This window comes from Dromiciops gliroides, chromosome 1 (assembly GCF_019393635.1).
Source record: "Dromiciops gliroides isolate mDroGli1 chromosome 1, mDroGli1.pri, whole genome shotgun sequence".
Classification (NCBI taxonomy): Eukaryota; Metazoa; Chordata; class Mammalia; order Microbiotheria; family Microbiotheriidae; genus Dromiciops; species Dromiciops gliroides.
This window is the reverse complement of record NC_057861.1, coordinates 29,997,228-30,139,480: the sequence shown is the minus strand read 5'-3', so window position 1 is coordinate 30,139,480 and position 142,253 is coordinate 29,997,228. Positions and strand designations below refer to the sequence as shown.

At 40.7% G+C, this 142,253-nt stretch overlaps 1 protein-coding gene across 3 annotated transcripts; it reads left to right on the top strand.

Moving 5' to 3' along the window:
* Positions 1-38,757: 38,757 nt before the first annotated feature.
* IFT81 (intraflagellar transport 81) lies at positions 38,758-119,759 on the top strand. Of its 3 annotated transcripts, XM_043975102.1 has the most exons (20): positions 38,758-38,870; positions 40,344-40,393; positions 42,697-42,861; positions 43,705-43,808; positions 44,345-44,525; positions 49,833-49,922; positions 50,767-50,832; positions 51,138-51,248; positions 52,591-52,675; positions 63,486-63,649; positions 64,900-64,995; positions 66,410-66,556; positions 101,429-101,578; positions 102,900-103,028; positions 103,353-103,442; positions 109,869-109,955; positions 110,438-110,509; positions 110,593-110,678; positions 114,580-114,625; positions 119,103-119,759. In XM_043975102.1, the coding sequence occupies exons 3-20, from the start codon at positions 42,718-42,720 to the stop codon at positions 119,283-119,285; spliced, it is 2,031 nt and encodes a 676-aa protein (XP_043831037.1). In that variant the 5' UTR covers positions 38,758-38,870; positions 40,344-40,393; positions 42,697-42,717; the 3' UTR covers positions 119,286-119,759. The 3 variants fall into 3 exon arrangements, with proteins under 3 accessions (XP_043831037.1, XP_043831038.1, XP_043831039.1); XM_043975103.1 differs by lacking the exon at positions 40,344-40,393 and having other exon boundaries at positions 38,778-38,870; XM_043975104.1 differs by lacking the exons at positions 38,758-38,870; positions 40,344-40,393 and adding an exon at positions 43,188-43,359 and having other exon boundaries at positions 42,780-42,861.
* The last annotated feature ends 22,494 nt before the right edge of the window (positions 119,760-142,253 follow it).

Sequence of the window (142,253 nt, the reverse complement as noted above, 5' to 3'; positions counted from 1 at the left end):
CATCATAACAGAGTGTCAATAGTTCAGTTCATTTCTGTCTGAATAAAGGGGCAGCATTTTAAATGTCAGGAGGTCCAGGCCTGTGACTGTGCTCTATAAAGGGGGTCCGGCTGTTCCCCCCATTGTCCCACCTGACAGACCAAGATGAATGAAGATCCCCCCACCTCCGCCCTCGATAGTCTCCAGTGGGTCTGTTCTCCCAGTGCCACAGAAATTGGTGGGCTGACTATAATTTCTATCAGAAAGGGGGAGGAATAAAGTGATCTCATCCATTTCACCATCTTAAGTTTTTATCAGGGTTTTGGATGGAGAGGTGGGCAGCATGTTTGTCCAGTTGGAAGATGACACCAAGCTGGGAGGAATAAGTGGACTGCAGAGTCAGGTTATGAAAAGAATGTAAGAGACCAGAACAAAGGGCCAAAGCCGAGCAGATGAAATCGCAGGGTTCAAGGATTTGCAAGTACAAGTTGGAGAAGGAAGGGCTGGCAATTATTCATAGGAAAGAGTCCCAGGTGACAGGTGGGATATAGGCTCATGTAAGTCAATATAAGTGGGGTGTGATAGCAAACACACAGGAAGGCTAAGAGAGGGATTGTGTCCAGAGGCAAGAAGGGGACAGGCCTGCCTTACTCTGACCCAGTCAGATTCCCTCTCTTCCATGTGCCTCTCCTCCAGATGCCAAGGTACCTTGGGTCTGCTTCTCCTAAAAACAATATCTCAGTTTGGGGGTTTTACTAGCTAATCCACGATTATTTAAAATAAGAGGCATTCATGAAGTGCTAATGATAGAAAAAGCAAGGGGACAAGAGACTATTTCTCCATAAACCAAGAGTAGATCCCTCCCCCCCCCCCCAATCCCACACCACCAGTGGGAAGCATAGACAATGGAAGACTCACAACATGGCAGATATGCATATAGACTGCCTATCTGGCGAGGTCATGGTTGATTGGCACGCAGGTAAGGAGCACATGTGGCCAGGACACCTACATGGAGAGGCATATTTTACTTCCAACACAGCAGATCCATGATTCCTTCTGTTAATGTCATTGAGCTACTTTCTTAGGAGCAGCTAGGTGGAGCAGTGAACAGAGCACCAGACCCACAGTCAGAAAGACCTGAGTTCAAATTCATTCTCAGACACTTACTGGCTTTTTGATCCTAGGTAGTCACTTACCCTCTCTGTGCCTCAGTTTCCTCATTTGTAAAATGGAGATAATAATAGCATCTCCCTCCCAGGATGGTTGTGAGCATCAAGTGAAATCATATTTTTAAAAGTGCTTAACATAGTATGCATCTGTTGGTGTTGAGTCCTTTCAGTCTTGTCTGACTCTTCATGATCCTATTTGGGGTTTTCTTGGCAAAGATACTGGAGTGGTTTGCCATTTCCTTCTCCAGCTCATTTTCCAAATGAGGAAACTGAGGTGAACAAGGTTAAGTGACTTGCCCAGGGTCACAACTAGTAAGTGTCCGAGGTCAAATTTGAATTCAGGTCTTCCCTCTATCCACTATGCAAATATAGTTTCAGATTAGATAAGGGAGAGGGGGAAGTGAGAGAGAGTAAGGAGTCCAGGATGACACCTAGATTTTGAGCCTGGGGGATAGATGGATAGTGATACCCTCAACTGTAACAGGGAAGTTAGGAAGAGGGGGTTGTTGCCTAAATTCATAATCGAAGGAAGTGATAAATTTCAGTCAGATTTAATTTTGTTCCCAGCCAAGGTCACAGACCCCCTGAAATCTACCCACAAACCATTTGGATGTCTATGGTCCCTAGGTTAAGAAACTAATCTAATTATATTTTTTTATCTAGCCCACCTCTTTCCATTTTTCCCCACGAGATTATCCAGAGATATTTTCTGGTGCTATAGCTAAACTGTATCTCTAACGTTCCCTTGATGTACTCTCTTAGGAAGTCCACCGAAAAAGGAAAATGGGTTAATGTGATGTGACCCATCCGCTGTGAAAACATGTGGGCTTTTGTGATCACCACTTCCTTTTGTTGACTTGTGTTTTGGAGGTTTTTGTAGACTAAGATTAATCTTATCTCTACTAATTTGTTCTAGAATTTTCCTGTGAAACCACACAGAGGTCACAGTCCTACAGTTGTCAAATTGTTCCCTTACCTTTAGACAATAACAACAACAACAACAACAATGTTCCATCTTTTTCAGTCCTATCACTAGCAATGTCTCAACGATCATGCCTAGCTTTGGGCAGCTAGGTGGTACAATGGGCTTAGAGTTAAGAAGAACTGAATTCAAATCCAGCCTCGAATGCTCACCAACTATGTGGCCCTGGGCAAGTCACTCAACCTCCCTGTGCCCCTGTTTCATCATCTGTAAAATGGGGATAATATTTTATGCCTCCACTCCATGAATCTACTCTGTAAAATGGGGGTAGTATTGCTGTCAGGTTGAAATGAGAAAATACTTGTAAATTGCTTTGAAAAATCTGAAAATGAAAAGAAAATGAAAAGGGAAAAAAGGAAAAATCTCAAAATGCTACGTAAAGACTAGCTATTATTAAGTGCCCCATGAGCAGACAAGCAGGCAATAAGCATTTATTAAACACCTGGTATATTAAGGGCAGCTAGGTGACACAGTAGGTCCTGCAGTCAGGAGAACCAGAGTTCAAATCTGGCCTCAGACACTTACTAGCTGTGTGACCCTGGGCAAGTCACTTCACCCTATTTGCCTTAGTTTCCTCATCTATAAAATGAGCTGGAGAAGGAAATGGCAAATCACTCCAGGATCTTTGCCAAGAAAACCCCAAGTGGGGTCAGGGAGTCAGGAACGACTAAACAACAATAACAAAAGCAGTATTTGTTGTTTTAAATTTTTTATTTCACAATTTCATACTTAAATGTTACCAAATAGTTTCCTTTGTGAAAAATTAGTCTCCTGTATCATAATTATGTGTTGTATTATAGGTAATTACATTGTAATTAACCTATTATCCTGTGTTGTATTTTATTGTAGGTATGTGTGCATGATAAATTCTAGAATTTATTTCCCTTCATATTGAATGAGGAAGAGGGGGCAGAGGCAACAGGAAGATTTTACTGAAAGCCAAGGGTTTGAAAGACTGAAAAAGGCTGGGAGCTACTGATTGAGACTGCAAAGACAAGCAGTGCCATCCAGAAAGCAGTGATGCCAGGGACCATGCCCATACTCCATGAACCATAGTGTTCCATGTCTCCCCAGCACCCTCTGGTGTTGGGTGGGGCAAATAACTGGGCTGGACAAGAAATGGCCAACCCTGGTCCTTGTCAATCAATCAGTCAATCAAGAAACATTTGTTAAGCACCCACTAGTTGTCAGGGACTGTGCTAGGTGTTAGGAATATACATGTAAAGAGTTTTCTATCTGTAAATCTCTCTCAAAGAGTTTATATTCTAATGGGGGGAGAGGCAAAAGGTATATAGCTATATATAGAATAAACATTAAAAGGATAAATCGAAATAAATCATCATTGAATGTAGTCAGGTACTTGGCCAGAAGTTCTTCCTGAGATTTTTTTTTTTGGTGGGGCAATGAGGGTTAAGTGACTTGCCCAAGGTCACACAGCTAGTAAGTGTCAAGTATCTGAGGTCAGATTTGAACTCAGGTCCTCCTGAATCCAAGGTTGGTGCTTTATCCACTGCGCCATCTAGCTGCCCCCTCTTCCTGAGATTTTTAAAATGCGAGACAAAATATAGTAGGATTCAGGCAAAAGGAGATGGAGGAGGAGAGAGGGGAGATAGGATTTGAACCCAGGTCCTCTGCCTCCAAACCAGTGCTCTTCTCATTGTATTACACTGCCTCTCATCAACTTTCTTTAAGGCTTTAAGGTTTGCAAAGTGTTTAAATATACTCTCTCACTTGATCCTCACAACAATCCAGAGACGTAGTTTAGTTGGTATTACTAGCCCTATTTTATTGATAAGGAAACTAAAATATAGAGGGGTTAAGTGGTTTGCCTGGGGAGGAGGAGGAGAAAGAGGGGGAAGAGAAAGAAAGAGGAGGAGGAGGAGGAGGAGGAGGAGGAGGAGGAGGAGGAGGAGGAGGAGGAGGAGAAGGAGAAGGAGAAGGAGAAGGAGAAGGAGAAGGAGAAGGAGAAGGAGAAGAAGAAGAAGAAGAAGAAGAAGAAGAAGAAGAAGAAGAAGAAGAAGAAGGAGAAGAAGGAGAAGGAGAAGGAGAAGGAGAAGAAGAAGAAGAAGAAGAAGAAGAAGAAGAAGAAGAAGAAGAAGAAGAAGAAGAAGAAGAAAGAAAGAAAGAAAACAATAACAGCTGATGGGTGTCCAGGGAGGAACATAAACCCAGGTTTCTGTGAATACAAGTCCACCTCTCTATCTATTACGCTTCATTGCCTCTCTTAATTTGTTGTTAATACTATCATTGTATACCGTAATATAATAATATTATCATGATGAAATATTTATTTAGTGATTTAAGGTTTGTGAAGTGATTTATAAGTACCTTATTTTATTCTAAAAACTATGGGAAGTTGTTGTTCATTTCATGACCCCATTTGGGGTTTTCTTGGCAAAGATGCTGTAGTGTTTTGCCATTTCCTTCTCCAGCTCATTTTACAGATGAGGAAAGTGAGGCGAACAGGGTGAAGTGACTTTCCCATGGTCACACAGCTAGTAAGTGTCTGAGTTTGGATTTGAACTCAGGTCTTCCTGACTCCAGGCCTAGCTTGCTATCTACTGTGCCACCAGCCGCCCCTGCATCTTGTTGGGGAGGGGTGTAAGAATGGGTGTAAGTATGGTGCTGACCTTGGGTCTTTGACCCTTGAACAATAATAACTATAGCTGGCGTTTGTGTGGCCCTTTAAGGATTAGGTATTCCTCATTTGTCCCTCACAATAACCCTATGAGGTAGATGCGATTGTCATCTTCATTTTTGACAAATGAGAAAACTGAGATTGAAAGAGATTGTGACTTGCTCAGGGTCACAAAGCTCCTAGGTGTATGAGGAAGGATTCAAACTCAGATCTTCCTGACTCCAAGCCCAACATCCTCTCTATGGTGCCACCTGTCTCATCATTGTGGTATGTGAAGGGTGTTTAGGGGGGGTCTGGGTCTATCCTGGGCATGGGGCACATAATGCTCTAGTGCCCACACAAGGCTTGAGTCAGAAAGGGGAATGGGCAGGGATGATGACACTATGAAATCACACACCCCCGTCAAACAGCCTCGAGAGACAGAACATTGACCTTGGAGCAGGAGACTTGGGTTTGAATCCCAGTCCTGACCTTGGCTAGCTGTGTGACCTTGGGCAAAAGAACTTCTGAGACTCAGTTTCTTCTCTGTAAAATAGGAATTATTGGACTTAATTTAATAAGCATTTATCAAGAGTCTCCCAAATGCAAGGCTGAGATAATAATGCTTGCACTCCTCCACCTCACAAGACTAAGGAAAGCAGTTTATAGACCTTAAGGTCTCTTGAAATGTGAGTGCAAATTATTAATACCTGTACAAGCTAAATGTATCAGCTATGTTCTGCACTCACTCTCCCAGAGCTAGGCCATCTAAATCTCCCTTCAGGGATCTAGGTTACCACTGAGAAGTTGAAGTTTCTTTTTTTCTAAAGTTATCAGCTCAGTTAAACCACCTCAGTCCTGTTAGGTACCTCAGTCAAACTGAGAGCTGGGAAAAACCTTAGCTAGAAAGGCCAAGGTCTCCCACTGCATCCATGGCCATCTGCAAGGTTTCCCAAGGGCAGATGTCAAAGAGACTGCCATTCACCCAAAGTTAGCAAACCAGGATGGTTACAGACTGAGTACACATGGTCCACCATCTCTTCACCATATTTCCATCACATATTATCCATATTCTCCTAGAAGCAGATTCCCGGGTCTTTCTAGACACCCATTACTTAAGCTTGCTTTCAAATCTTGTCCCTATAGGAAGGCAAGAAGTGTAGCAGCTCTGGGTGCTTGCAACTTGGCAACCCAACACGTAACAGCAGTCAAGGCAGAGGGGAAAGTGCAGGGTTGGCAGGTGAGGGCACCATGTTGTTCTGCCATTTACTAGCTGTGTTGCATGGACTAAACCATTTCCTCCTCTATAAAATGAGGGGATTGGTGGTGTCCACCTTGCTTCTCTGAACTTCGGTTTCTACAGCTGTGAAAAGAGTGGGCTGGCCAAGAAGAGCAGTAAGGCCCCTTCTACCTCTAAATCTAAGATCTGATGAGCCCAGGTCAAGGACAGGACCCGTAGAATTGTGGTTCAGAGGAATAGACCGGGACACCAAAGAGCTGAAGAGGCAGATCTGGTGCTTTCAACATTTCCATCCGTATCCTTACCACACACACACATTTGCCTATTTCAGCCCAACTCCCATTGCTCTTCTCCCCAGTGTCACCTGCATGCCAGTATAGCCAGATTTGACTTGGCTCTCTCTCCTGTTCCATTCCCACCTCCAGGACTTCCTCCCTACTCTCATCTACATTGGAACAGTCTCCCACCTAACGTCTGTCAGTCCACTGCCTTCCCTTCCTTTAAAACGATGCTCAAAGCTAGCCTCCTCCGGAGCCTCTCCTAATGAAGCTGGAGTTGGGGGAGGACGACTCTGTCCACCTTCCCAGAGCAGAACTTTCCCAGATTACAGTCAGACTTAAAAAGACAAAAACCAAACTCACACATAGAAAAAGGTCTTGTCCCATTCAGGTATAAGCTACTAGAGGACAGGCATCATCTTGGGTCTTGTGTAGTGTATAGCAGCCCCATCAAAATCAAATAGAAATGGCGCCACTCTTCCCTACAGAAGGATGCCGGCAAACCACATATTGACTTAGTTTTGGAAAATAATGTAATCTATATTTTATTGTATTCTTATTTATTTTGCTAAATATTTCCCAATTCCATTTTAATCTGGTTTGGGCAGCACTCAGGGGTATTGTGACCCACCAGATGCATGTTAGACACCACTGCCCTGTTAGCGGTACCTCACATTTAGTCTGCTAGGATACCCGATGTTAACCCTAATCAAGCAATCCATTAACCTGGATCTTCGCTATTTTTATTATTTTTTTTTTGCAGGGCAATGAGGATTAAGTGACTTGCCCAGGGTCACACAGCTAGTAAGTGTCAAGTGTGTGAGGTCACATTTGAACCCAGGTCCTCCTGAATCCAGGGCCAGTGCTTTATCCACTGCACCACCTAGCTGCCCCAGTCTTTGCTATTTTTCAAACAAGATGTGTCATCTCCCAAATCCAGGCATTTTCTCTGCCTGTGCCCCATGCCTAGAGCTCTCTCCCTCCTCATCTTTGTCTTCTCGGGCTTGCTTCAAGTCCAAGCTAAAATCTCACCTTCTACAGGGAAGCCTTTCTCAAGACTTCTTAATTCTACTGCCTCCCTTCTGTTAAGTATTTCTTATTTATTCTATAGATAGCTCCCTTTGTATATATTTGTTTGCATGTTGTCTCCTTCATTAAATTGTAAGCTCCTTGAGGGCAAGGACTGTCTTTTTGCCTCTTTTTGTATCTCCAGAGTTTCGCAGTGCCTGGCACATTGTGGACACTTAATAAATGTTTGTTGTATTGAATTGTCTCCCCATTAGATTGCAAGCTCCTTAAGGACAGGGACTATCTTTTTGCCTCTTTTTGTATCCCCAGAGCTCAACATAGTACTTGACACATAGTAGGCACTTAATAAATATTTGTTATATTTAATTAAAATATTTTATTATTTTCCAGTTACATATAAGGATAGTTTTCAACATTTGTTTTCACAGGATTTTTAGTTTCAATTTTTTTCTCCCTCCCTCCTCTCCAAGATGGAAAGCAGTCTGATATAGGTTGTATATGTACAATTACATTAAACATATTTCTACATTAGTCCTCTTGTGAGAGAAGAATCAGAGCACAAGGGGAAAACCTCAAAAAAAGAAGGGAAAAAACAGTCCAAAAGTAGAAACAGTATGGTTCAATCTGCATTCATAATTCACAGTTCTTTTTTCTGGATGTTGAAAACATTTTCTATCATGAGTTCTTTGAAACTCTTTTGGATCACTGCATTGCTGAGAAGAGTCAAGTCTATCCCCATTGTTTATCATATAATGTTGCTATTACTGTGTACAGTGCTCTCCTGGTTTGCTCCTCTCAGTCAGCATCAGTTCATGTAAGTCCTTACCAGTTTCTCTGAACTCCTCCTGCTCATCGTTTCTTACAGGACAAGAGTATTCCGTTACATTCATATACCACAACTCGTTTAGCCATTCCCCTATTGATGGGTGTTCCCTCGATTTCCAATTCTTTGCCATAAATGTTTGTTATATTGAATTGTTTCCCCATTAGATTGTAACTCTTTGAGAGCAGGGACTGTCTTTTTGCCTCTTTTTGTATTCCTAAAGGTTTACAGTGCCTGGCACATAGTCGGTGCTTAATAAATGTGTGTTAAATTGAATTATCTTCCCACTAGATTGTAAACTCCTTGAGGACAGTGACTATCTTTTGCCTCTTTTTGTATTCCCAGAGCTCAACACAGTGTTTGATACACTGACTGATCCCCTAGAAATCTAGTGAATGATAAGGACTAGAGGATGAAATTAAGCTCCTTTCAATATAACAAGAATAATCTCTCATATTTATATAGTACTTTCTACTTACAAAGTGCTTTCATATTCGCTATCTTATTTGACCCTCACAAAACCCTATGGTAATAAGTTGGAGAAGGAAAAACTCACATTTTGTTATCATTTCAATGTTTGCAAAGGATTATCTTGATGGAGACCCTCTAACATAGGTTTTCATTTTATAGTCTCTCACCCATGCTCTGCAACAAATCTCATCTTCTTCAAGAGACATTTCCTGAACCATCCCCCATGAGTTTATCTTCCATTTACACTCTCTGTATCTTGCATTTGGTCTCCATGTTGTCTCCCCCGTTAGACTGTGAGCTCCTTGCGGGCAGGAACTGTGGTTTTGCTTCCTTTGAATCTCCGGCACTTAACATAGTGCCTGGCATACAGAAGGTGATTAATAAATGCCTGTTGTTGGTAATGATAACTTGTAGTCTTAGAGAATTGCCTGGGCTACTGAGAGGTTGATTTATCTAGGATCAAACAGTCAGAAAGGATATGAAACCATGTTTTCTTGCCTCTTACACTGGTTTTCAACTACTTGTAGATTTTAAAATATGGAAGATACTATATATATTGTCTCCCTTATTTGGATGGAGCCCCTTGAAAGCAGGTATTGTCTTACTTTTCCATTGGAATCCCCAGTACTTAGCTCAATGCTTTGCACATAGTAAATCTTTAAAAAGTGCTTCATTCATTCATCACTCAATCATGTCTTCATCAACCTCAGTACATGCAGGTATTCCACTATCTTTCTCTTTAGGACCTTAGGCCACCTTTCATGCCGCTTGCCCCAGGGCTATATGTAGTACCTACCTGAGTGCCAGGAATCCTAGATAATAATATTAATAATAAAAACAGTATTTATATAGTACTTTAAGGTTTACAATATGCTTTATATGTTATCCCATTTGAGATACACTCACCAATCCTGTGAGATAAGTATTATTATTATTAATTATCATTTTACAGATGGGGAAACTGAGGCAGGGAGTGGTTAAGTCACTTGCCTAAACTCACACAGCTAGGAAGTGTGTCTGAATCAAAATCTGAACTCAGGGTTTCCTGACTCCTAGTCCAGCATTCTTATCCACTTACTGTGCCACCTAGTGGCATACTCAGTTATATATTCTAGCTCTGGCAAAGACCACAGTGTCCAAGACAGGTACTTACCCACAAGGCCATAAAATCCTAGGTCTAGAGCTAGAGGGGATCTCAATTCTCTTATTTCACAAATGAGGTAACTGAGACACATTTAGGTTCAGGGACTTGGTCAAGGTCACACAAGTAGTAAATGACAGGGACAAGATTTGAACCCAGCTCTTCTGATTACAAACCACTGTGTGGTGGATGGATGGATGGATGGATGGATGGATGGATGGATGGATGGATGGATGGATGAATGAATGAACAAGTCTTTTTAAAATTTCATTGGGCACAGTTCCTAGTGCAGGTTCGTACACGAGTCTACCTTCAAGAAATATTAGTCAGTGGAACTTCCACAAAAGCTTGACAACTTCCCCATAAATGTTCTCTGTGCGTCTCATCCCTCCCCCAAGAGCTCCCTGCCTGGAGGCAGGATTAATGAGTTTCTCTTAGCCACAGGACCTAGCCTACTTGCAGCTGTGGTTAGAGCCCGTGGGATAAATTAAGGTGGGAAAGCTAACAGTGACAGCTTGCTGAATGTTTCACGAAATTGCAATAGATTTTTTTTCTTCCTTCTAGCGGTCTTCTATATTATTCCCTCTCAGAGGATTTGGGGTTGGAAGGCTGAGCCAAATGATAGCTTTTCAAGTCAGATCTTCAGAGGGAGGGAGGGAGGGAGGGAGGGAGGGAGAGAGAGAGAGAGAGAGAGAGAGAGAGAGAGAGAGAGAGAGAGAGAGAGAGAGAGAGAGAGAGAACCAGATAAGCAGCCCAGACGGTGTCTATAATAACTCACACTTATAATGTATTTTAAGTTGGATTTAACAACCCAGTGAGTAGTTCAGGAATCATTATTCCTCTTGCCATTGTGGGCTGGTTTGCCTTTGGGAAGTCCCAAAAATTCTTTCAATCAATCAATTAACCAGCATTGATTTAGTATCTACAATATGCCAGGCACTTGTTGATAAGGACTAGAGATAAAATGGGAAAAGAAAAATAGTCCTTAACCTCAAGAAGTTAACATTCTGATGAGGAAGACAACATGAAAAACAGTATGGAATTATGGATGGAGCATTGGACTTGGACTCAGAAAGACATGGGTTCAAATCCTGCCTCAGATACTTGCCAGCTGTATGACCCTGAGCAAGCCATTTAAATTCTCCATCTCTTGGTTTCACCATCTGTCAAATGAGGAGTTTGGACTCAGTGGGCTCTAGGATCTCTTTCAGCTCTAAATCTGTGATCCTCAGTGCATGTATGGAAATCTGCAAAATGGGTTTAAGGCTGTTTTTTAAGGGAGGGCACTAGTAGCTGGGAGACCCAGGAAAGGCTTCATGCAAAAGGTCACACATAAGGGGGGTTTTGAAGGAAACCAGGGATTCCAAGAATCCTGGCGGGGTGGGGAGGGACAGCATTCTAGGTATGGGGGAAAGCCAGTGTAAAAGTGAGAGGTGGAATGGTGTGTGTGTGTGTGTGTGTGTGTGTGTGTGTGTGTGTGTGTGAGAGAGAGAGAGAGAGAGAGCAAGACAGACAGACAGAAACACACAGAGACACAGAAAGACAGAGAGAACACAAGTAGGATTGTGTGGCTAGACCATAGTGGGTGTGAAGGGGTGTATGAAAGAAGACTGGAACAATAGAAAAGGACCAGGTCATGAAGAACTTTAAATGTTAGACCTTTCCAAGAAATAATAGGGAGCCACAGGAGTTTATTGAGTAGGAAAATGACGGGGTCAACCCTGAATTTTAGGGAAATTACTTTGGTTGCTGAGTGGAGATGGATTAAAGTAGGAATGGCTTGAGGGAGATGAAGTAAGAGGCTATTGTAATACTCAAGCCAGGAGGTGATAAGGGCTAGAACTAGGGTGGGGGTCCCATGAGAAAGAGAAAAATCTAAGATAGATCATTGTGAAGTTAGAACTGGCAAGATTTAAGAACTATGGGAGGCAGCTAGGTGGCACAGTGGATAAAGCACCAGCCTTGGATTCAGGAGGACCTGAGTTCAAATCCGGCCTCAGACACTTGACACACTTACTAGATGTGTGACCCTGGGCAAGTCACTTAACCGTCATTGCCCTGCAAAAAAAAAAAAGATTTAAGAACTATTAGATAAGTGGAATTAGAGTGATGAGTTGAAGATAACATCAAAGTTATGAATCTGGGTGACTGGAAGGATAGTGGTGCCCTTGGCAGAAATAGGGAATTTCAGAAGAGGGGAGAGTTTGGGAGGAAAAGATGTTCAGTTCTGTTTGGGGCATTTGAAGGAGTTTGAAATGCCTATGGGACATATTATTTTATATATATATATATGATATATATGGCTAATAGGCAGTTGGGGATATATGAGACTGGAGCTCAGGAGAGAAACTAAGGCTGGATCTATAGAAACGGTTACTGCACCCAGGGGAGCTGATGTGAGAGAATGAGTGTGAGAGTATAGAAAGAGAAGAGGAGCTACGACAGAGCCTTGGAGGGTAAACCCTGGTCAGTGGTCATGTCGTGGGTAGAAATTCATCAGAGAGATGGAGGAAAAGGCCAAGAATCCCTCTGAAATGAAGGCCCATCTTCTTTTAAACAATAATATTCTTTCTGTAATATTGTCCAGCTATGAGTAATGGAGTATCAGTGTTCAAAGAATTAAAGTTGAGAATCACCCAGAGCACCATGATAGATTTGAGCAGGCTGCAGTATGTTACTAATAAGGAGTTTTGAAGAAGTGGCATCCAAGAAAAGATAGCTGAAAAAAAGAATGTCAGTCATAGCAACATGCAACTTCCATTGGTATCTTGAAGTACTGAGAGAATGCCACTGAGGTAAGCAGGACTTTGGGTGGATCACCTATGAAGAATTTATAGAAGGACATGGATGGATGGATGGATGGATGGATTAGATAGACGATAGATAGATGACAGATAGATAGATTAGATGGATGGATGGATGGATGGACAGATGATTAGATGAATGAATGAATGAATGAATGAATGAATGAAAGAATGAATGCATGCATGCATGGATGGATAGATGGATAAATGGGTAGATAAGTAGATGAATGAATGAATGAAAAAATTAAGGATTTGCCACGTGCCAGGGGCTTGCTATTTGCCAAGCACTGTGCTAAGCATAAGATACAAAAGGGAAGACAGATGCGAGTCTCAAGCGAAAGGCAGAAATAGCTTGTGATTGATATGATTGGTGGGAATGTTCCCACCAAGATCTCAGGTCATCATCATGGAGATTGCTTCAGCTTTTGGACTCACACCTCATCCATACCCTCAGTTGCCTCTGTCTCTCTGACTGGAATGCTGGAGGATAGAGCACACAATTCTTCCCCAAACCTCCCTTTAAAGAGGCACTGAAGTGCAGCCAACTCTTCATTTTCCACCAGCTGCCCTAAGTGGTTTTGACTCTACCACTATAATGCTCCCTTGCCAGTAACCTCCCCAACCCTTTTCAGCTTCCTTTTGGGTATTGTCTTCCTCTGTTAACTTGTAAGCTCTTTGAGGGCAGGAACTGTCTTTCTTTTTCTTATTTCTATACCCAGCATTTAGAACAGTGCCTGGAACATAGTAAGCACTTAACAAATGCTTTTTTGTATTGTATCCATGGGAATTAACCTCTACTAATTGAAATTCTTAGGTTCCCTACCACCCCACCCAAGGCAAGGTCTCCATACATTTTTAGAAACATTTCACAAACAAATACAAAATTGCATTAGTCAAGATTAAGTAACGGTTCAGAGTTAAGTAAACCACCCCCTAGATTCATCAGATAGAATAAGTCATTTAAAGGGTAAGAGCATCTTGGAAAATCATCTTCCTAAATCATTCAATCCTGTGAAAGGTAGAGACCAGTAATGGCCTTAATTAGATTAAGGCGTTCCTTCCCTAAGTCTGGTTTCAATTCTAATTCATTTTCCAGGAATTTAAACCTAAAATTCTAGCCCCGTTTCCTCTCAAAAGGGCTAAGGGTCTGGTTGGGGGAGGGAGAGGGGAATGTGAGAAAAAATGCTACGATGCTGTTTTCCAAGAAGCTTAAGGACTTATAAGGTTTTCTTCATTCAGATAAGTCCAGAAAAGACTTTAGATTAGAGAAATATTTATTTCTTAATGTTTTCAAAATAGAAACATGGAGGCTTTAATAAATTTCCACAATAGTTCCTTCTCTGGATCTTGGTTTCTTCCTCTGTAATATCCCAACAGAATTGGACTAAATTATCTCAAAGGCCTCTTTGAGCTCTAAATCTAGGACCCAGTGATTCTTTGATCTTATGACCTTCTCTCTCATTGAGGGAGAATTAAAACAGTGACTAGAACATTTGTTGTTGTTCAATCATTTCAGCTGTATTGGGGGGGGGAGTCTTTTTGTTTTGTTTTGGGGTTTTTTGTTTGTTTTTTGTGCAGGGCAATGAGGGTTAAATGACTTGCCCAGAGTCACACAGCTAGTAAGTGTCAAGTGTCTGAGGTCGGATTTGAACTCAGGTCCTCCTGAATTCTGGGCTGGTGCTTTATCTGTTTCACCACCTAGTTGCCCCTCAGCTGTGTCTGACTCTCAGTGACTCCATTTGGGATTTTTCTTGGTAAAGATACTTGGAGTAGTTTGCCATTTCCTTCTCCAACTCATTTTCCAGATGAGGAAACTGAGGCAAACAGGGTGAAGTGAGTTAGACAGGACTGAAACAACATCCAGCAGCAACAGTAAAATGGTAATTCAATCCATGGGACTTGATGAGATCACCTAGTGAAGTAGGAGAGAGGGGGAAGAGAAAAGGGTCCACCACAGAACCCTGAGGGACACCACCTATGAGGGAGTGATTTGGAAAAGGACCCAGCAAAGGAGACTGAGGATCCATCAGATAAGTAGGAGGAGAATGAGGAGAGAAGGGTGTCCTGAAAACCTAGAGAGAAGAGAATATCTGCAGGAGAAGAGAATGATCAGCAGTGTCAGAGGCTGTGGAGAGCTGAAGGAAGATGAGGATTGGACTTGGCCACTGAGGGATCACTGGTAACTTTGGAGAGAACAGTTTCAGTGAAGCTGATTGGGAGAGGTTTAAGAAGAGAGTGAGAGGGGCAGCTAGATGGCGCAGTGGATAGAGCACCGGCCCTGGAGTCAGGAGGACCTGAGTTCAAATCCGGCCTCAGACACTTAACACTTACTAGCTGTGTGACCCTGGGCAAGTCACTTAACCCCAATTGCCTCACCAAGAAGAAGAAGAAGAGAGTGAGAGGAGGGAAAGTGGAGGCACCAACTGTAGATGCCTTTTCAAGGAATTTAGCTACAAAGGGCAGGATAGGAGAAGATGGGGGATGGAAGGATCAAATGAGGGTTTCTTTAGGATAGGAGAGACAGGGGCGTATTTGTAGGCAGAAGGGAAGGAGCCAGGAGATAGGGAGAGATTAAAAAAATAAGTGAAAGGGGGCAGCTAGGTGGCATAGTGGATAGAGCACCGGCCGTGGATTCAGTAGTTCAAATCTGGCCTCAGACACTTGCCACTTACTAGCTGTGTGACCCTGGGCAAGTCACTTAAGCCTCATTGCCCTGCAAAAAATAAAAATAAAAAAAAAATAAGTGAAAGAACAGGGTTGACAGGGGAGCAAACTGTTGGAGGAGACCAGGATGTAATGGAATGGCTTGAACAAATCTGTCCTCAATACTTACTAGCTGTGTGACCCTGAGCAAATCACTTTACCTCTGTTTGCCTCAGTTTCCTCATCTGGAAAATGGGGATAATAAAAGAATAGTTATGAGAATTACATGCCTTCCTTGGAGTGAGCCTGAGGGTCTAGAATTGATTTTTTTTTTTTGGCAGAGGGATGGGGGTTAAGCGACTTGCCAGGGTCACACAGCTAGTAAGTGTCAAGAGTCTGAGGTCAGATTTGAACTCAGGTCCTCCTGACTCCAGGGCCAGTGCTCTATCCACTGCGTCCCTTAGCTGCCTTGGAATTGATTTTTAGCACTGTTTTTCTTTTCTTTTTGAAAGGGACTTTATTTTTATTTTTAATATTTTAAGTGCTTTGTAAACTTTACAGCACTATATACATGGTAGCTGTGATTAGTGGAGCTGACATTTTACCTACAAGATCAAATATAAAGTCCTTGGTTTGGCATTCTGTGCCCTCCACAACTAGCTTCAACCTACCTTTGCACCCTTAGTACATTTTACCCACCAGCCAATACGGACCACTAGCTGATCTCTGATCTGGTCTTGCCTTCTCCGACCTCCATGCCCTTGTGAATGCCACATCCAAGGCTTGACCTGGATCCCCTTCGAATGCCTGCTTTTCTGAATCCTCTTCATTTACGATTCAGCTCAGACTCTACCCCTCCTCACTCGCTGTCTCTGGGCTTGAGCATCTTCCTCTGTAAAATGAGCTAGTTGGATAAGCTCATCTCCAGGGACCCTTCAGCTCTCAATCTTGTGAGCCTTTGAGCCTTCTTAAGCCTTCCCTGATCCTCCCAGCTAGAAGCCAGCCTTTCATTCCCAGGCTCTCATCCCTCTCTGCCCGATCCTAGGTACGAAATCATTTTATAATTTGCCTTCTAGGCCTCCTCAGAGGATAGAGGGGCACACTTGGATCCAAAGAAATCTAGGTTAGAGTCCTTCCTTTGACATCTTCTGACTGTGTGACCCTCTGAAAACTCTCTGATTGGCAGAAAGAATTTTCAAAGAAGCAGCTCCCCAAAGCATTAAAGAAACCACAGTTCTAGGCAATAGATATTATAAATATTATATATGTACACCATATGTATAGATTATAAATAGCATACATTTATAATAGGTATGTATTGTAAATAGCATACATATGTCATATGTATATATTATAAATATCAGATATTTGCATTATGTGTGTTATAAATATAATATATTTTATTGTGCCTATATTATATATATTATATTTTGTAATGTATATTTTAAATATAAATGCATGTTTATATATAATAGCTAGCATAATAATAACAGCTAACATTTATTACAAGTTCATTGCTTTGACACAGTATTAGCTAGGATTTATATACTGTTTTGAGGTTTGCAAAGTACTTCAAAAATATTATCTCATTTTCTCCTCACAACAACCCCAGAAGATCGGTGCTATGATTATCCCCATTTTAAAGATGAGGAAACTGAAATGAAGTGACCTGTCACACAGCTATTAAGTGTCTGAGGCCAAATTTGAATTCAGGTCTACCTGACTCCAATCCAGAACTCTGTTCACCCAGCCACTTATTTTCTTCGTTCGTTCGTTCGTTTGTTTCTTCCTTCCTTCCTTCCTCTTTCTTTCTTTCTTTCTTTCTTTCTTTCTTTCTTTCTTTCTTTCTTTCTTTCTTTCTTTCTTTCTTTCTTTCTTTCTTTCTTTCTTTTTCTTTCCTTCCTTCCTTCCTTCCTTCCTTCCTTCCCCTTCCTTCCTTCCTTCCTTCCTTCCTTCCTTCCTTCCTTCCTTCCTTCCTTCCTTCCTTCCTTCCTTCCTTCCTTCCTCCCTCCCTCCCTTCCTCTCTCCCTCCTTCCCTCTTTACCCCCTTTTCCCCTTCCCCCCTGCTCCCTCCTTCCCTCCCTCCATCCATCCATCTATATTTGAGCAAATCCTCTATAGAGATCATATGGAAGGATAATTAATGCTAAGAATCATTCATGGTGAGAGTAGCTCAGTGGATTTCAATCTCCACCACTGGAAGAGGTCACTCATGTGAGGAGGTTTTTTAGACAATCAAAGTATCAAAAGCTCATCCTTACATTTTAGAGTTTGTACCCTCCTTGTAGATCGAAGGCAAAAGCTTTATAATTTTTACCTTTGTGTCTCCATGGCCTAGAACTGTACCTTGTCCATAGTATGGTAATAGCTGGTTTTATATAGTCCTTTAAGGTTTGTTTATAAGACCACTTTGGTCCTCACAACAACCCTGAGAGACAGGTTCCCCATTTTACCGAAAGGACCACCAAAGCTATGAGAGATGAACTGATTTGCCCCTGGCCACACAGCTAGTAAAGTGCCAGAAGCAGGACAGCTAAGTGGTGCAGTGGATAAAGCACCGGCCCTGGATTCAGGAAGACCTCAGTTCAAATACGGCCTCAGACACTTGACACTTACTAGTTGTGTGACCCTGGGCAAGCCATTTAACCCCAATTGCCTCACCCCCCCCAAAAAAAAAGTGCCAGAAGCAAGACATCCCCGTGGATGTCTGAACTCACTCTCCCAAACCTCACTCAAATTATCAAACTAGGTACCCAGGGTAGCTATGTCATCGTTTAGGTTCTAGGAGTAAGCCTGAGGGACTGGAGTTGATTTTTAATACAGTCTTTCTTTTCTTTTCTTTTTTGAAAGGGACTTTATTTTTAAATGGAGGGATTTTTTAAAGTTCCAAATTCTTTCCATCCCTCCATCCCTTCTCCCACCCATTGAGAAGGCAAGAAAAAACAATATCCATTATACATATGAAGTCATATGAAACATATTTCCATATTAGCCATGTTGCAAACAAAAGGAGCAGAAAAAATAAAGAAAAAATATGTTTCAGTGTGCAGTTCTCTCTCTGGCAGCGGATGCCGTTTTTCCTCCTCAGTTCTTTAAAATTGTCATGAATCATTATATTGATCAGAGCTGCTAAGTCTTTCACAATTGATTATTGTTACAATATATTGTGGTTACTACGTACATTGTTCTTCTGGCTCTGCTCACTTCACTTTGCATCAGTTCATACAAGTCCTCCTAGGTTTTTCTGAAATCATACCCTTTGTCATTTCTTACAGCACAACAGTATTCTATCACAATTATAGACCACAACTTGTTCAGCCATTCCTCAACTGATGGGCATCTCCTCAGTTTCCAATTCTTTGCCACCACTAAAAGAGCTGCTATAAATATTTTTATATATGGGTCCTTTTCTCTTTTCTCTGATCTTGGGGTACAGACCTACGAGTGGTATTGCTGGGGCAAAGGGTGTGAATAATTTTATCATCCTTTGGTCATAGTTCCAAATTGTTCTCCAGAATAGTTGGACCAGTTCACAACTCCAACAATATATTAGTGTACCTATTTTCCCACATCCCCTCCAGCATTTTATCATTTTCCTTTTCTGTCATCTTAGTCAATCTGATGGGTATGAGGTGGTACCTCAGAGTTGTTTTAATTTGCATTTCTCCAACTATTAGTGACTTAGAAATTTTTTTCGTATGACTATTGGTAGCTTTGATTTTTTTCTTCTGAAAACTGATTTTTCATATTCTTTAACCATTTATCAATCTAAGAATGGCTCTTATTTTTCTAAATTTGGCTCAGTTCCCTCTATATTTGAGAAATAACAGCTGAGTGGAAGGTGGATTAGAGAAGGGAAAGACTTGAGGCAGAGAGAACAACCAGCAAAAGAAAGAAGGTGGCACATACAAGAAATGTTATGACAAGACTTGGCAACTGATTTGATGTAGGGAGGAAGGGAAGGCGAGAGAGTGAGGAGTCAAGGATGATGAAGAGGTTATGGGTCTGGGTGAGTGGCAAGACGGTGGTGCCCTCAACAGTAATAGGAAAGTTTGGAAGGTGGGAGAAAGGTAAGGGAAGATAATGAGTTCAGTTTGGGACATGTAGGAGCCAGGATCCAAACCCAGATCCTTCCACTATCATAATAACTGATATTTTAATCAATCAATAAGTCAATAAGCATTTATTAAGCACCTACTATATGCCAGGCCCTGTAATCTGCAGATATGATGACAAAAAATGAAATCGTCCCTTTCCTCAAGGTGTTTACATTTTAATGAAAGAGATAACATGCATATATAGAAGCATATACCAAAAAAGAGATATGGGATAGTGGAAAGAGAGCTAGCCTTGGAGCCCAGAGATGTGAGTTCAGAACCTTCCTCATATATTCTGCTAACCTGTGACCCCTGCTAAGTCACTCTCAATATCCCTGTCCACCAGGCAACTCCCTAAGACTATAATAGTCAACATTTTATACAGCTAAAGATTTATTTGCAAATTATTTAATTTGATCCTTACCACAACCCTGTAGGGGAAGTGCTATTATTATCCCCATTTTACAGATAAGAAAATTAAGGCTAAAAAGGGATAAATTATTTGCCCAGCTTGATTTGCCCAACTAGCATGTACCAGAGGCAGGATTCAAACTTGGATCTTCTTAACTCCAAGCCCCAGTGCTCTATGGGCTGTACCATCTAGCCGCCACTATTATAAGTTATAGAACAAATAGAGACCTGCTTTGGTAGAGGGAACATCCTCATCTGGGAAAGGCCAAGTTCTCCCACTGTATCTGGGGCCATTATCCTGATCTAAACCTTGCCACCGGATTCCAATGACTCCGGAGGAGAGAGTGAGGCTGATGACTTTGCACAACCCTGACTCACTCAAATCCAATTCACTTGCAAGTCAAGACATCACCCTCCTGATGTCATTGGTCCTCTTTGAGAATGAAGGACGAACAACAGCAACAGTATGTACAAATGAAATCAAAGATCCAGTCCCCTTGCCCTATACCAAATAAACACAAGGTAAATTTATTGGGAGTAGGGGTGGAGGGAAGAATCAAGAGAGGTTCCATGTAGAAAGAACCACCTGAGCAGAGTTCGAAGGAAATGAGGGGGAGTCCAAGATTTAATTCTTAAGGTCCTCAAGGTGGTCAGAGTATTGTATAGTCAGTATCTCTTTAGCCCTCATTACAACAATTTAGTAGGCACTTTAGCTACTATTGTCCCATTTTACTGATAAAGATACTGATCCCAAGATGGGTCAAGTGATTTGCCCAAAACCACATAGCCTGTGAGTGTCAGAAGGAATCAAAGGAGCAGCTAGGTGGTGCAGTGGATAGAGCACCGACCCTGGAGTCGGGAGGACCTGAGTTCAAATCCATCCTCAGACACTTGACACTTGCTACCTGTGTGACCCTGGGCAAGTCACTTAATTGCTTCACCCAAAAACCAAAACAAAAAAAAGGACTCAAAGGCTGGTCTTCCTGATTCTGGGTTACTCTCTCCATATTACCATCTGTGCCTTGCCCCACACTTGTTACCCTTCACTCAGGAAGTTTCCCTCCAGCAGAGTTCCTTACCTGGATGATCCATCACTTGGCTATTGAAGATGCTGCAGAAGAAATTCCTGCCCAGGTATCATGTTGAACCAGAGGATAAGCAAGATCTCCCTCCCCCCCAACCTCCTGAAACCAGTATGGAACATTGGAAAGACCATTAGCTCCGGAACCCAGAGGAGCTGGGTTGAAATCCCCTCTCTGACGTTTACTGCCTGAGGGACCTTAGGCAAATCCCTCCCCTGTGCCTCAGTTTCCTTATCTGTTAAATGAAGGGGTCCCTTACAGCTCCAGATCTCTGCTTCCCTAAGATTCTGGGATTCCTGTGGGTGATGCAAGAAGCAGCAATTATCCCATGAGAAGGGAAAGCCTGTTCAACCACTTGGGAAAAAAAACAACACTCCATGGTAGCAAGGCAAGATCCAAATAGAGATGAATGAGGAGAGTCGCCATTTTTTTCACAGCTTTCCCTTTCTTTTTCTGTCTCTCCTAACACCCACCCTTCTCAATAGTAAGTCTTTCTCAAGAAAGGAGCAGTGTCATATCACTCTCTGCCAGGAGGGGGCAGCCACACACCAAACTCATTACAATAAATGGGACAGTCTCTCCCCAGCCCAAGCTCAATCCTTATTTTAGTTCAACTGCATTCATCCCTTTGCTATTTATTGTCTGACCTCAGACAACAGTGCTGGGCTACATACGTAGATACATGTAATGTTTTGGGGCTGTTAGGTTTTTTAAAGAACCTTTACTTTGTCTTCACAACATTCCTATGAGGCAAGTCATAATAACAAGGATAATTGTTATTATTATGGTTAGCATTTAAATAGCACCCATGTCCCAGCTACTTTAAAAATATTATCCCATTTTATCCCTACAACAACCCTAGGAGGTAGGTGCTATAATTATCTCCATTTTACAGTCGAGGAAACTGAGGCAAAGGGAGGTTAAATGACTTGCCCAGGATCACATAGCCAGTAAGTGTCTGAGGCTGGATTTGAACACAGGTCTTCCTGATTCCGGGCTAAGCCCTCTATCCACTCACTGTACCACCAGCTGCCTCAATGGAACTTCACAGAATGCCAGTTAGACCCTGATTTAGAGTCATCATAGGGGTAGTCCACAGGATACTTCCTTTCTGTGTGACCCTGGGCAAGTCACTCCATCCCGTTGGCCTCAGTTTCCTCACCTGTAAAATGAGCTGGAGAAGGAAACGGCAAATCTCAGTAGGATCTTTGATCCCTAAATGGAGTCAGGAAGGGTTGGACACAACTGAACACCTTCCTGACTCCAGGTCAGGATTCTGTTGTGCCTGATAGCTTTAATTTGCTGATTCTCAACTTCCTCATCTGTTGAATGGTCTGTGTTGAATCATGATATTCCTTCTAAGTCCAGATCTATGGATTTATAAATATTTACTATGTGACTTACTGGCTTACTCTGACTCTATGGACCTCAGTTTCTTTATCTGTAAAATGGGGGGATTGGACTCAAGGGCCTCTGAGGTCCCTTCCAGCTCTAAGTTTATCATCCCATTAACCCATGGGGTGAAGAAACACCCTCAGCAGCTTCCTATTATTGGGCTGTCCTGGAAGCAAAGGTTAAAATAAACAGAAGTTTGGGCCTTCCTGAGGGATCAATTGTATAGTTAGGCAATGTCCCTCTGAGCTAATTCAATCCGAGGCTGCATTTAGAGGAAAGTAATTTCTGGGACTAATAAATGACAATGGAAATTTGTATGTTGCTTGAAAATCTATATAATATCATAAATGCATTAGCTCATTTGAGCTTCCTGACAATCCTGTGGGCTAGGTGCTAAAAAGGTTTTATTTAGAGGTCGGGTGACTTGCTCAGGGTCACACAGCTAGAAAACATCGAAGGTAGCAGGTGAACCTTGTCCAGCTAGGTGACTTGAGAACTAGGGGGGCAGGTAAGGACACACACATTAGATTTTAATCATCACAGTGGCACAGGGGATAAAGTACCAGGGTCAGGAAGACCTGAGTTCAAATCCAGCCTCAGATACTTACCAGCTATATGACCCTGAATGAATCATTTGAGCTCTCTCTGCCTCTGTTTCATAATCTGTAAAATGGAGATAATAATAATATCTACCTCCCAGGGTTGTGATGAGGATCAAATGAAATAATATTTGTAAAGCACTTTCCAAATTTTTAAGTGCTATATAAATGCTAGTTATTATTAATAGTTATTAAGTCAAGTCTACATTTATTAAGCACCTACTATGTGCCAGGATGCTAATCTATCAGTCAATAAACAGGGTGCCAATCAGTCAGTTGATAAACATTTATTGAGCACCTACTATGTGCTGGCCATCATGCTAAGTGCCAGATATACAAAGAAAGGCCAAAAAAAAAAATCCCCCTCCCCACAAGGAGTTCACAGTGTAATTGGGGAGACAACATAGAAACATCTATATAGAAGCAAGATAAGGACAGGAAAAATCATGTGGGAGAGCATTGTTGGTATTAAGGGGGATGGCAAAAGACTTCTTGCAAAAGATGGGATTGAAGATGAAACTCGAAGGAAATCGGGGAAGCAACAGCACCAGACATGAACCAACCAACCCTCTATACTGATTCTACTGCAGCATGCTGGGAACAAGCTCTGGTTTGCAGGGGTGATTAGGCTTAGTAGAAAGAAACACAATTTGACATTTGCAGCAGTTTTAAGGATATTGGTGATGTGGGTCTTCTTTTTTTTTCAGGCTCATGATTTCATTGGGGCAGGGGAGGAGCAAAGAGAAAAATCCCAGTGTGGAAACGCCCTCTGCCACAGCAGATCAGCTAGTCTTCTGAACCTAAGAGAGAGACAGAGAGAGAGAATTGTGTGAAGCACTAAAAGGTTAACTGCCTTGCCCAGGCTCACACAGCTAACATGAACATGTATGTTAAATTCAAAGGCAAGCCTTGAGTCCAGTTTTTGTTTTTTTGTTTTTTTTAGTGAGGCAATTGGGGTTAAGTGACTTGCCCAGGGTCACACAGCTAGTAAGTGTTAAGTGTCTGAGGCCGCATTTGAACTCAGGTCCTCCTGATTCCAGGGCCAGTGCTCTATCCACTGCGCCACCTAGCTGTCCCAAGTCCAGTTCTTTTAATGCAAGCCTTCTCTTCTCTACATTCCTGCTGCCTTTCATGCCCCTTATTCCAAGTTTGATCCATTGAGGGACACTGGGCAAGCCCTTCTCTGGGTCCTCCTTTCTTTGTCTCTCTTGCTCCACAGGCAAGATGGCTCTGAGCCCCTTTAGGAAAAGACAGCATGGTGGAGTGAAAAGAATGGTTGCCTTATAGTAAGGAGAGACTTGATTGTGTGACCCTGGGCAACTCACTTTACTTTACTAGTCCTCTGTTTATTGTTGTTGTTGAATCATTTCAGTCGTGTCCAACTCTTTGTGACCCCTTTGGGGGTTTTCTTGGCAAAGATCCTGGAGTGGTTGGCTATTTCTTCCTCCAGCTCATTTTATAGATAAGGAAACCAAGGCAAACAGGGTGAAGTGACTTGCCCAGGGTCACACAGCTAGGAAGTGTCTGAAACTGAATTTGAAGTCCAGAAGAGGAGTCTTCCTGACACCAGGTCCAGCACTCTATCCACTTTGCCACCTAGCTGCCTAAATCCTCAGTTTCCCCATCTGTAAAATAAGGGGTTTCACACCTACCCTACAGGGCTGTTGTGAGGATTCAATTCGATAATGTATATTCAGTGCTTTGCAATCCTTAGACTTCATACAGGACTAGGGACTGAACATATGACTTCATTGGCACAAGGAATGACTACTTGAGGAAACCGTGTCCTCTCCCAATACAGGCTAGCTCCTCTGTATCTTATAGTCGGTTAAATAACACAGCCAGGAGGTCCCACAGATGGGACTTGAATATAGGTCTTCCTGACTCCAAAGGGAGCTCTCACCACTCCCCCCCCATCCCCCACCCAGATACCTCTCTTAAACTCCTATAAATGTCAACCATTAGTGAAGCCCTGGCAGGGCTCCGGATGAGCCTCCACAGTGTGTGCAAACAGCTTCTTCTCTAGTCTTTGTCCTCAGCTAGCCTTTGAAGCCCTCCATGGTCGGCTCCCCCTCCTCTCCCTGCCTTGTGTGACCCTGTCACATGCTCTGTGTTCTAGCCAGCTCGGTCTACAAGCTGCCCCCCTCATGTCTTACCCTGTCCTGCCCCCGTGCATTCACACAGACCATGCCTCGTGCGTCCTCACCTCTGCCCGGATGAAAACATTCTGTTCCTTTGGAGCTGAAAGTGGAGAGGCTCGTAAATCAAAAGAGCGTGGGTAGAAAGGTAGAAGAGACCTCAGTGAGTCCAATGCCCCCCCCCACCCCGCCGCCTCAATTTTACAGATGAAGAAACTGAGGCCCAGGGAACTTAAATGACTTGCCCAAGGTCATGTGGCTTATAAGTGTCCAAGAGGGGCTTCAAACCCACATCGTCCTAGTTCCAAATTCTCTTCCTCTTCAAATTTTCCTAGGGGACATCATCCCCCTCCCCTCTCAGACTCTAATTTGTATTGTACTCATCTACAACAAACATTTACTAAAGTGATACCCAAAAATACAGAGAAGGAAGGTCAGAAGGAAACACAAACAGAACAGTTTTGGAAGTAACAAATAGGATTTCTTACATTTTTTTAAAGGCAAGCAGTATGAAATGGAGATTCAAGGGCTCACATAGAACATTCTGTGTTAGGCTCCTTGTGTAGAAATGTTCTTTTGGGGCAGGTGTTTAAACTCAGAATAAAAATGTTTTTTTCAAAAACACTCCCAAGCACTTATCAGGTGTTTGCCATGTGCCAAACACTCTGTCAAGTGCCCACGGTACAAAGAAAAGTAGGCATGGTATGGGTTGATCATGAGTCTCCCTGTCCTATGCCCCTGTGTTGATAATCAGAGGATCATTCAACAAAGCTATCTCTGTGGTCACATTTACCATAGATCATTGCGCACACACACAGAACCACACACTAGAAGTCACCTGTTGCCGGAGAACCTTTTAAACTATTTTTTGCCACTTGAAAAAAAAAATGTGTATGAGATCCATATAGATGGATCAGGTGAGATAATATAAGTGAACCTCTTTGTAAACTTTTGGGAGTTATGTAAATGTTAGTCCATCTATACAGATAGATAGTTTTCTTTTTTTTTTTTTTTTTAGTAAGGCAATTGGGGTTAAATGACTGTAAGTGTTAAGTGTCTGAGGCCGGATTTGAACTCAGGTACTCCTGACTCCAGGGCCAGTGCTCTATCCATTGTGCCATCTAGCTGCCCCAGATAGATAGTTTTCAATATCCCTTTATATATTATCACTTCCCATTAGAACGAAAGCTTTATGAGGGCCGGAATTCTTTTTTTTTTTTTGACTTGTATTTGTATCCACAGCACTTAGCACAATGCCTGTTACATAGTAACCACTTAATACATATTTGTTGCCTTCCTGCTTGCCTTGGACAAATGGATGTTGATGGGCCTAGAACTGAATAGGAGGAGAATTATCTGGATTGCAATTGGGAAACTATACAGTTTTGTCTAGTAATTTCTGATTATGACATTTTGGGGAGGACATTGATGAGCAGGGAGAGGCACAGTAGAGAGAAAACTAACCTTAGTCAATCAACAAAATTGTCTGGTAGGTGGCTAGGGATGCAGAAAAGGAAATAATCCTTACTCCAATGGGAGGAGAGAGAAGGTGAAGATAATAAGTACATATAAAAATCTATGTAGCATAAATATAAAATTAATTAATACCTATGCAGATTTTAAAAAGGAATTAGATATATGGTCATTTGGGAGAGAGGGAACTAGCAGTTTTTCTCCTAAGGCAATCAGGGTTAAATGACTTGCCCAGGATCACACAATTTACTAGTATCTAAGATCAAATTTGAACTCAGTCCTCCTGAATCCAGGGCTGGTGCTTTACACACTGCACCACCTAGCTGCCCCTCTCCCATATATTTGTCAATCTAATAACACGGTCCTCCTTTTTGTTCCTCAAATAAGACATTCATCTCCAGATGTCTAACTGGCCATCCTTCCATTCCAGGAATTCTCTCCCTCCTTATCTCTACCTCTTGGTTTTTCTATCTTCCTTCAGGTCCCAACTAAAAATCCCACCTCTTACAAGAAGCCTTTCCTGATTCCCTTTAATGCTAACGCCTTGCTCTGTTGATTTCCAATTTATCTTGGTGTTGTCTCTCCCATTATACTGTAAGCTCCTTGAGAGCAGGAACTGTCTTTTGCCTTTCTTTGTATCCAGAAAGTTAGCAAAGTGACTGGTGTATAGTAGGTACCTAAAATGCTTGTTGATTGACTCATTGACTGACAAGGCCTGTATCCCTTACTGTCCCTCTAGACCTAATAACAGAGTTTTAGGTTTAACAGCAGGCATTTAGGAGAAGCTTAATAAATATTTATATACTGAAACCAAGGCTCAGCCTAGGTACCACCTCCTCCAGGAAGCCTTCCTTGCCCTTACCCCATTCCCATCAATCTCTTCTTCCTCACAACTGGCAAAGTGATTTTCCTAATCACTTTGAATAGGACCATCATTGTTCTATTAAAAAAACTCCAGTGGGGGCAGCTAGGTGGTGCAGTGGATAGAGCACTGACCCTGGATTCAGGAGGACTGGCCTCAGACACTTACTAGCTGTGTGACCCTGGGCAAGTCACTTAACCCCAATTGCCTCACACCAAAACAAAACAAAAAACAAAAAAAACTCCAGTGGTCCCTGTATTAAATCCCAGGATCAAATACAAACTCCTCTGTTAGGTATTTAAAGTTCTTCACAATCCAGTCCCAACTTACCTTTCCAGCTTTCTTATACATTGCTCTATACACATCCATGTTACTCTCCTCTCTGCACACCTGAGCTGGCCTTCACACCCTAATTACTTGTTCTTCCAAAATAACACCTCATCTCCTACCTCCATGTCTTTGAACTGGCTGTTCCCCATGCCAGGAACACACCACCCTCTCACCTCCATTTCCCAGAAACCCTAGTTTCCTCTCAGGCTCAGTTCCAGCACCACCCCTACAGGAAGCTTTTCTTTAATTCTTCCCACTGCTAATACTATTCCTTTCAAAACCACCTTCTATTTAACTATCAATACAAGTACCATAGTTGGTCAACAAGCATTTATTAGCACATCCTATGTGTCAGGCACTATGCTAAGCATGGAAGTTACAAAGAAAGGCAAAAACAACATTCCTCCCTTTGTGGTGCTCATGTTCCACGACCACAAAACTATGCATGTACTAATTATTTTACAGTGTAAAATGGAAGCTAATATTGAAGGGCCCAGAGGAGGGGAGAGCCAGGGAGGTCTCCTGAAGAAGGTAGGCTTTGAGCAGAATCTTGAAGAAAGCCAGGGAAGCTAAGGCTGCTGAAGTGAGAGAACAGGGCATTCCAGGCATGAAGTATGGCCAGGGCAAAGATTGGTGGTGGAAGGCGTGTGGGAGAAACTTCAAGTAGTCAGGTCCTGTTGTTTCTTGTCAAATGGACCAAAGTATGGTTTAAAAGCCAAACAGAGGATTTTTTACTTGATCCTGGACATAATAGGGAGTCACTGGAGGTTACTGAGTGGGAAAGGGTCAGATTTATGCTCCAGGAAATTCACTTTGGTGGCTAAGTGAAGGATGGATTGTTCTGTTTGGTTGGTTGGTTGTCGTCCTTCATTCTCGGAGAGGACCAAAATGACATCACTATGTTAGAGTCAAGTTACAGTGTGTCCAGCTGTGGCTGATCAGACCAATATGAGCTTGGAAGGCTCTACCACAGGTCAGGCACAAATAGTCCATGTGAACATCTGGGGTGGATTCTTTAAATTTGCACATCTCACTTTTCTTTTGAGCTACTTCAATTCTGCTTTGCTCATAGAGCACAGCACCTTCTTTGATCCAGGTACTCCATTCTGGGCAGTCCTTTGCTAGCATCTCCTAGGTGGTGCAGTGGATAGAGTATCAGACCTGGAGTCAGGAAGACTCATTTTCCTGAGTTCAAATCTGGCTTCACACACTTCCTAGCTGTATGACCCTGGGTGAGTCACTTCATCCTGTTTGCCTCTGTTTCCTCATCTGTAAAATGAGCTGGAGAAGGAAATGGCAAACCACTTAAGTACTTTTCCATGAAAACCCCAAATGGGGTCATGAAGAATAGGACATGGCTGAACAACAAGCATACAAATTGTACTGAAGACTTGAGGCGGGAGGATTAGCTAGAAATCCATTGCAATCATCCCAAGACTGAATTTTTGTGCCATGGTGAAACCTTTCTCAAAATAATGCTTATATAATGCATAAAATAAAACACACAGGATTGCAAAGACAGTTATGCTGAAAGAGGTATCAAAATATTTTTTTCCAAACCTTATGTTCATGTAGCCCAGGTTAAGAGCCCTTGCATCAGACCATTGTGGGTACTAGAATTGAGCTGCGGGTCCTTTGAGGGAGACAAAAGCAAGTTGTCATACTTGGTGTCTCCCAGAGTCGTACAGGCTACTGGAACAGGGGATGTTGGTGACCTCAGGAGGCCCCTGGCTGATGATGACAGCTCACACCTGTGGTGTTACAGTTTTGAACCCTGGTTCCCCTCCTCCCCCACCCCTATTGTCTTATCAGCATGTGACATCCCAAAGTGGCCGGGACAGGGAACGGGGTGCAAAGAATGTAGCCTGGACAAAAATAAACCTGCCGCACATTCCCTTGGCAGACCCTGGCCCCCTTCCCTCCCTCTCCCCGGGGCCTGTCTCTGCTGGAAGATTTGAGGGGAGAAAGTCAGCAAATTGGAGTGGGAATCTACAAAGGCTTCTCTCTCTCTCTCTCTCTCTCTCTCTCTCTCTCTCTCTCTCTCTCTCTCTCTCTCACACACACACACACACACACACACACACACACAGCCAGAGGAAAAGAGAGGAGGAGAAATGTGTCCTTATATGGATGGGAACGTGCACAGATTGTACATGGTGATGGCTCTGCTTTGGAGAACAGCAGAGGTCAGATACCAAACAGAAGGAAGAAATCAAACACGGGATGGAGCATGTTCCCGGGCCCTGAAAGCGGGTCTGATTTCCCAGAGATCCCTCCAGAAGGCTGCCTGTTTGTCCTTTTCTGTGAAGCCCAGCAGGAAACAGGCACTTCACTCTCTTGTTTGATTTTCAAGCAAGCAAGCAAGCCCCTTGCTGGAAATTGCTTTGCAGACAGTCTGGGTCCCTGGAGCTCTGTTCCTTCCCCATTGAGGTTCTTTTCTGCCAATGAGCATCACAGCTGCTCCCCTCAGCTCATGTTAGGATCCGCATGCCTGGCCCTAGGGCACTGTGGGAGAGGGATCAGTGGTTAGAGCACTTGGGACCCAGCACTGAGCACAATGCCTGCCACACAGTATGTGCTTAATAAGTGCTTGCTGGCTTAATGGGTGGAATAAGGTGGAAGTAGCAACTGGTCTAGATGGAGTCAGAGGGCTCAGGTTCAAATCCCACCTTTTTCCCTTTTTGCTTATGACCTTGGCCAAGAAGTTCCATTTCTCTGGGCCCCAGGCCCCTCATTTGTGAGATTATAGTGACTAGGAGTGAATATTCTGATTCCAAGTATGGGTTGGATTCAGTAGCTAGTCTATAACAAAGCTTCTTAAACTATGGGTAGTGACCCCACCCAAGTAACTGAATGTGGGGGTCACGAAAAAGTTGGCAACAATAAAAAGTTACGTCTACCTATTTTATATACCTTTAAACCTGGGGTCTCATAAAATTTCTCAGGCAAAAAGGTGTTTTGAGAGGAAAAATTTTAAGAAGCCCCGGTCTACAAAGTCCCCCCACAGATATGAATGGGAATTGATTGGCAACACTGGAGAGAACTCTCAAATTGATATCTTTGACTCTTACAACAAATCCTGTGAGAAAGGTAGGACAGATGTTAGTGTCCCCATTTGCAGATGAAGAAACTGAGGCTGAGAGGTCAAGTGATTTGCCCTAAGGTTAACGACATTAATAGTGACAGATTTGAGTCCAGATCACCTGAGCATGCTTCCCACTACACCATCCTGCCTCAATATTTCTCTTAATCTATCAAACAGAGCCACACTGTGATAATACTGCCCATTAAATGATGTTCACCAGGCACTGTCCTTAGGAGCTGGGGGTGAAAATACAAAGAATGGAGCCCTCCTATTCTCAAAGAGCTTGTGTTCTGATGTTAATGGGAGAAATGAAGGCTCATGGCCTCACAGGGATAGACTCATTGTATCCAAAATGGCAGAGAAAAAGGACATGAAGGAAATGGCAGATTCTCCAGAGCTCTTCCCAGAATCCCTCCAAAAACCTTTCAGTAAAGTCTCAAAATACATTCTGGGGGCAGCTAGGTGGTGCAGTGGATAGAGCACCCTGGATTCTGGAGGACCTGAGTTCAAATCCAGCCTCAGACATTTGACACTTACTAGCTGTGTGACCCTGGGCAAGTCACTTAACCCCAATCGCCTCACCAAAACAAACAAATAAAAAACCAAAACCAAACCAAACACATTCTGGAGCAGTAGAACCCAGTGCAGGACAGAGTGAAACAACTTTCCAGCCCAAGGCAACTTAGGAATGGACTCATTGACCTTACAAGTCTGATCGTTGTTGGGAATCTTTCTTTGATCCACATTTTCAGAAGAAGGCTGTGTCATAACTCCCTTCATACCCGCTGGTGTCCACAATAGTGCCTTGTGTGAGTGACAGCAGGGACGCATAAAAGATCACTACATGTGGAGTCAGAGAACTGAGTTCAAATCCCATCTCTGCTACTTGACTGCCTATGTGACCATGGATGAGTCATTTTGCCCCTCTGTGCCTCAGTCTCCCTGTCTATGAAATGAAGAAATTAGACTAGATGGTCTGTAAGGTCCTTTCCATCTTTAAATCTGCGATTCCTTGGCTCTGGATATTAAAGCTGGAGCCTGGTGCCGCCCTCAGATGCTTCCTACATGGCTGACTACAGGCAAATTCCTCAGTTTCTTCATCTGTAATATATAGATCACAGCCATTCTTGCATTATCCATATCACAGGATTTTTCTAAGCAAAGGGTTTATGCTGTGTGGTGATTAGCTGACCTTAGAGTTAGGAAGACTTCTGCTTCATCCTGGCTCTGTGACCCCAACAACCTCCCAGAATCCTAGTCAACTCTGTAAGACTATAAATTTCGGAGGTATCAACCTGCATCGGTAGAGGGAGTTGCCTCACCTGGGAATTCTCTACATCAATGAAATTATAGGTGCATCACTCTCCCTGGGATGCTTTAGGAACCTGAATTATTATCACTGATATCAGAGTAGGCACTTAGTAAATGCTAACTCGGCCAAAGGGTTGGAGTTGGGGTCACTAGCATGGTGCAAGGGGAAATCTGGCTGCATGAAGGACACAGCAGGCTTAAGTCTGCCCTGGCCTTCTTCCTCTCTCTCCGTCATCTCTTGTCTTACACAATCTCTGGCTTCTCAGCAGCACAGAAAGCAGCCTCAAAGTCAGCACACTTAACTACTCCCCCTGAAAGCTATAAATACACCAAACACTCAGCTAGGGGAAAAAAATGACTTGAAAGCCTTCTGAAGGAAAATGATTTGGTTTCTTTTTTTTCTCCCACAAATGGCAAGGTCTTTTTTCTCTTCCTGCTTTGTCTGTCCTGTTCCAGGTGCTCTCCCTAGGTGGGGGTGGGGGGTGGGGGGGGGGTTAAGCACCTGAGCTGATGATGAACAATTCAGCCCACCAGGAGGAAAGAAGGGAGTCTGTGCCCCCAGAGCCAGGGGAAGCAGCCACATCCCATGGTGCATGGAGGTCTTCCTGTAATACACAAGGGGGAAATTCATCAGAAGCCTGGATTCTAGTTACTCTTTCAGAGTCCACCCAGATGACAGAATGTCAGGAATGGGAGGGGGATTAGAACAGGGAATGTCAGGAATGGGAGGGGCCTTAGAACAGAGAATGTCAGGGCTGGGAGGGGGTTTAGAACAGAGAATGTCAGGGATAGGAAGACCCTTAGAACAGGGATTGTCAGGGCTGGGATGGAATTTAGAATAGCCAGTGTTAGAACCGGGAAGGGCCTTGGAACAGACAACATCCAAACATAGAATGTGAGCTTTGAAAGGGACCTTAGAGGCTGTCTAGACAAACTCCTCCCCCTTTTGTTTTAATTTAAGTATAATTCTCTCCACCTTGCCCAGGCTGTAAGGGCAAGAGTTACTCACTGGCTCATGCCCACTATTGATCAGTTTGGAATCTTTGACCTGCTCCATTTCCAACCCAGGCTGGCTCCCCCATCTTTAGGCTACTTAAATAGCTTCCATCCCTTGGGGGGGGGGTCTTACAACATGAATTCTGAGCTTAGTACAGACACCCCATTGGTTTATCCCTCCACAGCTCAGAACTCAAGAGCTCAAGGGGTGGCTAGGTGGCGCAGTGGATAAAGCACGGGCCCTGGATTCAGGAGTACCTGAGTTCAAATCCAGCCTCAGACACTTGACACTTACTAGCTGTGTGACCCTGGGCAAGTCACTTAACCCCCATTGCCCCGCAAAAAAAAGAAAAAAGGAAAAAAAAAGAACTCAAGAGCTCAAGTTATCCATCAGTTTCTGCCTCCCCAGTAGCAGGGACTACAGACATGTACTACCACCACCCTGAGCCATTCCCTTCATTTTATAGATGAGGAAGTGAGGTCCAGAGAGTTTGTAACTTGCCTAAGGTCACATCCATATTAGTATCATAGAATAAAAAAGATCCAAGATAGATGTAACCTTGGAAGTCAGACAATCTTAACCTGAGGTCTGGAAACTTGGGATCTTTTTCTCCCTAATATTTTGAAAATTTTGAAACAATCTAGTAAGTTTCCTTAGTAATCCTATGTATTTTATTTTATGCTTTTAAAAAACCTGATTCAGAGTAGGGGGTCTAAGTCTTTACCAGACTGTCAAAAGAGTCCATGGCACCAAAAAAAAAAAAAAGATTAAGAACCCCTAACCTAGATGAAAAGTTTCACCTTAAAGTTATCAGTCAATCCATAAATATTTATTAAGTGCTTACTGTATGCCAGACACTGTGCTAAGAACTGGGGATATAATAAATACAAAAAAGAAAGATAGACCCTGCCTTTAAGGAGCTTACACTGTAATGAGGGAAGGCAACGCTGCAAAGCGGGGTGGGGGGAAGATACCTGGGGCATGGTCGAGAAGTCCCAAAGTAGTACAGTCAGGTGAGAAATGAGGAGAGGCCAGGATGAGGAAACTGAGATTTAGACAGGAGAGGACTCATACTCAAGGTCACAGACCAAAGGGCTGCCTCCTGACTCCCATCTCTGAGTCAATAGTGAAGTTAGCCCTGGGCCTGGATTTAGGGAATCCTGAGTTCAAATCCAGTGACATACACTTCATAGCTGTGTGACCTTGGGTGACTGACTCACTTCGTCTCTATTTGTCTCAGTTTCCTCAACTGTAAAATGGGAGTTATAACTGTATCTACTTTCCAGAGTTATTATGAAGATCAAATAAGATAATATTTGTAAAGCACTTCACACATACCCTGGTACATAGTAGACACTCTATATCTATCTACCTACCTACCTACCCAGTTATCCATTCTCTTTTTCTGTCTCCCTCCCTCTCCTCTCTGTCTCTCCTTTCTCTCTGTGTGTCTCCTTTCCTTTTTCCTTCTCTCCCTCTCTCTCCCCCTTCTCTCCTTCTCTCTTTTTCTCTTCCCCGCTCTCTTCCCTCCCTCCTTCTCTCTCTGTCTTTCTTCCTCCCTCTCTCTCTGTCTCTCTTCCCATCCTTTTCTGCCTCCCTCCTTCTCTCCTTTCTTTTTCTTTCTCTTTCCCTCTCTCTCGGTCTCCCTCCTTTTCTCCTTCTCTCTCTTTCCCTCTCTCTCTTCCTTCCCTCCCTTCTTCTCTCTCTGTGTCTGTGTCTGTGTCTGTCTGTCTCTGTGTGTCTGTCTCTCTCCCCTAGAACCTTATCTTCCCTTCCATTCTTTCCTTCTTCCCCTCCCCCACTCCTTTCCAGCAGCTCTGCCCCTGCTGTCTCTATACAGCAGAACAGAGCTTCTCTCTCTGTAGCATTAGACACACACACACACACACACACACACACACACACACTCATTAAAACCCCCAGAACATGCATTTATTTCTCTGCTGCCCGTCACATACCTTGGATTACAATTTGCTTTTTAAGAAAGCCTACCAGGAGTCAACAAATTTGCAAGTGCTATTTATCATCGCTTAAAGCTGGAACTGCCCAGAAAACCACCCTCATTTCTGTTTCAGATTTAATTTTTTTAAACAAGAGCATTAAATGGCAAAGGACCGCAGAAAGACTGCTTCCCAGATCATTCCTGTGTCTGGTTTTCCCTTTTCCGGGGTCTAAGGAATGTGAAACGGAAGTGGTCAGTTTGACCACGGCCGGCCACAGCCTGGATAACATCTTTTGTCCTGGCATTCCCTGAATATTTGTCCGCAATCCGGAAATATCTCAGGGTAAAGATGAAAGATCTGAATTTAAAATGAAAATGCAACCTAGGCTGCGGCTTCATCAGCATCCATGCAAGGGAGTTCTGGCTTGGAAGCCTTGAGAAATGGAGAGTTCTTCAGTGGGGCACCCCACCCCCCAGACTTCTGGGAGAGCTGGGCTAGGCTTTGCACTTCCTTATGACCTTGCCTGGAAGGCAGGAAGGAATTCCAAGGGAAGGACATCGCTGCTGGAGTCATGGAATCACAGTTTTAGAGTTGGCACCATTTAAGAGATGAACTGAGACCCAGAGAGGGAAAATCACTTGTCCAACATCACACAGCTAGCAAGTAACAGATTTGGACTCAGATCTCTGACTCTAGAGGAGGTGCTCCTCCTTGCACTGTCCCACCTGTCTCCCTGCCCTCCAAAGGAGCTCTCCTCAAATCTCCTGGTCTTGAAACAGACCTTAGAGATCATCAAAATGTGTACTGAAGGGGCAGCTAGGTGGTGCAGTGGATAGAGCACCAGCCCTGGAGTCAGGAGTACCTAGATTCAAATCCGGCCTCAGACACTTAACACTTACTAGCTGTGTGACCCTGGGCAAGTCACTTAACCCCAATTGCCTCACTAAAAAAAAAATGCGTACTGAGGTCCTCAAAGTTTGCTGTTCCCAAGGGGTAGATATTGAGCTGAGACAGAAGGCAGTAGAAAAAAAAAATCGAGGTTTGGATGCAGAAGATCTGAGTTCAAATTCTGATGCTGTTACTACGTGAGTGACCCCAAGTAAATTGCTTTGCCTGTCTTTGCCTCAGTTTCCTCCCTTTTGCAGTGAGAGAGTTGGGCTAGATAATTTCTAAGGTACCTTCCAACTCTAGAGGTACATCCTTATGATCCCTCATTTTCTAGGGGAAACCGAGGTTTGGAGAGGGGATTCCTGGAGCCAGGATTCAAACCCACATTTGCTCTTGAGATCCCACCAGGGGGCAGCTAGGTGGCACAGTGGATAAAGTACCAGCCCTGGATTCAGAAGGACCTGAGTTCAAATCCAGCCTCAGACACTTGACACTAGCTGTGTGACCCTGGGCAAGTCACTTAACCCTTATTGCCCCCCCACATACACACAAAAAGTAGGTTGCATTAATAGTTCTGGAGATCCCACCAGAGCAGACTCCGGACCCAGCTCAAATCTGACCTCCTTGGAAAAGCAAGCCTTCCCAGGCCACATCAATCATTTTCCTTTTTCTGAACACCCAAGCAATGCTTATTTATCCCTTGTGGTAGAAGGAGGAAATGGAGGAGGCAGCCTATGAACATATGAAATACCCATCCCAATCTACACCCTCCCTCTCTCTCACCTAGTGGGCCAGGGGGAAGATCAGAATGCTAGCACAAAAAGGGCAGCCATCATTGGCTCTGTGTTTTATTCTGCAGTTCATCAAATACCGTCCCCCTGGAGTCTCTTCCTCGGCAGTCTCAAACTTATGAGTCACTTAGTAGAAAGAGCTCAGGATTTAATGCCCTAATGTCTTCTAGTCTCAATATCCTCCTTGGTAAAATATGGATAATGATGCTTATAGCATCTACATGTGGTGGAGCCAATGAACTATAAATGGGAACTTCTATGAAATAGTGGGAAAATAGGGGTCATAGAGATTGGGAGACCTAGGGTCAAATACCTTCTCTGACATTTACTAACTGAATAACAATGTCATTCAATCTCTGTGGACCTCAAGTAACACTGTGCTCTAGGGCTATAAGAATCTTCAATCAAGAAACAAGTATTTATTCCAGTACTTACTCGGTGCTAAACATTTTTAAGTTCTTGGGCTACAAAGAGGCAAAAGCAGATCCCTCCCCCTCAAGGAGCTCACAGTCTAATGAAAGAGACACGGATGGGTATCGGGTATCTATAAGATACCAACAAAGAATATTCCATGCATGAGGGATAACCGGGGCAAAGGCATAGATGGAGTTTTATGTGAAAATTGACAAGGGAGCCAATTTGGCTGGACCTTAAAGGGGAGATGTGTGAGAAGTCTAAAAAGATGAGAAAGGGCCCAGTAGTGAAGAGTTGAATTGGGAGAGGGAATTTCCACACCAAGAAATCCTAGTCCAGTCTTTGACATTCAGGTCAAAGAGTGCTCAAAATGTGAAAATAGAGGAGCTAACTGGGTTAAAATCCTATGTATTCTTGGCTCTATGCCAAGTGTGACCTTGACCTTGGACAGATCCCAGTGTCTGTGGGTCTTAGGTCTCCTATTCTCTACCAGGATTTCTTAAGCTTTTTCCACTCAGGACCCCTTTTCCTCTGAGAAATTTTTATTCCACCCTGGTTATATAGGTATATAAAATAGGCATACATAACCTTTTACTGTTGCCAAATTTTTCACTACCCCCCACACGGAGTTATGAGATCCCCTATGGGGGTCAAGACCTACAGTTTAAGAAGTTTGGCTCTAAATGGCATCTTCCGGCTATTGATCTAGTTTTTCCTTTGGCCATACAATAGAATGTGAGATGCCTAAAGCCAGTCTCGTTTCTGAAAGGGAGTTAGAGACCGGCTGTTTAAGCCAGGACCTTGTTTGTGCTAGGGACCCCTTTAAAGGCGCTGTGGTAAAGCCTACTCTCATTCCCACTCTGTTGAAAGCAAATCTTGTAACAACTCCTGACAACCTTCACGTTTTACAGATAGGGAAACTTAGACCCAGAGAAATTGATAAAATGTCAGGTATCTGGCGCTGGCAGATTTCCCTGGCAAAAGGGGAGGCAGTGGGGGGAGGGGGGCAAGAGTTGCCACAAACTACCTAGGTATTGGTCTGGAAAGAGAGGAAACTAACACAGGATTAATAAAAATGCATAGGATTACAAAGGAAATGACCAAGAAATGGAGTGGCCAAAATATCGTCCCACGTCCAGGGACCCCAGGTTTAACACTTGTGATCTAGTCCAATCCCCTGCTTTTAGAGAAACTCGGAGCGGTGGGGAGGTGGGGGGGAGGGAAATAGAATGCGAAACTGGGCCTTCTGCCTAAAGGGGTCTCCGTCTGCCTATAGGGGTCTCTGTCTCCCCCGCAGCACGAGATCTGGCATGCAGCCATGCAGTTTGCAAGCCCCAGACCCGCAGGGATGCTGCATCCGCAGTCACATCTTAATGCAGGCACCTAAATCCACTCTGAGCCTGCAGAATCCTTGAAGAATAATGGGTTGGGTGGTTTGTTTTTTTTTTTTTTAGCCTTTTTTTTTTTTAAACAAAAGCATGCATATAATGGGCCTGGTTCTGATAGTTCTAATTCCAGCCCACTCCGCAGGAAATTATAGCGCCATGGTCCCCAGGTGCAGCCCTCTGCGGTGCACTGAGCTGCAGGATTCGGGAGACCGCCTTGCAACCCGCGCACGCGCTTTGCAGCCAGACCTGGGCGCGCGCCTCCCTCCCTCTCTCCCCCACCAGCCACGCGCTCCTCCAGGAGAACGGGGCGGGGGGAAACCAGCGAGCGCGCACCCTCTCCTCCTCCGCCCCGCCCCACCGGAAGTGACGAAGCACCCCGGCCTAGCAACCGTTGCTAAGCGGCTCTGTCTCCAGTAGCCCCATAGCGAGGCTCTCCCCCGCCCCCAGCCCCAACCCTCGGGGAAAAAAAGTCGCGTCGTGAGGAGTTGAGGTAACGCCGACCCCTTCCGGGCTCCGGGCTCGGGAGGGGGGCCCCCGCCGCCTCCCTGAAAAGCCCCCCTACTCCTCTCGACTCTTCCAGGTTCTGGGGCCGAGGCGAGGCCCGGCCCGGGGATGGAGGGCGGCCCGGAGGGCTCCCCCCTTCCCCCGAGAGAAAGGACGGTGGGGGCGGGGGAGTCCAGGGACCTGACCTCAGCAAGTTTCTTCGCCGCTCTGGGCCTCAGTTTCCCCATCTGTAAAAGGAAGGGGGTAGCCCAATTGGCTCCTGAGGATCCTTCCATTCCACATTTGTGGTACCCGAACAATGGGGCTAAGTGGCTTTGAAGGCCCTGTAGCAGGTCCAGTTAGGTGCTCTCTTAACAAATTCTCCGGGCCTCGGTTTCCCCACTTGTAAAACGAGGGGGTTTTACTAAATGGCCTCAGTTTCCCCTTGGGTAAAATGGGAGTTGAACCAGATGGCCTTGAAGGTCCCATCCAGTTCCAAGTCAGTGATCTTTTGATCCTCTAATTCCTCACCCCCTCCTCAATAATGATTAACCCGGTTATCCACTGGGACCCACCAAGAGCCACAAATTTGCCTTAACAGAACTCACCTTCACAACACAGCTTTTTAATAATTTTTTTTGGGGGGGGGTCATTGAACCTCAACTGGAAAGGATCTACCCAGTATGCAGCGTGTGAATTTCCTCTTTAAACGTGTCAGTGGCAGAGATGGGACAAGCACCCCTGTCTCCCGATTCCCCAGTTTTTTTGGGGGGGGCTTACCTCCTTTTCAGCCGTATGTCATTCCTGCCCCTGTCACATCTAAGGTTACTAGAGCAGCATTGAGCTGAGACTTCAGAGGACAATTTAGCCCAATCCCCCAATTTTACGGTTGAGGAAACTGAGTGAGGCTCAGGTGATGAGGTAACTTGCTCAAAATCACATAGGGAGTAGGTAAGAGAGGTGGGATTTGAACCCAGGTCTTCTGATTTCCAGATCCAGTGCTTTTTCCCCCCCACTGTATTAAGCTACTTGAGAAGCGTGTGATGTCCTGGTTTTAATTTCTTTCTCCCTTTGGGTTCTAATTTGGGTAAATGGTTTGTGAGTTCGTGTGATGACCTTCTGATGAAATTTGGAGATTAATTGCTTTACTTATTTTTAGAGCAGTGAACCCAGTGGGCAGAAAGATGGGCCTACCTGTTCGGTACATTTTAGTACATCAGTGTCATGTGCGTGGTGTTCCTTCATTAGGGAAAAAATTGAGCATTTGAAAACCAGGATGAGAACCTTAAAAAACAGAGGATCAGAAGTAACATCCTCTTGCTGTTTGGCAAAGTCATTTTGCTCATTTGTGGATGGCTTTTTAACAAATCATTACTAGGATTTAGAAGAGGCAGGGGTTTGCTTTTCTAAAGGGTCTATAAAATTAGAACTGGATCTTTGATCTGGGGTCTTACTGTTGTAGGTTTATTCCCTTCTACAGGTGCAGATCACAGCCCATCAGAAGTCATTCATATACAATTTGTGAATTGGGTATGTACTTAAATATTTTAAAACAAGACAAGCTTGAGTACTTATCAGGAAGTTCCATTAATATAAAGGCTTTGATTATATAAAATGACCCCCAAGCCCCAAATCCCTCACTTATTATCATCATTTCCTGTTATCCTTATTGCTTTTGTTTGTTTTTTTTAGTGAGGCAATTGGGGTTAAGTGACTTGCCCAAGGTCACACAGCTAGTAAGTGTTAAGTGTCTGAGGCTGGATTTGAACTCAGGTACTCCTGACTCCAGGGCCGGTGCTCTATCCACATCCTTATTGCTTTTGGAGAAGGGGCAATAGGATTTTGTTGTTGTTCTTTTTTTGTGGGGCAACGAGGGTTAAGTGACTTGCCCAAGGTCACACAGCTAACAAGTGTCTGAGGTTGGATTTGAATTCAGGTCCTCCTGAATCCAGGGCCCAGTGTTTTATCCACTTCACCACCTAGGTGCCCCCTGCAAGAGGATTTTCTTTGTTTTTCAACCTCCACTAAAGATTTACTCAGGTGCCTTAGAGGTGAACCTAGGTATTGGGTCTGACTCCGGAGGACCAGCCTACTTAAATTTGGAGATCCTTAGCACCTGGAGGGTGACTACCAGTTAATGAATTTTGGGGGCTGCAGCAACTCCCAGAAAGTCATCTAATTTGTTACAATGTGATCTGTGTCGATGGAATTAGTAACATCATTAATGAAGTCAGAGATCTTCTTTAAATTTCAGAAGAATTTTTTTTACAAGGGTCCTGCTTTTCAAATAATTTTCTTCAAAATACTAAATAAGTATTTGATATTGATGATCACTTTTTAAGAATTCAAATAATTTATACACATTAATATTTTATGAACTCCCACTGGCATAATTTTATATGCCTACTTCAGATTGAGATCCTACTCAAAAAATGCAGTTAAAGTTTAATGCTTTCTATGCTGGCAGGTAGGTAAATTTTCACCTCTCCTTCCTTTGCTTAACTAACAATATATTAGATGGGGGGAAACTGGTAGCTTGATAGAGCTGTGCCAATATATAGATCAAATTTAGAATTTTTATTAAGATTCTTTCATGTTCGCAGTCAGATTTCTTTTAGCCTGGGTCTTATATTTCTAGTCCTTGGCTACAAGCTACTGTTAATTTATATGATTGTTTTTGTCCTTTATTCTTTCAAATTCAGATCAAACTCTACCTCCTACAGAAGGCCTTTCTGGATCCCTTCCTGCTTCCCCTCTCCCACACACATATTACCTTGTATTTATTTTGCATATACTTAGATGTGGGCCTGCTATTTTTCCTTTTAGATTTAGTTCCTGGGAGGCAGGGACTGTTGGATTTTTATCTTTGTGTCCCCTCGTCCCCCAGCAAAGTGTTGTGCTTTATGATTGCTGGTTGGTTGACTGATTGAAACATCAAATATTCAATTCAACAAATGGGGTCTAAGTAGCTGCTGTGTACAAGCACTGTCCTAAGTGCTGAGGCAGCTGGTCAGAGGATGTTCGTCTAGCTCTTATCCATAATCTGTTGGAGAGGTATCATTTCGCTCAGTGGATAAAAGGCTGAGTTCAAGGTCTCCCTCTGACAAATACCAGCTGTGTGACTATGGGATCATTATTAAAGCTGTTTCCCAGGTGAGATGATGAATTATACAGAATTGCCCATCTACAAATGGAGAGTTTCCACAGTGATGAAATAAGACCCAGACACCCTCCTTTCTCCTCCCCCTTTAAAAAAGGATAAGAAAGATAAGCGACAATTATAATGAAAATCAAGTATAAAATAAATGTAGAAGAAAAGTACAAACAAAATACTGTGGTATTCAGAAGAAGGAGCTCCTATCTGGCTGGGGAGATCCTGGAAGAGTTCAGAGAGGAAATGACATTTGAAAGGATAGGATGGTGTAGGGAAAGGCTGAGAGATGGGGAGAATAAAACGGGGGGGGGGGAGAAGAGTAGCTTCAGTAGGAATGAGGGAGTGAGGAGAGCAGGGGATTATTGTCCCAATGTGGGATTTTGAGAGGAGCTCAATCCAGAGCAATGTTTCCAGCCATGGCCACTCCAACTGGTGGTTGAAGGGAGGTAGGAGCGAAGGTTATTAGTGGTAAACATCAGTTAATTTAATAACTCCCTTTTCTGTGATTTTCTTCATGATATTTACATACCCTGATTTCTCTACATAAAAATACCCTCGCTTTTTACAGTATTATGCTTGCTATGCTGTATTGCATTTCCATGTGCTTTGTGATTCTTAATTTTCATCTTGTAAAACTTTTATTTCCATCATTGAAGAACTTCGTATTTTTGTTCTTTAGTATAATTTTAAGGACCTAATTATGAGTGATCAAATCAAGTTCATTGTGGAAAAGCTCAATAAGGAGCCTTTTAAGAAGAACTACAATTTAATCACATTTGATTCCCTGGAGCCAATGCAACTATTACAAGTTCTCAATGATGTTCTTGCCGAGATTGACCCGAAGGTAAGAAGTGAAATTTGAAACAGTAGAAATTAATTAAGGCCATGTCTGTGTCTCCTCCATTAGCCTCTCCGACTACAAGTGTAATTGGGCTGCACTGTGTTATAGGAGGGACCCTGAGCTAGGAGTTAGGAGATTTGGGCACTGCTGCTGATCTCACTGAGTCCTTGGGCCAGTAACTTGAATCTCCCAAAGCTCCATTTTGCTCTGTTGTGAAAGGAGGGACTTGGACTAGACATCTCTTTAGCTCTCTGGTATACTTAGACCTGGTTAGTAGGGACATGGAAGGGACTTGGGAAGTTATCTAGGCCAACCCTTTCATTTTACAGATGAGGAAGCTGGCCTAGAGAAGGGAAGTCACTTTTCCCAGAGTCACACCAAGTCATCCATCTCCAAAGCTAGCATGGTTCTTCACTGCGCCACACTACCAAAGGCCCTTCTACGCTTGAATTTCTATGATCTCTTTGTACCTTATATAGGAATTATTCTCCATTTCCAGGGGTGAGCATACTTGGCGTTGGAATGAAAATGCTTTCACAATAACTGCTATTTTGGTGCAGGCTACCACATGCTTATACACTAATCCCTTTCCTTTGTTGGCTCAGGATATTTTATTTTAGCTTGTCAACCATGCTATGACTCCTGGCCCTACTTTTATGTATAATTTGAGGACCTTGAATGTTTCTGAACTAATGTTTCTGAAATAATACCTGCTTTATACAAAGCTATGGTGTTACTTAACCTGTAATAAAAGAACGCATTTCACCCACATAGTTTTCTTTTTTAATGTGTCCATTGTTCCATCTTTGTGAAGTAAGTATGTGTTCACTTTTCTTTACTTACCAGCAAGTTGTTGATATAAGAGAGGAGATGCCAGATCAGACAGCTAAGCGGATGTTGAGCCTTCTTGGTATCCTTAAATATAAACCTCCAGGAAATGCCACTGACATGTAAGGATCTGCTCATTTTTTGCTTCGTTAAAATACATATTTTAATAAATTCAAAACTTTGTATAGTCTTTCAAGTCAAGTTCAGAATTTTACTGGATTTTAAAATAATATTATGCCTCTTACTATGCTTATTATTATGCTTCTGTTCTGTCATTCAGAAGCCTTATGAGCATTGTTAAGTGGGCCAGTTCTTTCCTTTCATCAAAGAAAGCCTAGCTATCAGATTTTCTTCCAGCTCAGATAGGTCATCACTTTTGTCCTTTCATAGTAGTTGAAAAAAATAACAATATCAACAGTCAATATAAATTGACCGAAACAATTAATGCCTTTATCAGATCTTATCCTAGTTCTCAAATAATACTGGTACTGTGTTTGGTGCCTGTTATGTGCTTCCGTTGTTTGATAATAGGCAGGTTTGCTTCAGAATAACTGTCCTTTAACTCTTCCCAAACTTCATTCTGGACAGTAGTCAGAAATCAGTTGGGTTTTGAGCAACTGTATCTGTTGTTTCAGATGAACTTCTCTTATTTGTTCAGGAGTACCTTTCGCCAGGGCCTGGTTATTGGGAGTAAACCTGTAATTCACCCGGTTCTACACTGGCTTCTTCAGCGAACTAATGAACTCAAGAAAAGAGCATACTTAGCTCGCTTCTTAATAAAGCTTGAGGTCCCAGCTGAGTTCCTTCAGGATGAAACTGTGGCTGACACCAATAAACAGGTACATCTTAAGTAAACTGAGTTTTAAAACCAACTGTAATGGGCTTCTAGGCATATTCTAATGGATGTTAATTTCTCCAGTGATACCAAATATCTATAAAAAGAAAAGAAAGTATTAACAATATTCAAGTATTACCATATCTCTAAGAATATATATATTTTGTGTGTGTCTGTGAGAGAGAGAGAGAGAAAGAGAGCGCGCACGCGAGATGATTTTCACCTTCATAGTCTTATGTAAACTATTAGCAAAGTATGTTCCCTTATAGAATTTCTGGGTTGAAGTTTACAAGAATTATGTTTTATTATACTAAATAACAGAAGTATTCAGGATCATGAGATATAGGACAATGGAATTACACTCTCACATTCCCATGTAACAATTTCCTGTATATAACTACAAGCCTGAGTGCTTCAGAATCTCTATTAAGAATGAATTTATTGAGCAATAGATAGAACATTGTAGTAGATAGTTCTGTGGGAGAAATGCAAAAGAATTAAAGGACTCATTGTTTGCTACTTAAAGAATTTGAACTCTTAATAGGGAGACAAATGAAACATTTTTGACTCCACTCTCCCTCTCTTCCTGTATCAGATCAGTTGAAAAGCCCTACTAACTGCCTGTGAAATATTTCTAGCATCCATCTCCTCTTTCTACTGCCATTGCCCTTATCACTTCTAATATGGAATATTGCAGTATCCTGCTAACTGATCCTCCTGACCCTGGTTTCTTCCCCATTCGTCCTCCATGCTAAAGTCATGTTTCCAAAGCATAGGTCTGATCACATTTCCCTGCTGTTCAAGAGTCCTCAGCAGCTTCATATTGCTTACTTAAATACAACCCATACTCTTTGGTCTGACATTTAGGGCCTGCCGCAACCTGGGTTTTTCTTACAATCTACCTTATTTCACAGTACTTCCTTTCATGTTTTCTAGGCTCTAATCAAATTAGGCATGTTACAATTTTCTGCTTTTATCATGCTGTCTGTAGCCTCCATGTCTCTGCGTATGCGGTCTGCCATACCTGAAATGGTGGTCTGTTCTCCTATCGCTGTCTTTTTTTTTTTTTTTTTTTTTAGTGAGGCAGTTGGGGTTAAATGACTTGCCCAGGGTCACACAGCTAGTAAGTGTTAAGTGTCTGAGGTCAGATTTGAACTCAGGTACTCCTGACTCCAGGGCCGGTGCTCTATCCACTGTGCCATCTAGCTGCCCCTATCGCTGTCTTTTGACATATAGGACACCATCATAGCCCGGAAAGGGTGTTAGGTTTGGCATCAGGAGAGAATCAGGTTTGTACTCCAACACCCAAGTGACTAGCTGTATGAACTGTGGTTAAATCACCTAATTTCTGAGCCTTGGTTTCTTCATATGTAAAAAAGGGGGTAGTTATGAGAATCCAAAGATATCCTTTATTAAAGCACTTTGTAAACCTGAAAGCACTGTATAAACATCGGCATTCTTTCCTTTGAGACCTTGTTCAGGTGTTCCTTCCTAGTGGAGAACCTTTAGTGGAAGGTCAGTAGAGACTCTGGATAGAATAGTTTCTGAATAGAGTTTCCTCATTTGCAGAATGAAGGGGGTAGACTAGAGCACCTGGAAAATGAGGGGGCTGGACTAGATGATTAGATGCTCTGGTTAGTTTTGCTGAATTGCCTTTATCCCTCTTATTCTTTGTCAGAATGGAGAGCTCATTGGCTATCCACTAGGGGAGGAAAAAGGGTATATGTGGAAAAGATGTAAAAGCAATAGGTACCAGCTGTTTGGGAGGAGTAGTATTATAGGTGCATCATTTGCTAAGGCGGGTTAAGGAAAGCAAACAGGAAGAAAAGGGATTTTTTCATTCTATTGGGGGGGAAAAAAGGATCAGAGATGGGATAGGACTGATGAGATGATGATGCTAATGGACAAATGGAGAGAAGACAGAGCTACTTAATTCTGATTTTGCTTCTCTTTTCTTTGCCATGAAGAATGATCTTTGGACTGCAGTAGACCCACCCAAAATGACAGATCAAGATTCGAAACTCACATAGGAAGATGGCATGTCCTGAATGAGCTGAGATCACTAGGCCCAGATGACAATATATCAGGACACTGGAGAAAGTGCACAGTGTGATTACTAGACCATTGTTAGTGACCTTGAAAAGACTGTGGACATTTATGATGCCACAGAGTTTTCTTTTAATTCCTGTCAAAATTCTTGAGTATATTATTGAAGGGATGGTTGGTGACCATTAGAAAAGGAAGCTGTGATCACAAAAAGCCAACATGACTCTTATCAAAGATGGGGTATGCTAGACTGACCCTTTCCCCAAGCCGGAATATTGGGCCACATCTAGTAAGATAACATTTAACAGGCATGAACAGAAAGTCTTATACTTGGGTTCAAAGAAATCAACTTCAGACATACAAGCTGGTGAAGTTTGTTTGAAAGAGTGCACTGCTGGCCCAGTGAGTTAGCAGTGTGATATGGCAGCTAGAAAAGCTAATGTGATCTTGGGTTACATTAAGAGAGGCATGATGTCCAGGATGGGAGGTGATGGTACTGCCTTGAACTCTGCGCTCAGATAAGCATTTACTAAGTACCTCCTATGTACCAAGCATTGTGCTAAGTATTAGGGATACAAATAAGAAAAACAGCCCCTACCCTCAAGGAGCTTACAATCTAATGGGGGAAGACAATACGTGAAAGGAAGCTGAGAAGTGGAGGGGGCTGTCTGGGGCCATGATGATGCTGCTGGTGGTGGAGTGAAAACAGAACAGCCCCTCGTGGCAAATAAAAAGACGGCTGGGATTTAGAGCCTTCTACAGAGGGAGGCAGTGGGAGGAGTTTCTGATGGGCCCTCTAGGCCTCCAGTCAGAGGGGCAGAAGCAACGGTGGCTATTGATGGAGTGTGAGTACCAAAGCCTAAGCCGTCTCCATGATGATGGGTCTGTACTGGGGGAGTGGGAGGGGACACATCGATGATGGTGGGAGAGCCCAAGTGAGCCTGGCAGCTAGAGGCTGATGGCAAGGTGATGCTGCTCAGTCCTGATGTCCTATTTTAGGAAGGACATTGATGAATTTTCAGGCCTCCAGAAGAGGGCAGCCTATATGCTGAAGGACTCTGAGATCATACCATATGAGGACCCACTGAAGGAAATGGGAAGATCTGGACTGGACAAGAGAAGACTTGGGGGAAGCATGGTAGCTGTCTCCAAGGAACCAGAGGGTTTTCACCTGGAAGGACTGCACTTGCTCTGTTTGATCCTAGGGGTCTGAATTAGGGACAGTGAATGGATGTTGCATGAGAAGCTAGGTTAGACATGATGTAAGAAAGCACTTCTAACAATCAGAGCTATACTAGAGTGGGATGGAGAATAGAGATGGGCTGCTGTAGACGTGGGAGGTTGGTGGTTTCCTGTCACTTGTGCTCTTTACACCAGGACTGGGTAGAGGGGATTTCTGTTCAGTTCTGGGTTGGTCTGCAGTGCCTCAGAGAACCCTTCCAACGTTGCACTTGCGATTCCTTCAATAAGCATTGTTGTCGTTCAGTCGCTTCAGGTGGACTCTTCACAAGCCTGTGGACCACACTCTCCATGGGGTTTTCTTGGCAGACATACTGGAGGCAAAACAGAGGCAAAGTGACTTGCCCAGGGTCACGCAGCCAGGAAGTGTCTGAGGCCGGATGTGAATTCCAGGCCCAAAGCTCTAAAAAGTGAGCCACTTGGTGCCTCCTCAGCAAGTGCTTATTATGTGCCAGACACTGTACTAGGTGTTGGGGATACAAATAGAAGCAGGACAGGCAGGCCCTGCCCTCAAGGAACTTCTGCTCTAAGGTAGGAAAACAGTCCCTCAAAGGAACTGGGCGTAGTTGGAGGTCACTGTGGAGCACACAGAGGAATGTAGGCATCTTCCTGCTGGGAGATGACGAGAAAGCTCAGACAGTCAGGATTAGAACCTGGGGAGGAATGAAGGCTTCCTGAGGCCTCTAGGGGGCAGCCAGGCAGTGCAGTGGACAGAGCACAGCCCTGGAGTCAGGTGTCTCCCTGAGACACCTACTAGCTGTGTGACCCTGGGCAAGTCACTTAACCCCAATTGCCTTAAACACCCAGGGCCATCTCCAGTTGTCCCAATGTATATCTTGCCACTGGACCCAGAGGGCTCTGGAGGAGAGAGTGAGGCTGATGACCTTGCACAGCCCTCCCTCACTTCAATCCAATTCTCTGTAAGTCATGACCTTATCCTGATGTCACTGTCCTCTTCAGGAACGAAGAACAGACAACAACAGCGATAATCATTGCTATAGCTCAAAGGGATCCTTCTTGCCTTCAATCTCTTCATTTACTCCTTAAGGCTTGTCTCTTTTGCAGTTAATTTTAAAATTTGTATTATAATTGTTTATTTACATAGCTCATCTCTCTACCGTATTATAAGCCTACAGTTTTGTTTGTTGGAAATATACATGAATTTTTTCCATAAATAATGTTGTAAGAAATGAATTTCTCTGGGAGGAAATTTATTTGTTTCACTGTATATACTCAGTTAATTAACCAAACAATTATAGGGTTATAAGGATTTGTTTCTTATGAAGCAAATCAGAACTGTTTAAAGACAATTTATTTTAATTCCTTGAATTGGTATGGCCTACTGAATTGAACATGCATACTCACAAGTTTTTGGTGACTGTTTCTTCAAGTACAATATGATTTATTATGTATGTGTACTTTCTTCAGTATGATATGTTTTACATTATGTATGCTGTGCCTCCCAAGTCACCTTTTGGTTTAAGGGGACTATACAGTGTGTTATGCACTCAATAAATCACTTAGTAATAGCCAAAATTAGGAAAATATGTTAATTATCTTTTTCAGTAAAAAATACTAGGTATTTAATATGTGAATTGTTTAGAATGTTGTGTGGAAAGGAAAATGCTTAGTTTCCTATCATCTTCTTATAGAAAAGCAAGCCTACTTTTGTGTATTCTGGTTTTTTTGTTTGTTTGCTTTGCGGGGCAATGAGGGTTAAGTGACTTGCCCAGGGTCACACAACTAGTAAGTGTCAAGTGTCTGAGGCTGGATTTGAACTCAGGTCCTCTGGAATCCAGGTCCGGTGCTTTATCCACTGCGCCACCCAGCTGCCCCCTACTTCTGTGTATTCTTCTCTGATTTAAAGCTTTGTTTTAAGGGCCTCGTAGGTTAGCAAGCACGCTTTCAGAATGCTGTACTTAGAAAGTGATTTTTATTAAGAGTAGATAAACTCTCATTAAATAATGAAGACCAAGTGGCTCTAGGAATGCATTTATGGATTGGTTCCTTTTACTTATATTTTTAGTATGAAGAGCTGATGGAAGGTTTCAAAACTTTACATAAAGAATGTGAACAACTCAAAACATCTGGATTTTCTACTGCAGAAATACGAAGGGTAAATAACAAGGGGAAATTATAACTAGTTTAAGGGTATGTAGATAGCTTGAGATTACTTTTCCCCTCTAATCGAGGGGATTTTTTCATATAATGTTTACACTGACTAGGTTTTCAGCAACATTTGACAAGTTTATCCTATAGATTTGGTCTTCACTGAAGAAGACATTAATAAAGTGATGGTCAAGATCACATTACTTTTTGTGAACCACATGGCTTTGTATACTGCATGGACAATTACCATGAATTTTTTTTAATGTTTACTGTAAATAAGATACTGGTACTTTTTTTATTGAAAGGCTTTAGAGTTGGTAAGAAGGGAGGAGGCTTATTTATTATGGACATTCAAAAAGGGGATATATTTATTAGCAAAACTAGGTAAAATTTTCTGTGTTGAGGCCATTGTCTTGAAATAATTTTCATGGAAAATTGACATATCATTGTCATTGTGATTCTACCTTGGTTTAGTATTTAACCAGTGCAAAAGAGATGTAATTGCAGCTATTCTTGAGTAATTAAGACGTTTATGCCTCCATTATGAGAGGTTTTTGCCGAAAGTCTCATTCTTATATTTGGAACCAACATGGAAAATGTATTGTTGGCAACTTTACCTTGTTTCATTCTAATCTGTTTTGGTTGCTTTTCTTGATTGACTCTCATGCTGCCAACTAAATTTCCCTGCATAAATAGGTCCAGGGAGAAACCAGAAATGTGCATCTTCTAAAAGAGACTCTATTTTCCTTAATGGTGTAGCTATTAATTAAGAATATGGCAGTAGTATTTTATGAATATAGGACTTTCACAGCCTGTTTTCATTTTTAAGGGTCTCTGTGATTGCCTTTTAGGACATCAGTGCAATGGAGGAAGAGAAAGATCAGCTCATTAAGAGGGTAGAGCGTTTGAAGAAAAGGGTAAGGAAAAACTAACACTGTGAGGTATGTGTCGCAGTCCAAGGACTTGAAAAGATTTAGGAATGCAAACAAGGATTAAGATGAGCATAGTGTTCATACGAGGATGGAATCAAGTCACTAATTGATGGACAGGAAATAGAAAGCCAGAGCTTTTAAAGGTCCCTGAGTCCAGAATCTTGCTGTCATGGGGAAACATGAGTGTTTACCAAAAGAAACCACTCAGTGGATTTCTGAGTCCTGTGATCATCCCACTTTTGTTCTCAAGCCTGACAGTGATACGGACTATGGGTGACCTTTTTCCCTAGGTGGAAACAGTGCAGAATCATCAACGGATGCTGAAAATAGCACGACAGCTTCGAGTTGAAAAAGAAAGAGAAGAATTTTTAGCACAACAGAAACAGGAACAAAAGAATCAGGTATTCACAAGAACGTCCCTCTAATAACAATAACAAATCGTCGTTCCTGATAAATAATCATTGCAAAAAGAAAAGTGAAATTTCCAAATTTATCGTAAAAGTTCCCTCAGGTCTATGTGCCAACATTTTGGTTTCTAGCACTATGATGAAATAAAAATATACTAAAAAGAGCCTTTTAGAGTGGGAGGTGGGCAATGCTCCTATTTGTAATGTTGATTCTGGGGGTCCTCATGCCCTGCCCTACACTTCAGGTGTCACCAAATCAGGTTATCGAAAGCCCAGACATCAGCAGCTCCATTACCTGCTTGCCTCTGGGCTTCACCCTCAAAGCTGCTTTATTTGACTGAGTCTGAGAGCCTCACTTGTGGAGGAAGTCTCTGAAGCTGTTAGGGTTTCCTTAGATCTGGAGGCTAAAAGAGCATTCATAGAAGTATAAGTGGAACACCAGTGATTACTATCAAAATTCACAAAAAGATACAAAAAGATCTTGTTATAAAAAATTAATTTAAAAAGTTTATGTTCAGGGGACAGCTAGGTGGCGCAGTGGATAAAGCACTGGCCCTGGATTCAGGAGGACCTGAGTTCAAATTTGGCCTCAGATACTTGACACTTATTAGCTGTGTGACCCTGGGCAAGTCACTTAACCCCCATTGCCCTACCCCCCCCCAAAAGTTTATGTTCAGCTATGAAGTAGGGGCTTTAACTTTCTGAACCCTATCTTGAAATCTCAGTTATTTCAAGTAAAATGTATCTTATTTCAAACCAGTTCTCTTCCTGCTAATTTGGCAGTTCATATATTTGTTTTAGATTTGGCCCAACCTTACAAACAATTTACTTCAGTTGTGCATTTGCTTTGACATTTCTCCTTCTAAGCTATTAATGAATACTCAGATTCTTTACATTTGAAAAAAAAACGTAAATTGACCTAAAGGAAACATGTCAGCTTCTTTTACTAACAAGTATTTATCAACAATAGGACTATGGTCTCACTCCATCTAGACCTGACACCTCTCTCAACACAGGCTCACACTGTCATAGCTTTTGTGGCTGACTTCAGCTATTGGCTCATTTTGAACTTTCGGTCCAATAAAAACCCCAACAAACTGTAAAAACCAAAATGAAATCCAAGAAAACAAGACCAAGAAAATTAAAGGTAAAGAGGCTGCAAAAGCCACATTACCCTGAAAAGGTATGACAAGAGCCCATAATATTTGACATCAGTAAAACCATTTCTGTGGTCCTTACTAGTGGTCATGTTAGACACGTATTTTTCATTGCATGAGTTTATAAATGGAACATTTCAATGGAATATCTGAGTAATGCATCTGATTGTATTTTGAAGCTATTTCATGCAGTGCAGAGACTGCAAAGAGTGCAGAACCAGCTGAAAAGTATGCGGCATGCGGCAGCAGATGCAAAGCCAGAAAGTAAGTGAAGGTCACCTCGTGAAAGGCGTCGTGTCATGTTGGGGACTCTGGGTTAGGAAAAAAGAAGAGATGTTTCAGTTGTGTTTATTAGGGAGACTAATGATTTACTAGTGGGTGCTAATTAATGAGCTTTTGGTTGAGGAATATTTGTCTCATTTAGAACACTGTTTACCTATAGTTTCCCAACTATCTTTCTTGGTGCAAAACTGTGTCCTGGGTTTCCTCACTACCAGCTGCTAGGTTATGAATCCAGAGGGCAGAGGGAATAGGGACTTGAACTACGGCATATGAACGTAGGTCAGCATGAATGGTGCAGTTGGACAAGTAAATGGAGGAAAGGCACTGCCAGAGCACTGGACCTCCTCAGTATGCTTTAGCACGTTCACAAGCTGATCACCAACTGAATACCAGTGTTGTAGGGCCAGGGTTAGGGCATGACACACACTGTGGGGCCATGAAAGCTGAATGTGATCCATAGCTCACTTAGTTGGACCATAGTGTTAATGGGACACTGACTTTTGCACTGAGAAAATTTCTGTTCTATCATAGTTAAATGACATCCCCTGGCATCTTTCAGGTATTCATGTTGATTCAAAGGGGAGATCTAGAAAGTTAGTGTTGAGCAAGATAAAGCAGTGGAAAGATATCTGAAAGCACAAAGCTGCTGGGACGGGACCAGTAGTGTCATCCTCAAATATGAAAGGTAGCACTCAGATGCCTGCTATGCTCTGGTATACTTCCATCAGAAGCTAATGCTCAGATTCACTACCGATGACACTGTATTTGGGGGAATCAGTGGATGCTGACTCTACTGACTTCCATATGGTCCCTGTCTTGACTTCAACATTTATATAATACTTACTTTGTCCCAGTGATGTGCTAAGCACTTTATAATTATCTCATTTGATCCTCACAATAACTCTGGGAGGTAGGTGCTATTATTATTATCCCTACTTTATAGATGAGGAAACTCAGGTAAATGGGGTTTGTGACTTGACCAGGGTCACACATCTAGTACATGTCTGAGGTCAGATTTGAACTCAGGTCTTCCTGACTCCAGGTCGGGCACTCTATCTGCTACAGTGGGAACTGCCTCATCTGGAGGCAATATCTGAAAACTACTTTGTATTGAGTTGCTAGTGTCTCCTTATTCTCTCTCATCACTGTCTTTATTCTTTTTTTTTTTTTTTTTTTGGCTGGGCAGTGAGGGTTAAGTCGTTTGCCTAGGGTCACACAGCTAGTAAGTGTCAAGTGTCTGGGGCTGGATTTGAACTCAGGTCCTCCTGAATCCAGGGCCAGTGCTCTATCCACTATGCCACCTAGCTGCCCCCTCATCACTGTCTTTAGCAAGATCTTTACACACACACACACAAAAAAAATCTCTTTAAAATTAACTTTTTTTCCTAAATGCTAAAATGATAGCATTTTATCAGTCTGTCTGGCATAGCCAGATTATTTTACCTGTAGGCTATGAATTGTTAGGGAACTATCTTCAAAACAAATTCATTGTTAGGACCCTTTTTCTTATTGAATCAATATTTAATTTGCTTTCACATACCTGACCATTGCTAAGAAAATATCAAAACCAGTAGTTACTAACGACATATTAGAAACAACAAAAATGGGACAAAGGACTCAGAGGTTTGGGATAGTGCAGAAAAAGCTTTGGTTGATCAGTTCAATGGAGTATGTTTGCATTATCCTCTCCTGTGATTCTGCAATATCTGTTATTCTTCACTTAGTTTATTTAAATATGTCTTAGTATGTGTTCTTGTTGTATTAGCTATGATAGGGCTAAAATAAAGACCACCAACTTCTGAATTATCGCAGAATATATTTGCAGAGATACTATACAAGTATGGTATGAAGACTTAAGACATATACCTTTCAAATCCTCTTTCTGAAGAATTGTCTTTATTTTGTTTTAAGTTTCTCTTATTGCAGAAATAGAAAATGCATAGGCCAGAAAGAAGAAAGAAGTACTTAATCTCTTAGTCTTTAGTATAATGGACAGATACATGTAGTATTTTTTCCATTGGCTTCTGATGGTCTTAAAACATTAATATAAGTAACATAACTACTTCTATGTAGAGTAGCCCATCACCAATAGAATTGGATTAATTCTGAGGTCACTTGTTGAAGCTTTTTTTTTTTTGTCCACATCAACCCAGAAAAGAAACAAACAAATAGCCTCCTTCACATCTGTAGTGCCAGTGCCCAAGTAGCTTGAAAGGGGCAGAGGGTATGAAGACCCACAACTATAGACTATACACAGACTGTAATTTGAATATTAGTGTCTAGTGATGAGGAAGGAGACATATTGCTGGAGGAGCCGAATCATAGTAATCTTTTTATTCTTGTTATAAGCAAAACCGAAATAAAGAAGGAAGTTGCAACTAAATGGAAAGATAGCTTATGAAGACTTCTTGGAGGGGCAGCTAGGTGGCGCAGTGGATAGAGCACCGGCCCTGGAGTCAGGAGGACCTGAGTTCAAATGCGGCTTCAGACACTTAACACTTACTAGCTGTGTGACCCTGGGCAAGTCACTTAACCCCCATTGCCTCACTTAAAAAAAAAAAGACTTCTTGGAGAAGCATAGAGAAGAATTGGCAAGGGGGCTTTATTATATATCCAAAGTCAATGAGAAACATTTTATGGACTATTCTAGTCATCAAATATTGCAGTATTGATGATACATATTGCAAAAAGATTACCATGAAAATAATTATAGCTTATGCACCAGTATTAGTTGTTGAGATTGAAGAAGAGATAGAGAAATTCTGCAGAGAACTTGATAAGCTCTTGCAGATTAAATCAACATATATTCTCATACTCGATGACTTTAATGCAAAGGTAGGAAAATATGAGGATGATGAGAAATATTTGGAAAGGAAAGCATGGTTCAGGAAGAAGTGAGAAAGGCCAGAGACTTGGAGATTACACTGAAGCCTCACACCTTAGTATCATGAACATTTTCTTTTTTTCCCACTTAATAGTATTTTATTTTTTCCAATTACATGTAAAGATAGTTTTCTACATTCATTTTATTTTGGGTGGGGCAATGAGGGTTAAGTGACTTGCCCAGGGTCACACAGCTAGTGTCAAGTGTCTGAGACTGGATTTGAACTCAGGTCCTCCTGAATCCAAGGCCAGTGCTTTATCCACTGCGCCACCTAGCTGCCCTACTGCATTCATTTTTATAAGATTTGAATTCCAAATTTTTCTCTCTCCCTTTCCCCCTCCAAGACAATAAGCAATCTGATGTAGATTATACATGTACAATCATGTTAAACATATTTCCACATTAGTCATGTTATGAAAAAAGAATCAGAAAAAAAAGAAAAAAATGAAAACAGTATGTTTTAATCTGCATTCAAATTCCATGGTTCATGCTCTGGATATGGAGAGCATTTTCCATCATGAATTTTTTGGCATTGTCTTGGATCACTGTATTGCTGAGAAGAGTCTATAACAGTTGATAATCACACAATGTTGCCGTTAACTGTGTACTATGTTCTCCTGGTTTTGCTTACTTCACTCAGCATCAGTCTGCTTAAGTCTCTACGGGTTTTTCTGAAATTGGCCTGCTCATCATTTCTTATAGCATGATAGTATTCCACTACATTCATATACCACAACTTGTCCAACCATTCCCCCGTTAATAGGGAATTCTTTGCCATCACAAAAGGAGGTTCTGTAACTATTTTTATACATATGGGTCCTTTTCCCTTTTTATGATCTTTTTGGGATACAGACCCAGTAGTGGTATTGTTGGATCAAAGGGTATGCACAGGGGTAGCTAGGTGACACAGTGGATAAAGCACCAGTCTTGGAGTCAGGAGGACCTGAGTTCAAATTTGGCTTCAGAACACTTAAAACTAGCCGTGTGACTTTGGGCAAGTCACTTAACCCCAATTGCCCCCCCCAAAAAAAGATCACAAAAGGTATGAACAGTTTTATAGCTCTTTGGGCATAGTTCCAAATTGCTTTCTAGAATGGTTGGATCGGTTCACAACTTTACCAACAATGTATTAGTCTTCTAATTTTCCCACATCTTCTCTAACATTTATCATTTTCCTTTTTTGTTATATTAGCCAATCTGATAGCTGTGAAGTGGTACCCAAGAGTTGTTTGCATTTGTGTTTCTCTAATCAATAGTGATTTAGAACATTTTTCATATGATTATAGATAGCTTTAATTTCTTCATCTGAAAATTGCCTGTTCATATCCTTTGACCATTTCTCAATTGGGGAATGACTTGTATTCTTATAAATTTGGCTCAGTTCTCTATATATCTGAAAAATGAGACCTTTATAAGAAACACTGACTGTAAAAAATTTTCTCCAGCTTTCTATTTTGAACATTTTCGGAAAATAATTGGTGGGTGCAGGATATTGTAAACCCCAAATAATAACATAAAGTATAACATAGAATACATAGTTCTAGATAGGAAAAGGTTTGTTATTGATATGGTAGTTATCTCTGAATCAGCCACCAGTCAAGTATGATTGTCAGCTTAGAACTAAGTTCAGAATTATTAAAAAGCAAGATAAAAGAATAATAATCAGAAGATATGGCATAAAATAGAAATAACTCTCAAGTATTTAAACAAGTAATTGAGACTCATAAATGAGATATGGACAGCAGAAATTATATTGACACTGATTATATAATTTTATGCAGACGTTTAACCAGTAGAAGCTATTTGCCACAATAGGAAGACCAAAGGAGCCTAAAAAATGTCTTAGTGAATGTATGACTTACTTGCCAGAGAGAGAAGGCAATGCTGTTATTAGTCAACAAACATTGATAATATAAATGCTTATTAAAATGTAAACTTGTTTGTAAAATCAGGCAGTTTATGAGCAGTGTTATCCCAAAGTAGAGAGAAGCACTGAAAAGTACAGCTTGTTAGGATGTCCAGTTAAGCAAAGTCATCCCAAGGGCATGGAAGGAGGAAAACAAGTAGAAGAAAGATGGGAAAAGATTTATAAATATAATTATAAAAATCTTTTCTTCATCAAGGATGGTTGGACACTAACATTACAGTACTAGATGTGTTTATACAGTGAGATAGAAATGATACTAAAGAAAACAAAGTCAGGAAAAGCACCCATTTTTATCCAAGTATATATGGAAGAGATCCACATGAAAGTAACACAATTGTAAGGGGATTGAAAGATCAATATATGTGGTAACTGAAGGAAGGGGAGATATCAAAAGTCTGACAAATAGTGAAAAAAGACTCCTGAGAGAATATCAATAACGTCTGACCCATATGCTTGTACTCTCATCTGTACAAAAAGCTTTCTGAGAGAAATACACAAATTGAGGGCATCTTCAGTGAGGGTATTAGTAAGGAACAAGCAGGTTTTTGTAAATGGTATTGGGTGATAATCATATTTTACCATTTTCCAATTAAGTGAGACTAAGATTCCACTAAGTTTATTATCCATTGATAATGAAAAGCATAATTTGATAGAACAAAATGCTGCCCTGTAGGCTGTTGTTAAACGGAGACTCTCCAATACAACAAAATCATTCAAGATTTCTTGAAAGATGTGAAGATAGAAATAAGGCTGTTCAACAGCCCTCTGATCATAAGCATACAAAGCATAAAACAGAGATCTGTGCTCACTGAAGGCGTTCACTGTGATGAAGTAGAACCAGCACGTAGATTCGAGGTTTGGAAGAGGGATTCCATATGGGTGGTGAGGCCCTCCAGATGCTCCACATTTCAGATGACATTGAGCCCCAGAACATTGCAAAACTTCCTGGAAGAGCTCCATAATCACTCAAAGGGGTTTGGCCTGATGAGCCATACAGGAAAGAACGAGAAGATGAAGATTGTGTTTTGCCCAGATTCTTAATGTGAATTTGAATGGACAGCTTAACAGAGCTTGTCCATCAACATGTGTGTCTGGGACATGGGATGGATCTAGGCAGTGAGTTCAGCCCAGAGTACACAGGAAGAAAAAAAGTTGGGTTGCCTTCAGGAAATTGGAAAGCTCTATTAATAGTCCCAATCTTCCCATGAAGGCCAAGGCCCATTTTTTTAAAAAAATTTTTTCAATTTAATTTTTTTTTTTTTTAGTGAGGCAATTGGGGTTAAGTGACTTGCCAAGGGTCACACAGCTAGTAAGTGTTAAGTGTCTGAGGCCAGATTTGAACTCAGGTCCTCCTGACTCCAGGGCCGGTGCTCTATCCACTGCGCCACCTAGCTGCCCCACCAAGGCCCATTTTTAAATAATAGCATTCTCCCAGTGTTTCTGTATGGCAGTGAAACTTGGTATATAACAGTTTTTTAAAGAATTAAAAATGAGTATCCCACAGAAAGTAATGAAGAAACACAAGTTGGTTAAGGGCAGACTGCAGCAGGTAACAAGTGAGAAACTCCAGAAAAGAACAGGAGTACAAGATTCATCAAGGAATTATATGACAAGCAAAAATGGGCTCATCCCATGGTGAAGGCTGGGGATGACAGGTGAAGAGTCAAAGTGCTTTTGCAATGTTAGGAGAAAGGAAGGCCGGCCTCCAGCATGTTAGGTATGAGACCCATAAGGTGAACATCTGAGAGGGCCTGGACAGTAGTCTTACGCCTGAATGGTTGTGATTTGTGTTGGAGAGAGAGTGTGATTTTTAAAATGCACTCATTTTGTCACACTCTTGTCGCTTGCATTGATACGTGTCAATAGAGAGGCTAAGATACAAGTTGGTCATTTGGTTGTATTTTGACAGTTTGATGAGTCTGAGATTTCACTGATACATGTCCTCCCTACTCTGTTACAGAGTCGAGTCCTTCTACACCATCTTATCTGGTGCAATTCTTACGAGTGCCTTCCATAAATCTTTTAGAGGATCTATCCAGCACACTGCTTTTGTTTTTTAATATCTCAGATGCTCCATTGTATCATTCAGCCCATCTGACTTTTGCTTGCCTAAAGCACGAGTGCAACTTTATTATCCCCTAACTCTGCATTGGCTCCCTATTTCCCATAAGATCAAAAATTAATTCCTCTGTTTGGCCTAACACAGTTCTTTCCACATAATAGGAAAAAATAATAATAAAATTCTTCTTGACTTGTTGTCTTGGCATTTACAGCTTGCCACAACTTGGCTGCAACCTACCTTTCCAGTCTTCTTCTCCCCTCAATGCATTCTGTGGTTACTGCCTATCCCCCAGGCCTGGAATTCTTAGTATTTCCCCCTTTGCTTCTTAGAATTACTGGATTCCTTCAAGATGCAAGTCAAATGTTAGCTTCTGCAGCAGGCCTTTCCCAGGTGCCTCCACCCCCACCCCCCCAGGTACTAGTGCTAGACCCTGGAGTTACTTTGTATCTACTCTATTCTTTTGTATACACCTATTTTTGTAACTGTAGCCTCCTTCATTGGAATGGAAGCTTCTTGAGGGCAGCCAGACCTTTTGGTTGAATGCTCTATTATTTTCGTTAGGTCTATAGGTAGTCACCACCCAGTCTCATTGCCATTCCTCCAAAAGTAAGAAGAGAAAATGCCACTACCTCGTGCCTCCCTCCCTCAGGAAGAGAAGGAAGGACAATCCATTACACCAGCCCTCCTGCCTAGTCTCCAGACTCCTTGAGGAAAGGAGAAAACTGTCTCATCATGCACCAATCTCTTGCCTTTGGGGCAAGGGAAGAAAATCCATTCCGTCATGCCAGGGCTCCTGCTTGGGCTTCCTCCCTCTGGAAGAGGAGAGATGCACCAGACATTGCTGGGAATGGGAGCTTAGCCTGTGGTGTTCTCACTGCTAGTTTCCTTGGTGACTACTTGTAGAGGGCCTTGAATTCAGTTTTCACTTCTCTCACTTCAGAACAGCTGGTTAGCTGCACCCAACTTTCTCTTCTTTTATTAACCTCTTGTCTTTTTTCCCCACAAATGTATCTTTTACACTTCATCATACTTAAGAGCTGCCTTTTCCTGATTCCTTATATTCCTTTTCTTCCTCAAGACTTTCTGGTGAAGATATTTCTCAGTTGTCCTCCTCCTTCAATTTCTCGAGTCCTTTCAAATTTCCCTTTCCCAGATTAAATCTTCTTCATAATCCCCAAACCTTCCAAATCATCTTCATAATTCTTTCTCCTTTCACATGACCTTTTCCCATGTATATGTCTATTAACTTTTAAGAGAAGAAAAACCTTGTAATGAAGTCGCCTAGATCAAAAAGATTTAATAGGAATGCTGCTTAGTTATTTTATGACTTTCTATCTTCAGTTCTCTCTCAGTTCTTCCCCCAACCAAAAAAAAAAATAATCTGAAAACCTTAATGGAAAACATGAGGTTTGCTGTTAATATCTTTACATGGTTAGGAAAACATAACTAAAAATAATTTCAAGGCATTGGGCCAATTTTATTGTGTAATTTACGTATGTAGATTACCTAAAACTGGAAAGTCAGTATTTTTGAAAAGCCAAATAAGAATTTATAAGTGTGTAATGGAAAGATTTGAAATAAACTTCCATCAACTATGCCCAAAGGGCTGTAAAATTGCATTTTTTAACCTTTAACCCAGCGATACCATTTCTAGATCTTTATCCCAGAGAGATCAAAGGAAAGGAAAAGGACCTATATGTACAAAAATATTTATAGCAGCTTTTTGTGGTAGCCAAAGGATTGGAAATGAGAGGATGCCATCAATTGAGAAATGGCTGAAGAAGTTGTGGTATATCATTGCGATGGAATACTATTACTCAATAATAAATGATGAGCAGGATATATTCAGGAAAAAAATAGGAAGATTTATTGTATGAACTGATGCAAAGTGAAGTGAGCAGGACCAGGAGAACATTGTACACAGTAACAGCAATATTGTAAAGATGAGGGGCAGCTAGGTAGCGCAGTGGATAGAGCACCAGCCCTGGATTCAGGAGGACTTGAGTTCAAATCCAGCCTCAGACACTTAACAATTACTAGCTGTGTGACCCTGGGCAAGTCACTTAACCCCAATTGCTTCACCAAAAAAAAATATTGTAAAGATGATCAACTCTGAAAGACTTGACTACTCTGATCAAAACAGTGATCCAAGGCAATTCCAAAGGGCTCATAATGAAAAATGCCCTCTAACTCCAAAGAGAGAACTGATGAACTCTGAATGCAGATTGAAGCACATCTTTTTCACTTTTCTTTGGTTTTTGCTTTTTATTTATCTACTTTCCAGCATGGCTAATAGGGAAATATATTTTGCATGAAAGAAAAAAGAAATAAGCTTAGCTCTCTAGCCTGAGAGTTTAAAATGTAGCAAATATTTTTTTTAAGTTTTTTTTTGGTGTATATGTATATATAAATTGTACCAAAATAAAAATTTTCAGCCATAATAATAAATCAATACTAATATCTGATATTTACATAAAATTTTAAGATTTACAAAGCACTTTACCCCTATTATCTCATTTAGTCTCACTTTATAGAATTTAAGTAGTCAATTCTGTGACTAAGACTTCAGAAGATAAAATATACTCAAACATTAAAAGCCTAGAATGAATTGTGAATGTAGTTAGTTTCAGGTTTTAACTTGTTTTATGTTTTGCAATGTCATATTACTGGTTTCAAATTGAGAAATTGCATCAGAGAATTTTTTGAAATAGTGATGATTTAGTAGTTATGTACAAACCTGACCATTTTACTCCCTGTTTAAGAAGCTTCAGTGTCTCCTAGTTTCCCCCAGGAAAACTCAAATTATTCTCTTTGATATGTGAAGCCATTTATAATCTGACTCTAACTTACCTTTCCTGGTTTATAAGACACTCCTCTTCTTCATGTTTTCTCTTATTGTTTCCTTATGCTGTCTCCAAATCTGTACCTTTGCTCAGGCTGTCCCCCACACCCAGAATGCCCTCTGGTTCCCTCTGACTCTTAGAATCCCCAAATTCCTTCCAGGCTGAATTCACACATCATCTCTTACACAGCACCTATCCTGGATCTCCTTTCCCTTCTCCCATCCCATACTTGTCCCTTAGGAATTATGTTGTATTTTCTTCCATGTGTCCATGTTGTTTCCCACCAGTAGAACCATTTTAGATTTCTTTTTGATCCCTAGCACACAGTAACTGGTCCTCAATAAATGCTTGGTGAATGTATGAATGAATAAAAATGTAGCTTGTTTGTATCTTTTTGCATCATTCAGAATGTTGTTGTTTGTCCTTCATTCTCGAAGAGGACTATGATGTCATGACTTGCAGTGAGTTGGATTTAAGTGAGGCAAGGTCACCAACCTGTCTCTCTTGTCCAGAGCCATCCGAGTCCAGTGGCAAAATATACATCAGGATGACTGAACCTGGCCCCAGACGTTTAAGGCATTTGGGGTTAAGTGACTTGCCCAGGGTCTAACACTATATGACTTGTCTTTGTGGGGCTGACTTTGTAACTCTAAAAAGAATGCCTAAAGCTTGAATAAACATGTGAAACTGGAATAGAAGTGTTCTTTGACCAGAGGTCAGACTATTATCCAAGAATTCCATTTGTCTATTTGTATCTACCCTGAAACCAGCGGAGAGGCAGTTTTTTTTCCTTTTCTGACTTAGAATTATTATTTTTTTAAACAGTGGAGCCAAAAAAGAGAGAAACAGCTAGAGTTTGTAGTTCCTTCCAGAAAACTCTCTTTTCCATTGCAGCTATCATCATCTCGTCCTCATCAAGAGGACTTTTAAAGCTCACTGTGTATCATACTTGGTTATACAGGGTACTGAATGATTTAGACATACTCAGGGCCCTCTAGGGTCTCCTGTCCAAGAGGATGCCCTCTGCAGTTTCACTTGAATTACCCATTGATTTAATTTAATTTAATATTTTTCAGGTTTAATGAAGAGACTTGAAGAGGAGATAAAGTTTAATTCATACATGGTATCTGAAAAATTTCCTAAAGAATTGGATAATAAGAAAAAAGAAATGCATTTCTTACAGAAAGTAGTTTCAGAGCCGGCTATGGGACATTCTGATCTCCTTGAACTTGAAGCCAAGGTATTGCAGAACAAATCGTTTACTTTTACTCCCTATCCCATCACATCGCCTGCAAAATCATATCCCATCCTCATTTATTTTAGAAATTTGTTTTTATAAACTATCCCAGTCTCAACTCTTGAAATTGGGGTCTATACATTTTAGCAAGAATAATAACTTCCTTTATCGGTAATTGTGAAATGTGGAGCAGCGACTTAGTTTGTTAATTATTTTTACAGGAGAAGAAATATTGATTTATGCATGTGTTGTCTCAGATCTTCTATTTTAAGTCATATGTAGTGCAAAAATAATCCGTATATTCAGTCAGCTTTCATTTACATTTTTGTTTCGAATAGCAGTATCATAATTCCCCTTCAAAGCGGATTTGTCCTTTATGCTAGATATTGCATTATTAAATCCTTGATCATATTAGGATTTGGGGTTCTTTTGTAGCAACCATTAATCAGACCCATTTTAAAAATGATCAATTGTATTGAAAGGCAATTTTAACTTTATGATTTCCTGCTCTGATACTTCATGACTACAGATGCCCGAGAAAAAGAAACTGTATAGAAAAACAAGGCATGTTTATGGCCCACCAAAGACAGTGTGTGTTTTCGTTCTAGTCATCCTTTTAACTAACCGGAATTGATGAAGCATCTCAGACACATTGGAAGGACCTTGATGTATTCACGCATGAGTTAGACTGACTAAAAGCCATGCCATTATAATAGAGTTCTTTATTACTTGGGAATGCTTTTAATAGCTAGACTCTGGATTCAGTCCCCTTTAGTTTTCAAGGTTTGGTCAATTTTTTACGATTTTTAATATATGTGTGTAAAATATGTACACACACATATATAGACATACTTTTTTCACTGAAGATCTATAAAATCATCTTTTTATGAAATATAATAGTTATAGAAGTCTCATGCAAATGCACTGAATTGCAAATTCATTGTGATGCAGTATAGAGCAATACAACACAGTCATTGAAATTATGTTGAAATTAAACTAGTTTTTTACCCAATACCCTGGAGTACATGGAAAGGCACTTTCTATATCTAGTACACTACTTTTTACATTTAGGGAGGAGTTCCTCCTATAAAATCATTAACAATATTGCCTTTTGTATATGTGGAGACTGCTAAGAACTATAAAGTCAAAGAACAGTTTTGGCTGATCATATTTGGTTTGTGTAGTCAAAGCCCAGGGAAACGTGGGGAATCCTTAATCTTTCTTTTTTTTTTTTTATCTTGGACTTGTTTCAGATAAATGAAGTGAATACTCAGATCAATCAGCTCATTGAAAAGAAAATGATGAGAAATGAGCCAATTGAAGGCAAACTTTCACTGTACAGGCAACAGGTAAGAGCTCCAGCTGTTCTGCCTCATGCCTTTAGAGTTGTAATCTTATCACTGAGCTGCCTTTAAAAAACTGCAATGTGCTGTCTACAAGCTTCAAGTGAGAAGGAAGTAAAGAACAAATGTTCTTTCTCAGTCCTAAGCTACAGATAAGAATTTGTAGAAAAACTACAAAAGGCATGTGTTCGAGTATGAAACTGAATATGTTTTCTGATAATGACTCGTTTCCTTAAAGTCTGCCTCCTGTAAAATTGTTTTTCTGCTTCTCTCAGTGAACATGAAGTTTTATTAATGTTTTTCATGAAGATTCCTTTGGGCCTTAAATTTTTCCAAAACGTAACAAATTAAAAAGCATCATAACTTTTCTAATTAAAGCTTTTTTAGGTTTGTAGGTATAAATAAATTAGGGTACAGTGTTCAGAACTTTGTTTAAGCAAGTTATTAGATTGTCCTGCTCTGATGCTCCATTGTGGCATTGTGGAGAGCACACAGCCTGCCCAGTCTTGGATTGTCTTTTGGAGGACCCCCTGGACTGGCTTATTCAGAAAAGCTTATCACTTTGGTTGAAGAATGATGAATCTGTCTGACAGTCACTCACAAGACTAGACCCTGAGATGTACATGAATTGTGATCTGGGTCAATGGAGAAAAGATCACATAGACAAAATCCTGGATCCTTGATGGATTAGATTATGTGGAGGTTTGGGTTTGATCAAGTGCCTTTGGCAAGTGTGTTGCATCATAGCTAACTAGTGAGAGAGTGTAGGTACCTCCTCTGGGTGTAGAACATTTTACATCCTTGGATTTTTTTGTTTTGTTTACCATGCCTAAGCTACCAAATAAAGCCCTCTGGGGACCTTGTGGCATTTTCTGAAAAGTTTGTACAAGAATCCCGGCTGCCATTGAATATTTTCAAAGAACTATGTGCACCATTCCATATATAGACAGTTTGCCAGATATTTTGACGTAGGATCCATGGCTCATTTGGGGAAGTCTCACAATAGTTTCTAGCCAATGCAGAAGCTGGCAGTCATGGGTATAAGCAGAAATCAATCCAGTAGATGCCTTGTCTAAATATAATCAATCAATGCTACATCTGGTTTTGAAACCTATATTTGGACTATTAGAATTTAACCAAATGAAATAGGTATTTGGCAACATATTTCAATGTCCTTTCCTTCTTCAGTGGGTGTCATTTGGATTAATATTTAATTTCTTTGTGTTCTCTGATTGAAGGAACTAAGAACACAAGGGAATTGAGAATAACCCCAATATTGTTCATTTATCTGATTAGCCACAAAGTGACTTATTTTTAATGGATCATTGAATTGATTTCCTGATCCAACTCATTTTATTAATGACTATAACAAGGCACAGTTTTGTTGAACTCATGACATTAATGTACAACAAACCCACAGGCTTCAATCATCTCTCGTAAAAAAGAAGCCAAAGCCGAGGAGCTCCAGGAGGCCAAAGAGAAGCTGTCCAGCCTGGAGCGGGAAGTGTCGGTGAAGGTGACTCAGACCCGAGAGTTTGATGGGACTGAAGTCCTGAAAGGAGACGAGGTAAATGCGGGGTAAATGCCCTGCTACTGGTCAGAGCTGGTGATGCACTTGCCTTTAGAAGTTTGGATTAACCCAAAAAGCTCTCACAAAACCGAGTGATATAGTGAAACCTTTGAAACTAAAAGGAAATATGCTCTCACACTCTTACAGAAGTTTCCTAATGTAAAATGACACTGAGAAAGTTTAAAATTCAGTTTTAATGGTATAATCTGGTATAGTTTTTATTTTAAAACCAAATTATCTTTATTACTGGGTTTACTAGTAACTTGACAAATCAGAAATGTCCAATATGAAGCAAAGTAAATGGGTATCAGTCAATCAGTGGATAATTGTACATAAGTTTATAGGGTTGGCCAAGGCAGTGTGGTACATATAGTGGTGAAAGCATCAAACTGTTGTCAGAAGTCAGAAGACCTGAATTTTAGTCCTGCCTGTGCATTCACTTATTATTTGTTTCATCTTGGGGAGGTCACTTAATCTCACTGTGCCTTAGTTTCTTCATCTGTGAAATAAGATTATTGAACTAAAATGATGACTAAGTTCCATGACCTTAGCCAGAAAAAGAAAATTTACCAAGAGATTTTTATCCCAACAATACTTGGCCATTAGAACTTCAAGCATTACAATAATCATCTAACTAAAAAATAATGTCTTACATTTTGGTAGTACTTAAATTTTTTTAATTGCTTTCACATTTTCCCCTCATAATTGCTTGTAATTTCCAGTTATGTTGGACAGATTATATTTTCCACATTTACAGAAATTAAAGCAGAGAATTTAGCTGATTTAACCAAGTTGACCAAGTGATTTACTAGCAATAATGCAAATAAGACTTGTCTCCCATCACTGAGCTTGCTTTTTCTCCATGATATTAGAATTCTAGTTATAGACATTCTATAGATGCAGGTGGCGTCTATACTGGAGTATCAAGAAAGTTCTCAGTAGGATGTACCACCTGAATTAGCTCCATAGGGTTTTGGGTTTTTTTTGAGGCAATTGGGGTTAAGTGACTTGCCCAGGGTCACACAGCTGGTAAGTGTTAAGCGTCTGAGGCTGGATTTGAATTCAGGTCCTCCTGACTCCAGGGCCAGTGCTCTATCCACTGTGCCACCTAGCTGCCCCATCCATAGGGTTTTCTTCAATCAAGGATTAGAGCCTACTATGTGTTAGACACTATACTATTCGGATACAGTTAAGATACAAATTAAATATTAAAAGTCTACTCACAAGGAGCTTGTGTTGTACTGGTAGGAGAAACGTATAGAAATATAAGTGAATACAAAGTATATGCAAAGTAAATACAGACTATTTTCTAAGGACAGGGCATTAGCTGCTGGAGATTAGAAAAATCTTATATAAGAGAGGATGTTTGAGCTGAGCTTTGAAGAAAGCTCAGGATTCTCAGAGGCAGAGGTGAGGCAGGAGTACATTCCTGGGATAGGGATGCAGAGGTGCGGGGATAAGAAAGAGAACACTGAGCAGGAGGAATAGCAAGAAAGCCAGTTTGGGTATCAATAAATCAAGCTCTTCCCATGTACTGGGTACTCTGCTAAGTCCTTGGGCTACAAAGCCCAAGGTGAGACAGTTCCTGCCCTCAAGGAGCTTATGTTATGACCAGGAAGACTGCAGGTACCTATAGAGGAAATCCCCTCAAATCTAAGTGCACTACACCTGCGCTGAGGCTTGTGGGATGCCTGTATAAGTCTACATGGAATATACATGTACAAAATAGATACGGACTAGTTGGGGGTGGGTGCTGCAAGATGGAGGGGGATGGTCAGGAAAGGCTTCAGCAGTAGGTAGCACTTGAGCTGAGTTTTGAAGGAAAGCAGGGATGACAGGAGGCAGAAGGAAGGAGGAGAACTTTCTAGCATGGAGGGCAGCCAGGGCAAAGGCCAGAGAGAAATGAAACCTCATATATGGGGAAGGTGAAAAAGCTGCTGTTGCCGGCCATTGACTGTGTGCTATGTAAGAATACTGGCAAGGAGGGACGCAAGAGGCTCTGTTGGGAAGACAGTTGACCGAGAACTACTCAAGCTTCTCTTATTTTTTCCATTTTTGAATTATGAGCTAGACAGTCATCCATCATGAACATTCATATATACAAAGAATAGAAAAAGAGGACTGCATGTGAAACCGTATAGCTTAGGGTTGTTTTTTTAGTGTGAATGATCGTGTGCTAGTAGTCACACTGCTGTTCTTGTCTGTCCTCTTTTAAACTTCCTTCTTCTCCCTTCTATATGTTTATATGCCTCATGGATCAACTTTTCTTCTTCTTCTTCTTTTTTTGCAACACTGTCACTCCTCCCACTACTTTTTTTTTTTTGGTGGGGCAATGAGGGTTAAGTGACTTCCCCAGGGTCACACAGCTAGTAAGTGTCAAGTGTCTGAGGCTGAATTTGAACTCAGGTCCTCCTGAATCCAGGGCTGGTGCTTTATCCACTGTGCCATCTAGCTGCCCCCTCCTCCCACTACTTTCAACAAATCACCCCTTCCCCCAATAAAAGTCATTCCTTGTAACAAATTAGTTTCATCAAACAAAGCAAATTTTCATTGTATTGGCCTGGTCTGAAAATGTACGGTCTCATTCACCTCTCCTCCAAGAGGGGACTCAGGCTTCTTCATCAGTCTTCTGGAGTCACTGAATTCATTGGAGTTCAGCTGCCTCACAGTGTTGTTTTCATTAACTTTATTATATTTGCTGGGTATATTAGTATTCTCCTTGTTTCATTCTGTATTAGTTTATAAAAGTCTTCATGTTTCTCCAAATTCCTTATATTCATTGTTTCTTATGCTGTAATAACATTACATTAAATTTAGATAACACAATTTGTTCAGTCATTTACCAGTTGATGGGCACTTGCTTTTCCCCTTATTTTGTGACAACAAAAAGTACAACTGTGATACTTTCGTATATAAGGGACTTTATAGCTTTGACCTCCTTAGTGTATGTGCCCCTAAAAGGGATTGATGAGCCAGAGAGTAACTTGTCTCAAATAATTCTAAATTATTGTTCAGACATTTGGACCAATTCATAACTCCATCAGTGGTTTGTCAGGTGTACCTGTCTTAATAATGGCTCATATTCGCATGATGCTTACTGTGCACCAGGCACTTGTGATAAACACTTTACCATTATTGATCCTCATCACAACCCTGGGAGTCAGGTATTATTATTATCCCAATTTTACAAATGAGGAAACTGAACTGACAGAGATTATATGACTTGCCCAGGGTCACACAGCTGATAAGTGTCTGAGGCTGGATTTAAACTCAGTTCTTCTTGACTCGCTCCATTGTGCTACCTAGCTGTCTCATGAACAAGAATTAATTCAGAGGCATATAATTAAATTCAACAAATGTTTATTGAGCACTCACTTTGAATAGAGTTTTGAGAGATTTTGAAATTAAATAAAGGAAAAATAAGAGAGTGTTATATGGATGCCCTTTCTCCTTTCAGTAGTTAGTATGTGAGCCCATTTACTGAAATCAAGTTAGGAAATCGACAAGGGACAATTGACAGTAGTTTGTAATAGTCACTGTAGGGAGTCATCAAGAAAGAAATTTCCAAACCCATATTGAGTCCCCAACTCAATTTAGATAGCATCAATTTATAATAGAACAAATCGACCTGGTTTTGTTATTTTATTTTATTTTATTTCATTCTACTTTTTGGTCATGAAGCAGTCTGTAAATGGGAGTTGAGAATGCATGCAGTAGGGATTACCCAGGTCTCAGAACTGTCAAAGCGTGAAGAGAAGCAGTTTTGGCCAGGTATTTTAGAGTAGTAGGAAACACATGAAAGTAACTGGTTGTGGGGTACAGCAGGCCAGTCAGGAAATGGGGGAACAGGGGCGGGGAAATAGGGAGAAGTTGGCCAGCTGCAGGTCATGACAGACACATTGAGTAGGAGTGAAGAATCAGGAGACTGAAAATTTAGCCAATTTTACTAAGGAGGACTGACAGGTTTGAGATTTTGAATGTATAGAACACTTTTGAGTGATCAGCCTCAAGTATATCAGTGGAATTTAAAGTGGAATGGAGAGAGGTCATTGGAATTAAAGCGATGAAGAAGAAATGTGAGGCAAGAATGTTAAAAGAATTATTAAGATGAATGTCAAAATTAATGAGGATAATGGCCCATGGGATGAAGAGGAAGACTGTGAAGCAAGAATTGAATCACTGAAGTTAGCAAAACCTCAATTTTTTGCTTTGAAGATATTGAAGTTGGCAACACACCATCTATTTCAAGACCCAATCAGTACTTGATACAATGCCATTTTCTCTGTAGTGCTGCTAATTGTGGTCCTTCAGCTTGCCTTTGATGGATCAAGGGAGTAGTATCTAATGGGTCTAAGAAGACAGTACTTGCTTGGTATTTTTCTCTTTGGTCTTTAGCATCAGTGCCCGTGTTTCCTGATGCTAAGAGAATATTTTTAATGACGTTTGGAAGCTGACAGTCTGTGTTTGATGACAGCCCTACTGTTCAGGGGGGAAAATGATTCATTACCCAACAGTTTGGCTTCACAAGAGATCCTGCCATCTACTAACAGTTTGCTCTTCCCCCCCCCTCCCCCGCCACACACACAAGTGCTGCACAGACACTGTGCATGTATGAGGACATGTTTGACAAAGTGCTTATAATTCGGTAAAATTAGACCATCTGCTAGTCCTATTAGGCTCTTCTTTGTACTAGAAAAGGAGCTTTAGGCCAAGATATTCTATGGTATTTTTGAGAATACACGGTAAACAGAAGCCCCTTAAGACTGGAAAAGGGCAAATGTAATGCTCGTTTATTTCAAAACGTTAAAAAAAAGATGCCTCTGATCATTATGATAGTTAGAGTTGATTTTGATAGAATATCTAAGCAGTTACTAGAACAAACCATCCAATAATCATTTGACAGTTAACTAAGAGAACAGAAAGTACTAGGGAGCAATCAGTGTGATTTTGTGAAGAGCAAATTATGATATGCCAATTTTACTTCCTACTTTGATAAGGTGATAGGTCATGAGGAAAATACGTGGGAAGCAAAATATGTATTATGTAATAGACGTGATCTTCAGGAAAGTTTCTGATCTTATAGTTTCAACTACAACTAAGGAAGTATGTTCTGTTCCACTCTTCTTAGAGTTCTTATAGTTGGCTAGAAGGTCACACTTTAATAAGTAGCTTAGTGAGTGTTACCATATGATTGATGCCCCACAGGGGTCAGTTCTGAAATCTAAATTTTTGCCTCAGAAGACCCTGCCTTTTCTTTTTTTCCTGATAAAAGTATTTTATTATTTTCCAGTTACATGTAGAGATAGTTTTCAACATTTGTTTATATTATTTCCAGTTTTGACCCTGCCTTTTCTTAACAAGGTCTAACTACCAGGTTACTGTGAAACAAACTCACAGGCAGTATGTGTGGATAACATGAAAAATATCCCAGATTAGATATAAAATAAGATACAGGGAATGAAAGGAAGAGGCTTAGTTTTAAACGACTAAGAACAGCATTTTGAATTTGGCAAAAAGAGAATCACTAGTAGCCTTAAGGAGACTTAAGGGAGATATGATAACTGTCTCTGAGTATTTTAAGAATTGTCATGGGGGAGGAGGGATTAACCCTATTCTGCTTGACCCCAGAGGACATAACTAGTAGCAGTGGGAGAAATTTGCGAAGAAGCAAATTTAAGCTTGATGTCAAGAAAAGCTTCCCAGGAGAGCTGTCCCAGAGGCAAACGAGCTATCTCTGGAAGTGGTGTGCTCCTCCTCTCTTGAGGTTGGAAGCAGAGGAAGGGTGACTACTTGTTAGGTAAGTAGAAGGGACTCCTGTTGAAGGATAGGTTGGACCCAGTGGCCTCTGCAGTTCCTCCATCTCAGATATTCGGAGTTTCTGTGATTTTGGGAATATGTGTGAGTAAGAAGTGCAGGGAATGGATACTTGAACCACATATTTGTGGAGGTTCGAAATCAGAAGAAGGAAAGAGACTATCCAGGAGATAGAAAACGTAGCAGTAGCTAGGAGACATGACACATTGGCCCCTCATGTTGTTAGGACATTTACTACAGCTTTCTATTTGGCGGTTTCAACACCAAAACTACAGCCGCTGTATAATTCTTCATAAGTACTTTACCTACAGTTAATATGCATTGCCACCAAATCAGTGGGGATACTTTGCTTATGGACTCCTATTCCAAACATCTAGATGCCCCATGGATCCAAGTAACTTAGAGATCTTTTTCCTTTCAGTTATGTTATTTTGAAATAAAAATTATAATTCTTACTCAAATACTCAAGTGGATCTTGGACATCATCAATATGGGAGTTTCCTTCAACAACGTAAATCACAACCTGGCTATATCTACCTAACTTGTATGACTCATTCATGTTCTTCCCATAAAGTCATGACAAAGAGTCTATCCAGTATTCTTGAGGCCTTCCTCACTTCTTTATGACATTGCTGTCCCCGTTATGCCACATTATTGCAATTGACCAAACCGTTTTCCCTTCCTAGTATCTAAATCCTTGATTATATATTTTGTTCCTCTCCTTCAGAGTTCCTTTTTGATTGTATATTTCAGCCCATTTACATCCACCATGCACCTCTCCGTTGCTCTGTGTGTGATATTCACTTTTTGTAGGAAGTTTGGAGTCTTTAAAAGGGCTTTCCAGTTTCCTGATTTGGCCTGCTCCCCTATTCAGTTCTGTTCCCAACTCCTTGCTCATCTGTACCTCCTGTCCCTGATAGACATATTTCTGGATAAATTCCATAAGGTAGCCATCCAAATGCATGTTGAAATCTGGGCGGTAGATATTCCTCATATGCTTGGCTAAGTCAAACTCCTTTGAGTGATTACAGATCTCTTCCAGGAGCCCCTGAAGTGTTCTGGGGCTTGATGCAATTAGCACAATGTCATCTACAAACAGGCACACCTGGGGGACCTCACTTCCACAGGGTTTCTGCTGGATCTCCTCCATCCCAACTTTTAGCACAATGCCTGGTACTTTATTAAGTGTTTGTTAACTGACCATTACAGCAGTGAATAACTTTGACAAATATCTAGCTCCCTGTTTTATACCTCAGCTGATTATTATTATTAAAAGTCATTAAACAGGGTTATTTCTGTTACTGTCTTCCAAGGAATCTTGAATGATTTTGATGTCAGAATATGAGAAAGCTTGTTACAAAAGAGTTTGTAATACCCTCATCGAGGGTGTCCTTGATTCATACATATAAATGATTCTCATTAAGATTTTGTATGAATGAGAAGGTTGACACATGGGCCAGTAGTTGTTGCTGTTCTAGCTGTTGTGTTTTTTCAGCATTAATAAGGTCTAAGATTTATTTCCCACACCTTTGGTATCTTTTCCCTCCTTGGGTACCTTATACATTCATTCTTCTGTGCCTTCAAAACTATTCCCCCTTCCAGCATAGATTTTCTCTGTATTAGTTCAGTCTGATTGCTTTTCCTGTTTTCATTCTTTTCAGCGACATCTCTTCCTCTTCTATAAGCACGTCTGAGACTGTCATGTTAGGGTCCAAGTATTATTCTATTGGTCTTAATGGGGGGGAGGGAATTTGTTAAAGTGACTTTCCTAAATCTCTTCTGTTTTTCTTGTTTGTAGTTCTTCCATCTTTAATCCCTTAATTTATTTACAATGACTTTGCTTAGTTGCATTTCTTGCCAAAGCTTTCTTTAAACCTGTTTGGCCCTCCATTACTTCTCCCTGCTTAATGAAGCTGCTTATAATGATCCATCATCCTCCTTCATAAGATTTTACAAATGAGCTTATTTTCTATCCTGGTGTTGCCTTTGGCATCATTTCTCTCTATTTGACAAGTAAGTCTGATGTTTGCTGACTAAACAACTTTGTGGACTCTTTGGGTCTCATTGTGGAGGTTAATTTGCATTGGTTAAACTGCTGGTAAAATGAGGTTGATGTTGTTTCTGTTGTTCATAACTTATTTCTTGGGGGCAGCTAGGTGGCGCAGTGGATAAGGCACCAGCCTTGGATTCAGGAGGACCTGAGTTCAAACCCAGCCTCAGACACTTACTAGCTGTGTGACCCTGGGCAAGTCACTTAACCCCCATTGCCCTGCAAAAAAACAAAAAACAAAAAACAAACAAAAAAATAACTTATTTCTTATTTTTGCTATGAACTTAAATAGTTCAGGGATAAGTTGGCTTAGTTGTGTATCATATCTTTGTCTCGTTCTTTTTAAAAAAAAACCAACTAATTCTGATCTTAGCTTTGATTATTTGATAGTCTAACATCAACAGCTGATTGCAGGATAATTCCTAGATCAATAGCAAGTCTTTCTCTGTACTTTGATATATAATCTGTTTCATTCTCTATTGTGTTATTTGGTGTTTGTCACCTCCCCCTACCACCAATTCTTTTCTCAATGGAAGTATTCATGATACATCGGCATAAGGCTTTTGTATAATCTACAAGTCTTTCATCTCTCTCATTCCTTTCACGACTTTTCCCACGTATTTCTTCCCCATCCTTATCTTTTCCCAGCTTTGTACAATGTATCAGAGTGTATGTTGATATAACTGGAGGATCTTGTCACTTTCTCCATAGAATTTCTCAACTACTTTGTCTTCAGCAACCACTGTTGGTGCATCAATTGCAATTACTTCCATGGTGATCTTTTTGCAATATGTATCATTAGGACCAAGTCTATGATGACCAGATATTCTACAAAATCATATTTCTTATTGCCTTTGAGCACACAATAAAACCCAGTCGGCCAGCTCCCTTTTTTGCACTATTAGCCATCCTTCTATTCAGCTGCAACTATTTTCTTTTCATGTCATGTATAGCATGTGTATGGGGAGCTAGGTGGCACAGTGGATAGAACACTAGGCCTGGAGTCAAAAAGACTCATCTTCCTGAGTTCACATCTGGCCTTAAACACTTGGCATTTACTAGCTGAATGACCCTGGGCAAGTCACTTCACCCTCATTGCCTGGCCAAAAAACAGAACAACAAAAAAACTCAAAATTCAATCACGAAGAGTCAGACATAACTTTAAAAAAATGACTCAACATAGCCTGTGTATCAAGATTGATATTATTCATCTCCTCTAGCAACATGGCTACTTACTGGTCATTGAGCAATCAGTCAGTCAATAAACATTTATTAATGTACCCAGAGTAGAGGGGCAGTACCTGACAGGGAATCACTGAGATATAATAGGGAATAAAGTGGGAACAAAGGTTACAGCCATGTAGGAGATGAAAAGATGGCTGGCCCAGTGTCCTCTTTAAGTAGATTTTGGGAGGAGATCTTCACTCCCGCCCTCCAATGAGAGTCCCAGGGGCAGAGGGTGCTAATGAGATATGAGGACCAAAGCTGATGCAGGGCATGATAGGACAGGCCTGAGAAGGGGACAAGGAGCTCACATTTGGAGTGTGTGCTTCCTTGCCCTTTCTGCCCTCTGCCACCATCATCACAGAAGCAGGAGGACCATTTTCTAAGTTGCTTTTTTTTGTTGGGTGACCATGGCCAAAAAACATTGATCATCAAATGAACCTACTGATGCCTCTCCATAGTTAATTCAGAAAACAGATAAAGGTGGCAACTTTAATCAGTATTCTTGAACATTCCTTTTAAAAATATTATATAATATGAGAATTAAATTCAAAGAAATTCAGTAGGAGCAGCTAGGTGTCAAAGTGGATAAAGCACCAGCCCTGGATTCAGGAAGACCTGAGTTCAAATCCAGCCTCAGACACTTGACACTTACTAGCTATGTGACCCTAGGCAGGTCACTTAACCCTCATTGTCCTGCCCCCCCCCAAAAAAAATTGGTGCCTTTGTCACTTGATATTAATTATCATCCATTACTGCCTAACCTAGCCCTGGTTTACTATATATACTTGTTGGAAAGATATCTTTTCAAGTTACTCTCAATTTCTTAAGAGTTCCTACCTGCCAAGGACGTAGTAAAAGGGAGTAACAGGAATCCCATTTATATAGTACTTTAAGGTTTCTTTTTTTTTTTTTTTTTTTTTTTTGGGCAGGGCAATGAGGGGTAAGTGACTTGCCTAGGGTCACACAGCTAGTAAGTGTCAAGTGTCTGAGGTCAGATTTGAACTCAGGTCCTCCTGACTCCAGGGCTGGTGCTTTATTCACTGCACCACCTAGCTGCCCATTGCTTTAAGGTTTCTAAAGTGCTTTCTTCATCAAAACCCCAAGAGTTATAGAGTATAGACATTATCCCCTCCATATGGGTGAGGAAACAGAAACATAAAATGACCTGCTGAAGGCCACACAACCATGCGGCTTCTCTGACTCCCAACCCAGCACTTTCTCCACTATAACCTGGTCACATCTCAACAAGTATCTGGAATGCCTACCCTTTCTTTATTCCACAAGAGAAATAGAAGGGGAAAAAAGAAAGAAAATATCTGACAACATTGGCATTAATCTGTGATGTGAAATAATTTCTCCTTCTTAAACTCATAATTTCAGCTTTTACATTTAATTTTTTTTTGCTATTGGAAGTTATAGTTTATTGTTTTTGCCTGAATTTGAATCGAATGATGTCTTAAGAAGCATAATGTATGCACTTGCTTTTTATAGTAAATTTATCATTGTTTTATAAACCTCAGCTATAGTAAGACATAACTTTTAAAAATACATTTTTTAAAAGTTGAATTAAAAATTGGGGTGATGCCCATCAATTGAGGGAATGGCTGAACAAATTGTGGGATGAGATTATGATGGAACACTATTATACTGTAAGAAATGATGAGCAGGATGCTATCAGAAAGATAGAGAAAAAAAAGGACTTAGGAAAATGCAATCCATCTACAAAGAACTGATGGTATCTGAATACAGATTGAAGTATAATTTTTTTGTTCCTCTTTTTAAAGTTTTTTTTATCTGTTTTCTTTTATAACCTGACTAATGTAGAAATGTTTTGCATGACTGTACATGTATAACTTATATTGAATTGCTTGAGTTCTTAAGGGAGGTGGGAAGGGAGGGAGGAAGGAAGAGAATTTGGTACACAAAGTTTTAAAAATTGATGTGAAAATTCATTTATACATGTAACTTGGGGAAAGCTCTAAATGAATAGATAAAATAAAATAAAACAAAACAAAAATTTTTAAATACATTTAATCAGGGCAGCTAGGTGGCGCAGTGGATCCGGCCCTGGAGTCAGGAGTACCTGAGTTCAAATCCGGCCTCAGAGACTTGACACTTACTAGCTGTGTGACCCTGGGCAAGTCACTTAACCCCAATTGCCTCACCAAATATATATATATATATATATATTTAATCAGAGCAGAATAAGATTTTTAAATAAGGAGGAAATGCCTTCTCTATAGTCACTTTCAGTTTTCATGATTGGTACAGGTAGAGTGACTTGTAGCAGATTGTATAACTCAAGGAGGATTGATTATTGGATTAGTGCCATCTCTGAGAAAAGTCTCCAGAAAAGTGTCACCAAATGTTCCTCCTCTGACTCTGACCCTAGTTAATATTTTTATCAATGATTTGGGTGAAAACATAGGTTTGATAAATGGGGGATGAATTCTAAATGAATGAAGTCATACTTACCAAGTTTTCAGATAAAATAAAGCTGGAAGTGATAGTGAAACAATAGGCTAAAAAATAGCTGACATTTATATCACATTTTAATGCCTACAGAGCAATTTATACATGGCATCTCATTTGATGCTTATAGTAGCCCTACAACATTAGCCCTATAGGTAGTATTGTCTCCGTTTTTCAAATGAATTAATGGAAGCAAAAAGCATTTGGATGATTCACCTATGATTGATCACCCAGCAAGTATGTGTCATAAGTGGCATTCAAACCCAGGTCTCTCCTGATTCCAAGTCTAGTGCTATTTTCAGTACATCACACTGCCTCTGTTTGAAAAGTCAGTTGCACAAGTATAGGACAGAGGATGCCTGGCACGGCAATTCATGTGGGTTTTAGTCACCACAAACTTATTGTAAGTCAACAGTATGATGTAGTATCTATGTAAGCTAACGTTTTCCTAGGCTGTGTTCATTAGAAATGCAAGCCCACATTATAGTCAGACTATATCTGTAGTAATATTATATTCAGCCCATGTACCGTGTTTTTAGAAGATTGCTGACAGATAAGACACTTCCGAAGGTGAGGGTCAGAATGAGGAGGGCTCTGGAAATTCCTTTAAGATAAAGTGAATTGGATGAAAAATGGATAAAAGAATTGGGGTTTATCATGAAGACTAAGGGAAAACAGGATTACTTTTTTCAAGGTCTCTCATGTGAAAAAGGGAGTAGATTTGAGTAGATTTGCTCTTTGTTGCCCAGGGGGCAGAATTAGGAGCAATTCAATATTCAGTTCCCATTATATACAACAATGAATTGTCCCTACCCGTCCTCCCAGCTGTCATCAGATATTCCTTCTCCTTTTTGTGGCTAAACTCCTGGCAGAGGTGGTCTACAATCGGTTCCTCCGCTTCCTTTCCTCAAACTCTCTTCTTAATTCTCTGAAATGTGCCTTCTGATCTCATCATTCAACTGAAACTGCTCTCCCCAGTCACCAAATGCAGTGGTCTTGTCTCTGTCCTCAATCATCCTGACCATTCTGCAGTCTTTGGTGCTGTCGATCACCCTCTTCTTCTTGAGTCTTCTCTCAAATTTTCACAATACTGCTCTCTCTCTCAGTTCTCCTCCTACCTAACTACTCCTCAGTTTCCTTTGCTGGTTTTTCACATCCACTAAATATGAGTGTTCCCCAAGGCTCTATTCTGGGCTACCCTCTATTCACCTTGTGTAATCTTTTACTTGGATCAGTTCCCATGGAATCAACCATTATCTCTATGCAGATGATTCTCAGATTTATTCGTCTAGCCCTAACCTCTCTCCTGACCTCTGTCTCACATCTCCAACTACCTATTAGACATCTCCAACTTAACATGTCCCAAACTGAACCTATTATCCCCAGAAATCTTCTCCTCTTCCAAACTCCCTCTTACTGTCAAGGGCACCACCATCTTCTTAATCACCCAAGCTCACAACCTAGGGTCATTCTCAACTTCTCACTCACTTTTACCCCCATATCTAATCAATTGTAGAATCCTGTCATTTCTACCTTTAGTATATATTCTCCCTCATCTTCAGTGACCGTGCCACCTCCTTGGGGTAAGCCCTCATCCCCTCACACCTAAGGTCGTCACAGCCTGCGGGTGATTCCACCTTCCTCAGGGCTCTTCCCACTCCAGGCCATCCTCCCCATTCAGGGGTCAGATTGATCTTCACCATGTCACAAACTCTCCCTTCACTAAACTCCAGTGTAATCTATCACCTCAAGGATCACATATTTAGGATCAAGAATATTCAGCTTTTAAAGCCCTCCACTGCCAGACTCCTTCCTAGCTTTTCAGACTTCTTACACCTCACATCCCACCATGTTCTTTGAGGTCCAGTGAGGCTGACTTCTTTGCTCTTCCTCACACGCCATCTCTCCTTTTTTTTTTTTTAAGGGCTTCAATGTGCTTTTGCTTCTGTATTAGTTAGTTATTTTTATATTTGTTCATTTGTTTGTTTTGGGTGTGGTAAACATTTTTATTTATAGTTTTGGGTTCCAATTCTTTTTTTTTTTTTAAGTGAGGCAATTGGGGTTAAGTGACTTACCCAGGATCACACAGCTAGTAAATGTTAAGTGTCTGAGGCTGGATTTGAACTCAGGTACTCCTGACTCCAGGGCTGGTGCTCTATCCACTGCGCCACCTAGCTGCCCCTGGGTTCCAATTCTTATCCCTCCTTCCTTCCCTCCCCAAGACAGCAAACAATCTGATACAGGTTACATATGTAACATATTTGCACATTAGTAATATTGTGAAAGAAGAATCGGAACAAAAGGGAAAACCCATAAGAAAGAAGAAACAGAGAAAGTGAAAATCGTAAGCTTTGATCTGCATTCAGACTCCATAGTTCTTTCTCTGGATATGGAGAGCATTTTCCAGTCATGAGTCTTTTGTGATTGTCTTAAATCATTGTATTGCTAAGAAGAGCTAAGTCTATCACAGTTGATCATCATACAGTGTTGCTATGATTTGGTTCTGCTCGTTTTATTCCGCATCATTTCATGCAAGTCTTTCCAGGTTTTTCTGAGCTCTGCCTATTGTTCATCATTTTTTTTCTGTTTATCATTTCTTATAGCACAATAGTATTCCATTACATTCATATACCACAACTTGTTCAGCCATTTCCCAATTGATGGGCACCCCCTCAATTTCCAATTCTTTGCCACCACAAAAAGAGCTACTATAAATATGTTTGTACATGTAGGTCCTTTTCCCTTTTTTATGATCTCTTTGGGATACAGATCTAGTGGTGGTATTCCTGGGCCAAAAGGGTATGCAGTTTTAGAGCTCTTTGTACATAGTTCCAAATTGTTTTCCAGAATGGCCACCAACAGTGCATTAATGTTCCAATTTTCTCACCTCCAACATTTATCATTTTCCTTTTTTGTCATATTAGCCAATCTAAAAGGTGTGAGGGGTACCTTCTTAATTTGCATTTATCTAATAAATAGTGATTTAGAATATTTTTTTTGTATGACTATAGGTAGCTTTAATTTCTTTATCTCAAAACTGCCTGTTCATATCCTTTGACCATTTCTCAATTGGGGAATGGCTTGTATTCTTATGAATTTCACTCAGTTCTCTATATATCTGAGAAATGAAGCTTTTATCAGAAACACTGATCATAAAAATTGTCTCCCAGATTTCTGCTTTCCTTCTAATCTTGGTTGCATTGGTTTTATTTGTGTAAAACCTTTTTGATTTAATTTAATCAAAATTATCCATTTTGTATTTCATAATGTTCTTTATCTCTTGTTTGGTCATAAGTTCTTCCCCTCTCCATAGATCAGACAGAGTTTGGGCCTCTTGCTAGGATTTAGAAATAAAGACTCTAAGTTTTAGTGTTTTGACCCAATGCTATAACTGCTTGATGGGAGCCATTTTTTCCCCAGGGTTTCTCCACATCTCTGCATTTAACAATTTCTTATCCAAACTTCTCACTCCTAATAATGCTTCTCTTGGAACCCGCCCTGCCCAGAGCTGGTAGCCCAGTGACAATCTTAAGGATTCTTTGCTCTAGTGGCTGTGAGGAGACCCTGGGTCTACTCTGGCCTCTTAACACCAAATTGAACAAATTACTTCACCCTTCTGTGCTCTAAAGTCCTCATGTGTAAAATGAGGAGGTGAGATTCAGTGTTTCCCTGCTCCCTTCCATCATTGTTCAGTGGTCAGTTACTCTCTTGGCAGTTTCTCCACTGAAAGGTCAGTCCTAGCTTGTGTTTCAGGTGGACTGATATATGAGATAACATGTGTATAGCATTTTGCAAACATTAAAATTCTATGTCAGTGCCAGTCATTATCATTAACATTATGATCATTGGCATTAATATACTGCTTTCTCCGTGAGCATAACAAGGAATTTTTACTATCAGTAAGAGCCAAGTTGGTAAGAAAAAAGTGTGGATATTTACATCAACAGCAGGTGGTTTACCAGTTTGGTTATATAGCAAACGACACAAATTCTAGAGCAAAACTGTCTGCCAGATTGTGAAATCTTTACAAAGGGCTTCCAAGGGACAATGAACCCAGGAGAAAGCTGGCAAGCGTAGTGGCAGCTGTCAGATCCCGAAGAATTAAAAATCAAATTTTGACACTTCAAAAGGGAGATAGTTCAGTTACAAGTGATCCCTGGGTAAACCTTGGATATTTTTAGATCCTTTCAAATTATATTGTACTCTTTAGCATTCACAGCAGGGTCTAGCGGCCCTGAATGTTCCTGAAAGTTGGAACAGAATAGAATCAAAGTAAATTGGCTCCACTTGATGAATTATAAAGTAATATATTAAACAATATAGTCCAGGTCATACTGTAATTTTCAAATTCAGGTTTGGGGGGAATTTTGCATTTTCTTTTCTTTTTGGAGAGCTCTTTGACTTGTTTGCCAGAATTTTTTTAAACTGTATAAGGAATATGACAACAGCTGGTGGTATTTTGATTTATATGGCAATACCGAGGACTTGGATGATAATATGAATTACGTTTCAGAGGAATGTCCCAATCCAGAGTTCAGAAAAGGACAGCTCTCTGTCAGTACACCAGCTCCTTTTGCATGGATGATACAACATCTACCATATGTCCTGTTTATATTTGACTTTCTAATGCTGATCAGACTTAAAATATAATACAGATAGAAAAAGGTCAGAATGGTATTTGTTTAGTTATATGGTACCAGTCGGGGTAGGTGACTTGAAAAGAATGCTATTTTGGCATGAAATAATCAAGTATCTTGGCTGATCCAGAGCAGGCCTTCAGGAGTCTACATGATTTATTAGAGGGTTTTTGATGCCGACAGAAAAAGATTGCTTTTTCATTTTTTCTTGAGGTCTAGGATCAAAAAGAAAAGATATACTATGACAAAAGGATAGAAATGTTTTGTGCATTACCCAGACAATTCTAAAATAGACTTTGATACTTGTCCTTGGCCTGTTCTTACAGTTTTTCTGGGCTTTTAAAAAAGTAACATTGTAGTATAACTGACAGAAGAATAGAGTCTAATTAAAAAATGGAAGCCATCCACTATCTAGCTAGAACAAGGGGGTTGAAGGCAGAAGTACTAGCTCATCTCATTTTTCTTTCTGACTTGTATAACCTTGGATGAATTGTTCTATTTTCTCTTTACCTGTTTCCTTCTATATAACATGGGAATAAGGCTATTTTTAGCCCTTTGTGATTCTGAGATAAACAGTACAAAATATATCATTATACCGTTGTCTCCTACATGCCAGTATTCAACCTTACAATTCGTTGCTATGGAAATAGCAACTTGTCACATTAGAGAGAAAGGTAGGAAGTTTAGAGAAAGAGCAAAGATCCTTTTTTCCATGTAAATATCTACACTGTTCTGGGTTAGATAGATTTGGAAAATAGGCCTAACGTTTGCTTTTGAAGTGGGCATTTAGATAGTACGGAAGAAAACAAGGTAATGTATGGACACAGCCTGCTTGTGTCCATTAAAACAGCATGGAATAGAATCGAGTTGTTTCTTCCAAAGGTTCTGTAAACATTAAATGGAAGGAGAGGGAAGGCTACTGTCAGACTCCTCTATTAGTGACAATAAATACAAAGAAACTCATTCTTATAGAATTGTTACCAAAGCCAGAAGTTTGCACTAAAATGCATTAATTCATTATTGAAACCAAACTCCTGCTGCATTTCAGATATAATATGCAGCTTTACATGCTTGAATGCTTTCTCAGCATCCTTTGGTATGAACTAAAGCATTAACCTTCTTAACCTCAGCATCTAGCATGATAACTTTTGAATAAACCACAGTCCAAATTATTAGCAATATGGACTATAATGGGCCCTGCTACCCAATGGCAAGCTTCTTAGAAAATGCTTTGCAGTTCATACTCATACTCGATTGCAGTTCATACTTAACTTGATTTGACCAACTTGACAGCATGCCATAAAGTGGTTTTTTTTTCTTTTAATGGAGCAAGAGATTATTATTATTTGGGTTCTGTGCTAGACTTCGCTGATCTATGTGATTTCTTATCATCTTCCAATAATGATCCCAATGCTGTGGTCCAAAGGAGACCTCTCAAAGCTTCACTTTATTCTGTGTTTGAATTGCTTGCAAATCTTTTATTACTTTACTAACTAAACAATAACCATTAACTCCTTAATTCCTTGCACATATCTGGATTCACCTTAAGACATTCAGAAGCTGCTAACATTGTTAATTACTATTGCTCATATTCCATTTATTCAGAACTCAGATATACTTATGTCTTGTTTAAAAGCTATAGTGGGGGCAGCTAGGTGGCGCAGTGGATAGAGCACCGGCCCTGGAGTCAGGAGTACCTGAATTCAAATCTGGCTTCAGACACTTAACACTTACTAGCTGTGTGACCCTGGGCAAGTCACTTAACCCCAATTGCCTCACTAAAAAAAAAAAAATTAAAAAAAATAAAAGCTATAGTGTATACTTTCATTTCAGATAAAACATATACTTCATAAGATTTAACAGTATACTACCCTTTTATACTAAAAGTATACTAAAGTATTTTACAAAATACTTGGTAAGCTGTATGCAAGAATCAATTCCTGACATCCCCCAAAAGAGAAAAAGACCTATTTGTACAAAAATATTTATAGCAGCTCTTTTTGTGGTGGCTAAGAATTAGAAATCAAAGGAATGCCCATCAATTAAGGAATGGCTCAACAAGCTGTGGTATATGATGGTGATGGAATATTATTGTGCCATAAGAAATGACAAGCAGGATTACTTCAGAAAGGCCTGGAAAAACATGGATGAAATGATGTATTGTGAAGTGAGCAGAACCAAGAGAACAAATGTAGTGTGTGTGTGTGTGTGTGTGTGTGTGTGTGTGTGTATATATATATATATATATATATATATACAACCTATATCAGATTACTTGCTGTCTTGGGGAGGGGGAAAGAAGGGAAGGGAAGGAGAAAAATTTGAAACTAGAAATCTTATAAAAACAAATGTTGAAAACTATCTCTAAATGTAACTGGAAAATAATAAAATATTTATATGGAAAAAAAGAACCAAGAGAACATTATGCACAGAGACACCAATATTGTTTGATGAAGAACTATGAATGACTTGATTATTCTTAACAATACAATGATCCAAGAATCCCAAAGGACTAATGATGAAACATACTATCCACCTCCAAAGAAAGAACTGATATTGATGGAACAGACTGAAGCATGCTATGTTTCACTTTCTTTCATTTTTTTTCTTTTAATCAAGTTTTCTTATACAAAATGACAAAATATGGTAATATTTTACATGATCATACATGTATAACCCCTATCTGATTGTCTGCTGCCTCAGGGAGGGGGGAGGGGAGGGAGGGAAAGACGGATAAAAATTGGAACCCAAAACTAGAAGTAAAAATGTTTATTTTTTTTTTAAGTATACTATGGACCACAATAAAAAAATAAAGAATCAGTTCCTGAGCTCATCACTGTATTGTGTTATATTCCATCCTTGCAATAGATAAGGATAATAAATAAATGTTTTCTCCAGTTGAAGTTCAGGAGGTCATTATGGAAATGGAATTAATTATCCTCTTGGGAGTATTATCCCTTTAAAATGTTGGCTTTAAATGACTATAATCTGATATCCATTAATTACTAAATGAAATCACATGAAGATCTGTGCCAGTTAAAATACCATCAACTTCACTGCACAGAACTATCAGTAATTCCAAGTTCTTACTATTTGACAATTCTTCCAAAACGTTAATACTTTACAGTATGTATCACGTGTATTTTTGAAGATTGATTTTTAGAAGAAGATGATGAACTGACAACTAGGTTTAGCACTGAAATATGCGTATGAAATGCTACTTATTCTGTGATGTGCAAAAACGTTTATAATTTGATGGAAACAAAATTATCCATTTTATATTCTGTAATGCTCTCTATCCCTTGTTTGGTAATCAATTCTTCCCTTGTCCATAATTCTGTCAAGTAAAACATTCTGTCCTCCCCTGCTTTGCTCATATCATGCTTTATGTCTAAATCATGTACCCATTTTGACCTTGTTTGGTATACAGTGTGAGACATTGGTCTTTATACCTAGTTTCTGCCAAACTACTTTCCAATTTTCCCAGCAATTTTTATCACATAGCAAGTTCTTGTCCTAAAAGCTTTGATCTTTGGATTTATCAAACACTAGATTATTATTGTGTATTGTATACCTAGTCTATTCCACTAATCCACCATTCTGTTTCTTAGCCAGTACTAGATTGTTTTGATGATTACTGCTTTATAAGATAGTTTGAGATTTGGTACTGCTAAGCCTCCTTCCTTCACATTATTTTTTCATTGATTCTCTTGATATTCTTGACCTTATGTTCTTCCAAATGAATTTTGTCATTATTTTTTCTGGCTCTGTAAAATCATTTTTAGTCATTTAAATGGTATGGCCCTAAAAAAGTATATTGATTTAGGTCAAATTATTTTTTATTATATTGCTTCAGCCTTCTCATGAGCAGTTAATATTTCTCCATTTGTTTAGATCTGACTTTATTTGCGTGAAAAGTGTTTTGTCATCGTGTTTATATAGTTCATGAGTTTGTGCTGGCAAGTAGACTCCCAAGTATTTTATATTGTCTGCAGTTACTTTAAATGGAATTTCTCCTTTTTAAAAAAACAAAACAAAACATTTAAAGTTTAGAATTTCAAATTGTATCTCTTTCCCTCCCTTCCCTCACCCCTCCCTGAGGTGGTAAGCAGATATAGGTTATATATGTGCAATTACTATGTAAAACATTTCCATTTTAGTCATTTTGTACAAGACTCAAATAAAAGGAAAAAATGAAAGAAAGTGAAAAATAACATGCTTCAGTCTGGGTTCAATCAATATCAGTTCTTTCTCTGGAGTTAGATAGTATGCTTCATCATTAGTCCTTTAGAATTGTCTTGGATCATTATATTGCTGAGAATAGCTAAGTCATTCACAGTTCTTCATCGAACAGTATTGCTTACTATGTTCTTCTGTTCTGTTCACTTCACTATGCATTAGTTCATGTAAGTCTGGAATTTATTTTTCTGTCCTTCCTGATGGACTTTGTTGGTAATATATAATTTGGTAATATGGTAATTTATTCTGATTCATTTTCTATCCTGCAACTTGGGGCAGATAGGTGGTGCAGCTCTGGAGTCAGGAAGACCTGAGTTCAAATCTGGCCTCAGACATTTACTAGCTGTGTGACCCTGGACAAGTCATTTAATCCAGTTGTCCTGTTTCCTCATCTGTAAAATGAACTGGAAAAGGAAGTGGCAAGCCACTTCAGTATCTTTGCCAAGAAAACCCCAGTTAGGGTTACGGAGAATTAGACCCCACTGAAACAACTCAACAACAACAACAACAACTTTGCTGAAGTTGTTAATTATTTCAAATAGTTTTTTAATTGATTCTCTGAGTATACCATCATCTTCAAAGAGTGATAGTTTTGTTTCCTCATTGCCTAGTCTAGTTCCTTCCATTTCTTTTTCTTGTCTTACTATGATAGCTAGCATTTCTAGAACAATATTGAATAATAGCGGTGATGATGAGTATCTTTTCTTCACTCCTTCTTCTTCTTGGAAAGGCTTCTAGCTTATCCCCATTACAGATAATGCTTGCTAATGGTTTTAGATAGATACCACTTATCATTTTAAAGACAGCTCCATTTATTCCTCTGCTTTCTAGTGTTTTTAATTGAGTGTTGTATTTTGTCCAAAGCTTTTTCTGCCTCTATTGAGATAATCATATGATTTTTGTTGGTTTTGTCATTGATATGGTCAATTGTGCTGATTTTCCTAGTATTGAACCAGCCTTGCATTCCTGGTATAAATCCCACCAAGTTATAGTCTACGATTTTTTAAATAGCATATTTTTTCAATTACATGTAAAGACAATTTTTAACATTTGGGTTTTTTTTTTAATTTGAGTTCCAAATTTTCTCCATCCCTTCTTTTCCTTTCCCCAAAAAGGTAAGAATTTTAAATAGGTTATATATGTGCAATCATGTAAAACATATTTCCATCTTAGTCATGTTGTGAAGGAAGAAATAGACCAAAAGGAAGAAAAACCACAAAAAAGATAAAGTGAAATAGTATGCTTCACTCTGCATTCAGACTCCATCAGTTCTTTTTCTGCATATGAATAGCATTTTCCATCATGAGCCCTTTCAAATTGTCTTGGATCATTGTATTGCTGAGAAGAGCTAAGTTATTCATAACTGATCATCTCACAATGTAACTGTTACTATGTATGATGTTCTCCTAGTTCTGCTCACTTCACTTTGCACCAGTTCATGTAAATCTTAACAGGTTTTTCTGAAATCGTCCTGCTTGTCATTTCTTATATCACAACAATATTCAATTACATTCGTATACCACAGCTTGTTCAGCCATTCTCTAAATGATGGACATCCCCTTAGTTTCCAATTCTTTGTCACCACAAAGAGAACTGCTATAAATATTTTTGTACATGTAGGTCTTTTTCCCTTTTTAATGATCTCTTTGGGGTATAGACATAGTGTCTGATCTTTGTGATACATTGCTATAATCTTCTTAAATTTTATTTAAAATTTTTGTATCAGTATTCATTAGGGAAATTGGTCTATAGTTTTCTTTTCTATTTTTGCTCTTTCCAGTTTAGGTATCAGGTATTTGTGTCATAAGAGGAATTTGGTAGGACTCCTTTACCTATTTTTCCAAATAGTTTACATAGTATTAGAATTAATTGTTCTTTAAATTGTTTGGTTGAATTCACTTGTAAATTCATCTGATCTAGAGAGCTCAGTGATGACTTGTTCAATTTATTTTTTTTAATAGGGTTAAGTATTCTATTTTTCTTCTGTTAATCTGGGAAATTTATATTTTTGTAAATATTCATCCATTTCATTTAGATTGTCAGATTTATTGGCATATAATTGGACAAAAAGAAGCTCCCAATAATTGCTTTAATTTCATCTTGATTGGTGGTGAATTCACTTTTTCATTTTTGGTTTTCTTTTTCAATTTGGTTTTCTTCTTTTTTAAATCAAATTAACCATTAGTTTATTGGGGAGAGTTCATAAAAACTAGATCCTAGTTTTATTAGTTCAATGATTTTCTTACTTTGAATTTTGTTCATCTCTCCTTTGATTATCAGGATTTCCAATTTGGTGTTAATTGGGTATTTTTAACTTGTTCTTTTTCTAGTTGGTTTTTTTTTTAGTTGCATGCCCAATTCATTGATATGACCTTTCTCTATTTTATTGATGTAACAGTTTAGGGATATAAATTTCCCCCCAAGTACTGCTTTGGCTGCTTCCCATAAATTTTGATATGTTGTTTCACTGTTGTCATTCTCTTTAATGAAATTATTGATTAGTTCTCTGATTTGTTATTATTTCATTTTCAATTAAATTTTAATTTATGTTTCTACAGTCCTTTATTGAATACAACTTTAATTGCATTATGGTCTGAAAAGTATGCATTTAATATTTCTGCTTTTCTGCATTTGTTTGTGAGGTTTTATGCCCTAATAAATCGTCAGTTTTTAAAATGGTATCATGTTCATCTGAGAAAAAAGTGTACTCCTTTCTATTCCCATTCTGTTTTCTCCAGAGGTCTATCATGTCTAACTTTTCTGAAATTCTATTCATCTCTTTAATTTCTTTTTTGTTAATTTTATAGTTAGATTTATCTAGTTCTGAGAGGGAAAATTTAAGATCCCCAACTAGTATAGTTTTACTCTCTTTTCCTCCTGTAAATCATTTAACTTTTTTTTAAAGAATTTGTATGCTACATCATTTGGTGCATATATGCTTAATACTTATATTACTTTATTGTCTATAGTACCTTTTACCAAAATGTAGTTTTCCTGCTTATCCTTTTTTTTTTTTAAGTGAGGCAATTGAGGTTAAGTGACTTGCCCAGGGTCACACAGCTAGTAAGTGTTAAGTGTCTGAGGCCAGATTTGAACTCAGGTCCTCCTGATTCCAGGGCCGGTGCACTATCCACTGTGCCACCTAGCTGCCTCATGCTTATTCTTTTAAATGGGCTTATTTTTGCATTTTCTTTGTCTGAGATCTTGATTGCTACCCCTGCTTTTTTCCCCCCTTACCTTAGCTGAAGCATAACAGACTCTACTCTAGCCCCTTGTTTTTACTCTGTGTGTCTGTTTCAAATGCTTCTTATAAACAAAAATTGTTGGATTCTGGTTTTTAATCCATTCTCCTATCTAATTCTGTTTAATGGGTGAATTCATCACATTCACATTCTCAGTTATGATTATTAACTGTATATTTTTTCCCTCAAACCTTTTTTCCCAGTTTATCCTCCCCCCACCCCTCTTTACCCTGTCCATTTTCAAAAGTTTGTTTTGGGGGCAGCTAGGTGGCATAGTGGATAGAGCACCAGCCCTGGAGTCAGGAGTACCTGAGTTCAAATCCGGCCTCAGACACCTAACACTTACTAGCTGTGTGGCTCTGGGCAAGTCACTTAACCCCAATTGCCTCACTAAAAAAAAAAAAAAAAGTTTGTTTTGCTTCTGACCATTACCTACTTTAATCCACCCTTCCTTCTATTAGTCCCCCTTCCACTTCTATAAATTTCTATACCCAGCTTAGTGTGTATATTATTTCTTCTTTGAGCCAATTCCAGTGAAAGTAAGGTTAAAGCATTCCCCCCCACCTCCCCATCTTCCCTTCCACTATAAAGGTTCTTCCTTTTGCACCTCTTTTATGAGACAATTTCTCCCATTCTTCCTTTCCCTTCCTTCTCCCACTGCACCCCTCCTTCTCACCCTTTTATTTTATTTTTTAAATCGTCCCCTCATAGCCAACTCATACCTCTGCCCTTCTATCTGTGCTCCTTCTAACCGCCATAATAATGATAAAGTTTTTAGGAGTTATAGTTACCATCTTCCCATATAGGATTGTAAATGTCTTAGCTTTATTGATTCCCTTATGATTTCTCTTTCCTGTTTACCTTTTTATGCTTCTCTTAAATCTTGTATTTGAAAGTCAGCTTTTCTATTCAGCTCTCATCTTTTAATCAGGAATGCTTGAAAGTCCTTTATTCCACTTAACATCCATTCCCGTCCCACCGAAGGACTATACTTAGTTTTGCTGGGTAGGTTATTCTTGGTTGTAATCCTAGCTCCTTTGTCTTCTGGAATATCATATTCCAAGTCCTCTAATCTTTTAATGTGGAAGCTTCTAAATTTTACGTTATCCTAACTATGGATATTTGAATTGTTTCTAATTGCTTGCAGTATTTTTGCTTGACCTGGGAACTCTGGAATTTGGCTATTATATTCCTGGGAATTTTCATTTTGGGATCTCTTTCAGGAGGTGACCGGTGGATTCTTTCCATTTCTATTTTGCCCTCTGGTTCTAGGATATATGAGTAATTTTCCTTGACAATTTCTAGAAATATGTTGTCTAGGCTCTTTTTTTTTTTTTTTTTGATCATGGCTTTCAGGTAGTCCAGTAATTCCTAAATTATCTCTCCTCAGTTTGTTTTCCAGGTCGTTTGTTTTTCCAATGAGATATTTCACATTTTCTTCTATTTTTTCATTTTTTCATTCTTTTGATTTTGTTTTATTGTTTGTGTCTTGTGTAGTCATAAGCTTCCACTTGACCAATTCCAATTTTTATCTATTTTGGGGTGTTTTTTTTTCATAGAACCAGCTCTTACTTTCATTTATTAATTCTATAGTTTTTAAAATTTTATTAATCTCTCCTTTAATTTTCAGAATTTCCAATTTGGTATTTAATTGGGGATGTTTAATTTGTTCTTTTTCTAGTTTTTTAGTTGCATGCCCAATTCATTGATCTCCTCTTTCTCTATTGTATTCATGTAGGTATTTAGAGATTTAAAATTTCCCCTAAGAACTGCTTGGTTGCATCCCATAAGTTTTGGTGTGTTGTCTTATTATTATCATTCTCTTGGATGAAGTTATTGATTACTTCTATGATTTGAGTTTCTGTCTTTGATCTTTCCTATTCCCATAGCACCCTGTTGTGGTCAGGTTCTTTTTTTTTTGTTGTTTGCTCAGTTTTCCAGTGCAGCCAGGTGGCATAATGGATAGAGTTCAGTCCTGGAGTTAGGAAAAGACCTGGGTTCAAATCTTGCCTCAGACACTTACTAGTTGTCTGACCCTCGGCAAGTCACTTCACCCTGTTTGTTTACATTTCCTCATCTGTAAAATGAGTTCAAGAAGGAGATGGCAAACAACTGCAGTATTTTTTTTTTTAGTGAGGCAATTGGGGTTAAGTGACTTGCCCAGGGTCACACAGCTAGTAAGTGTTAGATGTCTGAGGCCGGATTTGAACTCAGGTACTCCTGACTCCAGGGCCGGTGCTCTATCCACTGCGCCACCTAGCTGCCCCAACTGCAGTATTTTTGCCAAGAAAACCCCAAATGGGGTCATGAAGAGTCAGATATGACTGAACAACAATAAACATTTTTCTAGTCTATTTTTTCACTCTGAACTTTATACTAAAGTTGGGCTTTGCTCCCAAGGTGGAGGAGGTGCTTTCCCAGGTGTTTTCAGAGCTAAACCTGGAGACACGTAGGTTTTCAGTGCTACCAAGGTGTTATGATCCAGGAAAAGGTATATTCACTTCTCTCCTGGCCTCTGCTCTGGTCTTTACCCAGGCAAGGACCTTGTTCCCCTGGAGCCACCAGCACTAGCCTTCCTCCTTGCCCTGAGACTGTGACCAGGTCCCCTGGTTTCCTGCAGTTGCAATTGCTAATACTCCTTTCAGTCTTAGAATTGAGACCAGGGTCCCTACTTCCCTATGAGCAACCACAAGCTCCCCCTCTTCACCTTGGAATCATGACCAGGGCCACTGCAGCCTCAAGTGCAATCAGTTTTTTTGCGACCTGAAATTGCATATGGGCCATGGGCCACACACACACACACACACACACACACACACACACACACACACACACACACACACACACACACACACACACACCAGGCCCTCTGTCATGATCTAGGGGCTGAGAGTTCCTGAAAATGCTACTGTGGCCAAGCTATCTCCAAGGCATGTCCTGCGCTGCCTGAGCTGTGCTGAAGTCCCGGAGAGACCACCTTCCCTGCTGACCTCCTGAGTTGTCTTGAGCTGGAAAGTTGTTTCACCAGACTTTTTGTCGGTTCTACCGTGCCAGAATTCAATTTGAGTCATTATTTTAGAATTATTTGGAGGGGAATTGGGGAGAGCTCAGCTGAGTACTTCTCTGTGCTGCTATTTTGGCTCTGCCTCTCTCATAAACTTCTTCAGTAGTCTCTCTCTCCCCACTCCATTTCTCCCTCTTCCAACCCCACCACATACACCACTGCCTAGTATAGTGCTAGGACATACTCGGCGAATGCTTGTTTCATTGAATAAACTGCTAGTAGTAACATCCTGGGAAGATAGACAATATAGGTCACAAACTTCTTTGGATTTTTCCTTGCCATGCTATCTCCCTGACAAAAAGTAGTTTTCAAATAGTCATTTAACCCCTTTATTGCAGTAGCTATATATAATAAGGAATTATCAATGGAGAAAATATTCGGTGTAGTGATTCTGTTGCTACTAGATCCTAAAACAATCCTTCTGTCCCTCTTTGAAGGAGTTCTTCATACTGTATTCTAGAGAAAAATTAGTAAAAGGTCCCTTTTTAAAGTATAAAAACTTTGAACTGAATTTGCTTGGTCATTTAATTAACCGCTTAACATATTCACATTGATTTCATATACATATAAATATATCTATATATGTATATAACTTACAAAATTATGTAATAGATAATGCGTGTGTGAGCACAGTAATTATAGCAAAACCAATTATAGCAAAAAGTTCACCAAGCCTTAGCATGCTTTTAGAATTATTCATCTCTTTTCTAAATATTTCATAGTTGGTCAAAGTTTATGAACAGGCAGTTTGTAGAAGAAGAAATCAAAGTAATAGATAGTCACATGAAAAAATGTTCTAAATCACTAATAATTAGAGAAATTCAAATTTTAAAACTCTGAGGTACCCAACTCACACCCACTAGATTTGCTAACCTGATAGAAAAGGAAAATGACAAATGCTCTAGGGGATGTGAGAAAATAGGGATACTACTGAGCTCTTGTTGGAGTTGTGAACTGGTTCAGCCTTTCAGGAGAACCATTTGGAACTGTGCCCAAAGGGCTACAAAACCCTTTAACCCAGTAATACCACTCCTAGGTCTGTACCCCCAAAGGGATCAAAGAAAAATTTTTTAAAATTAAAAGGACCCATATGTACAAAAATATTTATAGCAGCTCTTTTTGTGATGGCAAAGAATTGGAAATTGAAGTCATGCCTATCAATTGGAGAATGGCTGAACAAATATAGAATTGTGTTGGAATACTATTGTGCTATAAGAAATGACAAGCGGGATGGTTTCATAAAAACCTTGAGAGACTTCTATGAACTAATGCAAAGTGAAGTGAGCAGAACCAGGAGCACATTCCACACACAAGATAACAACAATATTGTAACAGTGATCAGTTGTGAAAGACTTAAGCAACTCTGACCAATATACAGTGATCCCCGACAATTCCAAAGGACTCATGACGAAAAGTGCTCTCTACTCCAGGGAAAGAACTGATGGCATCTGAGCAGATTGCAGAATGTTTTTCTCCTTTATTTTAATGCCCTTTTTTTTGCAATGTGACTGATGTGTAAAAATGTTTCACATAACTTCCTATGCATAATGGGTATTGTATTTCTTTCCTTCTCAATGGGTGGGAGAAGAGGTAGAAGGTGGGGAGAGAATTTGGAACTGAAGAACTTTTTAAAAATTAAATCCATAAATGACCCTTTCTTAGTGAAGTCCACACACCAAGCTATTATGCACTGAGTTTGTACAATTTATACAGCTTGGATAATCTTAAAAATAAACACACAAATGACTGAATAAATAAAGTGAGGCTTCATTCATCTTCAGGGTTTGGGGGAGTGAATTTGATCATCATAGAAGTACAGTGGAATAAATACTGCACTTGGAGTCAGAGGACCTAACTTCAAATCTTAACTCTCCTCCTTCTTTCCTTTGTGACCTTGGGCAAGTCAATAATCTTTCTGGATAGATTGGGCTAGATGATCTCCAAGATCCCTTTCAGCCCTGAATTTGAGGCCCTCCACTTCGGTGGGGAAGTATTTGCCAATTTCTCCCCCATTTGATAATGATGATAATTTCTTTAGTGCTTTATGGTTCACAAAGCACTTGCCCCACATCAGCCCTGTGATACTCATGTAGTACAAGCTTGGTGATTCCATTTTACAGATGAGGAAACAGACATGAAGGTGAAAGGACTTACCAAGCTCCACACATGTAACAAGTTTTAATGCCAGGATATGAACACAAGTCTCACCTCAAGTCCTTTATTGATAGCAAAACTACCTCCCTAAATGTAAAATGATGTTAGTAGGATATTTGTGTTGGCATTATCTTTCTTTTCTTTTTTTTTGTTTTGTTTTGTTTTAGTGAGGCAATTGGGGTCAAGTGACTTGCCCAGGGTCACACAGCTAGTAAGTGTCAAGTGTCTGAGGCCAGCTTTGAGCTCAGCTCCTCCTGACTCCAGGGCCGGTGCTTTATCCACTGTGCCACCTAGCTGCCCCTGGCATTATCTTTCTTAATGTACTAGTTTTCCTTCCTTTCGTTGTCTGCTACTATATACTGTAGTCATTATTAAGGGACCTCCCTTGAAGTCCAGCCTTGTGGCAGGAAGTAACGTGTCCTATGAAGCACCAGAAAACCTGTCTCAATACAAGGTGGGGAAACTGAAGAATCCCCCCAGGGGCAGGGGGCAAGTCAGTCTGGTTCAAAACTCAACTCTGGGAAGAAGACTGAGGCCAGAGGGCAAGTGACCAGGATCTGGGCATAGGCAGAACACTGGGAAGTATGCTAATGTGGGTTACAATTTTCTGTGGCTCTTTTACTTTATCTTTTAAAAAAGTCCCTTGACTGCATTCATCACACATCCCATTTGTCTCTGCATGACCCACAGCAGCTAGAGAAGCGCGTTGCATTGTATGTGGTAGCTGCTTAATTGATGACTGGGCAGTGAGCTCCGAGATATCAGTTTGTAAAGAAACAAGTGAAATTATGCATTTTCTAAGTGACTTCATAGTTGTCATAATGATTTAAACGTACTTATTCTTTTTTTTTTGGAAGAAGGGACTTCCCTTTATTCTTTTTTTTCCATATAAATATTTTATTATTTTCCAGTTACATTTAGAGATTGTTTTCAACATTTGTTTTTATAAGATTTCTAGTTTCAAATTTTTCTTCCTCCCTCCTCCCTCCCCAGGACAGCAAGTATTCTGATATAGGTTAAATATGTACAATTACAGTAAACATATTTCTGCATTAGTCATGTTATGAGAGAAGAATCAGCGCAAAAAGAAAAAACCTCAAAAAAGAAAAACAACAACAAAAACCAATAGAAATAGTATGGTTCCATCTGCATCTAGATTCCACAGTTTGGTTTTTTTCTGGATTTGGAGAACATTTTCCATCATGAGTCCTGTGGAACTATCTTGGACCATTGAGAAGAACCAAGTCTATCACAGTTGATCAACATATAATGTTGTTGATACTGTGTACAATTAAACATACCTATTCTTATATGAAAACATTTTTTTCTTTTAAAATAATTATGTGTGTGTTTGTTTTTAACTAAACTTTAAGGCACCATTGAATCAAAAAGATTTGTCATTCATTAAAACTGCCCTAGAATAAGATGGTAGGCAACTAGGTGGTATAATGGATAGACCACCGGGCCTGGAGTCAGGAAGACCTGAGTTCAAAAAATGCTTCAGACACAAATGGCAACCACTCCAGTCTCTTTGTCAAGAAAATCCCAAATGGCGGGATTGTACATATCCTTTAACCTAGTAATACCACTACTAGGTCTGTATCCCAAAGAGATCATAAAAAAAGGAAAAGGACCCACATGTACAAAAATATTTATAACAGCTCTCTCTGTGGTGGCAAAGAATTGGAAATCAAGGGAATGTCCATTAGTTGGGGAATGGCTGAACAAGTTGGGGTATAGGAATGTAATGGAATACTATTGTGCTGTAAGAAATGATGAGCACACTGATTCTTCTTTCACAGCATGACTAATGCAGAAATATGTTTAATGTGACTGTCCATATATAACCCATATCAGATTGCTTGCTGTCTTGGGGAAGGGGGAGGGAGGGAAAAAATTTGAAACTGTAAATCTTATAAAAGCAAATGTTGAAAACTATTTCTACGTGGAACTAGAAAATAATAAAATACTTTTATGATTAAAAAAAAAGAAATGATGAGCACAGGGGAAACTAGGTGGTACAGTGGATTAAGCACTGGCCCTGGATTCAGGAGGACCTGAGTTCAAATCCAGCCTCAGACACTTGACACTTACTAGTTGTGTGACCCTGGCAAATCACTTAACCCTCAATGCCCCCCACCCCCCAAAAAAATGATGAGCAGGCAGATTTCAGAAAAAAGCTGGAAAGACTTAAGTGGACTGATGTTAAGTGAAGTGAGCAGAACCAGGAAAACATTGTACACAGTAACAGCAACATTGTGAGATGATCAACTGTCATAGACTTGGCTCTTCTCAGCAATACAATGATCCAAGACAATTCCAAAGAACTCATGATGGAAAATGTTCTCCCCATCCAGAAAAAAGAACTGGATTCTGAATGCATATTGAACCATACTGTTTCTACTTTTGTTTTTGTTTTTTCTTTTTTGAGGTTTTTCCTTTTTGTTCTGATTCTTCTTTCACAGCATGACTAATGCAGAAATAGGTCTAATGTGATTGTACATATTTAACTTGTATCAGATCACTTTTTGTCTTGGGGAGGGAAGGGATGGAGATAAATTTGGAACTAAAAATCATTTGAGGGGCAGCTAGGTGGCGCAGTGGATAGAGCACTGGCCTTGGAGTCAGGAGTACCTGAGTTCAAATCCGGCCTCAGACACTTAACACTTACTAGCTGTGTGACCCTGGGCAAGTCACTTAACCCCAACTGCCTCACTAAAAACAAAACAAAACAAAAAATCATTTGAAAATAAATGTTGAAAAAACTATCTTTACATGTAACTGGAACATAATAAAATATTTTTATGATTTAAAAAACAACCAACCAACCAATGAGGTCACAAAGAGTTAGACATGACTGGAATGACCAAACAACAAAAAGAATACAGGGAAGGAGGGAACCAGCCCCATAATCTGTTGCTTACAAGAAACGTATCTAAAAAAGCAGACACCCACCCCCCCAAAAAAGGAGAAACTGGAACAACAACCACAAAAATAAATTACTCGATGATATTTTTTCCCATATCATATCTTGGCCTGGAATAATGACATCCCTCTTTTTGACTGGGGCATATGAATATTAATTCTTTTGTTAAGAAAGTACTATCCTAGAATGCCTGAGTACTTTCTTTTCCCTAAGAACAAGAGATCTGGAAATGTGCATTACTTTTTCCAGATAATTGCATATTTATGTGTGGTTTAAAAAAAAAAAAAAGAAGAAGACAGTGATGACCTCAACACACTGATACCCAAGCTCTTGATCTGTTGTATGGTAGGACAGTGTATTTGACCTTGCCTTTCCTTGCCATTGGTTGTATGTACAATGTAAAACAGCATGTCGTCAGAAGCCGCATGCAGTCCAATCTGCATTGAGCACATTGAGTAATTTGTGGATTTGTTCTTTCACCAAAAACTTTTATAGCTTTTTGCTTTAAAAATAGTTTTGGAGTACTGCAAGATAGAAAGAGCTCTGGCCTAGATCTTACAAAGGATGGCAGATGAACAGGGCTGATTTCATCTTGGGCACTTTGCCCAGGACACTTTTAATAGAACATATAGTTACTCTAGGGATTCTGAATCTATGGTTATGTCAGGCTTAAGCACTGATTCTTCAAAAGGAAAATTCACAAGTTATTAGACACTAGTTAACTTTAGTGCAATTTAAGGTTTTGAAACTGGTTCTCATTTACTATGAATAGATTAGCCTTCTTCATTAACAAAACATTTGGAATCATCTTTCTCCCCCTGATTCATAATATCCAAAATCTTTTAAAATTTTGAAGTAGAAAATTTTTTCAGAGATGCCAAAAACTGGTACTGCAAGATTACTTAATATTAGAACTTTAAGTTAAAGCATCTTTGAATTGGCTGGCAGTTTTCTTGCGTATTCAAGAGTCAGATAATACTTTGAGAAAAACCATACTTTATAAATATTTGAAGGGGGCAACTAGGTGGCACAGTGGATAAAGCACCAGCCCTGGATTCAGAAGGACCTGAGTTCAAATATGTCCTCAGACACTTGACACTTACTAGTTGTGTGACCCTGGGTAAGTCACTTAACCCTCATTGCCCTCCCCCCAAAATTGAATTTTATAAAGTAAAATCTTTTTTTAAATCTTAAAATTTTAATTATTATGTTTAGAAGAATTAGCCTTTAAAACACTAAAAATAGGATAATTTCTTTGGGGGGGGGCGGGCAATGAGGGTTAAGTGACTTGCCCAGGGTCACACAGCTAGTGTCAAGTGTCTGAGGCTGGATTTGAACTCAGGTCCTCCTGAATCCAGGACCAGTGCTTTATCCACTGCGCCACCTAGCTACCCCAAAATAGGATAATTTTAAGAAGTATTCAATTCCATAAACATTTCCTAAGTGCCTAATATATGCCAGACATTATGCAAATAATTATTTTTTATTGGTATGAATAGTTTATTTTTAATGCAATAGGTTAAGTACTTTGTTGAAAACTTTATTAATAAACTAAATGTAATGCAAGTATTATAGAATGTATCAAATTTATGGTAGGTAGCAAAAAGAACCTGAAGGGAGCAGCATTTTTGGTATCTATGAGCATACAGAAGAGGTATGCAGTGTTAAACTCTGCAGTTTCAAGAGTATCAGAAACTTTTCCCATTGGTTGGAAAGTTTTCAGGTGCTTTCCCTAAAAGCCACTAACTGGGAGTGGTGTTATATTGTTAGCCATGAAATTAATTCCTTTAAATACTACACTGCCTTCTGTCCATGACATTTATTTGGCACAAACTTCATAAATACATATTCTTTCCTTAGCGATGGCATGTTTGGCCATAATATCACTTTTTACTAGCAGTGATAGCTAACCACATGACACTATCAGACTTATCTCCTATAAATCTTTCTAGCATCCTTCAGTCTCCTACAGCTTTCTAACACTTGAAGGTACATTTTAATCTAATGACTTAGACACAGAGATCAGAGCTTCTTAGTATGTGTGGATTTCCCAAGTGACAAAATGGTAACTACAATTGTCAAACTTTGTTTTTAATCCTAGTTTGTCTCATACTTTGCTACTAAAAGAACACAACTATTTATCCTCATTTAAAATTGTATTTTCTTCTCTGTCTCCTTCCCTGTCTCCTACCCATTCATCTATTTCTTTTTAACATGTGAATAAATGGATTCTAACATATAGAATTACTATAACAACTCATAACATCTTCCAGCTATTTGTTTTCTCTTGCAAGAGCCTTATTATAGGACAACGTTCTTTTTGCTTTGGAGCATTATAAAGCCTAGATGAATAAACAAGACCAAGATTTCACATATTTGCATTGAATCTTGGGGGCTGTTTAGATGACAAATAAAAAATCAAGAATATTTTAATTAAGCCTGTGGTTTTAAAATATTTTTTAAATGTCCCAACTTTCTTAATTAAGCCAAATGATTTCTATCACCTAACTTCATGACACATGAAATAAAGTTTTGTGGCCTGTAGGGAAGTAATAATAAGTATTTATACACACTCCAAAGTTTGCAAAAATGTTTATAAATATGATCTCATTTTGTCCTCACAACAATCCAGAGAGGTATGTGCTATTATTATCCATATTCTTTTTTTTTTTTTTGTGGGGCAATGGGGGTTAAGTGACTTGCCCAGGGCCACACAGCTAGTAAGTGTCAAGTGTCTGAGGCCAGATTTGAACTCAGGTACTCCTGAATCCAGGGCCAGTGCTCTATCCACTACACTCCCTAGCTGCCCCCTATTTTCCCTCTTCTTAAAGGTTAAGAAACTAAGGCAGCCAGAAGTGCCTTGCCCAAGGTCACTCAGCTAGCTGTCAGAAGCTGGATTTGAACTTAGTTCTTTCTGACTCCTGGTCCCGTGCTCTATCCACTGGGCCACTTTGCCTCAAATACAAGAGAAAATAATGTTAAATTCCACAATTTCTCTATTCTGCAAATTGAATTACAAGTGACTGTATTCTCCTTTCTTTCAGTTTAAACGTTATGTTAGTAAACTTCGGAGTAAGAGTACAGTTTTCAAAAAGAAGCATCAAATAATAGCGGAATATAAAGCGGAATTTGGCCTTCTGCAGAGGACTGAGGAACTGTTAAAGCAGCGTCACGAGAACATTCAGCATCAGCTGGTAACACAATGTCATCTAGCTCTCACCTAGGTTGTTGTCAGCATAAGAGCAAGAAACTGCATGGATTTGTACCTCTTTGTCAAGTCAGCATTTCCCCTGGTAAAACTAGGAAATGAGTGTTGCTATTTGTTTCACTGCAAAGGAAAAAGCACTTGAGTTTTTGGATTTATTTTGCAGCACAGCACTAGTTTTGCCTTATGTTACAGAAATTCTTGCATAAGATCAATGCCTTTTTTACATCATTTTAGCCCCAACTTGGGCACATCTACTGATTTTTTTGTTGCTCATCATGGAAGATGTCCGAACCCAAAATGAATAGAAAGGAGTATTCACTAGATAGGGCTCCCCCCATTTTTTAAAAATCTCGTCCCTTGACCATGCTAGTTACCATCCAGGCTCAGTCTTTGGCTTCCAGGATCCTTAAACATCCAGCTCTCATCTCTTACGTCCGTTTCCCTCCTTAATCCCCTGTAGTTTCATTTTCTCCTCTCCCCCAGCCAGTCTTCAGACCTTGTCCCCTCCAAGGTCCCCAGTGATTCTTCTTTCCAAAGTCCTTTGCATTTTTTCAGTCCTTATCATCCTTAGACTTTTTAATCCCTTCCAGGCTTTTGTGACCCTTTACACTTTCTAAAAGAAAGCATAGTTTTGCCTTTTTATGAAGCATTTATTTAATAGTTTCATTATAGGCAAACTTGTTTTTACAACCTGCTGTTTCTGGCACGTCTTTGGTTTATATGCAATAATCAGAAATCATATATATCTAAAACTCTTAATTTCCATCTTCAGTACAGATATGAACATCAGAATATAAATTTGTTGAGCAAATAAAGACCCCCAAATTGATGAAATAAGAATTCAGGGGGGAGGGGGGAATGCAAATCTAGAATCAATCAAAAATTGTCTTGCTTCCATGATAGAAATAAGAAGCGGTTTCCCACATCAGTCTTTTATGGGACTACAGATAAGGACACATGAAGCCAAATACTGTGTTTACCCCCTTGGGGCTCCTTTAGACAAAGATGCTTGTAGTGGTCCTATTGATAGATACCACTGAGTACTCGTGGATTTTAAATCTGACCCTGAAAACACATCTTATATATGCCAGTAAATACCATAGGTAAACTAAGCGTGATTGGACCCACACAGGCATGTGAATCTCTTGAATTTCAAGATGTGCAATGTACTTTTAAGATTCTAATCAAGTGTGTTCATTTACCTATTTGATGCTATGCCATAATGAAATCTGGGAACTTGTTTTGTGATTTCCGAAGCTTTCATGTTCATTCTGTGGGGTTTTCTTTCTGTTTTCTTTGCTCACCAGCAAACCATTGAGGACAAAAAGGGCATCTCTGGCTACAGTTACACCCAGGAGGAGCTAGAGAGGGTATCTGCACTAAAGAGTGAAGTGGACGAGGTGAAAGGACGAACCTTGGACGGCATGTCGGAAATGGTGATGCTGTGGCTCTTTTCTCTTCTTTGTTCGGGGGTCTAGGAAGCAGATGAGAAACTAAACAGCCAAGTCTGGGACAAGAGAAAGAGAAATGGTTTCCAAATAAGTGTGACGTGCATCCTCAGATAGCCTTTACGAAATGTTTCTATACCAATCAACAAGTTCTCTGTGGCAACGAGTAAAAAATATTTGCTGGGCCAGTGTTTGCTTTGGGAGGAAGGTCCTAGCTTTTAGCATCTCTCCAACTTGTTAGGTTTTTCAGAATTCATCTCATTAACCTTCTAACAATAGCACACATGTTCATGCTTTTTGTTCTTATGACAGGTAAAAAAACTGAATTCACTGGTGGCTGAAAAGAAGTCAGCGTTAGCCCCAATTATCAAAGAGCTGAGACAGTTGCGACAGAAGTGCCAGGTAGGTAGCCCTGCTGGGGAGATGGTGTCTGTAAACACTCTCTATTCGGTATTGACACTTTGCTGAAGTCATTAGAATTATAAATGTGTCTTTCCTGTTTCGTGAGGCTAGTCGTAGAAATGATGATTCATCAAAAACAAAGGAGTAAAAGGGCCTTGTGTCATTTATTTTTCTTAATTATTGTGGACTTTAGATTATTTGAAGAAATTATCTTAAACACAAATCAGTTAGGTGACATTCCCAATTTAACTTTTCTGCAAGTAAGTGCTCTGAATACGTGGTCACACTCTTCTGTGACCAGGTGAAGGCCGAGAGCCTGCTGATATGGAATGGTGCCAGCCTAACTCCAGAATAATGAAGGTACTGTGTGGCATGCCACCGTATCTCATGGTGTGTAATGAGATGCCATTACCTGGAAGTTAGTTCTTACCGCCACTTTAAAGATTAGCAGGCTGAAGGTGAGTGCCCCCCACAAATCCAGGTCATTTGGCCCCAGCCATGTGATATTAGCAGTGTTCATTTAATCTCCCCACGTTACAGATTTGGTTTTGAATCCCTGTATATGCCTTGAGGATTATCAGTCTTTCAGTGACTAAAGAGTGTCAGCTGCCAGCCTCAGGACTATTGAAGGTCCAAGAAGCAGAGCAGACTTCGGCTAAGTCTGATGCCCTGCCATGCCCAGGACAACTCTTAGTATGGGATAGATGGAATGTGCTGTTATATTTCTGCTCTGCCGACTGTAGGAAACGATCTGAAATAAATGTAGCACTCCCTCTGGACTGCTCTCCTAGCTTGTTGGGGGACCCCAGGGGATGGCTGTTACAATTGAACTCTAGAGGATAACCCTTGAGGCCTGCCTTCTAACACCATAGCTCACAAGCCCCCACGAGGGGTGCTTTCTAGTAACAGTCAACCAGTAGATACAACTGGCCCTTAGCAAAGGCATTTTGCTAAGATAGCACATGACCAAGTCAGCTCACAACAGTGTCACCACCGGGCCTCAATGTCTTTTCTATACACATGGAGCTCTCACAAAGTACTACCCTGGGGTCCTAAAATCTGCTCTTCTCCATAGTGTAAAAGGGATGTACTGCTTGGATAAAGGACTTGAAGTTATAAAAGCCCCTTCTCAGGGCAGCTAGGCGGTACAGTGGATAAAGCACTGGTCCTGGATTCAGGAGGACCTGAGTTCACATCCAGCCTCAGATATTTGACACTCACTAGCTGTGTGACCCTGGGCAAGTCACTTAACCCTTATTGCCCCACTCAAAAAAAGAAAAGCCCCTTCTCCTACTTGTCCACCCCATAGCTAGGCTCCTGTCAGTACAGATAGGAATCCCATGAAGTGGTCACATGCATTTGAATTCACACTATTAAGAGTTATAATTATGTAAAATATGGTCATTGGTTCCAGCCCAGTGGAAATAGGCAGCATGAGTAATAAAATAGGGTTGTTTCTGTATCTGTTGAAAAGGCATTTGAAATTTCCTTTGCTGTTCCCTCCCTTCTTTCTAGATCCATGTTTATCTTGCTCTGGAATAAAGGTGTCACACTCAGATGGAAACAGATTTCTGCAGGCCACAGCCCCAGCAGTTGGTGGGCTGTGAGCAGAGGTGTCAGACTCACGGCCCATCAGCTGCTTGTTTGTAGCTGGATGGCTGCCTTTGCCTTTCATTGTGACCTTTGCTGACTCCTCTAGCCTGACTTTAGGACTAGCCAAATTGGAGCATTAGAGTTAGAGAGAACTTCAGAGGTCTCTCAGTCGAACTTCTTGCCCTTTGTAAAAAACTTTTCAACAGCCTTGATGGTTGAATGTCTGGCTTGTTCTCTCCTTCCTCAGTTTGCCTTGTGATTCACTTAACTGTTGGACACTTTTCACCACCCTCTCCTCCTTGAGACACTCTCCTCTCTTGGCCTCCATAACACTGCTCTCTCCTGGTTCTCTTCCTCCTTCTCTGACCATTCCTTTTCAGTTTCTTCTGCTGATTCATCATCTAGATCACACACCCTAAACACGAGTGTTTTCCAAGGCTCTGTCCTAAAGTCCCCTACTCTTCTCTCTCCTTATCTTCTTGGTAACCTCATAAGCCCTTATAGGTTTAATTATCAGCTCTATGCCAATGGCTCCCAGATTTATTTATCCAGACCCCATCTCACCCCTGAGCTTCAGTCCTGCATCAATGTGTTTGTTAGATATAGTGGTGTCCCATGGGTATCTCACACTCAATAAATCCCAAACAGCTCATTATTATTCCCCCAGATCCCAACCCTCTTCCACACTTCTGTCCTTCTGTCAAAGGTATTACCATTTTTCCAGTTTCCAAGGTTCATAACCATAGCATTTTCCTTGACTCCTCACTCTCTCTTCATGTATCCCGTCAGTTGCCAAATCTAGCCATTTTGTCCTCCACAACATCTTTTGTATCTCACTGCTTCTCTTCCCTCACATGGCCACCACCCGAGCTGAAGCTGTCATGACCTCCTGCCTCATTTATTGCAATAGACTCCCTATTGGCCTTTCTCCTCCAAGTTTCTCCCAACTTGACTTTCCACAGACTGTGTCATTCCCATACTCACCAAATTCCAGTGGTTCCATGGTGCATCTGGCATCAAATACCAGGTGTTCTCTTTAGCTTGTAAGGCCCTTGTCGATCTTGCCTCCACCCATCTTTCTAGAAATTCTCTCCCTCCCACACTGCAGTCCAACCAAACTTGACTTCTCTGTGTCTCACACTAAACTCTATCTTCTGCCTCCATACCTTTGCCCTTGCTGTCCCCTCTGCCTAGAATGCCCCACCTCCTCACCTCTGCCAATACTATTCTGCCTCTTCCTTCAAAATGCAGGTCCAGTACGACTTCCTCCCTTTTCTGATCCCTCCCTCTCAAGCTACCTCATATTAAACTATTTTGCATTTATTTGTATTTATTCACACACTATTGATGCTGTATAAACTTATATATGTACGTCTTGTCTCTCCCATTAGAACGTCAGCTTCTTGCCAATTTGGATTATTTCATCCTCTATTTGTTTTCTTGATGCCTAGCATGGCACCTGACTTATGTAGCTCTTGCTTAATAAATCCTTGCTGGTTGATTGGTTGATTAAATGTGTACTATTATTTCTCCCCAGTGAAGTGCAAACTCCTTGAGGGCAGGGACAGTTTTGTTTTTTGTCTTTGTTAAGTCCAGCACCTAGCGCAAAGACTTGTACATATTAGACATCTAATCAATATGTATTTGAGTGCATTGAACCCCTATAATTAAATATAAAATTTAAGCAAAAAAAAAAACATTTTAAGTAACATATACAAGGTCATTGTATTATCCTTCGTTAGCCTAGGAAAAAACATCTGAACAGGTCTATGGTGTACAAGTTATATATCCCATTTGTCTGCTGTGATTCTATCTATTGGTTATACATATGGTGAGTCACATAGTGAATCATGCACCTTAACAAATTTAAATGCTTGGAAGTGTTATAGGAATGCCATTTCTTTAATTACTTCCATGGCCTTCTTTATCACTGCTGCAGTCCCAAACTCTAGCAATATGCCTGCTTCTTGCTTATACAAAGAGATAGATAACTGTGTCTCTACTCAGTTCAATTGATTCTTCCCCAATGCCACTAAATCCCATTTCAAGTCAGAGATACAACTTAGCAGCCTAAGCATTTTCTTTTAAAGTTACTCCCATTTGGAAGAGCTTACACTGCTACTTGTTTTACTCGTGAGCTATTTCCACTCCTGATTTCTGTCTGCTACTGCTCAGTTTTTCCAATCAGCTATAGAGCTGGATTAGACCTTGGAGAGGACGTCTGATCCCGCCTTTATTTTATGGGTGAGGAGGCTGAGCCAGGGATCATACAGAGAATAAGGATTAGAGGCAGGATTTGAATTCAGGTCCACTTAATCACATTGCTTAATGGCATGACTTTTTAAAAAAATTCATGAGTTCTTCCTTTACTTTCAGCCCCAAAATAATCTTGATCTTTCTCTAGAACATTTTTTAAAAATTTCACGTGAATTGCCACCCTGTTTCCTTATTAACTTGTATGTTGTGACAAATTTGATCAGTGGCATTGATTACAAAATAAAATGCAGTAGAGCTACTCCGTACTCCATTCATTGCTCTATTTTAAAATCACTCAGAAACTAGTAACTTGAAAAATATCATGTTAGACCTTTTCTAGGAATAGGAACTAGACCTGTGATTTCATTAGAACTCTCAAATGAGGAAACTCCCTTTACCAATGAAGACCAGAACCTTCTCTGCAATCCATAGTCTGGGAGCAGCCCAGAGTATAGAGTGGTTCACTGACTTTTCCTGGGTCCTTAAGAATTGGTAAATTAGAGAACAAATCTTAGAAAAAAATAGGTTAGGGGGCAGCTAGGTGGCACAGTGGATAAAGCACTGGCCCTGGATTCAGGAGGACCTGAGTTCAAATCCAGCCTCAGACACTTGACACTAGCTGCGTGACCCTGGGCAAGTCACTTAAGCCTCATTGCCCCACAAAAAAAAGAAAAAGAAAAAAATAGGTTAAATTAAATTAAAGATAATAACAGCATTAAGACAACATACCAAAATTTCGGAGATGTAGTCAGAGTAATCATCTAAACACTTTTATCAACAAAAGAAGGCAAAAGAAATCAAAGAATTGGGCATGCAGCTAAAAATGTAAAATAAAAAATTAGATAACCTCGAATAAACACTAAAATAGAAATTCTGAAAATCAGAGAAAAGATTAACAAAATTGAAAGCAAAGCAAAACAAAACCAATCATTAAATTATTTTTTTAATGAAGAATTGTTTTGAGTGGGGGAGATAATGAAATAAATAAGCCATTAGCTAATTTGATTTTCAAAAGAAAACTAGAGATGAGGACTATGAAGAAAAAATAGGGGAACAGCTAGGTGGTGCCATGGAGAGAGCACCAGCAGTGGAGTCAGGAGGACCTGAGTTCAAATTCAGCTGTAGACACTTATTAGCTAAGTGACCCTGGACAAGTCATTTATGATCCACAAGTGTTCTTTTTATCAGTTCTTTCTATAGGGGTACATAGTAAGCTTCCTCATTAGTTCCTTGGGATTGTCTTGGATCATTCCATTGCTGAGAGTAGTTAAGTCATTCACAATTGCTCATTGAACAGTACTGCTGTCACTATGCACAATGTCCTCCCAGCTCTGCTCACTTCACTATACATCGATATTCATTAGTCTTTCCAGGTTTTTCGGGGATCATCCTGTTTGTCATTTCCTGTAGCACAAGACCATTCCATTACAATCATATAGCACAGCTTTTTCTATCATTCCTCAATTGATGGACATTCCCTTGATTCTCAATTCTTAGCCTCCACCAAGAGTTGCTATAAATATTTTTTGTACAATTTTCCCCCTTTTCTCTTTTTCATGATTACTATTGTTAACTGTTTCCTTTCCATCCTATTCCCTTCCCCCATGATATTTATTGTATTATCCATCTTCTTTCATCCTATCCCTCTTCAAAAGGGATTTGCTTCTGTCTGTCCCCTCCCCCACTCTGCCCTTCCTTCTTTTGCCCCTCTTTATCCCCTTCCCCGCCTATTTTCCTGTAGGGTTAGAGAGATTACTTCGCCCAGGAGTGTGTACATTATTCCCTCCTTGAGCCAATTCTAATGAGATTGAGGTCTTTGAGCCAATTCTGATGAGTGTTAGGCTCATTTACTGCTGGGTAAGTCATTTAACCCCCATTGCCTCCCCAAAAATAAAAGAAAAATAGGAAAAGTTGACAAATATGGGGAATAGAAATTACTGATCTGAGTCTACCAATAAAGTGCTTCTCAAGTTGGAAATTAGAATTAATGTTCACTGGGGAAAGTATTGAATGTATACAAGCATGGGTTTTTAGTGCAAGGAAGATTAATGTACTAAAAGTTTATAAGTAAGGGCCATAGAACATAACTAACAGATTTCTCATTTTTCATTATAAAATCTTGTTTTTGCAAAGAAAAGTTTTAAATATAATTTAAAATATATTCTACAAAGTGAAGTGTGTTTTTACTAGTACTAAAAATCTTTCCTAATGCATTTAAGGTGATTTTTCTATTGTCCCTCCCCTAAAACCCTAAATAAACTAATATTTTAGTATTGGTCTTTGTTATACACATTATGAACTTAGCACTTTTAAAGTATAAAATCTTTATGATTCTGTTGAGCAACACAAACCAGCCAAATGTTATGGTACTGAACAAACATTACATAAACATTAGAAGTTTGTGTGTTGCTTATTCACCTGATCTTTTAATATGCAACTTGAGTAAATGCCTCATCTGCAGTGATTCTCACATGTCCCCTTGGTTTAGAGAAATAAGTCAGAGTATAAGGCTCAGTTACAGGATTACAAGCCAGTCCCAGTTTTCATTTTCACAATTCTCTGCTCTTTTCCTACCAGGAACTGACCCAGGAGTGTGAGGAGAAGAAAACACAGTATGACAGCTGTGCTGCAGGCCTAGAAAGTAACCGGTCCAAACTAGAGCAGGTGAGAAGAATGGTTTTAACCACATACATGTAATTAATGGCAGTGATCACGACAAAAGCCCTCGCTCCTCCTGTCACAACATGCATCCTCTGGCAGCCCAGCAAGTGCTCCTTATGTGGTTGCTCAGTCTGGGTGCTGGTTTGCCTGGCTCTTCTGTGTTCACTGTCTTTTGCTATGTTGGGTGGAAACTGCTTAGTCCAGCCAGCTGTCTCCTGAACCTTGACCTTTCTTCTCACTTTGATGTCCATCATTGCTTCATTGTTGTGTTCTGGAGTAAACTAACAGCTTTCTCCATAACCATAGATCATGTACACCTGAAAGTCATTACAGAAAGAGATAACTTCTGTTGGTATTTCAGTTAAGTTAAAATCACTAAAGGAAAGATTGTAATCAAATTATGCTTTTGAAGCTATGCTTAGTGAAACAGAAGGTGGTTTCTTTTAACATGTTGAAGAATGCTACCCTTTCTTATCCCGTTGTAGGAAGTTAGAGGCCTTCGGGAAGAATGTCTTCAAGAGGAGAGTCGATACCATTATACAAACTGCATGATTAAGGTAAGACAAGGCAAAATGGATTAGAAGCTTTGGGAGAGAGTTTTAGTCAGCACGTCTCCCAGGCTCTCTCTCTTTCCATTTAGAATCTAGAAGTACAGCTGCGGCGTGCCACTGATGAGATGAAGGCCTATGTCTCTTCGGATCAGCAGGAAAAACGAAAGGCAATTAGGCAAGTACATTTCTTATTCCTGACAGCAGCATTCTGAGCTACAGGGCTCCTTCAATGTAGTTCAGTTAGAAAAATCTTTGGTTCAGAAATGGGCACGTTCGGGTTTAAATCTTAAGGAATCCTTTTCTGTTCCTTGCAAACTGTCCATTCTCTTCAGTTGCTGGTCTGACCTTTTTTTAAAAAAATTAAATACTACTGAATTGACCGATTGTTTTGTTGTTTGGTCACAACCTAAAAATCACTGGAAAATTCTCAGGCCCCAAATCGTTCTGCTTACAATACAGACTTGGAAAAAACTTCTCAGAGGAAGATTTAGGTTTCAGATCTCCTATTAGAAGCTAAAGCAATTCTACTCTAGGATTTTAAAACCTAGAAGGTTGGGATAAGGAGAAAAACACTGGCTTTGGAGTCAGGCCCACAGCGCCCACTTGGCCCATAGCAAGTGCTTTTCTCTATTCACCCTCCTGGCTTTACTCTTCAGGATCTCCTGGCACTCCGTTTTCTCATCTGAGAAGGTGGCACTAGATAATCCCTAGGGTCGCTTCCAGGTCTCATTCCTGTAAAAGTGTGTTTGAGTGATGAGTCCCAGAGATAATTCAGGGGAATTTGTTTGAAAGTAACATGTTTCCAACCCAAGTTGGAATTGGATCCACTCAAGCAGCACGAAGGGAAATCACAGCCCCATGCAGCTTGTTGGGGAGATCTCGATACCGTCACGATTCAAGCTTTGCTCTTCTTGCTGTGGATGCATCTTATCCCATGATCTAATGCCCTTTGGAAGCAGAGAGCTTTGTTTCTTTGGACACATTCCTTGCGGGGTAAGCCCCAGTTGTCTGCCTGGCTGTTGCTTTGTGCCCCAGAAGTGGCTGCACTTTGAGCATTCAAAATGTATTGAGCACCTGCTGTGTGCAATGCCCAGTAAGTGAAGAATGCAAATAATGGATAAATTCTAATAGCCTTTGCATGGCTTTATTCAGCTCTTGGTAGTGCTGGGGATATAGTATAATAAGCACACTATGCATAAATGCAAGCTGTTCAGTTTGAATCGTCAACAGAATAAGTTGGAGTTTTCCCATCCTGAAAATAATCGCTTTGCTTTGACCTTCCAGATTTGGAGTAAGGCAACAATTTTGAAGTGATAGTTTTCTTAGAAAGACAGTGGAATTAAGAAATGAGTTTTCTTTGCAGCATTTAAATATCTTTTCAATTTGTATGGGAATTTAAGTGGGACTCAAAGTACACTATTTATAGAACAGGCCCTTTCCTAAGGCTACAACGTATTGGACCAAAAACGTACTTATTCAGATGTCTTTATTGAACGTCAACTCAGCTCAAGTACATCTGCATGGTCAATGCTAAGGAATGTGAAAAGTTCATTTTGGCCTCTAAAAATAGAAGGTTTTAAAAAATTAAGTTGCATTCCTTCCAATGTTGTCATTATAAATAGTAAAGAAGAAAATGTCATTGCTAAGCTTTCTGATCAGTTTTCCAGTTAAGATGCTTTGCCTCATTCCTTTATCATAATCTCCTACCACTTCATTGTGTCAAGAGCAGAATTATGTGATGAGAACATTAAAACAAAGTGTAATTCATTGGGTTACAGCTTCACATATGTGTATTTGAATATTACTAATGAGAGACACACTTTAAATAAAAATTTCAAAGATTTGTAGCTTTTTTCTGGTATAACCACAGATAAAAGTGATTAGTTTGGTTTAAAATTAGTGTCTAGTGTCACAGTTTTTATTTTGAAAAAAGGACATAAGTTTCCTCTTCTTGTTGTTTTTAAAGAATTTTTGCCCTTTGGGAAACTGAAAAACACCTATAATAATTAATTATAACAAATCACAGTTGTTTCTTAATATTTACAAAGTGCTTTCTTTCCCCACAATAACTCTATATGGTAGGCTGTTATAATCCCCATTTTTAGATGAAGAAACAGACATAAAGTGGCTTGTTCAAAGTCACAATAGTGAGGCTGAGATTCAAACAGAGAGCTTGACTTCACTGGCTGAATTCAGACTTTTCATAGTTCCAACACAATCAGTGGATGGTTTTCATATAATCTTTACTTTACAAAAACAGCTTTAACTGAGCTGTGGTCTACAAACCATCACATTTAGCAAATTTGATCATTGTTTTCACTTAGTTTTAATTCAATAAATGAAAAATGAGCCTACTAGAATTTGTTTTTTACTTCTGAACCCCCCTCTTATTTACTACAGACCTTCTCAACCTAAGACAATTCTAAATTGGTTTTCCCCATATTACCTTGAACCTTTGCACCCTCCATGACTTTGTTTACAGATTTACAGAATTAAAAACAAGAGTTGAGTTACTAACATTAACCGAGCGAATACCATTGAAGCATAGACTGCCCCATCTTACGCCGCTTTTTATAGCACATGATGCTGCAAAGGCAGTAGAACTGGGAGCATCCTACTGGGTGTGAGCTGGGCTATCAAATGGAATCCCTATGTAATATCCCCAGTCTGCAGCTTTTAGGGCATTTTGGCTTTGTTTGCCCTTAACTCATCTCCCCCATAGAGTCATTCTATCTACACGTTGTTTCATTCTTTGTTCTAATGTCCTCAGCCCCAGTACAGGCCCTTGTACATAGTAGGCACTTTAATGAGTACTTTTGATCAATCCAGTATTTTGTATCCTCTTAATTCTCGCAGTTCCAGCCAGGTTGACCACTCTTTTTGTTAAATGGCCGTCTCTGGTCACTTAAGACTGCTCTAGGCTTTCTTTTTTTCCCTTTATCCCCCAGATTGTTTTCTAAATTTTTATTTTATTTAATGTGCAATAACATACTCCTGAGCAAGATGCCCAAAACACAATTCTTCTAGTCTTCTATCTATTCCAGATGTGGGGCCCTGGTAGCTTCCTTGTCTTCCAGGTCATCGAGATATAGCTTTGTCCTAACCCCACATCCTTTGCTTTACCTCCTTTGCCCTTCCTGCATCAGCCATTTGAAACATCACTGGCTGCCTCATCTGGTGATGAGCACATGCACATACTCAGTTATACTGGAACTTTTCTATAAAAGCCATTCAGTATGTGCTTATACACTATCAGCTTTCTGTTTAAAGACAATTCGTTTTAAGATGTCTTTAAAATTATGAAGTGGCATTTACAGGAATGTGTTAATGTTGCCTTAAAAGAAGATTGAACAGAAGTGGTATTTAATATATTTGTTCCCTTAATTTTTCTGTGAGAGGCAGCGTGTTATAGTGAATAATGAGTGGCTTATTGATGAGCAGGTCACTTAGCCATTGGTAGCTCTCTAAGACTGAAGAACAGGCAAGTTGAGGATATATATCACTCAGTCTCTTTGCTAGGCATTCCCCACACCTGTGAAATCATAAAGTAGTCTTTTTTAATTTCATTTTTTTTATTCATAATAAACATTTTTGTTTATAGTTTTGGGTTCCAATTTTTATCCCTCTTTCACTCCCTCCCCTCCTTCCTCCCTGAGGCAACTAACAATCAGATATGGTTTATATACAAAGTATTCTTTAAAATATTTGTAACTTTATTTTTCTTCTGAAATTACCATTTATTAGGACTAAACAAATTTGAGGAAGATAAAAGTGATGATAATTATTAAAATACTATAAGGGGGGCAGCTAGGTGGTACAGTGGATAAAGCACCGGCCCTGTATTCAGGAGTACCTGAGTTCAAATCCGGCCTCAGACACTTGACACTTACTAGCTGTGTGACCCTGGGCAAGTCACTGAACCCCTATTGCCCCGCACAAAAAAAAAAATACTATAAGGGGATTCTAATTTCATTCCTCATATTAGCACTTTAAACTATATAGAACTTTGAGGTAGAGATGTTAATATTATTGAGTTACATGAGCAATTCAGTTCACTTGTTATCTTGGCTCCTTAGGGAACAGTATACCAAGAATATTGCTGAACAAGAAAACCTTGGGAAGGTAAGACTACATTGTTCATTTGAAACCACCTGTCAAACTATTGTATAGACAAATCATGTTGTGATCCCCTCTTTAGAGGGTGCTGTGTAGGAGTCAGGCAAAAGTTCTATTCTTAGTTAGTTCCCTTGAGGATTCCCTTAGCCCTTCCAAATTTGTTGTTTTTTTTTTAAATAGGGATAGCATGAATTGTTTTGAAAAGATACTTAAATAGCTTGAATATCACATTCTTGGTAATAATCCAGTTAAAACCCCCAAATAATGACATAATGAACTACCAGCTCAAAGTGTAAATGATATATTGATGATCTTAATTATTTATACTAATTGGTGAACAGAGACAAATGATAATAATCCAAAACCTGCATTGTAGACATTCATTCATTCATCTTTCTTCCCCATGAAAACTTTAACAGAGCTGCTGAAAATATTACCTACTCTCCTGAATGTTCCCAGCACGCCTTCTTCTTGCCCACCTTCTGGTGGAGGAATCATCAAGCACTGAAACGACCACAAGAAAAGTAGAAAAGGTCTTCAGAATCAGGCCCTGAATGTGTGTTTAGCTGACCAAATCAAGCAATATCAATGCTATTAAACTTAAAGATTTCAGCCCCTGTCATCAATAGAAATCATCTAAATGTATTTTTAAAGTCATAGGTAGGGGCAGCTAGGTGGCGCAGTGGATAAAGCACCGGCCCTGGATTCAGGAGTGCCTGAGTTCAAATCTGGCCTCAGAAACTTAACACTTACTAGCTGTGTGACCCTGGGCAAGTCACTTAACCCCAATTGCCTCACTAAAAAAAAATTAAAAAAAAAAATATAAAGTCATAGGTAACATTAAGGGTTAGCAGGGGCAAATGGAAACAGCACTGGAATGAGCAGGTTCTGGCCGAGTTCTGCCACCAACGGGCAACATGGCCTTAGGCAAAGCATTCTACCTCTTCAGGTTTCCCTTGTCTCCTTATCCTGCTAAGTTCCTTTTCTTCTAACTTGCTGTGACATAGTAAAGAATAATCCATGCTGACTGTCCAGTTTTCTTCACTTCCTATGTAATTTGCAATCAGACGTTGTCATTTGTGAGTCATTAGCATGGTATTGACATGCTTGTGTACTGACAGCTAAGATTGGTGAGTTGCAGTATTGTCAAGTACTATTAGAGGATTCTTATTCCATGATTGAAATGTATTGTGATCTAGAAATGATCATAGTGTTTAAAAACAAGATTTATTCATCCTTAGCTTCCTTAAAAGTAAAAATAAAATTGTTAGTCATTTATTATTTATGCAGTTTAGTGGTAACTGCAAAAAATATCCATACTTCTCTTGGTTTTTTCTTGTTTAAACAATCATTTACTTCAATTGAATCAACTTCTAAGAAACCGTTTGCTCCAAAGGTAAACATCAGAATTAGAAAATGGTTTCCACAACTGCAGTGTACATGCGCTCTCCCTGCATAATTTGGGAATGAATTTCCTTGATATTAATGGGGAAATGAAAGAGACCCCTTGAAAATAGATTTTCTCCCTTGCCTTGGTTCTGAGTTCCAGGTTATTTTTTTCCCTTCATACTGACACTGTCATTCCATCAGAGAAACAAAACAGCCTTTGTTACATTGAATAACAGGCGTTTTACAAACTGTCATCTACCGGTTTCACTAGTACAGATTCACTCCTACAAATACCTGAAGTATCTCTGGATTCCAGGGAGTGGGTACATATTTCACTGTCTGCAGGGCAGCTAGGTAGCACAGTGGATAGAGCAACAGCCCTGGATTCAGGAGGACCTGAGTTCAAATCCGGCCTCAGACACTTGACACTTACTAGCTGTGTGACCCTGGGCAAGTCACTTAACCCTCATTCCGCCCACCAAAAAAAAAAGTGGACATTTCACTGTCTGAATGACAAGCAAATCGCTGAACTTCTCACAGCACGACTTCATCTATGAAATGAATGTTGTATACTTCCCCTGCCTTTGTCAGAAGACTGTGTGAGAAAAGCATTATTGTAGAAATATGAGCAGTTATTATTATTGTTACAACCTAAATAACTGGGACATGCTGCACATGTCTTTTTCTAAACATATTTTATCATTTTCTGTTTTTTAAATATCCCCTTTTTGCTTAGAAAAAATATTACATAAACAAAAATGCTTTTTAGTCTTCCAGTTCTTCCATAGGCCTAAACTTAATTGGCTATATGTGATCTCAGAATTCTTCCTTGTCTCTTAGTTTGGGGGTTCATTCTGCTAACTAAAGGATCTTTGAAGATAATTTTGTAGTAGAATTCAGCAAAGCAAACATTGCTCCTCCTACACCAGTTAAGTCTCTTAGCCCAATACCTTACACACCTCTTAAAAGCAGGCTTGCACTTCTAGGGCAGACCCACAGGTAAGGTGGCCTTTCCAAACAAGAAAAACACAGGCCGCTCCAGATCAAAGTTTACCATTCTTTTGCACAACCACCTGGGCTAGACCTGCATCCCTGTAGCTCACTAGCACCAAGGCCAGCCTAAGGATTTGGGGGCACCTTTGAACTCACTAAGTACTATTTCAAGTTGGTCCAAAGTTCCATTTCTTCCCCTTAGCCTTAGTTCCCCTTCAAAAGCTTTGTTAGACCCACCCTTCTACAGTGATCTCACATCCTAAATGACATCCCATAAATAATTTTAATAACTTTACAAGTACAAACAAAACAATTCTCCTCAAAAGACTTAGTGATAAAAGGAGCTAGCAAGTAAATGATTACATGAAGGAATTCGTTGTATTCATAAAGTCCCCTTTTAGCATCAAAGATTCTCAAAAACAACAGGGGTGTGCAGGTAGATGTTTAACAACCATCTTTCAGCAAACCATATTCATGACATACTGCTAGGCCTAAAGCTCATTAACATTTCTTAAGTCTAGACAATGACCAAAACCAGACGAGGCTTGATTTGTAGTGTTGGTGTTCACACTGAGAGTTTAGCAGTCAGCGGTCAGGAGCCAGTCCAAGCAGGCACCAGCCCATCCATGCACTTAAATATTAAAATAACCTGAGAAATGTTGTCATTGAAGCAGTAGCACCTTGAACTTATATTTTTGGTTTGAGTCACTTAAAAATTTTGTTAACTAACATAAAACATCTATTTTAAGCAGTTTGATTAGTAATACTCCTTCAACTGAGTTTATGTGCCAGTTGTACAATAGTCTATGGAGTCCGTTCAAACTGTATCTTCTTAATTCTTTCCCTTTGCTGTTTATAGTAACTGTGCCTTCATTATCATCTATACCCACAGTGGAGAACCTCAAACCTATCGGCCAAATCTAGCCTTTAATTTATATGGTCCATGGGACAAGTACTAAGAGAGGATATTCTCATTTGTGCCTCTAGTTGCAAAATTGCAATATAGCTTTAAAAATTTTTAACAGGGTATAGGAATCCAAAGGGTTCTGTGTGAAGTATATGTTCTCTGTCTTATTTTTTGAGTCCATCTCATTATCTGAATTCCTATGTGATCTTGGGGTTTGTAATAGGTAATAGCATTAACAATTCTCCTATGGTGTGGTTTGAGTTTGGTTTTTGGTTTTTTTTTTCTGAAAGCATTTTCACTCTCTTAGAATATATTTATTTCTTAAATATTTTCTCTTATCTCTACAATTGTGTGTCTCTGTTTCTCCCTTTTGTTCCTCTGACCTTTCTTCTCTTTCTCTATAGATTTCTTTCTTTCTTTTTTTTTTTTTTTTTAGTGAGGCAATTGGGGTTGTGACTTGCCCAGGGTCACTACAGCTAGTAAGTGTTAAGTGTCTGAGGCCAGATTTGAACTCAGGTAGGTACTCCTGACTCCAGGGCCGGTGCTCTATCCACTGCACCACCTAGCTGCCCCCTAGATTTATTTCTATAATTCATTTCTTTGGATTTCTTTATCCGCATTTCTGACCATTTCTCGGTCACCTTTTTTTCTACCTTCTCATCTCTCTCTTAACTAGACACAACAATGACACATTGTATTTTGGTTGTTTTTATCAAATGCGTGTTTGCATTCTTTATTCTTAATGCAACTTAATGAATATTTATTAAGTAACCAGTCATTTAAAAAACTGCCACTGGAACATTTTTAAGTTATTCCAGTCCTTTATAACAAAAGCAGTACATAGAGGGGGTTTTTTGCTTATCATCCATGTTTCCTATTAGACCTTTTTCTAGCAAAAGCCTTTTGGAGAATTTTCATTTTCTAGGCTCACATTGAATATTTCAAATGAGACCACAGAAGTTCACTTCTGCTACTCTGCAAGATATACTTTCTGTCAACATTTTCATTTTTAAATTTGTGATATCTCATTACAGTTAAGTTTCTGTTACTTATTTCAGTGACTTCAGTTTTGACGAATCCTAGGACAACCTCAGTAGAGTTTAGCCTAGTACTCAGATGTGTGAAATATAGTATTCGTGTGACTAAAATTTGTCCTCCTACTTAGATTCACTTGTTTTTGATATTTCCTAATAGAAACTTCGGGAAAAACAGAAATCTGTACGAGAAAGCCATGGTCCTAATATGAAGCAAGCTAAAATGTGGCGTGATTTTGAGCAACTGATGGAGTGTAAGAAACAGTGCTTTCTGAAACAACAAAGCCAAGCCTCCATTGGTCAGGTAATTCAGGAGGGAGGAGAGGACCGACTGATACTCTGAATTCACGCGTGATCTCTTTGGGTTGATCCCCCACAGGAGCTGTTGGTGGTGGTGTTTTGCCTGAAAACAAGCTGTCAGTTTTATAGAATATGTTGGTTACAAATTAGCTTTTCCCTAATGGTTTTCCATGGAAAGTCATCTTGAACATAGGCTTTGATTTGGAGCTTTGTTCATTTTTTTTTTATTTTAAGGATTTTATTGGACAGGTGACTAAATTTTACAACCTGAATATTTAAACGTGTGCCCATTAAGAAACATGTAGTTTTATAAAAAAGCATAATAATCTCAAACTCTTGATGTTTTTCTTAATCTTTTTTTAACTTTAGAGGAGTCTTGTAGGAACTTTTCTCTCTTGTTTTGAAGAAACATTTATCTGAGGTTCATCAGTTTACTTCAGAGTTTCTCTTCTGTTAAATATAAGTAAAATTAAATTTATTTTAATGTGTTAATAGCTTTGTTCTGTCCATGTAACTTAAAGACTAATAAAACTTGTTGCACGTACCATGACTGTTTCTTTTTTAAATGACAACAGGGACTAGTGTAAGATGTATCATTTTTATAGTAGTTTTCTGAACTGTAGCATGAATTGAAATGAAGGAGTATTGTATGAATCAGAGCTAGAAAATATTATTTAGTCCAACCTCCTGATCTTATAAATGAGGAAACCAAGGCAGAGAAAGGGGGGTGACTGCCCCGACGTCCCACAAGTCACAAAGACCAAGACTTAAAACCAAGTCTTCTGACTTCCAGTTTCATGTTTGTCCCACTACATCAAAGGACTTATCAAAAGTATTCTACAGTAAAGTGGCCTCAGGAACTGTTCCTTTAAGGGACACAGCTGTTAGAAAAGGTCATAAATGGGACTCGGGAGTACAGAATGTTACTCCAAACCCAACTTCTGCCTCATTTGGGCAAGATAACTTGAAACTGCCTGTACTGTGGGTTTTGTCTTATCTCGATTTTGAGGCCTTCGAGGGAAAGAACTAATCATCTTCTGGTCTTTCATTTTTCCTGTCTGCATCGGCGCCCGTAAAACCTTTGGTCTGTAGTTTGGGGCACCTGCAGTTAAGTTAATTTTAGCCGTCCTAAAGAACCATAGGGAATTAAATCAGAAAGTGGGAGAAATTACCGGCTGAATAATTAGAAGAGCTGAGTTCAAGGGCTGCATCTGCCGCTTATTGCTTATGTGACCCTGGGCGAGTCACTTAAGCTCCATCTTTTCATCTGTAAAATGAGCGGGGTTGGTTGGACTAAGCAGGCCCACTGTAGACGTGAGATCTCATGATACTCTAGGGTTAGGTTAATGTGAAGTCAGCACTTGACTGTAGGGGCTTCCATTAAAATGTTGACATACACAGAAATGCATATTCCTGTGAATGCTGGTGAAAAGCAATAGTTGACATTTACGTAGCACTTACAGGTTTGTATCCATTTTCTCCTGTGATCCTCATCACAGGCTTGCAGGACACCCCCACTTTTCAGGTGAGGATGCTATTGCTCAGAATAAGTGACTTGCCCACAGTCATAGAGCTAAGCGCCTGAGGCCAGGTTGGAACCCGGGCTCCCACAGATTATCTAAGTCCAGAGTCTCTTGTGCCATAGTCTCCTTAATGAACAGAAAGAACCTTGTAGGAAGTACTGTTTCAAGTGTGATTTTGAGGTCTGTTTTCTCTAATGCAGAAAGTATGGAAACATCTTGATTACGAGGAATTCTCATAGCAACAATGTCAGGAGGGGATGGGATTTATAAGGACAAGGAGCCATGGTTTGAAGTCATAGACCCTACAACAGGGATACCTTTCCCCTGGGATTGTTCTAATGGGAAAGGAAACTTCCTACAAGTAAAATAATACATGGAAAGAGCCCTCTTTAGTGTAATGAGAACTTTTACCTACCTAGTTGTTTTTGTACGATGCCGATTACTATTCTATGGCTATAACCCAACGGGCAAATGAAAAACCACACTAGAGTCAAAATACATGTTTTATTTTGTGAAGTGGAAACTCCTCAGGGTAGAAGCTGCTGACATGCATATGTGGATGGTTTGTGATCTGGGTTGGGAGTTTTCACAGTGAGAAAGCTATAAGCCTTCAACTTAGTGACCTATGTGTTTTGTGTATGTATTCATACATATACCATGTGTGTATATTCAGTACACACACACACTGTTGCCTTGTCTTGACATGACAGATGAGCGAAGTTCCCAAGGACTGTGCCAGTGTAGGGCAACCTCTAGCAAGAAAGTGGATTCAGAAGGACCCAAGTTCAAATCCAGCCTCAGACACTTGACACTTACTAGCTGAGTGACCCTGGGCAAGTCACTTAACCCCCATTGCCTCACCAAAAAAAAAAAAAAGAAAGAAAGAAAGGCTAGAAAGATTCTCAGTACAGGCCCTTTGATAGGAGATGTTCATGACCAGGTGAGGAATGTTTCAGCCATAGCAATTCCAGAAGACCAAGTGTCAGTGGGGCTGCAGTCTGTATTCATGGAGGAAGTGACCCACAGCACAGTCATAGAGCTGTGAGGCACTGAGTAGGAATCTGTATTGTATATATATGCACGTGTGTATCTGTTCATTCAGTACTTGAAGGATCCATATTGGATGGATGGATGGGTGGACGGACGATAGATGAGAAATGATGGATAGACAGAGCATTTATTAAGAACCCACTATGTACCAGATAGTGTGGACAGATGGATAGGTATATATAGATAGATCAACAAGCATTTATTAACCTACTGTGTTCTGGGTATTGTACTAAGGCCAGGGAATACAAACAAAAACAGAAACACAGTTGCCCCCTCAAGGAGCACACGATCTAATGGAGACAAGATGCAGACATTGTTCAAAGGAATTTCCTTGCTGTGAACTCCCAGTGAAATCATAGATGCAGACCCTCCCCTAAGAAACAGAGAAAACCCCGGTGTTTGTGAATATGTTCAGTTTGGAGCAAAAAGTGGCAAAGCTTTGTCTGGGACTTGAGTTGTATCTCCTGCGCAGGGTCTGATGTCTCCCTCGACCCGTTCTTTACTCAGTGCAACGTTTTAGGAGAAAGTTGGTTTACTGGGGTGGTTGTGGGAGGATCGTTGGAAGGCCTCTGTTTACACTTGAAGCACTTGAAGCACAGAGAGATTTAAGTGATTTGCCCAGAGTCATTTGTGTCTGAAATGGGACAAGAATCCAGAGCTTCCTGACTCCCGGCCCAGTGCCCACCCACTTTGTGCCAGCCTATGAAAAGCAGTATTCATAGAAGACTTAGCAATGCCCTTTTCCCCCCTTTTTTTGGGGGGGCGCCTTCAAGGTGGAGGGAGATCTGAACTGTATGAATACATCACAGTACTAGCTAAAAGGTATGGTCCAGGATTTTTGTTCCCTCATATCCTAGCTTTGATTCTTTGTTGTTCCCCTGCTTACAAGCAGGAGCCCCATATAATTCTCTCATCCCTGAAAGAGTCTGGCACTGCAGAGGAGCTCTCTCCTCTCCTCTCCCCTCTCTTCTTTCCTCTCTCCTCTCCTCTCCTCTCCCCTCCCCTCTCCTCTCCCCTCTCCTCTCCTCTCCTCTCCTCTCCTCTCCTCTCCTCTCCTCTCCTCTCCTCTCCTCTCCTCTCCTCTCCTCTCCTCTCCTCTCCTCTTTCCTCTCCTCTCCTCTCCTCTCCTCTCCTCTCCTCTCCTCTCCTCTCCTCTCCTCTCCTCTCCTCTCCTCTCCTCTCCTCTTTCCTCTCCTCTCCTCTCCTCTCCTCTCCTCCCCTCTTTCCTCTCCTCTCCTCTCCTCTCCTCTCCTCTCCTCTTTCCTCTCCTCTCCTCTCCTCTCCTCTCCTCTCCTCTTTCCTCTCCTCTCCTCTCCTCTCCTCTCCTCTCCTCTCCTCTCCTCTCCTCTCCTCTCCTCTCCTCTCCTCCCCTCTTTCCTCTCCTCTCCTCTCCTCTCCTCTCCTCTCCTCTCCTCTCCTCTCCTCTCCTCTTTCCTCTCCTCTCCTCTCCTCTCCTCTCCTCTCCTCTCCTCTCCTCTTTCCTCTCCTCTCCTCTCCTCTCCTCTCCTCTCCTCTCCTCCCCTCTTTCCTCTCCTCTCCTCTCCTCTCCTCTCCTCTCCTCTCCTCTCCTCTCCTCTCCTCTCCTCTCCTCTCCTCTCCTCTTTCCTCTCCTCTCCTCTCCTCTCCTCTCCTCTCCTCTCCTCTTTCCTCTCCTCTCCTCTCCTCTCCTCTCCTCTCCTCCCCTCTTTCCTCTCTTCTCCTCTCCTCTTTCCTCTCCTCTCCTCTCCTCTCCTCTCCTCTCCTCTCCTCTCCTCTCCTCCCCTCTTTCCTCTCCTCTCTTCTCCTCTCCTCTTTCCTCTCCTCTCCTCTCCTCTCCTCTCCTCTCCTCTCCTCTCCTCTCCTCCCCTCTTTCCTCTCCTCTCCTCTCCTCTCCTCTCCTCTTTCCTCTCCTCTCCTCTCCTCTCCTCTCCTCTCCTCTTTCCTCTCCTCTCTTCTCCTCTCCAGGATAGTTTCCAATCAGTCGACAAGCACTTTTTAAGTACCTACTATGTGCACAGTCACTGCTTGGAGGTGTGACCATGCCTGTCCTCAAGGAGCTTGTATTCTGCTGAGGAGAAGTCCATGTCAGATGTGCACAGCGTGATGGGAGGATCACTTTTCCATGGATCTCTTATCTCTCCAAGCCGTTGGCACTGCGTAGGATCTCCCCTTCTCTTTAGAGAAGGCTGAGGTGGAAGAACCCCCTCCAGTTGTCCATGTTGTTCTCCTCTCCTGGCTCCATGCTTTGAGGGTCTGTGCTTCTGCTGCTCTGCCCCCAGCACTGGTCCAGCCACTCAGCATCCAGGAAGCAGAACCTCCTGAAGAAGAGTATGTTGAGAGCGCCTGTGTTTCCCATATGCCTCTACCTCAAGGCAGCCAGCCATCCCCTGGGGAAGCAGGTCCGCTTTCATTGCTACTCCCCTCCAAGAAGGGCAAAGGGCAAAGGCCAAGTCCACTCGGAAGGCTCCCTTTGAAGAGCCGGCCCAAAGGGGTGGCTCCTTCCACAACACACTGTCCCAGCAATCCAGGCAAGCCATTTCATCTCTAGCGGATGCACACTGAGTGGAGAAGGAATCGAGTGAGCATGTCTGCTCCCTCAATAGCAAGACATTGAAGCCCCAAACAAAGCCTCACTATCCTATAAGCTCATCAGGTTGATCAGGGAACTCCCTGAAATAATGCCTTTACACACACACACACACACACACACACACTTCTACGTGTATACTATTTAAGGAGCTCACTTACTAAATAGTACCGTGAAATTACATATAGTGTATACATGTAAATATGTTCTATTCTATTTATTATTATAGCATATAATAATATTTCAGGGTACTATTTAATAAGACATCTCCATTCCCCTTCCCACAAATAAGATTTTCTCCCAGAATAGTATACAGTCAGTGAAAACACATCCCAGTGAGTGTTTGATGTTTTCATGTAGCCTCCCACTGTCTCTGAAAAACATTCTATCCATTTAAAAAAAAATGTCAATGGCAGATACTCCAAGGAGGATGGTAGTAGATAAGTCTACTAATGTGCTTAGTGCTAACCGTATGCATTCTGCTTAGAAAGAGGCTGTAGATTCCCCAATCATGGCAGCTCCAACAGGACTTTGCTAATGGAAGCCAGAAGTCATCATGGCTTCAAGAAAATTGAAAAAGGAAAGCAGCCACATGGCAAGCTTTTGTTTTCCTGTAGCATTGGTCATGGACTAGCATAGCTTAAGAGCCTGGGTTTGGAGACTGTGCAGATAGTGATTTGATTTTAAAACCTCTGACTGACTAACTCGGACTGGCCCTTTATAGATGACCCTTTTAGAAGAAACCTGTTCCTTAACGTTTGTTTTCCTTCTGGATGGATAACCTTGCTGGGTATTGGGTAATAATATTTATTCATCAGGGCAGCTAGGTGGTGCAGTGGATAGAGCACTGGCCCTGGATTCAGGAGGACCTGAGTTCAAATCCCACCTCAGACACTTGACACTAGTTGTGTGACCCTGGGCAAGTCACTTAACCCCAATTGCCTCACACACACACAAACAAAATCTAATAATATTTACTCATTCTGGAAAAGTATGTGTCTTCCTTGGGGAGGGGGGAGGAGAAGAAAAGGGGAATAGCCTGTCAAAACTGCTTTTGCATTCACAGATTTCCTACTTCTAAGACTTAGTGCTGCCAACAGTTGTGTGGGACGCATCGTAGGAACTGTACATTTCAAAAGGCCTCAACTCCTCTTGCTTTCTCTGATGGATCAGGAAGAAATCCAACTTTAAAGGTTGTCTTTTTATTTTAAAGAGTTAAAATAGTATTATGTATGTGATATTTGTTGTAAATCTTCATGCTCACTCCGAAATAATATACCTTCTATTTTCAGACAGTGTGGCAGCAACTGGGTCTCTAGTGCAAGGCCTAAAGATGTAGGGACACCTAAGTGGGCCCAAGAAATAGCAAGTAATCCTTTCCTTTCCTTCTGCTCATTGCCTTCTGTCCTTGGGGCTTCTCAGAGAGGGACAGCCAAAATGAAATGCCGTTTCACTCCAATCCCAGAGAAGCCCCGGATGTGCCCCTCAGCCCAATTAGCTTGCCTAGTACACATCCAGTTCTTAGAAAAATGTAGCCTCCCTGTAATTACCAAACTTCTGACTGTCTTCTTACCTGATGTGATAGAGAGCCCTTTCTGGTAACCTGGGAAAACAAGCTGTAGAAACACGTTGCTCGCACTTCAGAAATGTTTTCAGGATTGTTCTGAACTGAATTTGAAAAGGGTGACCTTAGGAAAACAGAATAAAAGTGCACCTTAGAAAATGGTTTTTGTTTTGAAGGCGTTTATCTTAAACCTCCTTGCCTTGTCACCTCCAGGCATGCAGCCAGTGTTAGTGACCGATGAGATGAGAGTAAATACCGAGACTTGTTTCTCCAAAGGGCTCCAGGTGCTCACGTCATTTCTCCTCTTTGGAGTAAAGGAGTGTTTAGCCTGAGGGAGCCAGTCAGACCGCCCCCTAATGATTAACTATCCCAGAGTTTACACTTTTTAAATCCTTCACTGTGGTAAAAACTTGGTCAGGGTTATGCACTCAATACCTTCTTTGCCAACCTCATATTCTTTGGTAGCAGCCCAGGAAGGAAATGACCCAGTGCCTTTGGGGCATGTGTTCCCCCTCTGCCCCCAGCCTGAGTCCCTCTTCCCTTTCCCTCTTCCCTGTAAAAGGTGTTTCATATATTACACGCAGTCCAGGAGGTAGATAGGTTGTCATGACTGGAGATGATGGAAAAGGGTCATTTGAAATTATCTGTGTTTTCTTAATCCTTGACCCCATGCCCCCTCTGAAGGCTGAAAAAAATACAAAGTGGACTTCATCTAGGGTTTAGTTCCAACACATTCTGGCAGAGATTAAAAAGTAAAATTGAGTGCCAGAATGACTTTGAAGAGACCAACAAATTTTTGTTGTTGGGTGGTGGTTGTTTTTCTGCTCATGTGTGCCCTCTGTTGGAGATCCTAAAGTAGTTCTAGGGCAGGCTTCCCCAGAACTCCCTTTCTGGGTGGGTAGAATCATTTGGTATGCCACAGGCGTGTGGGACTGTGGAGGGAAACCAGTAGTCGTCATTAGAAGCACAGGAGTTAATTATGCCTCTTTCCCCATAAAAATAGGAGTTCTTGCTTCCGTCCAGAGGTAACAGACAGTTGATTTGATCATTGACCTGATGAGACCTAACAGAGCATCCAGTCTAACCCTCCCCTCCCCCTACTGCCTCTCCGACTTGGAGCCATCCAGCTCCTGGTTGAAGACAATGTGTTACACACAGGAGCGGCTTAATAAAGGTATTTTGGAGAGGTCATGTAGTCTAGTGGTAGAGAGCCACACTTGGAGTCAGAAAGGCCTGGGTTCAAATTCTACCTGTGGACTCAGGATATCTGGGGAACCCTGGACAAAACACTGCAAAGACAACTCCCTAAGAAGTTAAAATGGAAGAGCAGTTGCTGGCGTAATTGGAAGAGAGCCTTCTCATTGAAAGTTCCCGACATCAATTAAGGCATGGATCTAGACCAAAAAATAAATACATTTATTATATACTCATGTGTAATTATCCATAGTATATGTTTAAATGCATCCGTCATGTTTATATAATTATAGATAGTACATGTTTAAATAATATATTTATTCACATATATTTAAATAAATACCTTCATGCATATTTAAAGACGTTTACATATTAGCTATTTAAATAAATGCATTTACTATGGATTCAAATAAATATATTTATACATTATTTAAATACATATACTATGGATTTAAATGAATATATTTTTCCATATTATTTATTTAAATAAATGTGTTTATTTCTATATTATCCGTTTGAATAAATATGTTACTGAAGCTCACCAGCTCACGAGGCAGTCTGCCACTTTATTGTATAGCCCAGCTGTGTTACCTTCAGTTCTTCTGAAGGGGGAGGGGAGACTGCAAAGGGAAGGTGGGGAAGGTGGAGTGGAGCTAAGAAGAGAAGGGATCTGTAACAGTTTTCCCATTTAAAAAGAACAAAAGGGATGGCTAGGTGGAGCAGTGGATAGAGCACCGGCCCTGAATTCAGGAGGACCTGAGTTCAAATCCGGCCTCAGACACTTGACACTTCCTAGCTGTGTGACCCTGGGCAAGTCACTTAACCCTCATTGCCCTGAAAAAAATAAATAAAAAGAAGAAGAAAAAGAACAAAAGTAGAAGTTGCAGGATTTTTCTTTTCTAGAGTTCCACAATAATTGTTACTCTGTGGAAAGGAAGAGATGTCCTCTCCATTAAAGCCTTCCTCCAAGGTCATCCTCATGGCATGGAGGTGGGCCTGTGTTCCCCAAGGCTTGTGGCAGTAGGGAACAAAACTGGCAGGTCCTTCCCAGCTAGAATGACTTCAGGGACCACTGTGCGGGGCTCTGAGCACACACGGATTGGCCGAAGAGTGAACCTGTCACATTGAAACATGAAAATAACCGACAATCAATTGTAGATCTGGAGCAGATTGAGCTTCATATCCCTGAAATCTTTCTACATATGTGGATTGAAATAGACAAAGTAATCCATTGAAATACCAAAAATATCTTTGCCTTAATTGTGTAGACTCTTCAGAAAAACGTTTACACTTTTCTTGTCTCCCCTAAAGAGAGATGCTGAAACTAGACCAGAGAAATCAGCAAGGTGAGTTGTGCTTAAAAGGGGAGCTCAGTGTATGCAGGAGAGAGAAAGCTGAACTCCATCGTAACACAGATGGTGATGATTACTGTTGTCGTCATTATACAGACTCAGTGATGTTTCTAATCAAATCATTCCCCTGGAAATATAAGCTACAACCAAAGCCTTCTAGGATAGCTTTTTTTGTTTGTTTGTTTTTTGTTTTTTGGTGAGGCAATTGGGGTTAAGTGACTTGCCCAGGGGTCACACAGCTAGTAAGTGTTAAGTGTCTGAGGCCAGATTTGAACTCAGGTCCTCCTGACTCCAGGGCCGGTGCTCTATCCACTGCGCCACCTAGCTGCCCCCACTAGGCTAGGTTTTAACCTTTCACTTCAATAATAAAATGAAGGCTTATTTCATGCTTACTATGTGTTGGTCACTGTTACAGGCAAAGGTAGAAAAGGTGTCTGTCCTCACTATCTCCCCTTGAAGTGGGACACAAATAATCTTGATACAGGGCAGGAAGGTTGTGCCCTTATTAGGGTAGTAGAAAGGCGCAGCTAAAGTCCTCTTAAAAAGACCCAAGGAGGGGCAGCTAGGTGACGCAGTGGATAGAGCACTGGCCCTGGAGTCAGGAGGACCTGAGTTCAAATCCAGCCTCAGACACTTAACACTTACTAGCTGTGTGACCCTGGGCAAGTCACTTAACCCCAATTGCCTCACACCAAAACAAAACAAAACAAAACAAAAAAGGCCCAAGGAGGGAGAATGACTTTGAGTGGAGGGTAACAGGGAAGGCTTTGTGGACAGGTGAAAGGAATCTATTTCAGGCAGTTGCACCACATCAGGAGAACACAGGATGCTGTTAGGAGTTCGTGCTACTAGAACAGTGTACCTATAAGGGGAAGAATGGGAAACGAGGCTGCAAAAGTCAGTCAGAAGCACATCGTGAAGGGCATTGAATGCCAGGCCAAGGAGTACACATAAGCAGTGGGAAGTCACTTAAGTTAACCCCCGGGTATTAGGAAGATTCATTTGTTAGCTATGCAGAGGATGGATTGGAGATAGGAGATAAATGAACAACAGCAGTTAGGAGGCATTTAGAGGCATCACAGGGAAGTGAGGTCCTTAACTAGAGTGATAACAGTGAGAGTGAAGAGGAAGTTGAGAGAGGGCAAAGCCAATGATGAGGATGATACACAGCTAACACTGATCTAGTACTTTAAGGTTTGCTTTATAAATAATCTCATTTGATCCTCACAACAATCCTGGGAGTTAAGTGCTAATATTATACCCCTTTTATAAATGAAGTAAGTGAGACAGACAGTTCAAATGACTTATCCAGGGTCATACAGCTAATGTCAAAAACCGGATTTGAACTCAGGTCTTCCTGACTCCAGGTCCAACCCTTTCCCCTGCACCACCCAGCTGCCTCTAAGATAACTCCAAGGATTGAATCTGGCTAACTGGGAGGGTGGTGGCAATATCCATAGAAATAAGAAAGTTGGAAGAAGGACAGTTTTAAGGGAGAAGTTTTAGACTCAAGTTTTAATGCTAGTGGGTCATCTAAGTAAAAATGTCCAGCAAGGGGATAAATTGGGCCTGGATTGTGGATTGTGGTGAGTAAAACTATATGTGGTCGCCTTATTTCTGACCCAAGTGTAGGGAAAATTAGCTGGGGTTTATCATATATTTGTTACTTAGGAATTAGAGGCTACTGCACCAGTTTGGGGGCATTAAGCATTTATTAAAATATATTAAATATCAGTAAAGAGAGTGCACATGACTCTGAAAGATAGGGAAGTTGAGCTAGGAAATAGAAGAGAGAAAAGAGAGAAAATGGGGAACCCTCGTGGCCTGCATCTGCTCTCCCCAAGTTCCCAGGGGAAAAAAAAAAGCACCCAAGAGAGCGTAACTGAGTCTCAAAACTTCCTCTGGGTCTGGAGGAGAGGCGGTCCTTAGACACTGCTTCACGCTAATTGGTGAGCATCACCCAGATCCATTGGTTCACTGGACTTGAGGGTGGTGCATGAGCGGAATGTGCCAAGGTCAGAGTTCCGAGAACACCCCTGCTGAGGGCTAGGCTCTCAGGTAGGTGTGGTTTCAATCAAGTCAACTTCAAGTGAGTGAATCAGCAAAGTCAATTCAATCAATCTTAATATAATCCCCTCTAAGGGGGAGGGGGAGCCCTCTGGGCATTCCAAAGCCATTATTTTCTCACAAGATAGAGGAATTATCTGCTTAGAAACATCCTGGTATTTTGTTTGTTTTTTATGTTTTTAAAGGAAGACAATAGACACTGAAAACCATAGACCAGTGAATATGATTTTGATTTCTGGCAGAATTCTAGGACATATTAAAGGGGAAGCTAGCAGGCATCTAGAAAAGATAATGGTGATTCCCAAAGGACCAGCCCAGCTTCATATCAAACAGGTCATGTCTGCCTTTTTTTTTTTTTTTTTGGTAATACAGGTTTTGGCTAGATTAGTAAATCATGGAAATCTATATGCATAGTTTACCTCTATTTTAGAAAAGCATTTGAATAGGAGCGTTATTTCTGTTGTTGTGCCAAAGACAGAGTTGGGGACTAGAATTACATTTTCTGAAAAATGATCATGGGAGCCAAGCTAGTGAAGGGTCTCATGCCCACCACATGTGAGGATTGGTCAGTCGAAATATGTAGGAGAAAGGAGGGGGGGGGCAGTCATGAAGGCTACCCTGGGATTAGTACAAGTTGGACTGGATGACTCCTGAGGCCCCCCCTCGGCTCTCACTCGTGATTCTGGCTAGATGAGGTTGCTAATGGAGAGAGAATGTAGGAGAAGAGAAGACAATCAGCCTAGAAGGCGGCCTTGCACCATCCATGTACTTGAGGCCAAGAGGATAATAGACCAACTATCAGGGAAGGCAAAGAAGCATCCAGGTGACACAGGTAGGCAATGAATCAGGAGGGAATGTGAGAGCCCAAGGTCGCAGAAGCCGGCTTGTCCCTCCAAACAAGTTTCAGCCTCTGAGTTAGCATATTCTGATGTAATGATGTTTATAAGATATCAATTTTATTATAAGATTTCAATAACTTTTTTTTGCTGCCATGACAGTAGGGAAAAAATCATTTTGGCAACTAGCTGGTTAGTGGATAGAGTGCTGGACTTAGGGTCAGGAAGACCTGAGTTCATATCCTGCTTCAGATACTAGCTGTGTGACCCTGGGATCATTTTACATATTTACCACACAGAATTGTAAGGCTCAAACGGGATAACATTTAACTCGTTGTTGTTCGGTTGTTTTTCAGTTATGTCTCACTCTTCGTGACCCCATTGGGATTTTCTTGGTAAAGATACTGGAGTGATTTGCCATTTTCTTCTACAATTCATTTTTTACAAATGAGGAACTGGAGGCAAATAGGGTTAAGTGACTTGCCCAGGGTCATACGGCTATTAAGTGTCTGAGGCTGCATTTGAACTCAGGAAGATGATGTGCTCTCTCCACTGCACCACCTAAATGCTCCAATAACATGTAAAGGGCTATATAAATTCTAGCTATTGTTATTAAAGCAAGCTTTCAGAACCATGATCATATGTTTGCACACTTGGTTGTCTTGGATAAGAGGACCAACAATCAATTAAGAATGGAGCATCTATAGGGGGCAGCTAGGTGGCGCAGTGGATAGAGCACTGGCCCTGGATTCAGGAGGACCTGAGTTCAAATCTGGCCTCAGACATTTGACACTTACTAGCTGTGTGACCCCTGGGCAAGTCACTTAACCCCAATTGCCCCTCAAAAAAACAAACAAACAAAAAACAAACAAGAATCCTAGCATGACGGGGCAGCTAGGTGGCACAGTGGATAGAGCACTGGCCCTGGAGTCAGGAGGACCTGAGTTCAAATCCGGCCTCAGACACTTGACACTTCCTAGCTGTGTGACCCTGGGCAAGTCACTTAACCCCAATTGCCTCACTGAAAAGAAAAAAAAAAAAGAATGGCGCCTCTGCAATGTGCTTAACACTTTGCTGGGGTCTATGTAGAAGACCCTATCCCTACCTTCAAAGAGGAGGATTGTTGCTATTTATTCTTGTGACAGGACTAATCTACATAAAATAGTAACAGACAATAGAAGGCAATGGGATCAAAGGCCAAATTTTGTAATTCGGATAAGAGGGAAGCCAGTGAGTGAGTCCTGGCACAGAAGACCGGCCTCTGGAAAATAGGGAACATTAAAAAGAAAAGAAGAGAGAAGAGAAAAGAGGGAACATTTTTCTTGACACAGAAGAGAGAATTCTAAGTGGAGAGAATGATGTTTATGAAGGGCTTTCCACGTGCAAGGCACCAGGAGACAAAAATGAAACATGACACGTCTGCCTTCAGGGAGCTTACAGGCTGATGGAAGAACTTAGGTCACCAACAAACAAATCTGTCCACGCATTTCATATTTGCACAACAGAACGCTGTGGGAGATGCCCCAAAGTATAAGACACTTATTAAGACATGCATGCATGTGTGCATGTGTGTAAGTGATAGGAATTGGACCTGTGATCTGATTAGCATTGGGAAATCCTGGGTGAGAACACTCCTCCTGAGTCAAGCTGTCACCTCCTCTCCAACTTAGAACCCTATGGAGTTGCCCAAGACACTGAGAAGGCAAGGGATTTGTTCAGTCACCTAGAAAAAATAATGGAGTGCAATGTAATAGCCAAATGAGGGACACACATAATAGGTGCTTTAGGAGTTGACAAGAGAGTTCACCCTCAGCTGGAAGACTGTGGGAAGTGAGATTTGAACCCAGGTCTCTAAGGACAACCATGACTGGGGCAAAGGGAACATGGAGGACACACTTGGGGAATGATGAGAAGACCAACCACATTGGAGAGGAAGGTTTCCAATGGAAAATCATGGAAGATAAGATTGGAAAACATTGTTTGAGGACAAAATACGGCAAAGTTTTTATGTTGTCATAAACTATCAGCCAGTGGGTCTGAAATCACTAACATTATCTTTAAATATTCTCCACTTTTAACATGGAATAAAACTATCACACCTTAAAGAGAAAGACCTCAATTAGAACGTCAGCTTCCAGAAGCAAACCCAATATCTTCACCAGGACCTAGCACCGTAGTAAGTGCCTGATGTTTGTTGAATAAATGAATATAGCAGTCATCTCTGTAGGAGATTCATGCAACAGATTAAGAATCCTAGCATGACGGGGGCAGCTAGGTGGTGCAGTGGATAGAGCACTGGCCCTGGAGTCAGGAGGACCTGAGTTCAAATCTGGCCTCAGACACTTAACACTCACTAGCTGTGTGACCCTGGGCAAGTCACTTAACCCTAATTGCCCCGCAAACAAACAAACAAACAAACAAACAAAACCAAACAAGAATCCTAGCATGAAGGGGGCAGCTAGGTGGCACAGTGGATAGAGCACTGGCCCTGGAGTCAGGAGGACCTGAGTTCAAATCTGGCCTCAGACACTTAACACTCACTAGCTGTGTGACCCTGGGCAAGTCACTTAACCCTAATTGCCCCGCAAAAAAACAAACAAACAAAAAAAACCAAACAAGAATCCTAGCATGAAGGGGGCAGCTAGGTGGCACAGTGGATAGAGCACTGGCCCTGGAGTCAGGAGGACCTGAGATCAAATCTGGCCTCAGACACTTGACACTTCTTAGCTGTGTGACCCTGGGCAAGTCACTTAACCCCAATTGCCTCACTAAAATAATAATAATTAAAAAATAAAAAAACAAAGAATCCTAGCATGAGGAAATGGGATATGAGACAGTGGTGTTGTCTGTATCATTAGATTGTCCAATTAGAGCCTGGTGGTTGCCAGAACTCAATGGCTCTGAATCTGTATCATCCTAACTCTGTTTTTCCCTTTGCTGGTAATTTTCTCAAAAGCACCTAATCATTTTCTGCAGTGCCAAGGGATTTAATAATCCAACTCTAAAGATGAAAAGCTGTGTTTTTACTTCTTCCCTCCCCAAATTTGGTAAGATTTCCTCCATTTCTGAGGGGCCTGGGAGGGGGCGGGGGGGGGGATTGGAAAGGAGAAAAAAACCCTCAAAGCTTTCGTTGTTTCAAAGGGCTTAGCAATTTTTACTGAGAAGGAGGGAATAAAGCGTCTTAATGTCCTTCTCACAGCTGCCAAAGATATTCTCAACCTTTAAAGAGATGCACTTGCAAGTGACTTGGGAGTGTCAAACTAATGTCCAACTTTTATTCTGACACTTCTGAAAGAATTTGATTGAAACTATATATGTCCAGATAACATTCAGCCAAGCGCCCCTCTTGCGTTTGTTTCAAGATATTTTTGGAAACAACAGAGGCGACCTTGGACTCAGCTGCTTTTCCAATTTAGGACTTCTCTGGGGCCGCTGAATATTTCTCAAACACTCAGAATCCAGCAAATGGCTAAACATTCATGTATAGTGTTATCTAGTTTTCACCTTCCACCCTCACCACCCCCCTGCAAAAAAAAAAAAAAAATTCTGTTGCTACATACACCGATTAACGTTCTGATTATTGCCCTCAAAATGTACTTAGAAAAACCTGTGCTTCCCCTCAGAGTCCCTCTTGGTAACCTTAATTGAACTATACTAATATATATATATGTACTGTGTATTATGTCTGTGTGTATATGTGTGAGTGTTTGTGTGTGTGTATTTATTTGTAGTTTGTGTACTACTTGCAAACAAAAAGTAACTGGGAGTTCATTCCTTGTCTTTTGTTGCTAACATCAAAAGTCTGGTTGGAAGCCAGTGTTCACGGGGACTTGATGTCAGGTCTAAATGAGGACTTTGGTCATTGTGACAGATCCCTTTCAAGGGGCACTGCCACCTGTCCAGATCATAGGAGAGAAAAAAAAATCTTGCTGACCCTCACTTCAACCTCAAGGTTAAACTATGTGCTCTCTACATCTCATTCGAGGGGAGTCAAGTTTTCTTCCAGCTTTGGGAGTACCGTTTTTTGCATTTAGAGTTTTAAAAAATGTTTTTAGTCTATCACTTATCAACTAACTGGCTTCTCATTTGCCTTGACAGCCATGGGGCTGGGTTATATGGGTCCTCAGATAAGGCCGTACTATAATGGAAAAATGAAGGAAGTGGCGGTTTCTGTTTTCCCTGAGTTGCCCAAGACACGACAGTTAAGGTGTGTGCAGTTATAGAATAGATTATGGGTGATACGGGTTCATGGGCTATTCCCAATGACCAGGTAGCCTGAAGTCCAGAAGTCTTTGGGCAAAAGTTGGTAGGTCCCTTGTCTCAGGTGTTTGCAGAGCGGTATCCTGGGGAGTTACGCATTTGAGCATTTGGCCTCCAAGGGCCCCTCTAACCCTGGGTTTCTGGGATTCCATATGTACATATAAAGAATTCAATGTTCTTGAAGATGCCTTATGACCTGGTTTGGAATCAAGTGAGATGTCAACAGTCAGTGATCACAAACAAATTTGACGACCAAAACTTAGCCCTTAATGAAGGTATTTTATTTTATTTATTTATTTTTTTGGTGAGGCAATTGGGGTTAAGTGACTTGCCCAGGGTCACACAGCTAATAGGTGTCAAATGTCTGAGGCTGGATTTGAACTCAGGTCCTCCTGAATCCATAGCTGGTGCTTTATCCACTGTGCCACCTAGCTGCCCCTTAATGAAGGTATTTTAAAGCATGCTTTTCCAAGTGGTATTCCTTGTTTAATCATCAGAAAATTTTATATCAGTATCATGCTACATTTCATTTACTCAAAAGCCCATGATTTTTTTTTTAATCTGACATTTACTCTTTTATACAAACAGGTTTTTCATGGGTGTGGCTTCCCTGTGTCAATTTTCATTCTTTTATGGATGTTGAACCAGAGTCTGAGCTAAGTCACTCCACTGCCCTGATTAAATAAATAGGAGCTAATCATGCCCTAGTAATGGGACTTTACAGGTGAAGAAGTAAAGTTGGTTTTTCCTGGGACCACAAACTCTTCCATGCACTCATAATGCTGTGAGGTTGTCAGCATGTGAGATGATTTTCTCCATTCTACAAAGACTCTTTGCAAGGTAAAAGCTGCTTCAGAGATAAATGATTTTGTTTTTTGTTTTGTTTTTTGGTGAGGCAATTGGGGTTAAGTGACTTTCCCAGGGTCACACAGCTAGTAAGTGTTAAGTGTCTGAGGTCAGATTTGAACTCAGGTCCTCCTGACTCCAGAGCCAGTGCTTAATTTCCCATTAGGGGGCAGCTAGGTGGCACAGTGGATTGAGCACCAGCCCTGGATTCAGGAGGACCTGAAAGGACCTTAGAGCTTATCTAATCCAATCACTATTTGAATAAGACTAGCTCTGACAAGTTGTCACTCCAACTTTTATTTAAAGACCTCTGGAGAGGGGGCAGCTAGGTGGTGCAATTGATAGAGCACTGGCCCTGGATTCAGGGGGACCTGAGTTCAAATGCGGCCTCAGACACTTGACATTTACTAGCTGTGTGACCCTGGGCAAGTCATTTAATCCTCGTGCCCCACCAAAAAAAAAAAAAGACCTCTGGGGAAGGGGAGCACCCTTCTTCCTGAAGTCTTTCCTGCTCTTCCCCCCACCATGGGTGAAGGTTCTCTTCTGCCTCAGTGTCCCTTGTACTGTGTTTACTTGTGCCTATGCTGTGTCCTCATGCGATTTGAGGGATTCCTCCTCCCTGGTGTTCTAAAAGGAAAGGCGGAATGAGCACTTGCCATGTACATTAGAGAAAGGATCTTTGTCCTGACACAGCTGAACCTCAGTGGTCTCTGGGACCACTTCCAAGTCTAAGAGTCTGTGGTTTCTTAAAGATCCCAGCAGCAGAACATCAGCTCCCTGGGAACAGAATTGTTTCCATTTTGTCTTTGTGTTCCCAGCACTTGGCATTGTGCCTGCCACATGTCAATGGGCATGTAAGAGAAGAGTCACGGAATCTGAGAGGTCCCTAGTCGAGCCCCCCCCTGGCCAGGGGTCCCTTCCAGTAAGGAAGAAGCATTCACTTCCCGAGGTGTTCATTCCACTTGGGGACAGCTCTCCTTTGGGAGAAAGCATTTGCTTGTCTCACACCTAAATGTGCTTCATTCTAACTTCCACCGCTCACTTCCTGTTCTGTCCTCTGCCCAAGGAGAGCAAGTCTGACGCCTTTCAGCACATGACAACCCTCCAGATCCTGGAAGACGTCCATCCTGTCCCCCAACGTAGGTCTCTTCTCCAGCCTGAGCATCTCCACTTCCTTTGGCTGACCCTCATTCGGGGTCATCCTGAGGCCCCTCACCATGTTTGTTGAACTCCTCTGGACACTGTTTACCTTAACGTTGTTCTTCTTAAAATGTGTCCATTGACTCATGCTCACATTGAGCTTGCTGTCCACTCAAAAACCTCCAGGGTTTTTTGGCATACTTTGGCTCAAAGGGTCATGGGAGTGTAAGTTGAAAGAGAGCAGGAACCTCAGAGCTCTTCTTACAGATTAAGGAAATGGGCCCAGAGAGACCAAACATCTTGCCAGGCTCAGCTAAGTAGTAGGAAAGCCACAATCATAACCCATGGCCTCAGACTCCCAAACCTGACTTCCTTCCACTCTATGCCATCGCTGCCTGGCCTTGTCTGTCCTATCTTGTGCTTCAAGATTGATTTTTTTTAACCCTAAATTTGGACTTTACATTCATTCTCATTCAAGTGAAAGTCCAGGTGAAGGGCTGTTCATTTTCTTTTTTTCAGGGCAATGAGGGTTAAATGACTTGCCCAGGGTCACACAACTAGTAAGTGTCCAGTGTTTGAGGCTGGATTTGAACTCAGGTCCTCCTGAATCCAGGGCTGGTGCTTTATCCACTATGCCACCTAGCTGCCCTAGGGCTGTTCATTTTCAAAACTAAGCTGTCTCTTATTCTCTAGGAACAAAGACAAAGCTGAAAGCAAAGGAATCAAAGTGTTTCCTGGAGCTGTGAGGTTCACTGTATGTACCAGTACACTTTGGCACTGGGACCTCTTTCCAAACTCTTCTGTCCCCAGAACCTGAGAGGCAAATGAATGCCTCCTTTGATGTTCAGTGGAGCTGTTTGCTTAAGAATAAGCACCTCTCTGTCAACCTGCCTAAGACGGAAAGATTTCTAACAACTGCCACACAGTATTATCTGGGCCTGACTCCTGAGAAATCCATACCCAGATACCTCCGAGGTTATGCAGAATCAGATTTATCCAAATGTTTGGGGTATCACTGAATGAAGGGCATTCTTTGTGTGCCCATAAATCCTACCTCGGTCTTTCTCCAGGGTGAGATCAAGATGTGTTTGTTTATTGGGAACAAATTGAATTTGTTTCCAGCAAAAACTTGTAAAAATTCTTTCTCCCTCTGTCTTTCCTTATTCATTTTCCTTTCCTCTTCTTTCATTTTATCTCCCTTTCTGTATACCTTTCTCTCATTGATTCCTCCAGCTCCCCTTTTCTTACACTATCACCCCTTCCTTAATACTCTTACTCTTCTTGCTAGGGACAAATTCTATTTCTTCCTTCTTAAGTTGTGATTGTTTCTAAGGAGTCACCAGAGTTGGAGAAAGAGTTTCTTTTTCATTTGGGGGAAAAAAAATGCAGTTGTGACTCATCTCTCCCTTTTAGAGGAAGATTTAGATTAATTCAGTTTCTCAGGGGCTTTGGAAAGTGCTTTGAGCTCTTGACGTGAAGCTGCTCTGTAAATACTCCGGGAACTGATCTCTCTCCTCTGCAGAACTCGTGGGATCAGCTTAGTGGAAAAAATCTGTCCATTGTTTCTCTGGCTCAGCACTGTCACAAGCAGGGCTACAACTGGCTAGTTTCATCCTTCCTAGGGTGTGATTTCACTGGGGAGATGGGGCTAACGTGGATTGCCTTAGCCCCTGACAACTTAATGACGGGGATACCAACAGGCCAGAACAGCATGTGTTGTCTTGATCACAGGATCATTACCAGGGTGTCAGGGATGCCTGTCGCCGGTGTAACAATCATGAAAGACATACTGGACTTCCAATCAGGGCTGGTATGTTTGCCCAAGGACATGGCACACTCACCTAATGAGACAAAGAGAGCAGCCCGAGTGGCCCATCCTATGAATGAAAGAGTGAGATCTCTTTCACCAAAGAATATGGAGCTGCCCACTTCCCAGAGGTCTCCCTCAACCAGACCCTCCTCCTGGGCATAGAATAGAGGCCTCAGAGCCCTGCTGAATGAATCCTATTGGCTGGGGCTTCTTAATCCAGGGGGTCCATGAGCTAGTTTTATTTGTTGTGATAACTAGACTTCGATATGATCGGTTTCCTTGGGAATCCTATATATTCTTTATGCATTTAACAATATTATTCCAAAAGAGTACAGGCCACTAAAGATGTATAGAGAAGCCCTGCTCTAGAGAAAGGATAAGGAACCTCACTCAGCTTCACAGCTGGGATCAGCCATCTGCCCTGGCAGTTGGTCTCTGTGTTCTGTGTTCAGGCTTCCCCTTCTTAAAACAGAGTCACTGCCTCCCAGCTAAGATTTAAGTTTCCTGCTAAAAATTCCAATCTCACCAGCCTTAGTGCACAGTGTATCTAGGTGACAGCCTCTTACCTTTAAGATAGAATCTGCCTAGGGGGTGGCTAGGTGGTTCAGTGGATAGAGCACCGGCCCTGGAGTCAGGAGTACCTGGGTCCAAATCCAGCCTCAGACACTTGACACTTACTAGCTGTGTGACCCTGGGCAAGTCACTTAACCCCCATTGCCCCACAAAAAAAAAAAAAAGATAGAATCTGCCTGATGGCTTTTTAAAGTCCTGATGATGCAAAGGAAAGCTATGAAGTGACTGTGCTCACAGCTGATCTCCCTCTTGGGAGTACGGTGAGCAATCTGAGCCTCTTCATATGTCACAGCAGATTATCAGAGAAAGTTAGGCATAAATGTTTCTGTTTTGGAAGTTTGTTGGCGATCGGGATCAAAAAGGCCCCTGTTGGCTCTTGGAATCAGTGACTAACTCACGAGATGACCTTTCCAGTTTGCTAAAAGGGGAAGCTGCCTAGTAGATGGTGACACCAGTGAACAGATGAATTTGCTTGAAATAACATCAGTCATAAGCCAGGAAGGAAGACGAATGACCCAGTGGCTCACATGCCCGATTTCAGGTTTGTTTCCAAAGAAAAAGTTGGATGAAACCTCTCCTTTAACATAATGGAGACGTTTCAGGCGAGAGACTTAAACTTTCTCTGCCTATGTTTGTTGCAGGATTGGGCAGGGACCAGGAAGTGAAAATTATTGCAAAATTAGGCCAACTGGACTGGTTTTCATTTCTCCATCAGTAGGGAAAAAAACCAAAGATAAATGTAGTCCGCAAGGTTTGTTTTTTTCCTTAGTCACAGTATAAAAATCTTTCCAGGTTCACATACACATCTCCCCAGCAGAAGAAAAGGGATTGGGGCAGCTAGGTGGCACAGTGGATAGAGCACCGGCCCTGGAGTCAGGAGTACCTGAGTTCAAATCCGGCCTCAGACACTTAACACTTACTAGCTGTGTGACCCTGAGCAAGTCACTTAACCCCAATTGCCTCACTAAAAAAAAAAAAAGAAGAAAAGGGATTGTTACATTACGCTAGTTAATCTATTATTTTAGTCTTTACCCTCTTCAGCTCAAAGCCTCTGACCCAGCCTGTCACCTGGATACAGGTCGTAAACACAGCAGCTGTTTCAGGACACAAGCAAACACCCTTTCTGACAATGAGAAGATGCAGCGTTCTCATTTGAGTTTTGTCGCTGTGTATAAAATAGGGCTGGCTGTCTCTGTGATAGGAAGACTGACCTTAGATTAGAAGCTCAGCCCTTATCACGTGGAGCTAGACCTTGAAGGGAAGCTTTCTGTAAGCCTTTTACACTGGAGGGGCTTTGTGATCAATGTTTCTGGAATCTTAGAAAACCATTTTCTGTGTTGTTGTTCAGTCATTTCCGACTCTTCATGACCTGGAGTTTTCTTGGCAGAGACACTGGAGTGATTTGCTATTTTCTAATCCAGCTCATTTTACAGATGAGGAAACTGAGTCAAATAGGATTATGTGACTTGCCCAGGGTCCCACAGCTAGATTTGAACTCAGGTCTTCCTGACTCTAGATCTGGCTCTCTATCCACTGTGCCACCTAGCTGCCCTTGTTGAACCTTTTTAGAAATCAATTATAATCCATCCTTGAAGCAAGGGTAAAAACAAACATGAAAAATAACCCTTTGTATCTGCAAACATTTTCTCCAATCTGTTGGGCCTGTATCAATCATACCCTTATTTATCGTCCCTCATACTTCTATGTAAAGATGGGCTCCCATCCTGGGGTACATGAACTGGGGTGCAGTAGAAGCTTGTCAGAGGAGAATGGGGAATATTGGGTAATGGATGGCTGTGTTGGAAATTAATGGCACTACTTTTATTTCTTCCGTGCATCTGTGTGGTAAATGATAGCACAGATTTTGGATAAACCACCAGCCCTGGATTCAGGAGGACCTGAGTTCAAATCCGGTCTCAGACACTTGGCACTTACTAGCTGTGGGACCCTGGGCAAGTCACTTAACCCCAATTGCCCTGGAAAAAAAAAAGTTAGTGCAGGTTCTTTGGACTTGCCTTTTAATAATTTGACAATGCTATTCCAATGGAATTGGTGTCCTTTGTCATCAGAGGCATTTTATGCATTTAAAACCATTGCAAATTCTCTAAGGCTTCACCCACCAAGACACAAGACTTCTAAAAACCCCCAAAAAACAAACAAAAAAAACCTGCTCTAGAATGTATTTACTTTTATTTTGGATATGAGACAGAAAAAGGTTTATTGACAATCA

Excerpts from the sequence above, each read along its gene's own strand:
- IFT81 (XM_043975102.1), top strand. The coding sequence starts at position 42,718 with ATGAGTGATCAAATCAAGTTCATTGTGGAAAAGCTCAATAAGGAGCCT. Across the intron at positions 103,029-103,352 it reads TGGACGGCATGTCGGAAATG|GTAAAAAAACTGAATTCACT; the intron begins GTGATGCTGTGG and ends TTCTTATGACAG. Across the intron at positions 114,626-119,102 it reads AACAAGAAAACCTTGGGAAG|AAACTTCGGGAAAAACAGAA; the intron begins GTAAGACTACAT and ends ATTTCCTAATAG.